General features: G+C 44.8%; 1 protein-coding gene across 1 annotated transcript; it reads left to right on the top strand.

The window, feature by feature from the left end:
• Nucleotides 1-39,158: 39,158 nt before the first annotated feature.
• On the top strand, nucleotides 39,159-112,224 carry DIRAS1 (DIRAS family GTPase 1). Its single transcript, XM_069740146.1, has 2 exons — nucleotides 39,159-39,508; nucleotides 109,138-112,224. Exon 2 carries the CDS (start codon nucleotides 109,157-109,159, stop codon nucleotides 109,751-109,753), a length of 597 nt encoding a protein of 198 aa, XP_069596247.1. The 5' UTR covers nucleotides 39,159-39,508; nucleotides 109,138-109,156; the 3' UTR covers nucleotides 109,754-112,224.
• The last annotated feature ends 30,679 nt before the right edge of the window (nucleotides 112,225-142,903 follow it).

The following is a 142,903-nucleotide window of genomic DNA, read 5'->3' as shown; positions in this document are numbered from 1 at the left end:
CACAGGCTGATTGCCTCCATGCCACGCCGCATTGAAGCAGTCATTTCTGCCAAAGGATTCCCGACCAAGTATTGAGTGCATAACTGAACATTATTATTTGATGGTTTTTTTGTTTGTTATTAAAAAACACTTTTATTTGATTGGATGGGTGAAATATGCTAATTTATTGAGACAGGTTTTTTGGGTTATCAGGAGTTGTATGCCAAAATCATCAGTATTAAAACAATAAAAGACCTGACAAATTTCAGTTAGTGGATAATGAATCTATAATATATGAAAGTTTAATTGTAATCATTACATTATGGTAAATAATGAAATTTAACACTATATGCTAATTTTTTGAGAAGGACCTGTATAAAACGAGTAACCGATACCCACGCTGAATGGGCCTGTAAATTACTGCGGTCACTGCTACAGTGGGTACAAGGGAGCCAAGCAACCACTAAGGAGGACATCCTCCAGCTCTTCTTGTTAGAACGATTCTTTAATGGACTAAACCCCGAGACACAGGAATGGCTTCGGGACAGGAGGCCAATGACTCTTGAGGAAGCTGCTCGTCTGGCCGATGAACATCATGACGCCAGGAGGCCTCAGTTGTCCGGATCAAAGATGGTCACTAGGGGTCCGCCCATGGACCTGGAGGACCCCAAACCACCGAAGATTGTAGGGGGACCAGCTAGAAACCCGGCCTACCACAGTTCCCCTGGGGCGCGATGCCACACCTGCCGTCAGCTGGGCCACCTGCAAAGACAATGTCCCAACCGGACTCAGCATACCCAGTGGCCAAAGGCGGGAACAGCTACCTTCTGCCGGGCCGCTGTACACTGCTACCAAGGCGAAGCTGACCCGGCATTGGGGGCTACAACTAACCAAGGGGTGGAAGACATGGAGGAAGTGCTGCATGAAGTAGACCCCGTGCAGGCAGCCCGGGCAGATAATCGACAACAGCATCGACAGGTCGTGTGGGTTAATGGGAAATGCATGCAGGGACTAAGAGATTCCGGAGCAACTTTGACCCTTGTGAAGCCTCATCTCGTCCGGGACCAAGAGAAGACGGACCGGACAGTGGCAGTCCGTGTAGCAGGGGGAGCCATACATAGACTGCCCACTGCCAGGATTCACCTGAACTGCGGAGTTGGGGATGGCCTTGTTGAGGTCGGCTTGATGGAGGATTTGCCTGCAGATGTTTTGCTGGGAAATGACTTGGGGCCCATGTTGTCTGCCTTCTCGGTTGCCCCTCTGGCTGAGACATATCCTGTGACCACCCGGAGACAAGCTCGAGCTGTGGAGGCGGAATCACACTCAGAGGAGGCCCGGGTAAGACATCCCAGCCCTGCACGTATTCCCATAGCCAGACACATTTCTTGGGCCACCCCAGATGAATTTAAGAGGGAGTTACTTGAGGATCCTTCATTGGAGGGATATCGTGGGAAGACACAGGAGGGGAGAGGGGTACTGGAAGGGGAACAGTTTATATGGAAACAGGGACTCCTCTACCGGATCAAAGAGCAGCACCACACAGCGACGAGCCCCGCTATAAAACGACAGCTGGTAGTTCCCAAGAAGTATAGGCAGGAGTTACTGCGAATCTCTCATGACATACCCTTGGCCGGGCACTTCGGCGTCAGTCGCACCAGGCATCGTCTGCCAGACCTGTGACAGTTGCCAGCGCATTGGCAAGAGGGGAGATCGATGCAAGGCCAAATTACGCCCCCTCCCCATTGTGGAGGAACCATTTAGCTGAGTAGCGGTCGATCTGATAGGGCCGTTAGCCAAAACCAGTCCGTCAGGGAAAAGGTATATATTGACAGTGGTAGATTATGCCACACGGTATCCAGAGGCGGTTGCGTTACCTAACATACTGGCAGAGACGGTGGCGGCTGCCTTGCTCCAGGTTTTCTCACGGGTTGGATTTCCAAGGGAGATTATCTCATACCAGGGTACCCAGTTTACAGCAGAGGTGACCAACCAACTGTGGAAGCTGTGCGGCGTAAAGTCCATTAGAAGCGCCCCGTACCACCCGCAAACCAATGGGTTGTGTGAGCACTTTAACGGGACGTTAAAACAACTCATTGGGACTTTTACCAGGACCTACAGGGACTGGGAGAAATTCTTGCCTCACCTCCTGTTTGCCTGTCGAGAGGTGCCCCAAGAATCCACGGGGTTCTCTCCATTTGAACTGGTATACGGGAGACGGGTAAGGGGACCCCTAGACTTAGTGCTAGAACACTGGGAAGGGGAGGGCACCATAGAAGGGGTACCTATTGTACCCTATGTACTGGAATTCCGGGACCGCCTACAGGAGCTGACCCAGGCTGTACGTGGGAACATGCAGGTGGCCCAGCGGCGCCAGCTCGTATGGTACGATCAGAGGGCCAGAGAGCGCACCTTGGAAATAGGGCAGAAGGTCCTGGTGTTAGAGCCCACTAGGCAGAACAAGTTCCAAGCTGCATGGCAGGGGCCCTACCAGGTAGTGGGGAAAATAGCCGACGCCACCTATAATGTCGCCGATTGTGACGACCCCAGGGTTATCCGCATGTTCCATGTGAATATGCTGAAGCCCTATCGGGAGCGCCCTGAAGAGGTAGTGGCCATCTGTGCACCTGAAGCAGAGGATTTAGCCAGACTTCCCTTGCCTGATGTCTTAGGGGAGAGGACTCAGTCTAAAACATGGGACCAGGTACACTGGGGTGAAGACTTAGGTCCCCGGGAGAGACAGCAGGCGGAGGAGTTGTTGAGGCAGCGACAGGATGTTTTCGGGTACACTCACCTGGCACAACACAAGGTTGAGACCCAGGATCAGACCCCCCTGCGACAACCCTCCTTCCGCGTCCCTGAGTCTGTACGAGAAGGGATGCAACAAAAGATACAAGAGATGTTGCGTTTAGGGGTCATTGAGGAGTCAGATAGTCCCTGGGCATCCCCCGCAGTGTTAGTGCCCAAGAAGGATGGGACTACACGGTTTTGTGTAGACTATCGTAAGCTCAATGAGAAAACAGTGATGGATGCGTATCCCATGCCGCGTGTGGATGACTTGTTAGACCGGCTGGCAGGGGCAAAGTATTTGACCACCATCGATCTATGCAAAGGCTACTGGCAGATTCCCCTTAATCCTGATGCTATTCCCAAGTCGGCATTTGTCACCCCGTTTGGCTTATTCCAGTTTCGAGTTATGCCATTCGGGATGAAGACTGCCCTGGCGACCTTCCAGAGGCTGGCTGACCGGCTTCTGGATGGTCTCCAGGACTATGCGTGTGCCTACCTGGATGACATCGCCATCTACAGCGCGACATGGGAAGAGCATCTAAATCACCTAGAGACAGTATTAGACAGGATCCACAAGGCCGGAATCACCCTGAACCCAAACAAGTGTCACGTGGGCAAAGCAGAGGTTCAGTATTTAGGGCATTGGGTGGGAAGTGGGAAACAGAGACCAGAACCAGCCAAGATTGAGGCCATAGCCAAATGGCCCACCCCACGCACTAAAACCCAGGTCATGGCGTTTCTAGGGACAGCGGGGTATTACAGGAAATTCGTTCCCAATCACAGCAGCGTAGCCAAGCCCCTCACTGATCTGACCCGTAAGAACCAACTCCGCCAGGTAACATGGACCCCAGAGTGTGAGGAAGCCTTCCGCCAGCTAAAGGACGCCCTCACCAATACCCCTGTATTGGGCGCACCCAATCCAACTAAACGTTTCCTTGTCCACACAGACGCTTCTATGTTTGGATTGGGGGCAGTACTGAGCCAAGTCGGGCTGGACGGCCAAGAACACCTGGTAGCTTACCTGAGTCGGAAACTACTGCCCCGTGAAGTGAGCTATGCGGCCATCGAGAAGGAGTGCCTGGCAATAGTATGGGCACTCAAAAAGTTACAACCATATTTGTATGGACGACAGTTTTCCCTTCTAACGGACCATAATCCCCTAGTCTGGCTTAATCGGGTCTCCGGAGACAACGCCAGATTACTGCAGTGGAGTTTAGCCCTACAACCTCTGGACTTCACCATCCACTACAGACCCGGCAAACAAAACGGTAACGCCGATGGACTAAGTCGACAAACGGAACTCGTACCAACCCCATAAACTTCGGTCATCCCCAAACCTATCCGTTAAGGATCAGACTGTGTATGCCGATCGCGTTGCTGAAAAGGGGAGCCGTGTTACAGAACCCCCCCAGCACCAAGAATGTTATGCAGTATACAGTGGGGCAAAAAAGTATTTAGTCAGTCAGCAATAGTGCAAGTTCCACCGCTTAAAAAGATGAGAGGCATCTGTAATTTACATCATAGGTAAACCTCAACTATGGGAGACAAACTGAGAAAAAAAAATCCAGAAAATCACATTGTCTGTTTTTTTATCATTTTTTTTTTGCATATTATGGTGGAAAATAAGTATTTGGTCAGAAACAAACAATCAAGATTTCTGGCTCTCACAGACCTGTAACTTCTTCTTTAAGAGTCTCCTCTTTCCTCCACTCATTACCTGTAGTAATGGCACCTGTTTAAACTTGTTATCAGTATAAAAAGACACCTGTGCACACCCTCAAACAGTCTGACTCCAAACTCCACTATGGTGAAGACCAAAGAGCTGTCAAAGGACACCAGAAACAAAATTGTAGCCCTGCACCAGGCTGGGAAGACTGAATCTGCAATAGCCAACCAGCTTGGAGTGAAGAAATCAACAGTGGGAGCAATAATTAGAAAATGGAAGACATACAAGACCACTGATAATCTCCCTCGATCTGGGGCTCCACGCAAAATCCCACCCCGTGGGGTCAGAATGATCACAAGAACGGTGAGCAAAAATCCCAGAACCACTAGGGGGGACCTAGTGAATGAACTGCAGAGAGCTGGGACCAATGTAACAAGGCCTACCATAAGTAACACACTACGCCACCATGGACTCAGATCCTGCAGTGCCAGACGTGTCCCACTGCTTAAGCCAGTACATGTCCGGGCCCGTCTGAAGTTTGCTAGAGAGCATTTGGATGATCCAGAGGAGTTTTGGGAGAATGTCCTATGGTCTGATGAAACCAAACTGGAACTGTTTGGTAGAAACACAACTTGTCGTGTTTGGAGGAAAAAGAATACTGAGTTGCATCCATCAAACACCATACCTACTGTAAAGCATGGTGGTGGAAACATCATGCTTTGGGGCTGTTTCTCTGCAAAGGGGCCAGGACGACTGATCTGGGTACATGAAAGAATGAATGGGGCCATGTATCGTGAGATTTTGAGTGCAAACCTCCTTCCATCAGCAAGGGCATTGAAGATGAAACGTGGCTGGGTCTTTCAACATGACAATGATCCAAAGCACACCGCCAGGGCAACGAAGGAGTGGCTTCGTAAGAAGCATTTCAAGGTCCTGGAGTGGCCTAGCCAGTCTCCAGATCTCAACCCTATAGAAAACCTTTGGAGGGAGTTGAAAGTCCGTGTTGCCAAGCGAAAAGCCAAAAACATCACTGCTCTAGAGGAGATCTGCATGGAGGAATGGGCCAACATACCAACAACAGTGTGTGGCAACCTTGTGAAGACTTACAGAAAACGTTTGACCTCTGTCATTGCCAACAAAGGATATATTACAAAGTATTGAGATGAAATTTTGTTTCTGACCAAATACTTATTTTCCACCATAATATGCAAATAAAATGTTAAAAAAACAGACAATGTGATTTTCTGGATTTTTTTTTCTCAGTTTGTCTCCCATAGTTGAGGTTTACCTATGATGTAAATTACAGACGCCTCTCATCTTTTTAAGTGGTGGAACTTGCACTATTGCTGACTGACTAAATACTTTTTTGCCCCACTGTATGTATGTATAATAGTTTCCATGTGAAATGCATCAGTCCACAGGCTGTGCCCCTGGACAAGATACTCTCTTTCTGACCTCCCCCCACCTTTGTAATTCCCACAGTAAATAGCGGCAGGCTCCGGCCCCCTGCGTCTATTGTAATGTATGTCTGGCCAGCTGTTTTCCTATTATAACACCATAAATGAGGTGCTCACTGTAACCGAAGGTGCTAGGAGAAAACTGATATATATAATGAAAAAACTCCGGCACACTATAAAGTCCACATGAGATTATGGTTTATTTTCCGGCAATTTTCAGCAATGCATGACACAACATAGGATTTCCAAAAAAGAAGACGTTCTGTACACTTTATTTGGACATACACAATTTCTTTCTCAACGTTTTTCTATTGGCCTGCCCTGTGTATCTGTGTGTTTTATATTCTGTGTGCTGTAAATAAAGGGTGTTCTTAGACTGGAAATACGTGGAGAAGCATGGATCTTTTATATGCTCTCATGTAATCAAGAAATTCCTGCCAGCGTCCTTCATTCAGAATCTAGCAAAAGCAGATTGGACCTCCTGAAACACGGGGTGGTACTGAAAGAGGTACCCCAGATTGGTAGACCCCCAGGGCCGTATTTAGAGTTTCTGCTGCCCTAGGCACTTTTAGTGCTGCCTCCCACTTTGGTGAGTAAGACACTATCGGCAGTCGCCTTTTGCATCAGATCGGCAGTTTTTCTGCATCTGCCGCGTACCGGATCACTTACGGCAACACTGCGTTCAACCTCATTCATTCCCTATAGGATTTGCGGCACTTGCCATGATCTGGCAAATGCGGTACCATACCTCCCAACTTTTGAAAAAGGGGAGGAGCTATGAAGTTTGCGGCGCACTCAGTGCGCCGCGGCAAATTTTAGGCCACACCTCTGACCACACCCATTTCACAACTAGTCACACCCATATCCACGTCCCAACCACAGCCATTTAGCACTGCTGATCACACTGTTTTATATACAATAATTATGAACAAAAAAAATATGGCCACACAGTGCTCCATACTGTATAATGGCCACACATGATGCTCAATCTATATATATAATTGCCTAAGGGTTTTTCCGTCTGTCTGTCTGTCTGTCTGTCCTGGAAATCCCGGCTCTCTGATTGGTCGAGGCCGCCAGGCCTCGACCAATCAGAGACCGGCACAGCATCGACGTAGAAATCCCGCGTCTCTGATTGGTCGAGGCCGCCAGGCCTCGACCAATCAGGAACGGGCACAGCGACGATGATGTCATAAAGGACGTAGATATCCCGCGTCTGATTGGTCGAGGCCGCCAGGCCTCGACCAATCAGCAACGGGCACAGCGACGATGATGTCATAATGGTTGCCATGGCGACGATGTCATAAAGGTTGCCTCGACCAATCAGCGACGGGCACAGTCTGCCCCGAATTCTGGAATCATCATTGTCCATAGACTACGGGGACATGCATATTCTAGAATACCCGATGCGTTAGAATCGGGCCACAATCTAGTACTGTATAATGGCCATTGGCCACACATGATGCTCCATCCTGTATAATGGCCACACAATGCTCCATACTGTATAACGGCCGCACGTGATGCTCCATACTGTATAATGACCACACATGATGCTCAATACTGTATAATGACCGCACATGATGCTCCATACTGTATATTGGCAGCACATGATGCTCCATACTGTATAACGGCCACACATGATGCTCCATACTGTGTAATGGCCACACAAGATGCTCCATACTCTATAATGGCCACACAATGCTCCATACTGTATAACGGCCACACATGATGCTCCATCCTGTATAATGGCCACACATGATGCTCCATACTGTATAATGGCCACACATGATGCTCCATACTGTATAATGGTCACACATGCTCCATACTGTATAATGACCACATGATGCTCCATACTGTATAACGGCCACACATGATGCTCCATACTGTATAATGGCCACACATGATGCTCCATCCTGTATAATGGCCACACATGATGCTCCATCCTGTATAATGGCCACACACTGCTCCATACTGTATAATGGCCACACATGATGCTCCATACTGTATATTGGCAGCACATGATGCTCCATACTGTATAATGGCCACACATGATGCTCCATCCTGTATAATGGCCACACATGATGCTCCATCCTGTATAATGGCCACACAATGCTCCATACTGTATAATGGCTCCACATGATGCTCAATACTGTATAATGGCCACACAATGCTCCATACTGTATAATTGCCACACATGATGCTCCATACTGTATAATGGCCACACATGATGCTCCATCCTGTATAACGGCCACATGATGCTCCATACTGTATAATGGCCACACATGATGCTCAATACTGTATTATGGCCACACACAGTTCTCCATACTGTATAATGACCCCCCTCTTGTATGCATGGCTCATATTCCCCACCCCCTGTATGCATGGCTCATATTACCCACCCCCCTGAATGAATGGCTCATATTCCACCCCCCCTGTATGCATGGCTCATATTCCACCCCCCCCCCTGTATGCATGGCTCATATTCCACCACCCCCCCTGTATGCATGGCTCATATTCCACTCCCCCCGTATGCATGGCTCACATTCCACCCCCCCCTGTATGCATGGCTCACATTCCACCCCTCACCCCCTGTATGCATGGCTCATATTCCTCCGCCCCCCCCCCCCGTGTGCATGGCTCATATTCCTCCACCCCCCACACCTGTATGCATAGCTCATATTCCTCCACCCCCCATCTTGAATGGCGCGGCTTACCGTCCTCCTTCTTCCCCCCTCCCCTGTCCCCCCATCCCTCATACTCACCTGCTCCTCACCGCGCGGCCGCGACGTCCCTCTGGCTGTCCCGACTCCCGGCGCGCTGCACCTTCTTCCTGCGTGAGTGGTCAGGTGATACCGCTCTGCTCATTAAGGTCATGAATATGCGCATATTCATGACCTTAATTAGCGGTACCACGTGACCGCTCATTAAGGACGAGCTCCAGACGCCGAGACCAGGCATCGCTGGAGCAGCAGGGTGAGTATTGTCTTCAAGGAGGGCGGGTGGGTGGGAGGCGGGCGGGAGGGATGGTGGTTGGCCAGTTGGGGCGGGGGGGCGGGGTCGTTCGGGAGGTGACCCAGCTTTAAAAAAAAAAAAAAACCTTGCTCAGGTGCCGCCCCCTGCATTGTCCCCGCCCTAGGCACGTGCCCTCACGTGCCTAGTGGCAAATACGGCCCTGTAGACCCCGTTACATAGTCCATGACTCAAATCCTTCTTTACCGCTTAACATGGGAAGTCGACATTTGTTCAGTAAAGCTACGTTCACATTTGCGTTGTTGGGCGCAGCGTCGGCGACGGATACCGATGCATGCATCATGCGCCCCTATCTTTAACATGGGGGGCGCATGGACATGCGCCGGTATGCGTTATCATGCGTTGTATGACGCATGTGTTTTTTTTCGGCGCACCAGACAGGGAACGGACGACGCTACAGGTTGCAGTTTTGATGCATCACATTTCCGAAGAAAAACGCATGCAACGCACCTGCGTCGTAAATGCGCCAAAAAAACACAGTGTCTATGAAAAACGCATAGGGCGCAGGTTCCTGCGTTGAGCCGCGTTTTTTGACACATGCACCTTTTGACTTAATGTGTTTTTTGGGGGCGTTTTTGATCTTCAATTGTATAGGACAACGCATGCGTCAAAAAACGCTGCGTTGTGTATGCGTTTGACATGCGTTGTGCGTTGCGTCGACGACGCTGCGCCCAACAACGCAAATGTGAACATAGCCTTAGCTGTACTTTCAACCTGAGATGTTGGATTCTCCTCTAGCCCCATATAAGAATGATTCGCCTTTAAAACTGCCTTCACACATTTATTCAGATGTTTGGTTTTCCAAGTGCATGAAGTTGGAAGCGAATAACAGGAATGGCACATCAGAGTTCTAAAAGAATAAACATCAGGACAATCACTAGAATATTTTGCTACTTCTCTATTGGTTTATTCTGTGGATGGTTGGAAAACTATAGGAATTGATAGCCAATGGTGTTTTTGAAAGTGCAAGCTAGCGTTTTCGTCTCTTTGTAAAAGATCCAGTGCCAGGGACTGTCATATTCTTGTACACTGGAAGCAAAAAATCTACTCCCCTCCATTAATATGCCAGGTTTATATCAAGGAAAAAATCATACCTAGAAGAATAATTTCAAAACTTTTTCCACGTTTGTTACCCATAGTCTGTACAAATCAGAAACCAACTGAAATCTTTTTGGTTGAAAAAATAAAATAATATGGTTGCACAAAAATGCACACCCTTAGGCCATGTTCAGTATTTGATGAGTATTTTACCTCTGTATTTGTAAGCCAAAAATCAGGAAAGGAACAAACAGAAGAAAGTATAATAGAAACACGTATCCACTTCTGTATTTATCACCCACTACTGGGTTTGACTTGCAAATACTGAAGTAAAAAACCTCCAAATACTCAACGCATGCACTTGCCTTAAACTAATACTTTGTTGAAGTACCGTTTGGAATTTATGACAGCAGTCAGTCTTTTTGGGTAGGACTCTCAGCATGGGCACATCTAAAGTTGGCATTCTTTCCCACTCCTTGCAGTAGCACTTATAATCTGTCAGATTGTGAAGGCATCTACTGTGTACAGCCCTCTTCTGGTCAGCCTATAGATTTTTAATTGGATTCATGCCTTGGTTATTCAAAAACTTTGATCTTCTGATAAAACCATTATTTTGTTGATTTGGAGTTGTACTTAGGGTTGCCATGCTCAAAGGTGAAATTCCTTTTCAGCAGATTTCTTAAAGGGAATCTGTCACCTAATTTTGGCCTAAGCTTCGGCCACTGCCATCAGGGGCTTATCTACAGCATTCTGTAATGCTGTAGATAAGCCCCCGCTGTAACCTGAAAAATAAGAAAAACAAGTTAGACTATACTCACCTGGGTAAAACTTATCTTAATAAGAGACAGCGTGGGAATGGTGCCCGTCCGCATGTGCCAAGGGAATCATGGCGGATATTGATTCCCTCGGCACATGCGGACGGGCACCATTCCCACGCTGCCTCTTAAGATAAGTTTTACCCGCTTTTTATGGGATTATATACCAGTATTTTATCCTGAGGAACTCACCAATTGGGGAAACGCGTCAAGAAATGTACATGCTGGCTATTTCTTGATTAATTGACTATGGGATAAAAGATCTCCTATGATTCAATAAGGAGTATTGACCCAGAACTGACTGTATGATTGCATGAATTGAGTAACAACCTCTTTGTTCATCTTTGCTTATTATTAACTGGATATATACCTGGAGTTCTTAAGCCCAATTCTTTATGGGATTGATCTTGTAACATATAGCCCGTGTCTTTTGGAGCAATATGTATGTGATTATTGAATATCGCACAGAGGGCAATATGTGAAATATTTATTATAATACTATTTGAAATTGAGTATGATTTGCCCCATTTTTTAATATTGTTTTTGGGGATATGCGCAATATTTATCTGCCTATGTGAAACTTTGTATATATGATATTGGGGTCTGAGCTATCTTATTTCATATGGTACAATAGTGTGCTTTTCACTCTGTCTTATTTAAGGGTTATTTAGGGAAAGGAGGGAGAGCCGTCGATGAGCGGGGGCGCCATTGCGCAGGTGAGGGTGCCAACCTCCGCTGTTAGGAAGGGAATCCATAGTGAATTGATAGGGAGAATTTTTTCCCCTTTCCTTAACACTATTTGAACAGACTCATGTCGTATGGGGTAATGGGAATTTATATATAAAAAATGTCATTTTTAATATTATTACATTAAAACTTTAATTTAGGCAACCATCCTGAATGACCATCAGGAATATCAACAGCGAGATAATGCCTACTAGAGTACCCAAGCATCCACTGATAATGTATTAATAATAAATACTAAAATTTCAGTTGGCTCAGGTAATAACTCTCAACGATCAAGCTAAACATAACTGGCATGCTAAATACCGTAGATGTAATATTTCCTGCATTACATTATTCTCTCATGATCACAGCACAGCCCAGTGCCTTAGTATAAGTGTCATGATTCATATTGCAGTAAACAAGGATGCTGAATAAACCATAGTAGGTCACTTTTCTGGATAACATAGAATCATTTGTCCCAATGTCCTGGAGAGGAGCTAGACCATTCAGATAGATCGTGTTCCGTGTGCATGGTGTTGGGCTTGGGTAGCTGACAAGGCACTATAGGGTCAGGAGGGACAGCCGACACAGAGAGGGGGCGCCATATCGACTTTAGGGTGCCAACCTCCACTGCCATAAAGGTTCAGTTTTTCTAGGAGCCTATTAGGGTTTTGTTAGGAATGTGGTACCCTCATTAGAGGTTCCTGGCATATTTGGATCCTTACCTATCAGCCTTATCACCTAGCTCGTTTTTTGGTGTTGGTAATTGGTATTATTAAAAATTAATTTTAATTGAGACTTTAATAAAGATATTTTTATAGGGTTTTTCGCTTTGTGGTAATCATTAATATACCCTTCAAAAATTTTATTTTGGTTTTGTATACCTCAGACTAGCACATGGAGGGCTGTGCGGCTCTCCAAAGAAAGGCCTCCCCACACCATTCCTGACTCACTGCCAAACCAGTCACGCTGGAGGATGTTGCAGGCAGCAGAACGCTCTCCACGGCATCTTCAGACTCTGTCATGTCTGTCACGTGTGCTCAGTGTGAACCTCCTCCCGTCTGTGAAGACCACAGGGCGCCAGTGTCGAATCTGCCAATCTTGGTGTTCTCTGGCAAATGGCAATCGCCCTGCATGGTGTTCGGCTGTAAGCACAACGCCCAGTTGTAGACGTCAGGCCCTCATAACACCCTGATGGAGTCTGTTTCTGACAGTTTTAGCAGACACATGGGTGTTAGTGGCCTGCCGGAGGTCATTTTGCAGGGCTCTGGCACTGCTCCTCCTGTTCTTCCTTGCACAAAGGAGGAGGTAGCAGTTCTGCTGCTGGGTTGTTGTCCTCCTACGCCCCTCTTCATGTCTCCAGGTGTACTGGCCTATATCCTGGTATCTGCTCCATGCTATGAACACTGTGGTGATACACAGTTACCCTTCTGGCCACAGCTTACATTGATGTGCCATCCTGGATGAGCTGCACTACCTGAGCAACTTCTGTGGGTTGAATCACAGTGAACAGCAAGCGCTAGTAAAAAGGTGGAAAAAAAAGGGTATTTGGTTAAGTTTTTTGCAAAAAATGTATATTAAGCCGCTCTACCAAACGTCAAGGTATACCCGTATCAGAGCAGTCCTAACTAATGTATGTAATCCCTATCTGATGTATTTAAAACCTGGTCATATGTACAATACCTGTATGAGCAGGATTCAGAAAAGGAATGTCCATGTGGACACTTCTGTGGATTGTAGACAACGCCTCATGTTACTGTACAGGACCTCTAGGGGTGAGGGCAATGACAAAATGCAAAAGTGACAAAAACAGCCAAAAAAGGATCAGAACAGCGAAATGGTCTGTGGTCACCCCCTGTAAAGCCACTCCTTTATAGGCGTTGTCTTGTTAATTACCTATCATTTCTAACTGTTGTCTGTTACACTTGCACAACAGCAGGGGAAATTGATTCACAGTCAGTGTTGCTTCATAATTCGATGGGTTGACTTCATGGAAGTATGATTGACTTGTAGTTACAATGTGATGTTTAAGTGTTCCCTTTATTTTTTTGAGCAGTGTATTTTCACAAGGGTAACAGGAAGAAATGGACCACCCCCCCCCCCCCCAAAAAAAAATAAAAACTGTTTGCAGGGCTTGGAAGGGAAGGAGCGCCATTTGACTTTTTCAATGCAAAATTTACTAGAATAATTAGCGGACTCTATGTTGCATTTGGAGAATCCCTGATGTGCCCAAACAGTGGACCCTCCCCCCCCCCCACAAGTGACACCATTTTGGAAACTAGACCCCTTTGGGACCTTATCTAGATGTGTAGTGAGCATCTTGAACCCCCAGGTGCTTAACAGAAGTTTATAACTTAGAGCTGTGAAAATAAGAAAATCTAATTTTTCCCACAAAAAATGTTATTTTAGTCCCAAATTTTTTATTTTCTCAAAAGTAACAGGAGAAGATGAAACCCCAAATTTGTTGTGCAATTTCACCTGAGTATGCACATACCCCATACGTGGAAGTAAATTACTGTTTGGGCACATGACAGGGCTCAGAAAAGGAGTGATGGTTTGGAACGCAGACTTTGATGGACTGGTCTGCAGGTGTCATGTCACGTTTGGAAAGCCCCTGATGTGCATAAACAGTGGAACCCCCACACAAGTGACCCCATTTTGGAATACTAGATCCCTTAAGGAATTTATGTAGATGTGTAGTGAGCACCTTGAACCAACAGATGCTTGCTTCACAGAATTTTACAATGTTGATCTGTGGAAATGAAAAAAAAAATATTATTCACCCAAAAATGCTGTTTTAGCCCTGAATGTTTTTCATTTTCACAAGGACAGCAGTAGAAAATGGAACCGAAAATTTGTTGTGCATTTTCTCCTGGGTAAAACGATTCCCCATATGGGGTCAAAAACTACTTTTGAGACACAGTAGCAGTTAGTGATCGCTGTTGGCACAGAGCTGTCACTGTGTGTTTTCACTAAACAAATAAGGCTACGTTCCCACAGTGAGGTTTTAGTGAGTTTTTTATGCTGCTTATGTTAGAAAAAAAATTAACATATTTTACTTAATGGGTGCAGAAATTGTGCAGAAAATCTGAAAAAAATCTAAAACTCACCAGAAGTTCATTGTGGGAACGTAGCCTAATAGGTCAAACATTAATACAGACTTTATTTGTCAAGTCAGCAGTCTTCCCCATGATTGTGGAGCCTACTGAAATGGTCTAATGGTCCTTTATAAAAGCTTTGGAAGCCTTTGCAGGTGTTTTTGTTAATTATTGTAATTTACGGAGTAAGCCATAATCATCAACATTAACAGAAATAAACACTTGAAATACAAGTGCTTCTCCCAAAATTAGAACAAAATCAAAAAGTTAATTTATTTCAGTTCATCAATACAAAAAAAATGAAACTCATATATTATATAGAGTCATTAAAAACAGTGATCTATTTCAAGTGTTTATTTCTGTTAGTGTTGATGATTATGGCTTACAGCCAAGGACAACCCAAAAGTCATTTTCTCAGTAAATTAGAATACTTTATAACAGCAGCTTGAAAAATGATTTTAAAATCTGAAATGCACTCACTTGATCGGGGCTCCGTTTGCATCAATTACTGCATCAATGTGGTGTGGCATGGAGGTGATCAGACTGTGGCACTGCTAATGTGTTATGGAAGCCCAGGTTGCTTTGATAGCAGTCTTCAGCTCATCTGCATCATTGTTGGGTCTGGTGTCTCTCATCTTCCTCTTGACAATACCCCATAGATTTTCTATGGGGTTAAGGTCAGGTGAGTTTGCTGGCCACTCAAGCACAGTGATACTGTTGTTTTTAAACCCGGTATTAGTACTTTTGGCAGTGTGGACAGGTGCCAAGTCCTGCTGGAGAATTAAATTTCCATCTCCAAAAAGCTTGTTGGCAGAGGGAAGCATGAAATGCTCTAAATTTTCCTGGTAGATGGCTGCACTGACTTTGGTCTTAACACAGCAGACCTACACCAGCAGATGACATGGCTCCCCAAACCATCACTGGCTCTTGAAGCAATTACTCTAGTAGCAGTCCACTCCTTGTGAATCTCCCCCCAAATTTTAGAATAATCATTTCTTAACAATACTTTCAAGACCGTGGTTATCCCAGTTGCTTGTGCACCTTTTTCTACCACACTTTTTCCATCCACTCAACCTTCCATTAATATGCTTGGATACAGCACTCTGTGGACAGCCAGTTTCTTTAGCAATGACCTTTTGTGGCTTACACTCCTTGTGGAGTGTGTCAATGACTGCCTTCTAAACATCTATCAAGTCAGCAGACTTCCCCATGATTGTGGACCCTACTGAGACTTAAGGTACCGTCACACTAGACGATATCGCTAGCGATCCGTGACGCTGCAGCGTCCTGGCTAGCGATATCGTCCAGTGTGACAGGCAGCAGCGATCAGGCCCCTGCTGTGCTGTCGCTGGTCGGGGAAGAAAGTCCAGAACTTTCTTTCGTCGCTGGACTCCCCGCAGACATAGCTGAATCGGTGTGTGTGACACCGATTCAGCGATGTCTTCGCTGGTAACCAGGGTAAACATCGGGTTACTAAGCGCAGGGCCGCGCTTAGTAACCCGATGTTTACCCTGGTTACCATCGTTAAAGTAAAAAAAACAAACGCTACATACTTACCTACCGCTGTCTGTCCCCGGCGCTGTGCTTCTCTGCTCTGGCTGTGAGCACAGCGGCCGGAAAGCAGAGCGGTGACGTCACCACTCTGCTTTCCGGCTGCCCGGCGCTCACAGCCAGAGCAGAGAAGCACAGCGCCGGGGACAGACAGCGGTAGGTAAGTATGTAGCGTTTGTTTTTTTTACTTTAACGATGGTAACCAGGGTAAACATCGGGTTACTAAGCGCGGCCCTGCACTTAGTTACCCGATGTTTACCCTGGTTACCGGCATCGTTGGTCGCTGGAGAGCGGTCTGTGTGACAGCTCTCCAGCGACCAAACAGCGACGCTGCAGCGATCCGGATCGTTGTCGGTATCGCTGCAGCGTCGCTTAGTGTGACGGTACCTTAAGGGACCTTTTTACACACTTAGGAAACCTTTGCAGGTGTTTTTTGTTAAGTATTCTAATGTACTGAGATAATGACTTTTATGTTTTCATTGGCTGTAAGCCATAATCCTCAACATTAACAGAAATAAACACTTGGAATAGATCAATCTGTTTGTAATGACTCTATATAATATATGAGTTTAACTTTTTGAATTGAAGAACTGAAATAAATTAACTTTTTTATGATATTCTAATTTTGTGAGACGCACATGTATAAACCTGCCTGTATGTCTGCTTACATATACAAGCCTGCCTGTATGCCTGCGTACTGTAAGGTGGCAGCCGGACAGGTCGTGGATAGGAGGTATGTGTCCCCGAGGTGCCAAACCTCAGTGACGTAGGACCCAGAGAAGCAGGCTCCAGCATATATAGTGCTGACATGTGTTTTTATAAGCACGGATTATGGGTGAAGGTTTTACAAGCAGCTGAAAGAGCTGGGGGGATTGGCAGCTCACTTACCTCCAGTCCAGGTCTTGGATTGTGTGATTTAAGCTAGCTGAGGGTCTCTTTCTTGGTCTGTGTTTTGCAAGGTGCGGAGGACTTGTATGTGTTGCTCAGCCCCTGCTGGAGTCTGAGAGTTAAAGACTAGTGATGAACGAATATACTCAGTACTCGAGAATTCCCGAGCATGCTAGGGTGTCCTCCGAGTATTTGTAAGTACTCGGAAATTTAGTTTTCAGCGCCGTAGCTGAATGATTTTCATCTGTTAGCCAGCATAAGTACTTGTGGGGATTCCGTAGCAATCAGGCAATCAGCAATCAGGCAACCCCCACACTTACTTATGCTGGCTAACAGATGTAAATCATTCAGCTGCGGTGCTGAAAACGAAATCTCCGAGTACTTACAAATACTCCGAGGACACCCGAGCATGCTCGGGAAATATCGAGTATATTCGCTCATCACTATTAAAGACTCACATTTAAACGCCTGAGCCCGTGTGTTATATGGACTGGTTATTTTCTACTTTGCTCTGTTACACCTTTGTTTACCTTAATCAAAGACACTTCAGGAAAGAAAAACGCAATAGGGTCTTATCCGATTGAGATTTCAAGATATAAATGAGATTGCACTCAACTTATGTTTCCAATAAATATAGCACGAAAAAAACTCCTCAGAATTTACCAGCTGCCGCAGATCCACTGGTCAAACTAGTGACCTATTCAGGATATTAAATTTAGGTTTTTGTGGATATCATCCATGCTGCTGTAGAAATGAATGTCCAGGCATATTGGAGAAAAAGATTATGGTTTACACTTAACGCGTTTCAAAGTCACTATGTCTTCTTCCTCAGGAGATGCTACAAACCAGCATGAATGGTTCCATTCGGGTTGTCGGTGGCTCCGAGGGTCTTCATCAAGATAATTGCCAAAATGATGGTCTTTCTTCGCATCCAGAACACAGTTGTAGTCCCTTACCTAGTACCTCATAGTAAGGAGATCAGAAGACCACTGTGAAAGACGTGAGAGTCGTCTTAGCATCTAGGCTGGATGGGCGAATACTCACAAATCAAGACTAAAACCACTAAGAGTACAGACTTTTCTTGGCCTTGTTCTAAATTCCGAGCTTCAAGCTCGTCTCTTACCCAACGACAAAGTGAACAAGATAGTAAATCTTGACACAGCCGTAATAGATCTTCCAAAAATGACCTTAAGGTAGCCAATGTCTCTGTTAGGAACCCTGAAAACTTGCATCCCAAAGGTCAGATGGGCCCAGTTCCACACGAGGCAACTTGAGTGGGAAATTCTGTCTGCACAAAGATTGCTTAAAGGCCATTTAGAAGGGAAGGTGAATTTTGTTTGGAAGTCAGAAACCCCCTCTCGTTAGCAGACAGGGCAAGCCTAACATCAGGGGTCTAATGGGTGAGGTTGGTGAACGACATACAACCGATGCATGCAACTTAGGTTGGGGGCGCAGCTGAAGGATCATACAATTCAGGGGTCTTGGTCAAACCTGAAAGAACTGTGGTCTGTAGGAAGAGCTCTAAAGGGCTTCCTCCTCTTCCTCCTTGGTTGCCATGTCCGAATCACATTGGACAACCTGGCTATGGTGGTGTACATCAACCACAAGATCCCACTCCCTAATGGAAGCAGCAAACAGACTCTTCCAGCTGGCAGAGCAACATCTTTTGTCCTTAACAGCGCTGCACATAAAGGGGGTAGAAAACACTAAGGCAGAATTACTAAGCCGCAACAAGCTGAAACAAGGGTAATGGACCCTAAACTCACAGGTGTTTCAGCAAATGGTTCACTCATGGGGATGGCCAGAACAGAGAAGTAAATAAGTTATTTTCCCAAAACTCAATGGAAAACCTTGGGTGTGCTCTTCAGGTCCCCTGGGACTTCAGGATTGCTTATGCCTTCCATCCAACCGATTATTCCAGCAGTCCCGAGAAAGATCAGGGAGGATCAGGCAAGAGTGATTCTAATTGCCGCTTTCTGGCTGAAAAGACCATGGCTCACAATGTCAGTGGAAAAAAATGGGCTGAAAATCTCGGCTTATACTCGAGTATATACGGTATTTGAATTAACATACACATTGTAAATCAATTTTAGTGAAGACCTTATTTAATGTGAATTTTTTTCCTCCAAACTTTTTCTGTGTATTTTGCTCTATTTATTCTAAAAACATTATAGAACACTATAGAAATACTTCTGATATTTAATTCAGCACTTGTGATTTCAGGGTGTTGAGTTTATATATCCAGAAAAACTCCTTTATGTTGAGACATTGGATTCTATTGGAGCTCTCAGGTGGAATATGTTCAATGGGTGAGATTTTTACACACCCAAAATCTTGTTTATGGTGCATGCAAATATGACGTGTCAAACCATGTTTTAGAAACCCAGTGACCGCATTGTGTCTATGGGAGTTCAGTCTCCTGTGGAGCGCTTGGGTAGTTCTACCCACATATTGTTTGGGACAGGAGCGCTCTATAACATATATGACATATTCAGTGTCACAAGACATTGGAGTGGTTATCTTGAGTTTTTCATCTGTAACCACAGAGCTGAAGTTATCGGCAGTGTGTGTAATAGATTTACAGCACAAACAACCCCTTTTACCACATTTGGTAATATGATTTTAGGGTTGCTCATGAGGCTGCCCCCGGATTTATCAGGGTCTCGTAATCTGCTGGGTTCTAGTATGTTCTTTAGTGATGGGGCTTTTCAAAATACAAGAGAAGGGTATTTCGGTAAAGCTTTTTTTAGTATAAGGTCATTTATCAAAATATGACAGTCTTTTCTTAATATCTCAAGAATTTCTTTGTGTTGGTTAAAAGTGGTAATAAAATTGAGACTATGTTCAAGGGTATTGTCACTGCCTTTCTTGTTGGAACTAGATAAGAGAGAAATCTGGTAATTGTTCTCTTTTACTTTTTTAAAGGAATTATGGACCAGATTTTTGTGTATGTTATTTTTTATTTTATGAAATACTAGCTGAAGAGCCCGGCGTTGCCTGGGCATAGTAAATATCTGTGGTTAGTTATAGCACCTCACTTCTCTTATTTTCCCATCACGCCTCTCATTTTCCCCCTCACATCTCTCATTTTCTCCCTTACACCTCTCATTTTCCCCCTCACTCCTCTCATTTTCCCCATCACTCCTCTCATTCCCCCCTAACACTTGTCATTTCGACCTCACATCTGTCATTTTCCGATCACTCCACTATTTTCCCTCACTCCTATCATTTTGCACTCACACCTTTTCATTTTCACCTCACACCCCTCATTTTCACCTCACACCCCTCATTTTCACCTCACACCTCTCATTTTCCCCTCAGTGTATACATGTTTGTAAATCCAATGAAGAAAAAGAAAGGCAGCACTCACCGATCCTTCCAAGACAGCTATCTTTATTTATTCATAGTAAAAATCTTCACGGCCGGGGGTACAGATGTAAAGAGTGCGGCAAGCCTGACAACGGCCGTTTCGCGCCCTCCTGGCCCTTCTACGGGTCAGTGAGTGAGCGCTCGCCATGCCGGGTGAAGTAGGCGTCCAGAGACAAAACACCTCCCCTCGCCGTTTCCTCCCACCACACCGACACGCCCCCCTCACGAACAAAACACATAAAATACAAAGTTAAAAAGCAACTATGCATACAAATCGCTAAAACGAACGATGTTCTTAAACTTAGTGAATCGGCCTACATGAATGGTAATTATGATAATAACCTGATCATAGTTTATTATTATATAGACAGACGTTCCACCTCCTTGACTAATGGTTATATTAAAAAAACCTCTCGTATTTTAGGTCCACCTGGGGTGGAAACTGGCTCAACACATCATCTGGCATCCTCCCCTCTTTTTTTTAATTTCGCCTAATGATTTTACCAATAGCGACAATTAAACAAAACAGATTTAGGATTATAACGCATCATGTCCTTCCGCATCACAATATGCCTCGCCTCTCATAAAAAGATGGACATATCAACTTGGTCATTTAAACCCAAGGGACACATGGCTCTTGCCTCCATAATCCATCTGGCTTCTTTTTTCAATAGCATATTATGCAGGTCGCCTCCCCTAGGTGGCAAAATCACTCTCTCTACCCCTGCAAACCTCATGACATTCGGTTCCCCTCCATAAGTGTCGTGGATATGGGTGATCAATCTGGGTACCCCCTTACCTGAGGCTATTGATTTGAAATGTTCTCGAAACCGCATGTAGAGGCAACGTATGGTTTTGCCTATATAAAACCGCCCACATGGACAGTACACTACGTAAACTACGTAATTGGTCTTACAGGATATAAACTCATTAACTGTATGTTTAATAGGGCCTATATTGAGAACTTGTCCTGTGATGTCATATTTACAGTATGCGCAATGTCCGCACCTATGATTACCTTTCGGGGCACTTTGTTCTAACCAATTGTTTTTGTCTGTAGATATCCGATTGCGAACCAATATGTCCCTCAACCTTGTACCACGTCTGTTCGATATTAGTGGACCTTTATCGACTATTTATGCTAAATCTCTGTCTGTCTCCAAAAGATGCCAGTTTTTCCTAATAGCTGCTCGTATGTGATGGTCCATAGGACTATATTGGAAGCAAAACGTAAATCTTTTACCTGTGGAGTTTCTAGCTTCCCGTCCTACAATACTCATGCAAGTTCTTTTTTTGGCTTCCTGTAGTACTATTTGTGGGTAACCTCTTCTTTTTAATCTCTGGCATAATTCCACTGACTGAGCTTCGGCCCCCTCTTGTATACTATTAGCCCTACGTACTCTAAGGAGTTGGCTGTATGGCAATGACTGTTTCGTATGGGGTGGGTGGTAACTGTTGTAATGTAGCATTGAGTTAGATGCTATTGGTTTATGGTATAGGGTGGTGCACAATACTTCCTCCTTCGCCTCTACAGTCATGTCTAGAAAGTTAAGTCGCGAACCCCCAAACTCGGATGTGAATGCCATGTTCAATGTGTTGTCGTTAAGGTATGTGACGAACTTGATAAAGCTGTCCTCCGGTCCGTCCCACACAAAGAACATGTCATCCACATAACGACAGTATAATTTAATATGTTTCAAAAACACATTGTTGGTAGCATATACATATTTTTCTTCGAACAGGCCTAAAAATAAATTGGCAAATGTACATGCTGCCGGAGTCCCCATAGCAGTCCCAGTTGTCTGAATATACCACTGGTCCATAAACGTAAACGCATTGTGCGTCGAAATGAATTTCAGTCCATCACAGACAAAATCGACGAAGATCTTACTGCGATTGGTGGTATTTAATATGTATCTAATTGCCTCTACTCCAGCCTCTTGTGGTATACGCGTGTACAGACTAGCTACGTCCACCGATGCTAGAGCAAACCCTGGTTGCCACTGAAATTGTTTGATATGTTTCAAAAATGCATCGGTATCCTTTATGTATGATGGGATACTTGTTAACATCGGACGTAGTAGCCAATCGATATATCGTGACAGAGGTTCCGTCACTGATCCAACCCCGGACACAATTGGTCGTCCGGGTGGATATGTTATAGACTTTTGTATCTTTGCGACATGATACCAGTGTGGTTTAATAGGGAACTCCGGCAGCAATTTTGTGGCCTTGTTCTGGGTGATGACATTAACCTCTACTGATTGTTTTAGAAAGGACCGTAACTCTCCCTTAAACTTTTTTCGTGGGATCTTTTGATAACCTCTTGTACGTGTCTGTGTCTGACAATTGCCTGATGGCTTCTCTAACGTACATAGTTCTAGGAATCAAAACCATCTTACCTGCTTTATCAGCCTGTCTGACTATTGTATCTGACCAATGAGATATTTCAATAAGTGCCTTCCTTTCTGACACTGATAGATTTGGTGGAGCCTTTCGATAAACTAGTGCCTCCACATCTTTAATTACTTGTAACTCAAAAAGGTCAATGACATTCCCTGGTGACACTGGGGGCATGTATCTAGAAGGTATTCCTCCCATAAAGGGTCCTGCCGATTCTATGGGATCTTCACTCCAGCTTGAACTCTCATCCACTACACTCAATAACAACTTAGCATCATCCCTGTAATCGGCCAATGCTTGTACCCCCGCTCCCGCCAGAAACCCAAGTGGGCCTATAGTTACTGGTGTCTCCCCCTCCTTTACTACTGGTACGTTTTGGTTAGATGCAAAGGCTTTATGCAAATGCATTTTTCTAACCGCTTTAAAGAGGTTAATTTTAAAATCTGTTAGGTTGAACTCGTCTGGAATGCAATAAGAAGGTCCTTTATTCAACAAAGAAAGATGTCCTGGGCCCAGCTGGTGGTCAGTCAAATTCAGTACATGTTGGTCCACTACTGTTTCTATCGTCTCTGCCTCCAAGACACACTCTTTCTCTTGTGACGTTGGACATAACCACTTCCTCCTTCCTCCTCGTCGCGTTCTCCTCCTAAAGGGAACCCCGATTCTGTATTATCTGAGGTGTACCTTCCAGTGAACCCGCTGATGCAGCAGCAGCCCCCTCACTTAGACTCGAATCCGACTCTGTTGTTAGGTAATCTTTTATGTGGTACTGTTTGCGTTTTCTATTTCTATTATTTGTCCGTGACAGTCTCTCAGTCCCTCTATTTTCACCTCTCTGAGGCTTGTTCCATGTAAATATCCATCCTGTTTCAAAATCACTTTTATCGTGGATGAATTTGTCCCGCTTGCGTTGTTTTATCTCTGCCTGAATTGGGATCATTCTTGTGTCTAATTTTTTATTTAGCTGTGTCCACTGATTTTCTGTCAGCCTACTTTTTAGTTCATCCTGCGTTTTCCGCATCTCAATATTTACTTGTTCATAACTCTGCATGTTGGATTTCAGTACTAGCTGTAACAGATCTTGTGAACATTTAAGCATTATCTTTTCCCATTCAACTTTAAGGCCATGTGCACACATTCAGTATTTTTCGCGTTTTTTCGCTATAAAAACGCGAAAAAAACGCTTACATATGCCTCCTATTATTTAAAGTGTATTCCGCATTTCTTGTGCAAATGTTGCTTTTTTTTCCGCAAAAAAAAAAGCAACATGTTAATTAAATTTGCGGAATTGCGGGGATTCCGCACACCTAGGAATGCATTAATCTGCTTACTTTCCGCATGGGGCTGTGCACACCATGCGGGAAGTAAGCAGATTATGTGCGGTTGGTACCCAGGGTGGAGGAGAGGAGACTCTCCTCCACGGACTGGGCACCATATAATTGGTAAAAAAAAAAAAAGAATTAAAATAAAAAATAGTGATATACTCACCCTCTGATGGCCCTGGAGTCTTCCCGCCTCTCATCGGTGCATGCTGCCGCTTCCATTCCTATAGATGCTCTGTGTGAAGGACCTGCGATGACATCGCCGTCTTGTGATTGGTCGCGTGACCGCTCACATGAACGCGACGTCATCGAAGGTCCTGCACACACACACCATCTATAGGAACGGACGCCGCTGAGGAGATCGGCTGTCTGCAGGTAAGTATAACCATTTTTTTTATTTTTTTTTATTATTTTTAAACATTCTATCTTTTACTATTGATGCTGCATAGGCAGCATCTATAGTAAAAAGTTGGTCACACTTGTCAAACACTATGTTTGACAAGTGTGACCAACCTGTCAGTCAGTTTTCCAAGCGATGCTACAGATCGCTTGGAAAACTTTAGCATTCTGCAAGCTAATTTCGCTTGCAAAATGCTAAAAAAAACGCGAAAAAAAACGGGGAAAAAAAATGCGGATTTCTTGCAGAAAATTTCCGGTTTTCTTCAGGAAATTTCTGCAAGAAATCCTGACGTGTGCACATACCCTTAAAGTGGGATCGTCAGTGAAGTGTGCAACTTCTTTCCAGACCCTTAAGCCCCGAGGGACTCTGTCAGTGTCAACATATGATCTAAGGGAGTTGTTGGTCCAAAACAGTCTTATCTCCCTCTCAGTTAAGGTACCGTCACACTAGACGATATCACTAGCGATCCGTGACGTTGCAGCGTCCTGGCTAGCGATATCGTCCGGTGTGACAGGCAGCAGCGATCAGGCCCCTGCTGTGATATCGCTGGTCGGGGAAGAAAGTCCAGAACTTTGTTTCGTCGCTGGATCTCCCGCTGACATCGCTGAATCGGCGTGTGTGACGCCGATTCAGTGATGTCTTCGCTGGTAACCAGGGTAAACATCGGGTTACTAAGCGCAGGGCCGCACTTAGTAACCCGATGTTTACCCTGGTTACCATTGTTAAAGTAAAAAAAACAACCACTACATACTTACCTACCGCTGTCTGTCCCCGGCGCTCAGCTTCTCTGCACTCCTCCTGCACTGACTGTGAGCACAGCGGCCGGAAAGCACAGCGGTGACGTCACCGCTCTGCTTTCCGGCTGCCCGGCGCTCACAGCCAGAGCAGAGAAGCACAGCGCCGGGGACAGACAGCGGTAGGTAAGTATGTAGTGGTTGTTTTTTTTTACTTTAACGATGGTAACCAGGGTAAACATCGGGTTACTAAGCGCGGCCCTGCGCTTAGTAACCCGATGTTTACCCTGGTTACCGGCATCGTTGGTCGCTCGAGAGCTGTCTGTGTGACAGCTCTCCAGCGACCAAACAGCGACGCTGCAGCGGTCCGGATCGTTGTCGGTATCGCTGCAGCGTCGCTTAGTGTGACGGTACCTTTAGACTCATCTAGAGTAAAGGTACCTTCACACTGAGCAACTTTAGAACGATAACGATAGCGATCCGTGATGTTGCAGCGTCCTGGATAGCGATATCGTTGTGTTTGACACACAGCAGAGATCCGGATCCTGCTGTGACATCGCTGGTCGGAGCTAGAAGGCCAGAACGTTATTTCGTCGCTGGATCACCCGCTGACATCGCTGAATCGGCGTGTGTGACGCCGATCCAGCTATGTCTTCACTTGTAACCAGGGTAAACATCGGACTACTAAGCGCAGGGCCGCGCTTAGTAACCCGATATTTACCCTGGTTACCATTGTAAATGTAAAAAAAAACACTACATACTTACATTCCAGTGTCTGTCGCGTCCCCGGCGTCAGCTTCCCTGCATTATGTCAGCGCCGGCCGGCCGTAAAGCAGAGCACAGCAGTGACGTCACCGCTCTGCTTTACGGCCGGCGCTTACACAGTGCAGGGAAGCTGACGCCGGGGGACACGACAGACACCGGAATGTAAGTATGTAGTGTTTGTTTTTTTTACATTTACAATGGTAACCAGGGTAAACATCGGGTTACTAAGCACGGCCCTGCGCTTAGTAACCCGATGTTTACCCTGGTTACCCGGGGACTACGGCATCGTTGGTCGCTGGAGACCTGTCTGTGTGACGGCTCTCCAGCGACCACACAACGACGAAACAGCGACGCTGCAGCGATCTGCATCGTTGTCTATATCGCTGCAGCGTGGCTTAATGTGACTGTACCTTTAGAGAAGCCATCAGGCAATTGTCAGACACAGACAGTTACAAGAGGTTATCGAAAGATCCCACGCAAATGTTTAAGGGAGAGTTACGGTCCTTTCTAAAACAATCAGTAGAGGTTAATGTCATCACCCAGAACAAGGCCACAAAATTGCTGCCGGAGTTCCCCATTAACCCACACTGGTATCATGTCCCAAAGATACAAAAGTCTATAACAGATCCACAGGCGTGTACTACGGAGGACATAGAATGAACTTCAATCCAATATTGCGGCCAGCATGCAGCCAGCGGATAAGGAAAGGGTGAATCAAACACCCGAAAACTCCGCCCATATGACTGAAAACCGGTCCCGCCGAATTCAGGTGACAGGTTCCCTTTAAGGCAGACAATGTGGAGGCCATATATCATAGGAGGATTGTTTAGAGCATAGTATGGACAAATATTTTTATGTAGAAGGCATTTTAATAACACTCATTTTTAAGGGTACCATGTCAGAGAAGATGGAAGTCTGTAGAGACTAACTGTGGTTGTGAAAAGTTATCATGGCATCTAGACAAGATGGAGACGAAGGAAAGAGACGATTCCTATCAAAGAAGTTGTCACCTATAAGGTACCTGGAAGTAAATATTTATTTGTGATACTGACTACGTCTCATCAGTCCTGTAGTTCCTGAATAGAGATGGGCGGACCCCTGGATGTTCGGATCCAGCGGGTTCAGCCGAACAGTTACAAAACGTATGGGTTCACATACCAGAACAGTAGCCGGACCCAAACCCCATTCACCGCTAAGCACATTGAGAAAGTCTCACAGTGCAGCGCTGAGCTCAAAGAGTTCACCGCAGTTCACCGTGAGAAATTGAACTCTGAGCTCAGTGCTGCGCCGAGAGACAACCTCCAGCAATATAGAGGTAATGACTGTCCTTGGTTTTACATTTAAAATATAGGATGTCAGGGATGAATATAATTATTTATCCCCTGTACTGTGTAAGTGGTCCCCAAACAATAAATATATTCTATATCTAACAGTGAAATTCAACTCCCTGTTGCTGATATTTTGGGGTGAGAAGATAACAATTCTAGTGGACGTGGTTGTCAGAGCTTGTTACCTGATCTATTGGAGGGTTGTGTTAGAGCTCCTGTTACCTTAGTCTCTGATCTATTCCTTTGCTTGAGGGGTGCTGGTTTGCAAGGCACCAGCAGCTTCATCTCTCTAGGTCACCAAAATACCTTGCCCCAACCCTGGCTGAATGACACACGCACACCCATTCTACCTGGTTCAGTGATATCACAAGTCCCAGACAGGAGAAGGGCTTGTTCTATAGATTACTTTGACATAATGTGTTTTTCATCTCTCTCTGTGGATTTTTATTATTGCTAAAAATGCTTTTTCTGCTTTTTTCTTTTGGCAATTCCCTGCATTGATTTTTTTGAAGAAATAAACAGTACAGGCCTAATTCCTTCATTGTGTGCCCGCTCTAGCAACAAGCAGCTAGGTAATTGCAGTTCTGAAAGGATGTGTAACCATCTGGGAATAGAGGAATCATCAGACAGCTTTGATGGGTTCAATACAAGCAAATAAGCTCCCTACACAAGAGTGAGAGGAGGCTTGCAAGCCCTTATAGCTCAGTGCACATCAGTTCTGGTAACGGTCAATACCACAACTAGCCCAGAATGGAGCCAATGTCTATTGAGTGACCATTGCCTCAAATAGAAAATAGCTCCAGTTCACGATTATAGCCCCTTATTACACATAGAAGCTGCTTCACCAGGGATATTCCAGCAGACTGAAACCAGACCCAAAAATGAAAAAGGACCCATTGCAACACATTGTCTTCATCAGATGTAATTTTGTCATTCATGCCTTGCATGCAGGGCCGGTTTTAGACAAAGTAGGGCCCTGGACAAAAGTTTAAAGTGGGGCCCCAAATGCTAACATATCGCACCATCGCACAGAAACATTTATGTTGTTTTTACAAGCGCTACGTTCAGGCCCCTAAACTAGCGTGATCGACAATATTGAAGTCGTTCGACGCTTGCTTCCCGTGCTCTTTAGGGTAGGTGCACATGTTCAGTAATTGGCAGCACTTTGGGCCCAGCACATGTCCGCTGTGTCCAAACCGCTGCCAGCTATTGAACGCAGGTGATTCCGCATGTGTTCATTGAACCATGCGGATTCACTGCGTCCAATACATTGTACGGGTAAAATTTATCTTGCGGAGACAAATAAAGATAAAGTGACATGCTGCGGTCTGGAAAGATGTGCCGCATATCCGTCTTCGCAAGTGAGCTGCGAGCATCTTTGCACACTTAGTAGGCATGGGATTTCTTGAAATCCCATCCACTATGCTGTAACATCGGGCCGCTGCACAAGTACGCAACGTCCAACCTGCATTGTTTACTGACCGTGTGCACCTACTCTTACTCCGGCTGAGGAAGAATGTATAATGCAGGTCCCATATGGTAAAATGCACTCCCCATGGTCCTTGGTAGAGTATACTGCAGCCCCCCGCATGCAGTATAATGCAGCCCCTCAGAGTATAATGCAGGTCCCACCCCCACAAACACACATAGTATAATGCAACGCCCTCAGAGTATACTGAAGCCCCCTCAGAGTATAAGGCAGCCCCACACACACAGTATAATTCACCCCCCCAAACACACAGTATACTGCAGCCCCCACACATAGTATAATACAGCTCCCCCACACACAGTATAATGCAGCCCCTCAGAGTATAAAGCAACCCTCTCAGAGTATAATGCAGCCCTACACACAATATAATGCAGCCTCCCCACAAACACACAGTATAGTGCAGCACCCGCACACAGTATAACGCAGCTCCCTAAGAGTATAATGCAGCCACACACACAGCATAATGCAGCCCCCCAGAGTATAAAGCAGCCCCCTCAGAGTATAATGCTGCCCCCAGAGTATAAAGCAGCCCCCTCGGAGTATAATGCAGCCCCCCCACAAACACACAGTATAGTGCAGCCCCCCCACACACACACAGTATACACACAATACTTACCTCTCCCCCTCGATCCCCAGCTGCTCTGACTTCTGCAGAGCGTTTCAGCGTCTCATCAGCTCCACTGCTGATATACCCTGACTCAGAGGCAGAGGGTGAGTGATGGGAGAGGGAGTGTCACAAGACGCTTTCTCCTCCATCACTGCTTCAACTTTATCGGCATCATAGATGCCATTGAATGCGCGATGCGGGGAGGGGGCAACGCCAGCCCCTCTTAATTAGAGGCCCCAAAGCGGCCACTGGATGGGGGCCCCTGAAGCAGTGGAGGCCGTAGGCGGCTGCCTGGTATGCCTGCCCCTAGCGGCGCCGGCCCTGCTTGCATGTGTTTGTTAAGTAAGAGCACAACTTTCTGGAATATATATATTTGTATAGGTGTATGTGAAGCAAAAGTTGAACTGGGAAGTTGACCGGTGTAACCCTTGACTCTGATCTCTCCTTCAAACCACACATCCAAGCCCTCTCCACTTCCTGCCGACTCCAACTCAAAAATATTTCCAGGATCCATCTGCTCACTCCTTAATCAAGAATCTGCAAAAACACTAGTGTATGGCCTAATCATCTGCCTTGACTACTGCAACCTCCTGCCCTGTGGCCTCCCCTCCAATCTGTCCTAAACTCTGCTTCCAGACTAATCCACCTGTCCCCCCCCCCCGCTATTCCTCTCCCCTCTATCAATCCCTTCACTGGCTCCCCATTACCCAGAGACTCCAGTTCAAAACCCTAACCATGACATACAAAGCCATCCAAAACCTGTCTCCTCCATACATCTGTGACCTAGTCTCCCGGTACTTACCTGCACGCAACCTCCAATTCTCACAAGATCTCTTTCTCTACTCCCCTCTTATCTCCTCTTCCCACAATCGCATACTAGATTTCTCCTGTGCATCCCCCTACTCTGGAATGCTCTATCACAACATATCAAACTCTCGCCTACCGTGGAAACCTTCAAAAAGAAACTGAAGACCTACCTTTTCCGACAAGCCTACAACCTGCAGTAACCCTCGTTACACCATGCCGCTGCACGACCACCTCTATCCACACCTATTGTATCCTCACCCGTCCCTTGTAGACTGTGAGCCCTCGTGGGCAGGGTTCTCTCTCCTCCTGTACCAGTCAGTGACTTTTGTTCAAGATTACTGTGCTTGTTTTTTATTATGTACTAGATGGAGGCCCGATGCTATCACATCGGGAGGGCGGTAATGTCACGATGGGGGCAGGCTTTGCAGCGTTGAGAATCTTTCCCCCCCATGTGCTCACCCACCTATCCACGCTCTTTTTCCCCATGTGCTGACTTCTCTCGTCTGTGCTCTCTTCTTTGACCTGTCTACCCCATGTGGTATCCCCCTTGTCTGCTGTCTCTCTCCTTCCTGTGCTGTGTTCTCCCCTCATGTGCTGTCCTGTTTGAGCTGTCTCCCCCTGTGCTCTGTTTGTCTCACCCTTGTGCGCTTTCTCTCTGCCCCATCTGCTTTGTTGTCTTCGACGCTGTGCCTTTTCTGCTTTCCTTTCATTGTCATCGGTGTACTTTTTATGAGGAGCCATGTTGGCGTTGATATTTGGTTTTTAAAGGGGTTTTCCCACAAATGAAAGTTCATTTTAAAAATTGTCTCTGACCGTGTACAGAACATACCACAGCTCCTGGGCAGGGGAGGAAGCAAAAGACAATACTGACATTACAGCAGGAGATCACAGAGGATACATTTTGTGAGGTAAAATATTGTTTAAAAACAGTCAGTAAAATATTTTACCTGACAAAAGAAATCCTCTGTGATCCCCTTTGTAATGTCAGTATTGTCTTTTGCATCCTCCCCTGCCCAGGAGATGTGATATGCTCTGAACACGGTCAGACACAGATTTTTAAAATGAACTTTCGTTCGTGGGAAAACCACTTTAATGTGACCGGCTTCCTCTGCCTGTAAACACGTTGCGCATCTGCCGCCGGGATCAGAAGAACGATTCACTGCGCGGTATTCACACAGGCGCAGTAAATCAGACCGTCACCATCTTTATGCAGACAGATAGTGGCGGATACATTAAAACTGTGAATGCGCTCCTCCTGTACAAAGATGGCGGCGGTCAGTGAATCATTCGGCTGATCCCGGCGGCGGCGTGTTCGTGATGGTGTTCCGCTGGTGGTACTGTGCAAGAGGCTGCGTACGGCGTATACAGTGTGTGTGTGAGAGTGTGTGGTGCGTACGGCGTATACAGTGTGTGTGTTTGTGGTGCATACGGCATATACAGTGTGCGCGTGTGGGGTGCATACTGCGTATACAATATGTGTGTGTGTATGTGTGGTGCGATGGTGTTGCACTGGTGGTACCGCGCAAGAGGCTGTGTACGCGTATACAGTTGTGTGTGTGTGGTGCGATGGTGTTCCGCTGGTGGTACCGTGCAATAGGCTGGTACCACCAGCAGTTTCCATATTGAGACATCCATCACTTCGGTGTCCCAATATAGAGGTTGGTGAACTTCCGCCGCTTGGAATTCTGGGATCCAGCACATTCATATGTAGAACCTCAGTATAAAATTCCTTTTTATTATTAAAAACAAGGCAACAACCCCACCTACAATAACTGACAAGAAAAAAACCAACAAAAAGAAAACAAAAAATGTGCTCATACCGAATAAAAAGCAACTGATGGGGAAACCTATAGCACCCTATTAAAGGCACCTATACTGTCCCTGCCTGGCTGCGGAGGTAGATGCCCTAGGGGGAGCGTTATGGCGCCCCCGCTCAACGATGACTCTCCCTAAGGGCCCTAATAAACCCTACAGCCACTAGTGTAAGCCACTACCCAGACATTAAGGGGTCCTCTAGCACTATACAGATGACTACTATGCTAGGGATTACCTAGTTCCCCAACAGAAACAAGCTATATACAAACACATATGGCGATAGATATATATCAACTAGATAATAATTAATTCACAGCGGCCCGGAGATCATTAGCACATTGTGAATATGCATCAACCGGATCAACCATTTGCATGGGCTATTGCTCAGAACAGTGTGGGTAAAAATCAAAATAGATACAGCCGGATGTTTTACGTGTCAGTCCATGCATGGAAATGAGTAGATCCGGCTGTATCTATTTTGATTAGCAATAGCAAGGTGGCATTAACCCTTCATTACCCCATATCCCACCGCTACACGGGAATGGGAAGAGAGTGGCCAAGTGCCAGAATAGGCGCATCTACCAGATGTGCCTTTTCTGGGGTGGCTGGGGGCAGATGTTTTTAGCCGGGGGGGGCAATAACCATGGACCCTCTCCAGGCTATTAATATCTGCCCTCAGTCACTGGCTTTACTACTCTGGCGGAGAATATTGCGCGGGAGCCCACGCCAATTTTTTCCGCCATTTAACCCTTTAATTTAATAGCTAGAACAGCCAAATTTTGCATATACACACTACTAACAGTAGTGTGGAATATGAAAAAAAAATGGGGATATGAGATGCTTTACTGTATGTAAACCATGTCTCATATCATGTCGGGTTTAGGAAGGAGAAAGCAAAAGCCGGTAATTGAATTCAATTACCGGCTTTAAAGCTATCTAGCGCTGTATGAAGTTATAATATATATACATATATGTGTCTACTGACAATATATATATATATATATATAGACAGTATATATGTTTGTTTGTTTTTTTTGACACATGGATCCCTTGTATAGCCGTATGTCGGTTTTGCAAGCCTGCGAGGAAAACACGCAGTACGGATGACATACGGATTACATACGGAGGATGCCATGCGCAAAAAACGCTGATACACCCTGCCTACGGAGGAGCTACGGACCACTATTTTGGGGACTTTTCAGCGTATTACGGCCGTAATATACGGACCGTATTGTCTTACGCTGAGTGTGACTCCAGCCTGATGGTTTGCAGAAACACCTATATCCATAATTCATAGAGTGTAACTTAAATGCATCTAAATATATTAAACACCAATATAAGATGCAATGCCAGCCAATACAACAAATATATACGGTACTTTATTGATAAAAAGTAAAACCACATACAGGTGCTTAGAATATCATCAAAAACTTAATTTACAGTTAGGGCCAGAAATATTTGGACAGTGACACAATTTTCGCGAGTTGGGCTCTGCATGCCACCACATTGGATTTGAAATGAAACCTCTACAACAGAATTCAAGTGCAGATTGTAACGTTTAATTTGAAGGGTTGAACAAAAATATCTGATAGAAAATGTAGGAATTGTACACATTTCTTTACAAACACTCCACATTTTAGGAGGTCAAAAGTAATTGGACAAATAAACATAACCCAAACAAAATATTTTTATTTTCAATATTTTGTTGCAAATCCTTTGGAGGCAATCACTGCCTTAAGTCTGGAACCCATGGACATCACCAAACGCTGGGTTTCCTCCTTCTTAATGCTTTGCCAGGCCTTTACAGCCGCAGCCTTCAGGTCTTGCTTGTTTGTGGGTCTTTCCGTCTTAAGTCTGGATTTGAGCAAGTGAAATGCATGCTCAATTGGGTTTAGATCTGGAGATTGACTTGGCCAATGCAGAATGTTCCACTTTTTGGCACTCATGAACTCCTGGGTAGCTTTGGCTGTATGCTTGGGGTCATTGTCCATCTGTACTATGAAGCGCCGTCCAATCAACTTTGCAGCATTTGGCTGAATCTGGGCTGAAAGTATATCCCGGTACACTTCAGAATTCATCCGGCTACTCTTGTCTGCTCTTATGTCATCAATAAACACAAGTGACCCAGTGCCATTGAAAGCCATGCATGCCCATGCCATCACGTTGCCTCCACCATGTTTTACAGAGGATGTGGTGTGCCTTGGATCATGTGCCGTTCCCTTTCTTCTCCAAACTTTTTTCTTCCCATCATTCTGGTACAGGTTGATCTTTGTCTCATCTGTCCATTGAATACTTTTCCAGAACTGAGCTTGCTTCTTGAGGTGTTTTTCTGCAAATTTAACTCTGGCCTGTCTATTTTTGGTATTGATGAATGGTTTGCATCTAGATGTGAACCCTTTGTATTTACTGTCATGGAGTCTTCTCTTTACTGTTGACTTAGAGACAGATACACCTACTTCACTGAGAGTGTTCTGGACTTCAGTTGATGTTGTGAACGGGTTCTTCTTCACCAAATTAAGTATGCGGCGATCATCCACCACTGTTGTCATCCGTGGACGCCCAGGCCTTTTTGAGTTCCCAAGCTCACCAGTCAATTCCTTTTTTCTCAGAATGTACCCAACTGTTGATTTTGCTACTCCAAGCATGTCTGCTATCTCTCTGATGGATTTTTTCTTTTTTTTCAGCCTCAGGATGTTCTGCTTCACCTCAATTGAGAGTTCCTTTGACCGCATGTTGTCTGCTCACAGCAACAGCTTCCAAATGCAAAACCACACACCTGGAATCCACCCCTGACCTTTTAACTACTTCATTGATTACAGGTTAACGAGGGAGACGCCTTCAGAGTTAATTGCAGCCCTTAGAGTCCATTGTCCAATTACTTTTGGTCCCATGAAAAAGAGGATGCTATGCATTACAGAGCTATGATTCCTAAACCCTTTCTCCGATTTGGATGTGGAAACTATCATATTGCAGCTGGGAGTGTGCACTTTCAGCCCATATTATATATATAATTGTATTTCTGAACATGTTTATGTAAACAGCTAAAATAACAAAACTTGTGTCACTGTCCAAATATTTCTGGCCCTAACTGTATTTCATTTCTTCAATACAAAAAGTGAAACTCATATTATATAGAGTCATTACAAACAGAGTGATCTATTTCAAGTGTTTATTTCTTTTAATGTTGATGATTATGGCATACAGCAAATGAAAACCCAAAGATCATTATCTCAGTAAATTAGAATAATTAACAAAAAAACACCTGCAAAGGCTTCCTAACTGTTTAAAAAGCTCCCTTAAGCTTTAGTCACACTAAATGACTTACCAACGATCACGACCAGCGATATGACCTGGCCGTGATTGTTGGTAAGTCGTTGTGTGGTCCCTGGGGAGCTGTCACACAGACAGCTCTCTCCAGCGACCAAGGATCAGGGGAAAGACTTCAGCATCGTTGAAACTGTCTTCAACTATGCCGAAGTCCCCCTGCAGCACCCGGGTAACCAGGGTAAACATCGGGTTACTAAGTGCAGGGCCGCGCTTAGTAACCCGATATTTACCCTGGTTACCATTGTAAAAGTTTAAAAAAAACAAACACTACATACTCACATTCTGATGTCTGTCACGTCCCCCGCCGGCGTCCACAGGGTTAAAACTGCTTTCGGCAAGAGCGCTGCTAATGCACGTGCTGCTGCCGAGAGCTTCCCTGCACTGACTGTGTCAGCGCCGGCAGTAACAGCGGTCGGCCGGCGCTGGCACATTAGCAGCGCTCCTGACGAAAGCAGTTTTAACCCTGTGGACGCCGGGGGACGTGACAGACATCAGAATGTGAGTATGTACTGTTTTGTTTTTTTTTATCTTTTACAATGGTAACCAGGGTAAATATTGGGTTACTAAGTGCAGCCCTGCGTTTAGTAACCCGATATTTACCCTGGTTACAAGTGAACACATCGCTGGATCGGCGTCACACACGCCGATCCAGCGATGACAGCGGGTGATCAGCGACCAAAAAATGGTCCTGATCATTCCCCAACGACCAACGATCTCCCAGCAGGGGCCTGATCGTTGGTCGCTGTTACACATAACGAGATCGTTAGCGGGATCGTTGCTACGTCACCAAAAGCGTGACGTTGCAACGATATCGTTAACGATATCGTTATGTGTGACTCCAGCTTTAGTCTGTTTCATTAGGCTCCACAATCATGGGGAAGACTGCTTACTTGACAGATGTCCATATTGCCCATGTTCCTATATAGATGATGGTTCTGTTGCCATATTCCTATATAGATAGTGGTTCTGTTGATGTATTCATTTACTCATGGTGCCTCTGGTCTTGTATTCCTGTAGTGATAGTGGTTATGGTCAGGGCCGCCATCAGGGCATTACTGCCCTGACTGGCATATGGGGCCCGATCAGCAGAGCAAGCATGCATAGGGCCCCATCTCATCTGCTCCGGGCCTCAGTGGCAGGATTCTGTCGGTGCAGTAGATTCTGCCAGAGCACCACACACACACACACACGGCAATAGAGTAAATGAACCTGCGTCCGAGACGCAGGTTCAGTTACTCTATTGCTGGGTGGGCCCGCACAGCAATAGTTAAAGCCGCCAACCAATCGGAGGGCGGCAGTGACGTCGGTGCGCACGTCACCAGCGTATGACGTCATTGTCTTTCGCGGGCAAGTGCGTGCTTGAAACGCCTGCAGAGATCATCGCCGCAGGAGCTCGGCCAGGTAAGAGGAAAGGGTTTTTTAAAATTTTTATTGAAAGCAGCAAGCCGCACTATGTTTCACCGGCATGATGGAGACACATAAACCATGTGTGGCAGGATTGGAGACACGGGGGCAGGATGGAGACATGGTGCAGGGTGGAGGCAGGATGGAGACAGATGGTGCAGGATGGAGACAGATTGGGCAGGATCATGGGGCAGGATGGAGACACATGGTGCAGGATCATGGGGCAGGATGGATATGATGGAGACAGATGGGGCAGCATCATGGGACAGATGGGGCAGGATCATGGGACAGATGGGGCAGGATCATGGAGCAGATGGGGCAGGATCATGGGACAGATGGGGCAAGATGGGACCTCACATGGGGGCAGGATAGGAGAACATATGGCTGGAGCCAGGAATGAGACACACGGGGGCCAAGATGGGGGATATTATTACCATAGGGGCTAATTAAAGGGAACCTGTCACCCCCAAAATCGAAGGTGAGCTAAGCCCACCGGCATCAGGGGCTTATCTTCAGCATTCTGGAAAGATAAGAAAAGGAGGTTATATTATACTCAACTGGGCGGGCGGGCGGTCCGATGGTCGTCGAGGTCCGGGACCTCCCATCTTCTTACGATGACGTCCTCTTCTTGTCTTCACGCTGCGGCCACGGCGCAGGCGTACTTTGTCTGCCCTGTTAAGGGCAGAGCAAAGTACTGCAGTGCGCAGGCGCTGGGCCTCTGCGACCTTTCCCGGCGCCTGCGCACTGCAGTGCTTTGCCCTCAACAGAGCAGACAAAGTACGCCTGCGCCGGAGCTGCAGCGTGAAGACAAGAAGAGGACGTCATCGTAAGAAGATGGAAGGTGCTCGACCGGACCACGACACCCATTGTACCAGACCGCAGCGGGAATGCCCTTGGGTGAGTATAATCTAACCTCTTTTTCTCATCTTTCAGGATACATGGGGGGCTTATCTACAGCATTCCAGAATGCTGTAGGTAAGCCCCTGATGCCAGTGGGCTTAGCTCACCTTCGATTTTGGGGGTGACAGGTTCCCTTTAAGGGATATTATTACTGCAGTGATGTATCTTATTTTTTGAGGATACTGTTTTAAATGAGGGGTGTGGCGTTCCTGTTACTGTGCAGAGCAACACTGTCGCCTTTTTTTCTTCATCTGGTGTAGTTTAGAATTTGGGAAAAAAAATAAGTAATGTGTTCTGCAAACAGTGCTGTAGATACTGTAACTGTGTTATTTCCTGCAGAGACGAGCCCTAGCTGGAAGAAGTGACATCACTGGTGAGTCAGTGTGTTACCTGTACACTGACACTATACACTGTATACTATATACAGCGGTCCTGTGTACTATGTCACCATTGATCACTGTATTAACTTTACATTATACAGTATATACAGAGCTCCTGTGTATAATGTCACCAGTGATCACTGTATTACCTGTACACAGACACTGCATACTAAGTACAGATCTCCTGTGTATAATGGCACTTATGGTGATATTAGTATTGTGTTTTTCTATTACTGATCACTATTGTAGTATACAGTCACTATGTGGTGGTAATATGTTGTCTGGCCATGGTGTGGTGGTATTTGTTCCTTGTATGTGCTATTATTTGGTCACTATGAGGTGGTAATATGTGGTCTGGTCATGGTGTTGTGGTATTATTGGTCATCATATGATGGTAATAAGTGGTCTGGACGTGGTGTGATGGTATTTGTTCCTTCTTTGTGCTATTATTTGGTCACTATGTGGTGGTAATATGGTATCTGGACATGGAGCAGTGGTATTTGTCCCCTGAATGTGATATTATTGGTCATTTTAAAAATTGAAAAATAAATAAAAATATAGCTAAACTGTAGTAGATATTTTAACAAATGTTTAATAGGTTAGAGTAAGGCCCAACATTGTCAAAATCTTTTGACTGTGGACAGTTCGAGGGGTGGAGGCAGGGCTAGGGTGGAACCTGGGCGGAGGCTCAAGGAGGCCCTGAAAATTTTGCCAGTATGGGGCCCCGAAATTCCTAGTGGCAGCCCTGGTTATGGTGACATCTTTGTGTAGTGATAGAGGTACAGATGTCAATACAATTGAGTGTGGGGGGCACAGGCAGCGAAAGGGGTGAGTGGTGTCAGTGACTGACACTGCTGCCGTTTGTACCTGTACCCAGGCTATCAGGTTGCTGAACGCCTGCGGCCAAAGGAAGGTATGTGGCCGCAGGCATTCAGCAATGTCGTTTTTTTTTTTTTTTAAATGCGGAGGTAGCGCCCAAAGCAGGTGCCTAACCTGCCTACCCCTCATCCCTGCCTTGACCCAGAGTGCTGCTCATGAGTGACAAACTACACCATGTCCCTGAATGATTCATCACAGACTAGGAATGAGGGAGAGCAGGAAACTGCTGCGTGCGGCTCTTTACCAGAGAGACTGGAGGAGGTGAGCATCCTGACCAGAAAGCACAAGCCCCTAGACAGCTGCAGCACGGAGGAGAGCGAGCACAAGCCCACCGAGCTATAGAGGAGACGCAGCAGGCACAAACCCATGGACTGAAGGGGGGTGCATGTATGTGGGGAGCTGGGCACACGCAGGGGCACACTGAGCTGCACGTACTGGACCAGGAGGAGAAGCTGGCAGCAGCCTGCCCAGAACACTGCAGAGGAGCCGCGGGCTGCAGAGCAATGCTGTGAAGAGGCAGCGGCGGCAGGACACGACGGACGAGGTGAGAGGCTGCACCGCCGCTTCCATGCGCACTGCTCATTAGCAATGTGCCATTACAGCAGCAGTGATGGCATCTGAGGGAAAATCCTGCAGCAGGAGAGTCAGCATTAATGAGGGCGCAGGAGGCTGGCGTCTTCCTGCCACAAGCTCATGTATTGTACCAGAGCCATTACCACTGCTGCAGCTGGGAGTCAGCTAGACCTGCCACCAATCATATACGTGTGTAACAAATGATCACAATATTCATATCTATCACATACTATTGATGTCTAAATATCTATGTATCTATGATAATATTTATATCTCTATCATATATTATATTTCTAACTAATGTCATAAATTACTGTGCACAGATATATATATCTATCTATCTAGATAGATAGATAGATATATATATATCTATATAGATATATATATATATATATATATATATAATTTGTACCTTACGCTAATTGCGGGGTCACAGAGCTCTCTGGCTTCCTCTCGCCCTGTGTCTGCTCCCCTATAACCTATGTACATGTCTTTGTGCCCCCATGCCCTATACAGTGGCCTGGCACCACTTTGTCATGACCACGGCAGCGTTAACCTTGAACTAGTAGAAGTTCAGTTGTTGGACCCTCCAGAGCAGGACCCCCCACTCACACTGTGGCGGGATGACATTGGACCAAACCCCCCATGCAGTCTGCAATGCAACGTGAGGCCATGAGCACATGCAGAATCCCACCATGAGCCTTTGCTTGGTGTATAGGGTAGGTCAGGTTGTCTGATTCAGCACATCCCTCCGCATCCCTATTAACCATAGACCGCTGCCTCTGCTTTTTCTTTTTACAATGAATTATTGCAGTGAAAGCTAAGCGATCACAATCCAAGTCTGCACATTGATATAGATCATGGCTTTACCAGCAAGCTATCATTCCAGAGGCTTTTGCAGTTCTCTCATTTCTTGGTTGTTGTGTGGGAAGGGGCTCAGCTTCTTGTCATCTGGCTCTAGATTGCGGGATCAGTCGTGACTTTACTCCTACAGGTCAGGAGAATGTGAATTGTGCTGCAATGCATGTCTCATTATTGAGGTATCCCCCACATAACAGGAGTGCGTCACATACGAGACCTGAATGACTCACACGACAAATGTATCACCAATTACGTTCTGCGATTTTCCCTCATGGTTCCCTCTGCTACATCAGTACAGTCACTGCTAGAATGGCCATAATTATTTAAATACTCAACAGTAAAATGCAGAGAAAATCAATTGATAATGTTTTGAAGATAATTTCCAAATTGTATCATTAGAGGACACATTTTTTAATATTATTTTTATCATTTTTGGTGTTTTAAAAGATAAGATTAAAACAGAGCAAATTCTTTTCATTTATTCAGCTAGTTTTCAATGGATAAATATGGTAGTTCAGTGGTTAGCACTGCAGCTTTGGGGCCCTGGGCTCAAATCCCACCAAAAACAACATCTGCAAGGAGTTTGTATGTTCTCCCCGTGTTTGCGTGGGTTTCCTCCAGGTACTCCGATTTCCTCTTACACTCCAAAGACCAAGACATACTGATAGGGAATAAAATTGTGAGCCCCAATAGGGACAGTGATGATAATGTCTGTAAAGCGCTGTGGAATTAATGTCGCTATATAAGTGAGGCAAATAAATAATGTTATTGAAGTCATATAGTTATATGAAAGGTTCAGTTTTCAGTGATAGAAGTTGCACACTAATTCTGTGTCGCCTTTATGTCCTTATGACAACACTCCTCATCTGTGCAATAATGTTCTCATTCTAACTTTCTTAACAGGGTCAGAACATAATTAGAATGTGAAAAGAACTAGAAGTGTTTCTAGCTTGGAGCACTGATAAAATATATGATGTCAGGGAGTACAGTTAGCATATGGTACATACACCTCCAATTCAAACTCATGGAATATATACTGTATATATACCCACTATTATCTCTGCCAACTCCACAATAATCAAAAGAACTAATCACAGCCACCACCATTCGTTTATACAGCTTGACTGGACATCAGTTACAGGTAGTGTATAGCTTCAGGGGTGCGGTTTACAGAACAAGAGGAACAGAGCTATTACATTTTATATATTTCATCCAAAAAGGTATACAGTGTTTATACAAAATATACAAAGATGATACAAAATGGGAAGAAAACTTTACGGTATGTACAATAACATAAAATAAAAAGGAATAACGAAAAATAATTACTAAACCTGATGTTGCAGGAATAGCTCTTTGTTGATGGAAGCACTCCGATTAGGAAAATTGAACACTCTCACAGCGAACTATTTCTTCCAGAATGAACAATGACAGAAACCCAACCTCTCATTTTTTATTAGATCAAGGTTACGCCCACATACCTCCCCATGGTGAGCTCATATGGGGGCTGGTTGTGTGACAGTTTAATTTTGTGAGAAGCACCTGTAGCATATCATCTAAAAGTTAATTTCTTTCAGTTCTTCAATACAAAAAGTGAAACTCTTATATTATATAGAGTAATTACAAACAAAGTGATCTATTTCAAGTGTTTATTTCAAGGAAAACCCAAAAGTCTTGTGGACCTATCATAATGTGCATAGAGGAGATGTGAACCCATCACACTGTATAGGGAAGATGTGGATTCATCATACTGTATATACGGAAGCTTGATAAGGATTTTGTACAAGTCAGGAATAGATGGGGACAGTGCTGGGAATGTGAGAAGTCATATGTGTCTTTGTTATAAACTCTGCAGACGATTCATGAGTGGAGAAGTCGTCATGGTGGTCTGGGCAAGATGGAAAAAAATGGGAAAAATGAACGACTCCATCAGAAAGAACATCTGTACTGGTATCTACCGCTATATGGGCACCATGTGGCGGTAATATCAGTGTTGGTCTTTGCACAGAAATTTTTTGTAATACCATTGTCATCTGCTGAGGTTCCCCAATGCCCACAATTAGGGTGCACATCCATAGTTGTAATCAAGGTTATATCGTTAGGGGCCCATTCAGATGTTTCGCCCCCTCCGAGCTAAACACCTAGCTACACCTTTGATCCCAGGTATAAATAAACACAGAGTCCGATCCTCAAAACTCTGCACAGAATTCTTGCAGGCACCGTGCAAGTTTTTAGTGAGAGGGATGATTATTCACCAAAGATCACGAACACTCTGTGATATTCCACCGCTGCCAAAAGACACTGGAGAGGTCCCACGCATCCCACCACTGGCATCATTTTGTGAAAAATAACAGCCAGGATCTCTATTTTTTTATACTACAGTTCTCCTTCCGTCTTTTTTTTTCTAGGAACCAAGTAATATGTGATATACCTATTACTGATTCTATTATCTGTACTGACTGTATGACTTGTATCGGTTTAAAACTTAACAAAAATTTATTGGTTAAAAAAATAATAATATAGCCGGGGAGGTTGCGCAGATCCCACCGTTGCCATCAGTTTGTCAAGGAAAACAGCAGGGGGAGTCTCGCAGATCCCACTGCTGTCACCAGTTTGTCATGGAGGACACCGTGAAGGTCCCACAGATCCCATAGATGTCAGTTTGTCAGGGAATACAAATCCGATGCTGTCACGATATGGTATGAAATATCATAAGTAGTTCTCTTGCTAGCCTGCGTGGGCTAAGCCCCCCTTCTTGGAGTGATACTGCAAATTCCTGGCTTTCCTTCTCAGAGAGTGTGGGGGTTAGGAGAGCCAAAGTTATTTACGACCGGCATTTCCTGTGTAAGCTCTTGTTCAGCTATAAGTGAAGTAGAACCTTCGAGGATCCATGAAAGATTCTTTGTTTAGTTTTTGTTAGATATTAGGCAAGCGATTTAAGCTAGATATACGAAAATATATATTCTTATTCTCACTCGGTGTACCTACCCATTCCCCGAAACACGGGCTTCTAACTCCGTCTGGTAAAGAAGTAGGGTTTTCTCTGTAAATATGTATCCCAGATAGGACATATTTGATCTCATTAGAATGATCACGTTAATCCGAGATGAATGATGGGTTGGTTAGGACTATGAGATGTTTTGTAGCAGAATTATAGAAATTAGATATAGGTTAGGGTAAAATCAGTAAACTGAAGAGGTAGGAGGGACGAGGTGATCCAACCCCTTTCTGGGATGTTACAGGCTTAAGCTATAACTGTCTGCACACATCCCCAGCTCCTTCTTGCCCTATTTTCCTGGAAGAGCTGAGTACATCCCATGAGTTGGGACGTATGGAAAACTGCCCTAGCCTGGTTGCCTGTCATGCTTTGAACATGTGAGTGTTGTTTTTTCTCATTTATTCCCTTTATGTTATAATTACCCTTGTACATATTTGCAATTGTCTCATTTATAACATCTTTATAAAATATTTTTGATAAAGCACTGCCTAATTTTTTATGGGATATAATATTATATGTAAGTTCATTCTCCATGCTCTAAACGCACCCTGTCTCTGGAAGAGAATTACGCTACTGTGTTGGGTTAGCTTCGGACCCGCGAATGCGGTAGCGACTGCGGCGTTGATAATTATTGTTCCTGCCTGAGTGGGAGTAGTTATCGCGTCGCTGCAGCGTGCCCAATAGCCAGTACATAGCAGGCAGCCTTTCTGGCGACTAATTACCCAGGGTGCAGTACCTAATCTGACCTGAGAGTAAGGGGGCACCAGAGAGCTGCAAGTATTAAGTGGAACTGTAAGCGGGACATACATAAATCCCTGCAGTTTGTGGTATATTGAAAGCAGTGGGATACCTAGAATAAGCCCCTGCTGTAAACTTAGAGGTCAATAGCCTTGTGTGTGTTTTCTCATCACATCGTGGAGTGGAGGGATAACTAAGATAAGCCCCCCTGCACATGTGATAGCCGTCTGTTGGCCCAAAGCCACCCCGACCCGTGACGTAGGGGTGACGGTCACGGTGTGAATTGTGACAAATTGGTGGCAGCGGTCAGGGGAATCCTGACAATTGGTGGCAAGGCCGTGGGATATCTTAGAGCATTAGTGATTTGGTTTGAGTAATCATTCCTCTCACTAAAAACTTGCAGAAAGTTCTTGCGAGGACTCTGCACAAATAAGTTTGGAGAACGAACTCAGTGTTTTATTAGTCTTGAGACAATTGTGTACTGGTAATTATCCCCTCCCTTTCTCTTCGTTTTTCTATCCTATCTTTTATTTGGCAACCATGGCTGCGAAAGGAGAAGCCTGGTACGCACAGCAGAAGAGGGACACTCTGGCTGGGATATGCACGTACCATGGCCTGAACTCCCAGGGCAAGACCAAGACTCAAATGGTCGCTGAACTGGTGCAATGGGAAGCCGCTCTAGACCACTCCCAGAGGCCGCAGAGGCCAGCACCAGCGAACATGGTGCTGCAGCAGAGGTCCAACCACTGAATGCTGGCCCTATTAGCAATCAGGGCGAAGTGGACGCCCACCTGCTGGCGGCCTTGGAAGAACTCCCCACTGATGACCATGAGGGACGCCTACGGCTGATTCAGCAGTATCGGCAGGAGGCCCGAGACGAACGAGAGGCCCAGCGAGAGGCTGAGAGAGCCGAGCGAGAGGCCCAGCGAGCTGAGCGAGAGGCCCAAGCGGAGCGGGAGTACCAGCTGCAGATGGCCCGACTGCAAATGCAGGGGTCGTCCCAGTCCAGACGTGAGCCCAGCAGCGCTCAGATACCTAAGCCCCGGCCCGATCACTTCCCTGTTATGGAGAAGGACGGAGACTTGGACACTTTTCTGCGGGCCTTTGAGAAAGCCTGCAGACAGTACCGGCTGCCTACAGATGAATGGGCACAATACCTGACACCAGGGCTGAGAGGCAAAGCTCTGGAGGCATTTGCTGCCCTCCCTCAAGAACAAGATGGTGACTATGAGGCCATCAAGCAGGCTCTGATAGCCAAGTACCAGCTTACACCCGAGGTGTACCGTAGAAAGTTCCGGACCCTCCAACGTGGCCCACACGACAGTTACAGTGATGTGGTGCATGGACTGGGGACCCACTTTGACCAGTGGACCCAAGGACTGTCCGTGACCACCTTTGCACAGCTGCGAGACCTGATGATCAAAGACCAGTTCTTTCATCTTTGCCCAGCTGAGGTGCGACAGTTCGTGATGGACAGAGAACCCAAAGACGTGACGAAAGCAGCACAGATTGCCGATGCCTATGAGGCCAACCGTAGATCGGAAGTGCGGAAGCCAGTCACCACCAGCTGGAGAGGGGGTAAGCCTGCAACCAACGCCAGTATCCCTGCCAGCCAGCACTCCAGAGGTCCTGTCCCCGTAGCCAACAGCACCAGACCTACCACCGAACCTCGCAAGTGTTACCACTGCCATCAGACTGGTCATATTGGTCCCTCCTGCCCAACCAAGCAGAAGAACACCCCAGCCAAGGCCCCAGGGCCTAATGCAGCAGTTCTTTTGGTGGGTGGTGTGGTTGGGAGGGTGTGTGACAACGTACAGCCCGTCACTGTGGGAGGTCATGTTGCTACAGGCCTCAAGGACACCGGGGCTGAACGAACCCTCATCCGACCCAAACTGGCGGCCCCTGAAGAAATCATTCCGGGGAAAACCCTAACTGTCACTGGGATTGGGGGCATCAGCTGTCCCTTACCGATGGCCCGGGTTTTTATTGATTGGGGTGCCGGGAGCGGGGTGAAGGAAGTGGGGCTGTCTGATAATTTGCCCACTGATGTTTTGTTGGGGACTGATTTGGGGAGGATGGTTGCATACTACGTCCCTGACACCCCTCCCCAATCTACTAATGAGGGTAAAGTTAACCCTGATGATGATGATGATGGGAAATCGCATGTGTTACCTGACCATGCTTTATCTTGTAATGATGCATCTAATAACCATTCTTTCCCTAGGATTGATGGTGAAAATGTTGTACCTGTGCCAGCTGAACCTGATAATGATTTTTCTGTGAAGGTTAATGTGTCCATAGGTACAGGCGTGCCCAGCCACGTCGCTCTGCGGAGTGAGACGGCTGAGGAACCCCTAACAGGGGCAAGTGTCGGTGCTACAGGAAATGGGGAGATGCATGGGAACCGTGAGGAAGGTGACGCCATGAAAGTGACCAGTGCCACCGAGGAAGGTAACTGGCCCATAAGTAGCACTGCCCCTGGAGTGTTGGGGATGGATGGGGAGGTAGAGCCCATAGTAGCATCGGCTGATGGGCCTGTAGAAACCCCCGGGGAGACAGCCTACGTAGCTGCTGTCACCCGCAGTCAGAGTGCCCGGAACGCAGATAACTGTCTGCCTTCCGGACCCTCCTCAGTCATTACTGTGACTGAACCAGAGGTGGACCCAGAGCAGGTCCAAGAGGGTTCCCGTGGGGAAGGGGCCCTGACGTCGCTTTTGGCTTCCCCTAGCCAGGAGTTTCAGGCCGCTCTGCACACAGATGCGAGCCTAGAGAGTTTGAGACAACTTGCCGGGACGCACTTCTCCGAGGCTGATAAGGAGAAGGTGTTCTGGGAACGAGGAAGGTTATACCGGGAGACCGTACCCGGAGAATCACAAAAGGAGTGGTTGAGGGAAAGACAGCTGGTCATCCCGCAGCAATTCCGGGGTGAGTTGTTGCGGATTGCCCATGAGATCCCGCTAGCTGGACACTTGGGGATCAGCAAAACTAAGGCCCGGCTGTCTCAACACTTCTATTGGCTTAAGATGGGGACAGATGTGTCAAACTACTGCCGCTCCTGTATCACTTGTCAAAGAGTGGGGAAGGCGGGGCCTGCTCTTAAGGCTCCCCTGATCCCTTTGCCAGTGATAGAGGAGCCTTTCCAGAGGATCGCGGTGGACATTGTGGGCCTGCTGGCCGTCCCCAGCAGCTCTGGAAAGCAATACATCCTTACTGTGGTAGACTATGCTACCCGGTACCCAGAGGCAGTAGCTCTGTCGTCAACTAGGGCAGATAAGGTGGCGGATGCCCTGTTGGCCATCTTTTCACGTGTAGGGTTTCCCAGGGAAATGCTTACTGATCAAGGGACCCAATTTATGTCTCGCCTAATGGAGGCTCTCTGTAAGAGAATGCAGGTGAAGCACCTGGTATCGAGTGCGTATCACCCACAGACCAATGGCTTGTGTGAACCCTTCAATGGTACCCTCAAACAGATGCTACGCATGCTGGTTGAGACTCAAGGCCGCGACTGGGACCGGTACCTTCCACACCTGCTGTTCGCTTACCGAGAGGTTCCGCAGGCCTCGACGGGGTTCTCCCCCGTCGAGCTCCTGTACGGCAGGCGAGTCCGGGGACCCCTGGGGTTGGTAAGAGAATCCTGGGAAGAGGAGCCGAACCCTTCTGAAGTGTCCATAGTGGAGTATGTCATGCGCTTCCGTGACAAGATGCAGACCTTGACGCAGTTGGTGCATGACAACATGACGCAGGCTCAGGCTGATCAGAAGCACTGGTACGACCAGAACACCCGGGAGCGGACCTACCACGTGTGTCAAAAGGTGTGGGTGCTGGTCCACGTACCAACGGATAAGCTTCAGGCAGCCTGGGAGGGCCCGTACGTCGTCCACCAACAGCTCAACCCGGTCACGTACGTGGTCACGCTTGACCATGCTCGGGGTAGGCGAAAGGTCTTTCACGTCAACATGATGAAGGCTTGCACGAAGACGGTGAGGAAGACACCCTCCTGGACATGCTGGCCCAAGCCAAAGCCAATGGGTCCATCGAGGACGTGGAGGTAAGTGCCTCGTTAACTGAATCCCAGCGGTTGCAGTTGCAAACCATACTGGAACCCTTCCGGGTCGTGTTCTCCAACCGACCTGGGAGGACTCAGTTAGCAGTCCACGAGGTGGACACCGGGAATCACGCCCCACTACGGCGAACACCCTATCGAATCTCTGACCAGGTGCAGCAGACTATGCGCCAAGAGATCGATGAGATGTTACAGCTGGGGGTGATTCGACGGTCAAAGAGCGCGTGGGCATCACCTGTAGTTCTCGTGCCAAAGAAGGACCAGACCACCCGGTTCTGCGTGGACTACAGGGGGCTCAACGCCATCACAGCCTCGGATGCGCACCCAATGCCGCGCATCGAGGAGCTGCTTGAGAAGTTAGCTGGCGCAGATTACCTAACAATAATGGATCTGAGTCGAGGATACTGGCAGATTCCCCTGAGCCCCGAGGCGCAGGAAAAGTCCGCCTTTATCACACCCTTTGGACTGTACGAGTCCACGGTCATGCCCTTCAGCATGAAGAATGCCCCTGCCACTTTCCAGCGGATGGTCAACCTCCTGCTTCAGGGACTGGAGACGTACGCCGTGGCGTACTTGGATGACATTGCCATCTTCAGTCCCTCCTGGAAGGAACACCTGCAGCATCTCGAGGAGGTGCTCAGGCGAATTCACCAAGCAGGACTGACTATCAAGCTGGGAAAGTGTCAGATGGGCATGAGGGAGGTTCACTACCTGGGGCACTGGGTAGGCGGGAACAGCCTGAAGCCAGAGCCTGACAAAGTGGGAGTGATCGTGAACTGGCCCACTCCCGTGACCAAGAAACAGGTGATGTCCTTCTTGGGCACTGCAGGGTACTATAGGCGCTTCGTACAGCACTATAGTAGCCTGGCAAAACCTTTGACGGACCTCACCAGGAAGAAGCTACCCCACATCGTCAACTGGAGAGATGGCTGTGAGGGGGCCTTCAAGGCGTTGAAAACCGCACTGTGCAACGCCCCTGTGTTGAAAGCAGTCGACAGCAGTCGACCGTACTTGGTGCAGACCGACGCCAGCGAGTTTGGCCTTGGTGCTGTGCTCAGCCAGGTTGACTCGGAGGACCAAGAGCACCCCGTGTTATACCTGAGCCGGAAGCTTTTGCCGAGGGAAGTGGCCTACTCCACCATCGAGAAGGAGTGCCTGGCCATAGTCTGGGCCCTGCAGCGCTTGCAGCCCTACTTGTACGGTCGCACCTTCACTGTGGTGACCGACCACGACCCTCTGCGCTGGCTAAACACCATGTGTGGAACCAACGGCAGGTTGCTACGCTGGAGCCTTGCCCTTCAGCAGTTTGACTTCACCATTGAACACAAAACGGGCAAAGAGCATGGGAATGCAGATGGACTCTCCCGCCAGGGTGAACCTACTGAGGTGCCCATGGAGGCATACCGTGGGGTACTGCCTCCCTAGCGCACACCAAAAGGGGGAGGTGTCACGATATGGTATGAAATATCATAAGTAGTTCTCTTGCTAGCCTGCGTGGGCTAAGCCCCCCTTCTTGGAGTGATACTGCAAATTCCTGGCTTTCCTTCTCAGAGAGTGTGGGGGTTAGGAGAGCCAAAGTTATTTACGACCGGCATTTCCTGTGTAAGCTCTTGTTCAGCTATAAGTGAAGTAGAACCTTCGAGGATCCATGAAAGATTCTTTGTTTAGTTTTTGTTAGATATTAGGCAAGCGATTTAAGCTAGATATACGAAAATATATATTCTTATTCTCACTCGGTGTACCTACCCATTCCCCGAAACACGGGCTTCTAACTCCGTCTGGTAAAGAAGTATGGTTTTCTCTGTAAATATGTATCCCAGATAGGACATATTTGATCTCATTAGAATGCTCACGTTAATCCGAGATGAATGATGGGTTGGTTAGGACTATGAGATGTTTTGTAGCAGAATTATAGAAATTAGATATAGGTTAGGGTAAAATCAGTAAACTGAAGAGGTAGGAGGGACGAGGTGATCCAACCCCTTTCTGGGATGTTACAGGCTTAAGCTATAACTGTCTGCACACATCCCCAGCTCCTTCTTGTCCTATTTTCCTGGAAGAGCTGAGTACATCCCATGAGTTGGGACGTATGGAAAACTGCCCTAGCCTGGTTGCCTGTCATGCTTTGAACATGTGAGTGTTGTTTTTTCTCATTTATTCCCTTTATGTTATAATTACCCTTGTACATATTTGCAATTGTCTCATTTATAACATCTTTATAAAATATTTTTGATAAAGCACTGCCTAATTTTTTATGGGATATAATATTATATGTTAGTTCATTCTCCATGCTCTAAACGCACCCTGTCTCTGGAAGAGAATTACGCTACTGTGTTGGGTTAGCTTCGGACCCGTTTAATCGAAGCTGGTGTCAGCGATAGTGATAGTTGAGTGATGCGGTAGCGACTGCGGCGTTGATAATTATTGTTCCTGCCTGAGTGGGAGTAGTTATCGCGTCGCTGCAGCGTGCCCAATAGCCAGTACATAGCAGGCAGCCTTTCTGGCGACTAATTACCCAGGGTGCAGTACCTAATCTGACCTGAGAGTAAGGGGGCGCCAGAGAGCTGCAAGTGTTAAGTGGAACTGTAAGCGGGATATACATAAATCCCTGCAGTTTGTGGTATATTGAAAACAGTGGGATACCTAGAATGAGCCCCTGCTGTAAACTAAGAGGTCAATAGCCTTGTGTGTGTTTTCTCATCACATCGTGGAGTGGAGGGATAACTAAGATAAGCCCCCCTGCACATGTGATAGCCGTCTGTTGGCCTAAAGTCACCTCAATCCGTGACGTAGGGGTGACGGTCACGGTGTGAATCCTGACCCATTGGTGACAGCGGTCAGGGCAATCGTGACAGATGCCTCCAATCATCAGGACAATTATGCAATTGACTGATGGACGAGGCCGCGGCTGCTTCCACTACTAGGCTGGTTATGGGGGAACTCACAGTGAGCATATGGTATATACAGCTCTGATTCCAATGCCTGGATACTGTATTTTTCGGATTATAAGACGCACCCCAAATTTTGAGGAGAAAAATAAGAAAAAAATATTTTTTAATAAATTGGTGGTTCTTCTTTTAATCCTTGCATCTTATTGCTTACAGGGGGTGGTGGCTGCAGTGAAGCGGGGTCCCAGGGTCGCTGCTGGAGGAGGCAGGAGTGGGGAGATGCTCCAGGCCACAGGCAGGGATGAGTGGAGCTCCGATGTGTGCTGCTGCGGGGATCTTGTGCTGCTGCCGCGTGTCTCCGGGTGCCCGGCGGTTGCAGGCTGTTGCTGCGGGTGTCTCCGGTGCCCAGCGGTGCTGCGTGGGTGTCCGGTGCTGCCCGGGGCTCTGCCGACATTTTGCGACTGGCCAGAGCCCCGGCACTTCCAGGGTTCCACGTGCGCTGGTCTTCGGGAATATGGCCGCCACCGGGGGCGGTGCATGCTCTTATGGTGATCTCGGAATAGCAAACCATATATTACAGAATGAAAAATGACATACACTCAAACTCTCATTTTTATATGGGCAAGGTTATGCCCACATACCTTCCCTTAGTGAGCTCATATGGGGGCTGTGCTTTGAGGATATCTTTGCCCCTGGGGGTTCCACGCCATAGTCTGCGATTTTACATTTCTATAGCAATGAAACATGGCATGGATAGCATCATCCATCAAACCAGTGTAAAGTAGGACGGGTTAGAATGGCCTTACGATGATATGAGTGAATGTGTTATGTTCGTCCCTTTTTTACAACTCCCAAAATATATCTTCCATAAATATCGGATTGATGCAAAATTCGATGCAAACCCCAAATATTCATCACTGACCACTGTCTCCAAAAAGTCTCAAAACAGTGCTTTGATCAGAGGAAGCTCTTGCCTGGGAATTGTACTTCCCTGCCTCTGCGTAAACGAATCCCCGTCCTGGTGACTTTCCCAGAGCTGATCTTATATAGTAATTACCTTGTCACTCCAAGAGGTCCCTACTTGTATGAAATTTAATTTTCCTCTATGACATATGACTTGTTATATACTTCAAATGGGGGCTCCCATCAGGATAACTTCTGCCTATATGCCCTGCAATGACTGTTATGAGGGACATTTGTGAGCCCTTCCCTTGCTAAATTCAGCTGAACCTTTGACAGTGAACCAATCTTTGGTTGTGGCCTTACCAAAAGGAGTTCTACCCATTTGAATCTTTTTTGTTTAATTGTACTGTAGATGCACAAATGGAAGGGATGCATTGTCCAGCAATTGATTCCAAACAGTTTAAACTTTTATTTTTGCATGCATACCGTACATTAAAATACCATCCTGTCGCAAAAAACCTGTAGAGAAGAAAAGAAAAAGTAGACCTACTGTATGTGGTTTTGACAATGACTTTTCTAATGGTGTAAAGACAATAGCATTACAATCATTGTGTGTGCCATCTAAGGCCGGCGTCACAGTAGAGAGTTTTACGGACGTATGAGATGCGCAAAAACTACGTATTGCACACGGACCAATGATTCTCTATAGGGCAGCTTCTATCTGGCGTATATTACGCATCCGTATTTTACGGCCGTAGAAAATCGCAGCATGCTGCGTTTGTCAGCGTATTGCGCAAAAAATACGCCAATGAAAGTCAATGGGAGAGAGAAAAATACGGATTACACACGGACCAACAGTGTGACTTGCGAGAAATACGCAGCGGTGTTCTATAGAAAAGCCGGCAATTCAGTGCGGTGTACAGTAAAATCACACTGACAGGTTTTATTAGAATAGGTAAAATAAATGTCTACACATAGAATAGGTATATATATATATATATATATATATATATATATATATATATATATGTCAGTGAGACACATATATATATGTATATATTTATATTTCATACAGTGCTAGATAGCAGAAAAGCCGATAATTCAATTGCCGGCTTTTGCTATCTCCTTCCCAAACCCGACAGGATATGAGACATGGTTTACATACAGTAAACCATTTCATATCCCATATTTTTTTTACATATTCCTCACTAATAATGTTCCAAGTGTCTGTGTGCAAAATTTGGGGGCTCTAGCTGTTAAAATAATGGGTTAAATCACGGAAAAAATTGGCTCCCGCGCAATTTTCTCCGCCAGAGTGGGAAAGCCAGTGACTGAGGGCAGATATTAATAGCCTAGTGAAGAACTTTGTTTATCCCCCCCCCCCCCGGCTAAAAACATCTGCCCCCAGCCACCCCAGAAAAGGCACATCTGTAAGATGCGCCTATTCTGGCACTTAGCCTCTCTCTTCCCACTCCAGAGTAGCAGTGGGATATGGGGTAATGAAGGGTTAATGTCACCTTGCTATTGTAATGTGACATTAAGCTTGGTTAATAATGGAGAGAGTCAATAAGGCACCTCTCCATTATTAATCCAATAGTAGTAAATGGTTAGTAAAACACACACACATTAGGAAAAAAGTATTTTATTGAAATAAAGACACAGGGTGATGTAATAGTTTATTATACTCTCAATCCAAATGACGACCCTCGTTCTGTAAAAAAGGAAAAATAAAAAAACAACAATATCCCATACCTGTCCGCTGTACAGTAATGTCCCACGCTGTAAATCCATCTGAAGGGGTTAAATAATTTTACAAGCAGGAGCCTGCTAATGCAGCCACCCCTGCCTGTAAAAACTGGGGAATGAATTGAAAGCAGGGGAACGTAGCTACCTAGACTTGTGGTGCTGCACCCCGTGCTGGTATGAACTTTAGCGTGGGAATTTTTCTGAATATTTTCTCACGCTCGAGTTCATCTGAGGTTATGCCATCAGGGGGCGCGGCACCGCAAGTCTAGGTAGCTACGTTCCCCTTCTTCCCATTCTTTCCCCAGTTTTTACAGGCAGGGGCGGCTGCATTAGCAGGCTCCTGCTTGTAAAATTATCATGTTTCAAACATAAAGATACCAAATGTAAATTTTTGGTGAAGGATCAACAACAAGTGGAACACAATTGTGAAGTTGAACGAAATTTATTGGTTATTTTTAATTTTTGTGGAAATTCAAAAACTGAAAAGTGGGGCTGCAATATTATTCAGCCCTTCAGTGCAGGAAACTCACTCCAGAAGTTCATTGTGGATCTCTGAATGATCCAATGTTGTCCTATATGCCTAATGATGATAAATATAATCCACCTGTGTGTAATCAAGTCTACGTATAAATGCACCTGCTCTGTGATAGTCTCAAAGTTCTGTTTGAAGCACAGAGAGCATCATGAAGACCAAGGAACACAACAGGCAGGTCCATGATACTGCTATGGAGAAGTTTAAAGCTGGATTTGGATGCAAATTGATTTCTAAAACTTTAAAACATCCCAAGGAGCACTGTGCAAGCGATCATATTGAAATGGAAGGAGTATCATACCACTGCAAATCTACCAAGACCCGGCCTGTTGTGAATTCTGTTGTCAAGCTCCCTCCTGTGGTCATGAATGGTACTTTGGCTGGTTCTGTCCATGGGCTTCCTCTGGTGGTTGTGAGTGGAGCTGCTGCTTCTGAGTTTCCTTCCACAGGTGACGAGGTTAATTCGTTAGCTGGCTGCTCTATTTAACTCCACTTAGATCATTGCTCCATGCCACCTGTCAATGTTCCAGTATTGGTCTTGTTCTCTCCTGGATCGTTCTTGTGACCTGTCTTCCCAGCAGAAGCTAAGTTCCTGCTTGCTTTTCTCTGGTTTGCTATTTTTCTGTCCAGCTTGCTATTTTGATTTTGTCTTGCTTGCTGGTAGCTCTGGGACGCAGAGGGAGCGCCTCCGCACCGTGAGTCGGTGCGGAGGGTCTTTTTGCGCCCTCTGCGTGGTCTTTTTGTAGTTTTTTGTGCTGACCGCAAAGTTACCTTTCCTATCCTCTGTCTGTTAAGTAAGTCGGGCCTCACTTTGCTAAATCTATTTCATCTCTGTGTTTGTAATTTTCATCTTTACTCACAGTCATTATATGTGGGGGGCTGCCTTTTCCTTTGGGGAATTTCTCTGAGGCAAGGTAGGCTTTATTTTTCTATCTCTAGGGCTAGCTAGTTTCTTAGGCTGTGTCGAGTTGCATAGGGAGCGTTAGGAGCAATCCACGGCTATTTCTAGTGTGTGTGATAGGATTAGGGATTGCGGTCAGCAGAGTTCCCACGTCTCAGAGCTCGTCCTATATTATTGTAACTATCAGGTCTTTCCGTGTGCTCTTAACCACCAGGTCCATAATTGTCCTAACCACCAGGTCATAACAGTACAGGTGGCCCAAAGTACTAATGCATCTCAATAGAAGGATAAGAGAAGTGCTGAGACCATTTTTTTTTCTTTTCAGTGTGTTTTGTCTCTCTTTTCCCCTTTACCTCTGGGTGGTTCAGGATACAGGTGTAGATATGGACATTCAAGGTCTGTCCTCTTGTATGAATAATCTCACTGCAAGGGTACAAAACATTCAAGATTTTGTGGTTCAGAATCCTATGTTAGAGCCTAGGATTCCTATTCCTGATTTGTTTTTTGGAGATAGATCTAAGTTTCTGAATTTCAAAAATAATTGTAAATTGTTTCTTGCTTTGAAACCTCGCTCCTCAGGTGACCCTGTTCAACAAGTGAAAATCATTATTTCTTTGTTACGTGGCGATCCTCAAGACTGGGCATTTTCCCTTGCGCCAGGAGATCCGGCATTGCGTGATGTTGATGCGTTTTTTCTGGCGCTCGGATTGCTTTATGATGAACCTAATTCAGTGGATCAGGCAGAGAAAATCCTGCTGGCTCTGTGTCAGGGTCAGGATGAAGCGGAGGTGTGTTGTCAGAAGTTTAGGAAGTGGTCTGTACTCACTCAGTGGAATGAATGTGCCCTGGCAGCAATTTTCAGAAAGGGTCTCTCTGAAGCCCTTAAGGATGTCATGGTGGGATTTCCCATGCCTGCTGGTCTGAATGAGTCTATGTCTTTGACCATTCAGATCGATCGACGCTTGCGTGAGCGTAAAGCTGTGCACCATTTGGCGGTATTATCTGAGCATAGACCTGAGCCTATGCAATGTGATAGGACTTTGACCAGAGCTGAACGGCAAGAACACAGACGTCGGAATGGGCTGTGTTTTTACTGTGGTGATTCCACTCATGCTATCTCCGATTGTCCTAAGCACACTAAGCAGTTCGCTAGGTCTGCCACCATTGGTACGGTACAGTCGAAATTTCTTTTGTCCGTTACTCTGATTTGCTCTCTGTCGTCCTATTCTGTTATGGCATTTGTGGATTCAGGCGCTGCCCTGAATTTGATGGACTTGGAGTTTGCCAGGCGTTGTGGTTTTTTCTTGGAGCCCTTGCAGCATCTTATTCCATTGAGAGGAATTGATGCTACGCCTTTGGCCAAGAATAAGCCTCAGTACTGAACCCAACTGACCATGTGTATGGCTCCTGCACATCAGGAGGATATTCGCTTTTTGGTGTTGCATAATCTGCATGATGTGGTCGTTTTGGGGTTGCCATGGCTACAGGTCCATAATCCAGTATTGGATTGGAAATCTATGTCTGTGTCCAGCTGGGGTTGTCAGGGGGTACATGGTGATGTTCCATTTTTGTCTATTTCGTCATCCACCCCTTCTGAAGTCCCGGAGTTTTTTTCGGATTACCGGGATGTATTTGATGAGCCCAAATCCAGTGCCCTACCTCCTCATAGGGATTACGATTGTGCTATCAATTTGATTCCTGGTAGTAAGTTTCCTAAGGGCCGACTGTTCAATTTATCTGTGCCAGAGCACGCCGCTATGCGGAGTTATGTAAAGGAATCCTTGGAGAAGGGTCATATTCGCCCGTCGTCGTCACCATTGGGAGCAGGGTTCTTTTTTGTGGCCAAGAAGGATGGTTCTTTGAGACCTTGTATTGATTACCGCCTTCTTAATAAGATCACAGTCAAATTTCAGTACCCTTTGCCGCTGCTGTCGGATTTATTTGCTCGGATTAAGGGGGCTAGTTGGTTCACCAAGATAGATCTTCGTGGTGCGTATAATCTTGTGCGTATTAAACAGGGTGATGAATGGAAAACAGCATTTAATACGCCCGAGGGCCATTTTGAGTACCTGGTTATGCCATTCGGGCTTTCCAATGCTCCATCAGTATTTGTCCTTTATGCATGACATCTTCCGAGAGTACCTGGATAAATTCCTGATTGTATATTTGGATGATATTTTGGTCTTCTCGGATGATTGGGAGTCTCACGTGAAGCAGGTCAGAATGGTGTTCCAGGTCCTTCGTGCGAATTCTTTGTTTGTGAAGGGGTCAAAGTGTCTCTGTGGAGTTCAGAAGGTTTCATTTTTGGGTTTCATTTTTTCCCCTTCTACTATCGAGATGGACCCTGTTAAAGTCCAGGCCATTTATGATTGGACTCAGCCGACATCTGTGAAGAGTCTGCAAAAGTTCCTGGGCTTTGCTAATTTTTATCGTCGCTTCATCAGTAATTTTTCTAGTGTTGCTAAGCCATTGACTGATTTGACCAAGAAGGGTGCTGATGTGGTCAATTGGTCTTCTGCGGCTGTGGAGGCTTTTCAGGAGTTGAATCGTCGTTTTTCTTCTGCCCCTGTGTTGTGCCAGCCAGATGTTTCGCTTCCGTTTCAGGTCGAGGTTGATGCTTCTGAGATTGGAGCAGGGGCTGTTTTGTCGCAAAGAAGTTCTGATGGCTCGGTGATGAAACCATGTGCCTTCTTTTCTAGAAAGTTTTCGCCTGCTGAGCGTAATTATGATGTTGGCAATCGAGAGTTGTTGGCCATGAAGTGGGCATTCGAGGAGTGGCGTCATTGGCTTGAAGGAGCCAAGCATCGCGTGGTGGTCTTGACGGATCACAAGAATTTGACTTATCTCGAGTCTGCCAAACGGTTGAATCCTAGACAGGCTAGTTAGTCTCTATTTTTCTCCCGTTTTGATTTTGTGGTTTCGTACCTTCCAGGCTCTAAGAATGTGAAGGCTGATGCCCTGTCAAGGAGTTTTGTGCCCGACTCTCCGGGTGTTCCTGAGCCGGCGGGTATTCTCAAAGAGGGGGTAATTTTGTCTGCCATCTCCCCTGATTTGCGGCGGGTGCTGCAAAAATTTCAGGCTGATAGACCTGACCGTTGTCCAGCGGAGAAACTGTTTGTCCCTGATAAATGGACTAGTAGAGTTATCTCTGAGGTTCATTGTTCGGTGTTGGCTGGTCATCCTGGAATTTTTGGTACCAGAGATTTGGTGGCTAGATCCTTTTGGTGGCCGTCTTTGTCGCGGGATGTGCGTTCTTTTGTGCAGTCCTGTGGGACTTGTGCTCGGGCTAAGCCCTGCTGTTCTTGTGCCAGTGGGTTGCTTTTGCCCTTGCCGGTCCTGAAGAGGCCCTGGACGCATATCTCTATGGATTTTATTTCGGATCTCCCTGTCTCTCAAAAGATGTCGGTCATTTGGGTGGTTTGTGATCGCTTCTCTAAGATGGTCCATTTGGTACCCTTGTCTAAATTGCCTTCCTCCTCTGATTTGGTGCCATTGTTTTTCCAGCATGTGGTTCGTTTACATGGCATTCTGGAGAACATCGTTTCGGACAGAGGTTCCCAGTTTGTTTCGAGGTTTCGGCGAGCCTTTTGTGCTAGGATGGGCATTGATTTGTCTTTTTCCTCGGCTTTCCATCCTCAGACAAATGGCCAAACCGAACGAACTAATCAGACTTTGGAAACATATCTGAGATGCTTTGTTTCTGCTGATCAGGATGATTGGGTGTCCTTTTTGCCTTTGGCTGAGTTCGCCCTTAATAATCGGGCCAGCTCGGCTACTTTGGTTTAGCCGTTTTTCTGCAATTCTGGTTTCCATCCTCGTTTCTCTTCAGGGCAGGTTGAGTCTTCAGACTGTCCTGGTGTAGATACTGTGGTGGATAGGTTGGAGCAGATTTGGACTCATGTGGTGGACAATTTGACATTGTCCCAGGAGAAGGCTCAATGTTTCGCTAACCGCCGGCGCTGTGTGGGTCCCCGACTTCGTGTTGGGGATTTGGTTTGGTTGTCGTCTCGTTATGTTCCTATGAAGGTTTCCTCTCCTAAGTTTAAGCCTCGTTTCATTGGTCCGTATAAGATTTCTGAGGTTCTCAATCCTGTGTCGTTTCGTTTGACCCTTCCAGCTTCTTTTGCCATCCATAATGTGTTCCATAGGTCATTGTTGCGGAGATACGTGGCGCCTGTGGTTCCATCCGTTGATCCTCCTGCCCCTGTGTTGGTTGAGGGGGAGTTGGAGTATGTGGTGGAGAAGATTTTGTATTCTCGTATTTCGAGACAGAAACTCCAGTACCTGGTCAAGTGGAAGGGTTATGGTCAGGAAGATAATTCCTGGGTCTTTGCCTCCGATGTTCATGCTGCCGATCTGGTTCGTGCCTTTCATTTGGCTCGTCCTGGTCGGCCTGGGGGCTCTGGTGAGGGTTCAGTGACCCCTCCTCAAGGGGGGTACTGTTGTGAATTCTGTTGTCAAGCTCCCTCCTGTGGTCATGAATGGTACTTTGGCTGGTTCTGTCCATGGGCTTCCTCTGGTGGTTGTGAGTGGAGCTGCTGCTTCTGAGTTTCCTTCCACAGGTGACGAGGTTAATTCGTTAGCTGGCTGCTCTATTTAACTCCACTTAGATCATTGCTCCATGCCACCTGTCAATGTTCCAGTATTGGTCTTGTTCTCTCCTGGATCGTTCTTGTGACCTGTCTTCCCAGCAGAAGCTAAGTTCCTGCTTGCTTTTCTCTGGTTTGCTATTTTTCTGTCCAGCTTGCTATTTTGATTTTGTCTTGCTTGCTGGAAGCTCTGGGACGCAGAGGGAGCGCCTCCGCACCGTGAGTCGGTGCGGAGGGTCTTTTTGCGCCCTCTGCGTGGTCTTTTTGTAGTTTTTTGTGCTGACCGCAAAGTTACCTTTCCTATCCTCTGTCTGTTCAGTAAGTCGGGCCTCACTTTGCTAAATCTATTTCATCTCTGTGTTTGTAATTTTCATCTTTACTCACAGTCATTATATGTGGGGGGCTGCCTTTTCCTTTGGGGAATTTCTCTGAGGCAAGGTAGGCTTTATTTTTCTATCTCTAGGGCTAGCTAGTTTCTTAGGCTGTGTCGAGTTGCATAGGGAGCGTTAGGAGCAATCCACGGCTATTTCTAGTGTGTGTGATAGGATTAGGGATTGCGGTCAGCAGAGTTCCCACGTCTCAGAGCTCGTCCTATATTATTGTAACTATCAGGTCTTTCCGTGTGCTCTTAACCACCAGGTCCATAATTGTCCTAACCACCAGGTCATAACACCGGCCGTCCCTCTAAACTTTCATCTCAAACAAGGAGAAGACAGGTCACAGATACAGCCAAGAGGCCAATAATCACTTTGGAAGAACTGAGATCTACAGCTGAGGTGGGACAGTCTGTCCATAGACAACAATCAGTCGTACACTGCACAAATCTGGCCTTTATGGAAGAGTGGCAAGAAGAAAACCATTTCTCAAAGATATCCATAAAAAGTGTCCTTTAAAGTTTGCAACAAGCCACCTGGGAGACACACCAAACATGTGTAAGATGGTGCTCTGGTCAGATGAAACCAAAATCGAACTTTTTGGCAACAATGCCAAACAATATGTTTGGCATAAAGGCAACACCGCTCATCACCATGAACACACCATTCCCACTGTCAAACATGGTGGTGGAAGCATCATGGTTTGGGCCTGCTTTTCTTCAGCAGGGACAGGGAAGATGGTTAAAATTGATGGGAAGATGGATGGAGCCAAATACAGGACCATTCTTGAAGAAAACAAGACAATGATCCCAAACATAAAGCAAAATCTACATTGGAATGGTTCACAAATAAACATACAGTGGGGCAAAAAAGTATTTAGTCAGTCAGCAATAGTGCAAGTTCCACCACTTAAAAAGATGAGAGGCGTCTGTAATTTACATCATAGGTAGACCTCAACTATGGGAGACAAACTGAGAAAAAAAAATCCAGAAAATCACATTGTCTGTTTTTTTAACATTTTTTTTGCATTTTATGGTGGAAAATAAGTATTTGGTCAGAAACAAACAATCAAGATTTCTGGCTCTCACAGACCTGTAACTTCTTCTTTAAGAGTCTCCTCTTTCCTCCACTCATTACCTGTAGTAATGGCACCTGTTTAAACTTGTTATCAGTATAAAAAGACACCTGTGCACACCCTCAAACAGTCTGACTCCAAACTCCACTTTGGTGAAGACCAAAGAGCTGTCAAAGGACACCAGAAAGAAAATTGTAGCCCTGCACCAGGCTGGGAAGACTGAATCTGCAATAGCCAACCAGCTTGGAGTGAAGAAATCAACAGTGGGAGCAATAATTAGAAAATGGAAGACATACAAGACCACTGATAATCTCCCTCGATCTGGGGCTCCACGCAGAATCCCACCCCGTGGGGTCAGAATGATCACAAGAACGGTGAGCAAAAATCCCAGAACCACGCGGGGGGACCTAGTGAATGAACTGCAGAGAGCTGGGACCAATGTAACAAGGCCTACCATAAGTAACACACTACGCCACCATGGACTCAGATCCTGCAGTGCCAGACGTGTCCCACTGCTTAAGCCAGTACATGTCCGGGCCCGTCTGAAGTTTGCTAGAGAGCATTTGGATGATCCAGAGGAGTTTTGGGAGAATGTCCTATGGTCTGATGAAACCAAACTGGAACTGTTTGGTAGAAACACAACTTGTCGTGTTTGGAGGAAAAAGAATACTGAGTTGCATCCATCAAACACCATACCTACTGTAAAGCATGGTGGTGGAAACATCATGCTTTGGGGCTGTTTCTCTGCAAAGGGGCCAGGACGACTGATCCGGGTACATGAAAGAATGAATGGGGCCATGTATCGTGAGATTTTGAGTGCAAACCTCCTTCCATCAGCAAGGGCATTGAAGATGAAACGTGGCTGGGTCTTTCAACATGACAATGATCCAAAGCACACCGCCAGGGCAACGAAGGAGTGGCTTCGTAAGAAGCATTTCAAGGTCCTGGAGTGGCCTAGCCAGTCTCCAGATCTCAACCCTATAGAAAACCTTTGGAGGGAGTTGAAAGTCCGTGTTGCCAAGCGAAAAGCCAAAAACATCACTGCTCTAGAGGAGACCTGCATGGAGGAATGGGCCAACATACCAACAACAGTGTGTGGCAACCTTGTGAAGACTTACAGAAAACGTTTGACCTCTGTCATTGCCAACAAAGGATATATTACAAAGTATTGAGATGAAATTTTGTTTCTGACCAAATACTTATTTTCCACCATAATATGCAAATAAAATGTTAAAAAAACAGACAATGTGATTTTGTGGATTTTTTTTTCTCAGTTTGTCTCCCATAGTTGAGGTCTACCTATGATGTAAATTACAGACGCCTCTCATCTTTTTAAGTGGTGGAACTTGCACTATTGCTGACTGACTAAATACTTTTTTGCCCCACTGTATCTGGGTGTTAGAATGGCCAAGTCAAAGTCCAGACCTCAATCCAATTGAGAATCTGTGGAAAGAGCTGAAAACTGCTGTTCACAAACAGGGCAAGAATTTCAGTCTCTCGATGTAAAAATGTAAAATAACCAATAAATTTCGTTCAACTTTACAATTGTGTTCCACTTGTTGTTGATTCTTCACCAGAAATTTACATTTGGTATCTTTATATTTGAAGCATGATGTCACGGATCCCCACCGTGCTGCTATCAGTTTGTCACGTACCCGCTTTCAGCACGTGACTTGGGGTTGCGCCTGCAAGGGTTAGGGTATGTGCACACGTCAGGATTTCTTGCAGAAATTTCCTGAAGAAAACCGGAAATTTTCTGCAAGAAATCCGCATTTTTTTTTTTTTGCGTTTTTTTTTGCGTTTTTTTAGCATTTTGCAAGCGTAATTAGCTTGCAGAATGCTAAAGTTTTCGAAGCGATCTATAGCATCGCTTGGAAAACTGACTGACAGGTTGGTCACACTTGTCAAACATAGTGTTTGACAAGTGTGACCAACTTTTTACTATAGTCAAACATAGTGTTTGACAAGTGTGACCAACTTTTTACTATAGATGCAGCCTATGCCGCATCTATAGTAAAAGATAGAATGTTTAAAAATAATTAAAAAAAATGGTTATACTTACCCTGCAGACAGCCGATCTCCTCAGCGGCGTCCATTCCTATAGATGGTGTGTGTAGGACCTTCGATGACGTCGCGGTCACGTGAGCGGTCGCGTGACCAATCACAGGACCGCGACGTCATCGCAGGTCCTTCACACAGACCATCTATAGGAACAAAAGCGGCAGCATGCACCGCTGAGAGGCGGGAAGACAGCGGGGCCATCAGAGGGTAAGTATATGACTATTTTTTATTTTAATTTATTTTAATTCTTTTTTTTTTTACTAATTATATGGTGCCCAGTCCGTGGAGGAGAATCTCCTCTCCTTCACCCTGGGTACCAAGCGCACATAATCTGCTTACTTCCCGCATGGTGTGCACAGCCCCATGCGGAAAGTAAGTAGATCAATGCACTCCTAGGTGTGCGGAATCCCCGCAATTCCGCATTTTTAATGAACATGTTGCTTTTTTTCCGCAATGCGATTTTTTCGCGGAAAAAAAAGCAACATTTGCACTAGAAATGCGGAATACATTGTAATTAATAGGAGGCATATGTAAGCGTTTTTTTCGCGTTTTTATCACGTTTTTATAGCGAAACAACGCAAAAAAAACGCAAAAAATACTGAACGTGTGCACATGGCCTAAATCTATCTCCCCTCTCTCAGTCCAGCGTTCAATCTCTGTCCTATGCTGTAATGGGAGCATAAATCACACACTGACCCAGGCCACACACCCGCTCATACACACTGCCACCAAACACACGGGCTATGAGTCCTGGAAATATTACTAATACTGTCTACCACTCATAAGGGTGGGTCAAACACTTTAAGGCTATGGATTCTTTTGAACATACAAGGTTCAACTGTTAAAGTTTTATGCTTTAATACAAAAAGTGCAGCGCTTACAATAAAAAAGAATATAAAAATATGGTAATAAAAAGACATACAGGTATGCAAAACAGTATAAAATAAACAGGAGAAAACTTACAGAAATAGCTAACTTGTAGTCTGCTACTGCTCCCTGAAGGGGGGTGAATATGGGCTGGATCACATCAGCTAGGCTGACCCTCATTCTGTGAACAATTTTGAATGTATACAAGCCAAATTTATAGAGTCACCCTGGAGGTCCTATTTATAGACCAGCTCATCAAGTTGATATTCTAATTGCTTGTTTTTGATTGGACCATGGCCGCGCCCCCAATGAATATATTATATTCTCTGAAATTCTTAGTGTAAAGTTCCCACAGATAGTGTCAGGCTGTAACTGACATCTCTCTTCCAAAGAGTCGAAGGTGTGAAGCGCTTCCTCTCCTTCCTGGTCCTAGCTAGGCCCCCTGGCGAGATTGGAGACAGAAGTCTGTTGTCTCAGGATAATACATATTAACACCTGGGTGAGACCTGCAGCCTTCAGGACAGATGTTAAATTATTACTAGTCACGCAATAAACCTATGCATAGTTCACTGCACACAAATATATTTCGCTACACATGATATGTGGGAAAAGGTTGAAAAGTTCCAGGGGACCGAATACTTTCACAAGGCACTGTATATATTAGATTATTTATTATTATTATTATTATTATTATTATAGCGCCATTTGTTCCATGGCACTTTACATGCGAGAAGATGCTGTTAAATGAATGTCAAGGTAATAAGAAAACAAAGAAATTGAACTACGCACCACAATAATGGGATATTTACATTTTTTATATGATCTTGTCACTTTTTCATTAGTGTAGTTTACCAGTGAGTAGAAGGGTATGAGTAAGGAAGAAATCAGGAGATAAAGAGTTAAATCATGACATTTTTTATAGTGTGTTTAAAGAATATTTGGAGAACCTTGGTATTATTGGTGGATGTCCAACTCCGGCACATCCCATGGTTTGCTGAATAGAGGGAGTGCAGCTCCATGATGAGTGCTCTGTCGTCTACATTGTTTATCATGCAGATACAGTTTTTGAGTATTGCCTGTGTGTATCAAAGCCATGGAAATCAAATCTAACTCTATCAAAACTGTTATCAAGGCCATAGAAGAAAACTTTACCATCTTTTTACTTTCTTTTTAAAATTTCTTTAAAACGTTTTAAGTTTTCTTCAGGTTCATTATCAGTGCCGAGGTTGCTTTTCCACTGTTTTCTGAAATTGTACATGGTTGTTGCAGTTGAAGACTTTGCCGTGGTCATTACTGTCTTTCTTGCAATGATTGCCATGTTCATATATGAAGCCCACATCAGCATCATTCTTAAATCTAGGCCCTAAATGAAGCCAGCTTGTTTGTGTGGCAATTCTCTTTCAGTGTGGTCTGTGTTAAACGAAGAGTGCTACCCCCAAAATGCATTTTAGATGTACTATATGGTGATATAGGGGGCGTCATACTAGCACTGTCCCTATTACTGGTACAGTGCTTGTGAAAATAAGTTTTCCTTCATATGCAAATGATGGAGCTTTGTGCACCCATACCTATGATGTGGCTGTGAGCTAGGTGCACTGTTACACCCAGTCAATTTGTGTCTTTTGCACAGCCTAGCTTGTGATGGACAGCGCTCTTTCATGCTTGTGTTCATGTGCATTGCTTCTGGCCATACTGTTTGTGGATACACATAGTGGCTGGCAGGGCCGGACTGGCCATCTGGCAATTCTGGCAAATGCCCGAAGGGCCTGTCTGGCCATGGGCTGCCTTGCCTGCTACGTTGCTAACAGAATCGGTGTTCTCAAGACACCCATACTGTTAACAGTTGTGATGGAGCACAAAGCCGGTCACTCCGTCACTTACCCCAGCAGGCCACAGGTATCATTAGAAATATTGGTCTTGTAGAAAATCTTGCTTTCCTCCATCCAGCTTAATATTAGTCATAGATCCCATCTGGTTCATGGGGACAACATGGGCCTGTGTGATTTCAAATGCCAGGGCTGAATTTCATCCCCAGTCCGTACCTGGTGGCTGGACATGTTCTCCTCCCTGGTTCTTCTCTACTGCTGCTGAGAAGTGTAAGAGAGAGTTCACGCAGCCATTGTGTGGTAATGGAAGCCCTCCCCTTGAGAGAATACAAGGGGGTCTCATCACAATACAGACCCCATAACAGAAAGGTTTGTTTATTATGTTTTTTTTCTGTTCTTAACAGTTATGTTGAAAGGGTTAACAAATTTTGAGTAAGCTATGCCACTGCATGAGCAGGTTCATATATCAGCTGTTTCTAATGGTCAGGATCATCTGTTGATAAGAAGAAAGAAGATCCCTCCCACCCTCCCTCCCTATTTACTGATGTTACTTTTTCCATCGTGTTGTTTATTTTCAGGAAAAATCACCCGGTTCTGCCGGGTGGATTGGATATATTGGTTCTGATGAATTTTAATTTATGGACTTTATATTATTTATGAGTGAATAAAAGTATTTTCAAGGTAACCCACGGCCATTTTATTCCGTGAAATTTAGGGTTGTGTATTTATTTAGTATAAGTGGGTCTTGTGTTACCATGTAGCTCATGGCAACACCATAATGTGCTGAAGCCACTATGTTTGTATATTAATTAATAGATATTTTCACAAGCATTATACCAGTACCAGGTACAGTGCAAATATAATTATTTTTAGCGGCGAAGTCCGTTATATCACAGTATGGTTAGTCTAAAAAGTAATTTGGGGACTCTCTTTAAAATTACCCTTTTATTCGATGTGTAATGAAATACATTTGGTGTGTGATTTGAGGAAAGTATTAATTTAGGCCTCCTTCATTGTGTACTGAACAAAAACTATAACATTTGACAATCCATCAGTCAATGAAGGACATCTATATGTTCAGTACACAACTGTCAAGCATCCCCATAGACAAATGAGAAGTGGTCTCACTACTCTAACAGGGCAATGCAACCCCCTATTTTAGGGATCAGTGTGGGTCAGACCAGTGGTCAAATCCTCTACTGTCACTAGCTTTAAACTTAATCTGTGGATAGTTGATGATTTGGGACAACCCTTTTAACATTGGTACCAGTGTCCTCACAATATGCAATATGATGGCACTATATAACCATAGAATAATAATCATAGTAAGTCAACTCTTCCTGTTGCTATTTTTCAGTTTGTGACAAGAGAAGGGTATTGACTCACTTTGTCATCAAAAGGTAGGATTAAGATGAAAGGTTAACACCTCTGTTATAAAGTTGGATGGTGACAATAGAAGTTCAAACATTTGACAAAAAGTTATTGGGATGGGGTCACCATCTGCTCCTTCCCTGCACAGTGACCTCTGCATAAGTCAATGAGCATGATCACAAAACTCTCGTAAAAGCCATTTTCTGACCAGTGTATTGAGTCCAGGCAAAATAAAATCCTACAAATTCCAGACCGTTAGGCACTAATTATAGTTTCATTTTATATTTACAGTACTTTTACTGTGAGCTTGGAGGAAGCTGCCATAATGCTATCTGTATCCTTCCAGTATTCCTTTATATGGCGATGACACGGTTTCTCGTCATAAATCACTATTGCTAGAGTACGCATAAAGCAGAATCCTGGAAGGATCTCTGATTATCTCTTCCCATCATCCTGCTGTTTAAAGGGGTGTTTCTATGAAAATAGACAATGTTTTCTTTCTGCCTTTGAGGGCTAATGTCTGTGTTTACCACTTTTGCAATATAAAGCTAAGAATTTAATTTCAGTTTGATAAAAGTGACATTGCATCAATTTTGTCTCTTTAACCCCTTCATGACCAGGGGATTTTTTGTTTTTCCGTGTTCGTTTTTCGCTCCCCTCCTTCCCAGAGCCATAACTTTTTTATTTTTCCGTCAATTTGGCCATGTGAGGGCTTATTTTTTGCGGGACGAGTTGTACTTTTGAACGACATCATTGGTTTTAGCATGTCGTTTACTAGAAAACGGGAAAAAAATTCCAAGTGCGGTGAAATTGCAAAAAAAGTGCAATCCCACATTGGTTTTTTGTTTGGCTTTTTTGCTAGGTTCACTAAATGCTAAAAATGACCTGCCATTATGATTCTCCAGGTCAGTACGAGTTCATAGACACCTAACATGAGTAGGTTATTTTTTATCTAAGTGGTGAAAAAAAATTCCAAACTTTGCTAAAAAAAAAAAAAAAAAAAAATTGTGCCATTTTCCGATACTCGTAGCGTCTCCATTTTTCATGATCTGGGGTCGGTTGAGGGCTTATTTTTTGCGTGCCGAGATGATGTTTTTAATGATAGCATTTCGGTGCAGATACGTTCTTTTGATCGCCCGTTATTGCATTTTAATGCAATGTCGCGGCGACCAAAAAAACGTAATTCTGGCGTTTCAAATTTTTTTCCCGCTACGCTGTTTAGCGATCAGGTTAATACTTTTTTTTAATTGATAGATCGGGCAATTCTGAGCGCGGCGATACCAAATATGCGTAGATTTGATTTTTTTTTATTGATTTATTTTGATTGGGGCGAAAGGGGGGTGAGTAAAACTTTTATGTTTTTTTTATTTTTTTCACATTTTTTTTTACTTTTTTTTTTTAACTTTTGCCATGCTTCAATAGCCTCCATGGGAGGCTAGAAGCAGGCACAACGCGATCGGCTCTGCTACATAGCAGCGATCTGCTGATCGCTGCTATGTAGCAGAAATGGAGGTGTGCTGTGAGCGCCGACCATAGGGTGGCGCTCACAGCCACCGGTCATCAGTAACCATAGAGGTCTCTGGGACCTCTATGGTTACAATATACAAGCATCGCCGACCCCCGATCATGTGACGGGGGTCGGCGATGACGTCATTTCCGGCCGCCCGTCCGGAAGCGGTAGTTAAATGCCGCTGTCTGCGTTTGACAGCGGCATTTAAGTAGTTAATAGGTGCGGGCAGATCGCGATTCTGCCCGTGCCTATTATGGGCACATGTCAGCTGTTCAAAACAGCTGACATGTCCCGGCTTTGATGCGGGCTCACCGCGGAGCCCTGCATCAAAGCAGGGGAGCCGGCATCGGACGGTATAGTACGTCCGATGCCGGTAAGGGGTTAATGTTAGCATGAGATACTGTAATAAGTCTGATCTGAAGGTAGCATTGAGTTGAACATTGAGGTTTCAACACCAAGAAGGAAAAGTTGTGGAATTATGGAAATCACAGGGTTGATAGACTTGTTAATGTTATGCAAATTATGAAAAATTTAAAAATGTTTTCACATATCTTGAATATGAGCATCATGCACATAAATACTCGTGCTTACACACCGCTTGTCACGCTCCACCAAGGAGCCAGACGGCGCACGGCCGAGACGGATGGAAAAGAAGCACTGCAACTAGGGAAATATTAGAGGGACACCCTTGAACATTGACCTGCTCAACCCTGAGCTCAAGAACACCTCCTAGACGGGTTATTTCACCCCGTTCGGCAATCATGTTTCTATCCCTGTCTTGCCCTAACAACACCCCTGGCTAGTGTGTGGGTAGCAGGAATGCTAGTCTTGCTCTATAATAGAAACAAACACAGAGGGAAACAGACAAGGGTAAAAGAAAACAGCAATCACTCCCAATGCACCCAGACTAATGGTACCGTCACATTAAGCGACGCTGCAGCGATCTAGACAACGATGCCGATCGCTGCAGCGTCGCTGTTTGGTCGCTGGAGAGATGTCACACAGACAGCTCTCCAGCGACCAACGATCCCGAAGGCCCCGGGGAACCAGGGTAAACATCGGGTTAATAAGCGCAGGGCCGCGCTTAGTAACCCGATGTTTACCCTGGTTACCATTGTAAAAGTAAAAAAAAAAACACTACATACTTACCTTCCTGTTGCGTCCCCCAGCGTCAGCTTCCCTGCACTGTGTAAGCGCCCTGGCCGTAAAGCAGAGCAGTAATGTCACCGCTGTGCTTTGCTTTACGGCTGGCCGGCGCTGACACTGGGGGACGCAGGGAAGCGGACGCTGAGGAACGTGACAGGAATGTAAGTATGTAGTGGTTTTTTTTTTACTTTTACAATGGTAACCAGGGTAAACATCGGGTTACTAAGCGTGGCCCTGCGCTTAGTAACCCGATGTTTACCCTGGTTACCAGTGAAGACATCTCTGAATCGGCGTCACACACGCCGATTCAGCGATGACAGCGGGTGACACAGCGATGAAATAAAGTCCTGGACTTTCCCCAGCGACCAACGATCTCCCAGCAGGGGCCTGATCGTTGGTCGCTGTCACGCATAACGATTTCGTTAACGATATCGTTGCTATGTCACAAAAAGCAACGATATTGTTTACGATATCGTTATGTGTGACGGTACCTTAAGAAAAGGTACATAAAGGGAGAGGCAAACCAAAAAGAGATAAGGAAAAGGAAGACCACCTTCCAACTTCCAAACAGAAATCTTTGGAGATGACTTATAAATGTCTTCTCATTCCACGGCTCTCAGCTTCAAACTAATTGGAGAAAATCAGAACAGCTGAGATAATTCTGGACTGAAGGAAACAAGCAGGAGAGTTTACAACCAAGGGAACAAGGGAAATCTGCATAGCTAACTGGAGAGCAAAGCAGATCAAACCAGTGCAAACATGCGTGTAGCCAAACTCTGTGATCCTCTGATCGCTGAAATAGAGGAAACCACTCTCTATCGTGGTATCTCCGTGATACCCGTGCCATATTATCAATGATGTTATTATTGAAATGTTCTGCCACTCCGATTACACTTGGGCACGCAAATCTTCATGGTCCGCTGCTGGCAGCTTTCCTTTGCGGTTGCCAGCCAATGACGTCCCAGATTTGCTTGATGGGAGACAGGTCCAGAGACACTGCATGGCATGTTAGCATGTTTAGGCCATGTAGGTTGCTCAAAGTGGCAAGAACAACATGCAGTCTGGTATTATGTTGAAAAACCATTCCTGGGGTACATTAGAGAAATGGCCTTACCACTGGCTCTATAAACAAATCAATCTAACAGCGAGCTGTTAGTGTACATGGAGTAAAGACTAGAGAGTTCCACTTGTCATACATTATGCCAGCTCACATTATGCCACCCTTGTAGAGATGAGTTTTCAGGTCAAATTTAGAAGACAATCAGAATTGTTGATGCATGGATTGGGTGAGGTACATACAAGAGTAGACGAGAGAAGGAGGTCTTTTAAGGACTGGAGATTATGCATGGGGGAGTATCGGAAGATTAGTTTGGAGATGTGTGCAGAAGCTAGATTATGGACAGGTTTGTAAATAATTGTTAGTTTAAACTTGATTCATTAAGGAATTAGGAGCCAGTGAAGGGATTTACAGAGGTGGAGGAGCAGCGAAGGTAGATTAATCTGGCAGAAGAGTTAATGACGGACTGGAGTGGTGTGGTAGAGTTAGCTGGGAAGCCGCAGAAGAAGATATTATGGTAGTCGAGGCTGGAGATGTTGAGAGCATGCACTATCATTTTAGTAGATTCACGGTTGAGGAAGGGAAGATTCTGGAAACCTTATTGAGTTGGAGGCAGCACAAGGTGTTAAGGTCTTGGATGTATGGGTTGAAGGACAAGACAGGGTCAATGGTCACTCCAAGGGAGTGGACTTGTGATACAGTAGAAGACGTGCTGTAATTTATCGCGATAGATCTGGTAGGGGGTTGAGTAAGATGGAATAAAGATTATGAGTTTGATTTTGCCCACATTGAGTTTTAGAAAGCGTGGTGAGATTAAGGATAATATGGCTGATAGACACTGGGACTCTGGACAGCCGAGAGGTGACAGCTGGGCCAGAAAGTTAGTACTGCGTGTTGTCAGCATATAAGTGGTACTGAAAGCAAAGAGACTTTAAGCTATCCAAAGCCAAGGTATAGATGAAGAAGAGTAGGAGTCCCAGGACAGTGACTTGAGGGACACCAACAGAGAAAGGGCCGGATGGTGAGGAAGCATGGGAATAGGAGACCCTAAATGTGATGTTAGTGTAGTGTGAGGAGATCCAGAAAAAGGGCCAGAACTGTGATGCCAAGGGAAGAAAGGTTTTGTATTAGTAGGGAGTGATTAACTGTGTCAAAGGCAGAGGACAGATCTAGGAGGAGGATTGTAGAATATTGTCTGTTAATTTTGATGGTTAATAAGTCGTTAGTATTTTTGGATAGGGCAGTTTCAGAGGATTGGAGGGGATGAAATCCAGATTGTAAATTGTCGAATACTGAGTTGGATGAGAAGTAGGAGGAAAGTTCAATGTCAGCGTGTTATTCAAAGAGTTTGAAAGCGAACAGGAGTAGCAATATGAGGAGATAGCTAGATGTGGAGGTTGGGTCAAGAGATGGCTTCAGATTCAGAATACGATTGATTGTTGCATTTTTCAAAGTAGAATGGAAGACACCAAAGGTTAATGATAGGTTAATGAGATGGCTTAAGGTATCGTCACACTAAGCGACGCTGCAGCGATACTGACAACGATGTCGATCGCTGCAGCGTCGCTGTTTGGTTGCTGGAGAGCTGTCACACAGACAGCTCTCCAGCGACCAACGATCCCGAAGTCCCCGAGTAACCAGGGTAAACATCGGGTTACTAAGCGCAGGGCCGCGCTTAGTAACCCGATGTTTACCCTGGTTACCGTTGTAAATGTAAAAAAATAAACACTACATACTTACATTCCCGGTGTCTGGTCATGTCCCTCGCCTTCAGCTTCCAGCACTGACTGAGCGCCGGCCGTAAAGTACAGCGGTGACGTCACCGCTGTGCTGTGCTTTACGGCTGGCCGGCGCTCACCAGTCAGTGCGGGAAGCTGACGGCGGGGACATGACCAGACACCGGGAATGTAAGTATGTAGTGTTTTTTTTTTTACATTTACAACGGTAACCAGGGTAAACATCGGGTTACTAAGCGCGGCCCTGCGCTTAGTAACCCGATATTTACCCTGGTTACCAATGAAGACATCGCTGGATCGGCGTCACACACGCCGATCCAGCGATGTCAGCGGGAGATCCAGCGACAAAATAAAGTGCTGGACTTTCCCCAGCAGGGGCCTGATCGTTGGTCGCTGTCACACACAACGATTTCGTTAACGATATCGTTGCTACGTCACAAAAAGCAATGATATCGTTAACGATATCGTTATGTGTGACGGTACCTTTAGGGTAGGGTGGTAAGAAAGAGTATGGGATAGGGTCAAGCTCACAATAGGTGAGATGTGATTAGGAGAGTACATGAGTAAGCTTTTATTTAGTGATAGTAGGTGGGAGATTATGGAGGAGGTGCAATGCTCTGTTAAATGGAGAGATTTGAGTAGTTGAACAGTAAAGATTTGTCTGATTAGGTCGATCTTATTTTTGAAATATGCCGCAAAGTCCTCTGCAGAAATGAGAGCTGTCTGAGGATGTAATATTGGACAGAGGAAGGAGGTAAATGTGTTGAAAAACTTTGAGGTTCTGAGATAGAGAAGATGAGAGTTGCAAAATATTCCTGTTTAAGAAAAGGGAGGGCTGACATGAATGTGAAAATTGCTTGTTAGCGTGGTAAAATCTACATGTGAGTGCGTTTTCTTCCAGTGCCACTCTGCAACCCCGGATGGTTGGCACAGCTTTTTTGTGAGGTTGGTGTCTATTGATTTGTCATCTTCTGGTATGCATGATAGGGGCAACCAAATCAATAACTGATGCAAGTGTAACATTGAAAAAAAAAAGTGTCTGTTCTCTGTTGTAGAGTGAAGATATAGTGAACAGTGGTAGGGCTGGCCTTAGCCTGAATAGGTAAAATATCAATAGGGTGGGGGCACTAAGAGCAGTTTTGCATCAGTTACCCAGGACGCAAGCAAGGGCAAGAGGCCATTTAAAAAAATATATACCTAAGAACATTGATTTAGGGTTTCTACCCAAAGTTTTTTTTCCTGACCTAATATGACTCCACTCATATATATTGTTATATAAATTCCTCTGAATATGCAGTGTGTAATCTGCATATCAAATGTACATTAATTCCACTATGTCTGAACTCATGCTTATGCCGGAGTCACACTAGCGTATATTACGGACGAGTGCTATGCGAGAAAACATTGTATATTATGGACGAGTGCTATGCGAGAAAACATCGCATAGCACTCGGACCATTGTTAATCTATGGGGCAGTTCCCATCACCGTTTTTTTTCTCGCCAATGCAAGTCTACGGGTGCGAGAAAAAATCAGACACCACACGGACCATCCATGTGACTTGCAAGAAATGCGCACACTTTTTCCTCATTTCAGCCCATTGAGTCATTAAATTCAATGAGGAAAAGCAGAGAGAAATATAAAGCCATTTTCATGTCATACGGATGCCATACAGATACATAGATGCGAGGAAATCGCATCATCGCATTGCAAACGGATTACACACGGATCACCATACGGAGAACACTGCTGCGATTCTCGGACGAGAGAATCGGACCGATTTTTCATACGTTAAGTGTGACGCCGGCCTTAAAGGGGTATTCTGATATACACTTGTGCTGTATCCATAGATATTACATAAAGGAATAGTATATGCAAATCTCACCAATGGGACCCACATCTATCTCAAGAATGAGGTACTGCTGCTTTTCATGGAGAGGTGGTCAAAATTCCTATACACATGAAAGCTAATTCTGCCATCTCTTGGCAGCGTGTATCATGGCTCAATTGGTGAGATTATTATTATTATACTTATTTATAGCGCCATTTATTCCATGGCGCTTTACATGTGAATACGGGGCAAATATAGACAAATACATTAAACATGAGCAAATAAGGCACACGGGTACATAAGGAGGGAGGACCCTGCCCGCGAGGGCTCACAGTCTGCAGGGGATGGGTGATGAAACACTAGGAGAGGGTAGGGCAGGTTGTGCGGCGGTTCAATAACTTCAGGATCACTCAGGCTGTAGGCTTGTCGGAAGAGGTGAGTCTTCAGGTTCTTTTTGAAGGTTTCTATGGTAGGCGAGAGTCTGATGTGTTGGGGTAAAGAGTTCCAGAGTATGGGGGAAGCACGGGAGAAGTCTTGGATGCGGTTGTGGAAAGAAGAGATGAGAGGGGAGTAGAGAAGGAGGTCTTGAGAGGATCGGAGGTTGCGTGTAGGTAGGTACCGGGAGACCATGTCACAGATGTATGGAGGAGACAGGTTGTGGATGGCTTTGTATGTCATTGTGAGGGTTTTGAACTGGAGTCTCTGGGCGATGGGAAGCCATTGAAGGGCTTGACATAGGGGAGAGGCTGGGGAATAGTGGGAAGACAGGTAGATTAGTCGGGCAGCAGAGTGTAGGATGGATTGGAGTGGTGCCAGAGTGCTAGAGGGGAGTCCAGAGAGTAGGAGGTTGCAGTAGTCGAGGCGGGAGATGATAAGGGCATGCACTAGCGTTTTAGCGGTGTCGCGGTCAAGGAAAGCATGGATCCGGGAAATATTTTTGAGTTTGAGTCAGCAGGAGGAGGCAAGGGCTTGGATATGTGGCTTGAAAGAGAGGGCAGAGTTGAGGATCACCCCGAGGCATCGGGCGTGTGGGACTGGGGAAAGTGAGCAGCCATTGACATTGATGGATAGGTTTGGTGGAGGGGTAGAGTGAGATGGGGGAAAGATGATGAATTCTGTTTTGTCCATGTTCAGTTGTAGAAAGCGAGCAGAAAAGAAGGCTGAAATAGCAGACAGACAGTGCGGGATTTTGGTAAGTAAGGAGGTGAGGTCAGGTCCGGATAGGTAAATCTGTGGGTCGTCAGCGTAGAGATGGTACTGCATACCATGGGATTCTATGAGCTGTCCCAGGCCGAAAGTGTAGATGGAGAAGAGTAGGGGTCCTAGAACAGAGCCTTGAGGAACACCGACGGACAAGGGGCGGAGTGAGGAGGTGGTGTGTGGGAGGGAGACACTGAATGTTCGGTCTGTCAGATATGATGAGATCCAGGAAAGGGCCAAGTCTGTGATGCCAAGAGATGAGAGGATTTGTAGCAGAAGGAAGTGGTCCACAGTGTCAAAGGCAGAAGACAGGTCCAGGAGAAGGAGGACAGAGTAGTGTCGCTTGCTCCTGGCAGTTAGTAGGTCATTGGTGACTTTAGTTAGGGCAGTTTCAGTTGAGTGATGGGAACGGAAGCCTGATTGTAACCGATCAAAGAGGGGGCAGGAGGAGAGGTGGGAGGACAGTTCAAGATGGACGTGTTGCTCCAGCAGTTTGGAGGCATAAGGGAGAAGAGATATCGGGCGATAGCTAGACACAGGATGGGTCGAGGGAGGGCTTTTTGAGGATGGGTGTGATCTTGGCATGCTTGAAGGATGAGGGGAAGACACCTGTTGTGAGTGAGAGGAGTGGGTCAAGCGTGCAGGTGGTGAGGTGTGATCTTGACAGGAGGGTGGAGAGCTGATCTTCTGTCATGGTGGAGAAGCTGGTTTTGGAGGAGCAGGGTTGAGTGGCTAAGAGGGGCATTGGGCGCTGTGGGCCAAAACTTTCTCTGATCGTATTGATCTTCTGTTTAAAGAAAGAGGCGAAGTCTTCAGCAGAAATGAGGGGGGAGGTGCTGGGGAACGGAGTAGAGAATTGAAAGTGTTGAAAAGCTGTTTAGGGTTGTGAGACAGGGAGGATATGAGAGATGAGAAGTAAGTTTGTTTTGCGGCAGTGAGCGCAGACTTGAAGCTGGCGAGGGACTGCTTGTATGCAGTGAAGTGGTCAGCAGAGCGGGATTGCTTCCATCTCCGCTCGGCAATCCTGGAAGCCGGTCTCAATTCTTTGGTCAGGCTGGTCGGCCAGGGCTGCCTGTTGATTGTACGAGTTTTACTACGCATGAGCGGGGCAGCTGAATTGAGTGTTGCTGTTATTGTGGTGTTATAAAAAGTGGCAGCAGCATCTGTGTCATGAAGGGAAGCTATGTCTGTGAGAGGGAGAAGGGACTCTGAGAGTGATTGTAAGTTGAGATGTTTGAGATTTCTGCGAGGGAGTTTGTGGAGTGGGGGTTGCACATTAGGAGAGGAGAGGGAAGAGAATGTCAGTAGGTTGTGGTCAGACAGGGGGAGGGGTGTGTTAGTGAGATTAGTAAGTGAGCAGAGGCGGGTGAAGATGAGGTCCAGCGTGTGGCCATCTTTGTGAGTGGCCTCAGAGGACCATTGAGTGAGGCCAAAGGAGGCAGTCAGTGATAGAAGTTTAGAGGCAGCTGAGGTGGAAGTGTCAATGGGATCCGTATCTAGTATATATTTCTGGCAAATTTTGTGGATAAGCTGTAAATGTACGAGATGAGAATACCAGATGATGTACAATGTAGCTGGGGATTGTACAAAATAAGAAAACAAATATTTGCTTTCCTTCATAATTTGCAAAATAAAGTGCCCATGGGTTATACCGGACATTGCCTCTCCAGTGACCTGAACATGAAGGTGCAGCACTACATACACAACATGGAAGAATTCCAAAATATTAATCCTAAATAACCGCTTTAATAAGTGTGGGCTCACTCCATTTGGTAATTCTGCAAATTCTTTTTTCGGGAAATCTATAAACCCACGCCGTGGAGATTGGTGCAAATTTGCCTGTGATTTTATTGTCTGTTAAAAAAAAAAAAAAAGTCTATGAATTTCACAGAAAAATATACAATACATTGTACATAACACACCAGCAGAACCTTATAATACACACCTCAGCCACTGCAGAACCTTAAAATACACACCTCAGCCGCTGCAGAACCTCATAATACACACCTCAGCTGCTGCAGAACCTCACAATACACACCTCAGCTCCTGCAAAATTGCATAGCACACACCTTAGCCACTGCAGAACTTTGTAATGCACATGTCAGCTGCTGCAGAACCTCATAATACCTACCTCAACTGCTTCAGAGCTGTATTAGGCTACGTTCACATTGGCGTTCCGCCAATGTGCGTCGCTGTTGCGCCGGCGACGCAGCGGCGACGCGCCCCTATGTTTAACATAGGGGACGCGTTCGTTTTTAAAGTGGCGTTTTTCGACACTTGCGTCGTTTCCGACGCTAGCATCGGACGCAAGAAAATGCAACAAGTTGCATTTTCTGTGCGTCCGATTTTGGTCAAAAAACGACGCACGCGTTTTTTCGTGCGTCGCGCGTTGCGTCGCCGACGCAGGGCGGCGCAACGCTAGTGTGAACGTAGCCTTATACACTCATCAGCTGCTTCAGAATCTCATAATCACTTTAGCTATTGAGGGACTTCATAATATCAAAATTAACTGCAGAAGAACCTCATAATACACACCACAGCTGCTGAAAAACCTCATAATATACTCCCAATAAACACCTAACCTGCAGAACCTCATAATACTCAGCTCAGCTGCTGCAGAACCTCATAATACACACCTCAGCTGCTGAACAGCCTCATAAAGTATACCTCTGTCACAGCAGAACATTATAATACACACTACAGCTGCTGCAGAACCTCATAATTCACATCTCAGCTGCTGAAAACATCAGAATACACAGCCCAACTGCTACAGAGCCTCAAAATATCTAATCTGTTGCTGAAACTCATAATACTCTCCTCAGCTGCTGCAGAACATCATAATACACATCATAGATGAGGCAGAACCTCACAATACACACCTTAACTGCTAATATTGCATTAAATTGATAGAATTGCTTTTATCTCCACATGAAAACATTTCTGCTGTGTTTCTTGCTCCCGGCAACAATAGGAGATTTTTCCTATTATTATTATAATACATTTTTATAGCCCCATTTATTCCATGGCGCTTTACATGTGAACGGGGCAAATATAGACAAGTACAATAAACATGAGTAAAACAAGGCACACACAAGTACAGGAGGAGAGAGGACCCTGCCCGCGAGGGCTCAGTCTACAGGGTATGGGTGAGGATACACTAGGAGAGGGTAGAGCTGGTCATGCGGCAGTTCAGTAGACTGGGGATCACTGCAGATTGTAGGCTTGTCGGAAGAGGTGGGTCTTCCTTTTGAAGGTTTCTGTGGTAGGCGAGAGCCTGATGTGTTGGGTAGAGAGTTCCAGAGTATAGGGGAAGCACGGGAGAAGTCTTGGATGAGGTTGTGGGAGGAAGAGATGAGAGTGGAGTAGAGAAGGAGATCATGTGACGATCGAAGGGTGCGTGTAGGTAGGTACCAGGAGACCATGTCACAGATGTATGGAGGAGTCAGGTTGTGAATGGCTTTGTATGTAATTGTTAGTGTTTTGAACTGTAGCCTCTGGGCAATAGGAAGCCATTGAAGGGCTTGGCATAGGGGAGAGGCTGGGGAGTAACGGGGAGACAGGTGGATTAGTCAGGCAGCAGAGTTTAGGATGGATCGGAGTGGTGCCAGAGTGCCTATTGGTTTATTTTGATCACTATGATAGACCTTATCAAAGTGTTCAAAATAAAAAAAAGTAGTAAATCAAACCCCCTTTATCACCGCCCTAAGTTAGGTAAAAATAAAATAAAAAAAATGTCCATTTTTCCATTTGAGTTGGGGCTAGGGTTAGTGTTGGGGTTAGAGCTAGGGTTAGGGTTGGCACTAGGGTTAGGGTTGGGACTTGTGTTGTGTTGGGGTTATGGCTGTGTTAGGGTTGGAGTTAGAATTGGGGGGTTTCCACTGTTTAGGTACATCAGGGGGTCTCCAAATGCGACATAGCGCCTGCATGGATTCCAGACAATTTTACATTCAAAAAGTCAAACGGTGCTCACTCCCTTCTGAGCCCTGCCATGCGCCCAAACAGTTGCTTTCCCCCACATACGGGGTATCGGCGTACTCCGGAGAAATTGCCCAACAAATTATATGGTCTATTTTCTCTTGATATCCTTGTGAAAATAAAAAAGTTTGGTTCCAAAGTAAATTTTGAGGTGGTCCCTAAAAAAATGGTTTTGTAAATTTTGTTGTAAAATGAGAAATCGCTGGTCAACTTTTAACCCTTATAACGTCCTAACAAAAAAAGATTTTCTAAGATTGTGCTGATGTAAATTAGACGTGTGGGAAATGTTATTTTGTGCGATATGACTCTCTGATTTAACCCCTTTACCCCTAAGGGTGCTTTGCACGTTATGGACCGGGCCAATTTTTACAATTCTGACCACTGTCCCTTTATGAGGTTATAACTCTGGAACGCTTCAACGGATCACGGTGATTCTCACATTGTTTTCTCGTGACATAATGTACTTCATGATAGTGGTAAAATTTCTTTGATATTACCTGCGTTTATTTGTGAAAAAAACAGAAATTTGGTGAAAATTTTGAAAATTTTGCAATTTTCCAATTTTGAATTTTTATGCAATTAAATCACAGAGATATGTCACACAAAATACTTAATAAGTAACATTTCCCACATGTTTACTTTACATCAGCACAATTTTGGAACCAAATTTTTTTTGTTAGGGAGTTATAAGGGTTAAAAGTTGACCAGCAATTTCTCATTTTTCCAACACCATTTTATTTTAGGGACCACATCTCATTTGAAGTCATTTTGAGGGGTCTATATGATAGAAAATACCCAAGTGTGACACCATTCTAAAAACTGCACCCCTCAAGGTGCTCAAAACCACATTCAAGAAGTTTATTAACCCTTCAGGTGTTTCACAGGAATTTTTGGAATGTTTAAATAAAAATTAACATTTAATTTTTTTTCACAAAAAATTTACTTCAGCTCCAATTTGTTTTATTTTGCCAAGGGTAACAGGAGAAAATGGACCCCAAGCGTTGTTGTACAATTTGTCCTGAGAACACCGATACCCCATATGTGGGGGTAAACCACTGTTTGGGCGCATGGGAGAGCTCAGAAGGGAAGGAGCGCCGTTTGACTTTTCAATGCAAAATTGACAGGAATTGAGATGGGACGCCATGTTGCGTTTGGAGAGCCACTGATGTGCCTAAACATTGAAACCCCCCACAAGTGACACCATTTTGGAAAGTAGACCCCCTAAGGAACTTATCTAGACGTGTGGTGAGCACTTTGACCCACCAAGTGCTTCACAGAAGTTTATAATGCAGAACCGTAAAAATAAAAAATCATTTTTTTTCACAAAAATTATCTTTTCGCTCCCAATTTTTTATTTTCCCCATGGTAAGAGAAGAAATTGGACCACAAAAGTTGTTGTACAATTTGTCCTGAGTACGTTGATACCCCATATGTGGGAGTAAACCACTGTTTGGGCGCATGGGAGAGCTCGGAAGGGAAGGAGCGCCGTTAGACTTTTCAATGCAAAATTGACAGGAATTGAGATGGGACGCCATGTTGCGTTTGGAGAGCCACTGATGTGCCATTGAAACCCCCCACAAGTTACACCATTTTGGAAAGTAGACCCCCTAAGGAACTTATCTACATGTGTGGTAAGCATTTTGACCCACCAAGGGCTTCACAGAAGTTTATAATGCAGAGCCATAAAAATAAAACAAAAATTTTTTCCCACAAAAATTATTTTTTAGCCCCCAGTTTTGTATTTTTCTGAGGGTAACAGGAGAAATTGGACCCCAAAAGTTGTTGTCCAATTTGTCCTGAGTGCGCTGATACCCCATATGTGGGGGGGAACCACCGTTTGGGCGCATGGTAGGGCTCGGAAGGGAAGGAGCGCTGTTATGATCTGGTGGTTTAGGAACAACATGAGACAAGCTCTGAAGGAGGTGGTATCTGTACTGACTGCTAACCCTGAACCTAGCAGCGCAACTAAAAATAGCCGTTGGGGGTACCTGACGCTCCCTAGACCTATCGGCACAGCCTAAGATCTAACTTCCCCTAAAGATGGAAACAGGAAACCTATCTTGCCTCAGAGAAAATCCCCAAAGGAAAGATAGCCCCTCACAAATATTGACGGTGAGAGGAGGGGAAAATAACATACGCAGAAATGAAATCAGATTTTAGCATAGGAGGCCAGTCTAGCTTGATAGATAGGACAGGAAAGGATACTGTGCGGTCAGTATAAAAACTACAAAACATTCCACACAGAGTTTACAAAATCTCCACACCTGACTAAAGGTGTGGAGGGTAAATCTGCTTCCCAGAGCTTCCAGCTAACAGAAAAAATCCATACTGACAAGCTGGACAAATATAGAATGCACAGAACAATAAGTCCACAACATGTGGACTGAGATGAGCAAAGCCAGAACTTATCTTTGCAGAACTGGTCAGGAAACCAAGAGAATCCAAGCAGAGATGAATCCAGCCAGGAAACATTGACAAGTGGCACAGGCTGAAGAAAGAGCCAGACTTAAATAGCGGACGATAAGTGGAGGCAGCTGATGACCGCTAACTCCAAGGAGCAGCCATACCACTAGAAACCACAAGAGGGAGCCCAAGAGCAGAACTCACAAAAGTGCCACTTACAACCACCGGAGGGAGCCCAAGAGCGGAATTCACAACAGTACCCCCCCCTTGAGGAGGGGTCACCGAACCCTCACCAGAGCCCCCAGGCCGATCAGGACGAGCCAAGTCAAAAGCACGAACCAAATCGGTAGCATGGACATCGGAGGCAACAACCCAAGAATTATCCTCCTGGCCATAACCCTTCCACTTGACAAGATACTGAAGCCTCCGCCTCGAAAAACGAGAATCCAAAATCTTCTCAACCTCATATTCCAACTCTCCCTCAACCAACACCGGGGCAGGAGGGTCAACCGAGGGAACAACGGGCACCACATATCTCCGCAACAAAGATCTATGGAAAACATCATGAATGGCAAAAGAGGCAGGAAGAGCCAAACGAAAAGACACCGGATTAATAATTTCAGAAATTTTATAAGGACCAATAAACCGAGGCTTAAACTTAGGAGAAGAAACCTTCATAGGAACATGACGAGAAGACAACCAAACCAAATCCCCCAACACGCCGACGGCGGTTAGCAAAACGTTGAGCCCTTTCCTGAGACAACGTCAAATTGTCCACCACATGAGTCCAAATCTGCTGCAGCCTGTCCACCACAGAATTAACACCAGGACAATCAGAAGGCTCAACCTGCCCAGAAGAAAAACGAGGATGAAAACCAAAATTACAAAAGAAAGGTGAAACCAAAGTAGCCGAACTAGCCCGATTATTAAGGGCAAACTCGGCCAACGGCAAGAAAGACACCCAATCATCCTGATCAGCAGACACAAAGCATCTCAAATAGGTCTCCAAGGTCTGATTAGTTCGATCAGTTTGGCCATTAGTCTGAGGATGAAACGCCGAAGAAAAAGATAAATCAATGCCCATCCTAGCACAAAAGGCCCGCCAAAATCTAGAGACAAACTGAGAACCTCTGTCAGACACAATATTCTCCAGAATGCCATGCAAACGAACCACATGCTGAAAAAACAATGGAACCAGATCTGAGGAGGAAGGCAACTTAGGCAAAGGTACCAGATGGACCATTTTAGAGAACCGGTCACAAACAACCCAGATAACAGACATCTTCTGGAAAACAGGAAGATCCAAAATAAAATCCATGGAAATATGCGTCCAGGGCCTCTCAGGGACCGGCAAAGGCAAAAGCAACCCACTAGCGCGGGAACAGCAAGGCTTGGCCCCGGCGCAAGTCCCACAGGACTGCACAAAAGCACGCACATCGCGAGACAAGGAAGGCCACCAAAAGGACCTAGCAACCAAATCTCGTACCAAAAATCCCAGGATGACCAGCCAACACTGAACAATGAACCTCAGAAATTACCTTACTTGTCCATCTATCAGGAACAAACAGCTTCCCCACTGGACAGCGGTCAGGCCTATCAGCCTGAAATTCCTGAAGCACCCGCTGCAAATCAGGGGAGATAGCAGAAAGAATCACCCCCTCCTTAAGAATGCCAACCGACTCCAGGAGAATCAGGCGAAAAACTCCTAGACAGGGCATCAGCCTTAACATTCTTAGATCCCGGAAGATACGAGACCACAAAATCAAAACGGGAGAAAAACAGAGACCATCGAGCCTGTCTAGGATTCAGCCGCTTGGCCGACTCAAGGTAAATCAGATTCTTATGATCGGTCAGGACCACAACACGGTGTTTAGCTCCCTCAAGCCAATGTCGCCACTCCTCAAATGCCCACTTCATAGCCAACAACTCCCGATTGCCGACATCATAATTGCGTTCCGCAGGCGAAAACTTTCTGGAAAAAAAAGCACACGGTTTCATCAAAGAACCATCAGACTCCCTCTGAGACAAAACGGCCCCTGCCCCAATCTCAGAAGCGTCGACCTCAACCTGAAAAGGAAGAGAAACATCCGGTTGACGCAACACAGGAGCAGAAGTAAATCGGCGTTTAAGCTCCTGAAAGGCCTCAACAGCCTCATAGGACCAATTCGTCACATCAGCGCCTTTCTTCGTCAAATCAGTAAGGGGCTTAACCACACTGGAAAAGTTGGCAATGAAACGGCGATAGAAATTAGCAAAGCCCAAAAATTTTTGAAGTCCCTTCACAGATGTGGGTTGGATCCAGTCATGAATAGCTTGGACCTTAACAGGATCCATTTCTATAGACGAGGGAGAAAAAATAAAACCCAAAAAAGAGACCTTCTGAACTCCGAATAGGCACTTAGACCCCTTCACAAATAAAGCATTATCACGAAGGATCTGGAACACCATCCTGACCTGCTTCACAAGAGACTCCCAATCATTGGAAAAAATCAAAATATCATCCAAATATACGACCATGAATTTATCAAGATAATTGCGGAAAATATCATGCATGAAAGACTGGAACACAGATGGAGCATTAGAGAGCCCAAATGGCATCACAAGGTATTCAAAATGGCCTTCGGGCGTATTAAATGCAGTTTTCCATTCGTCACCCTGTTTAATACGAACAAGATTATATGCCCATCGGAGGTCAATCTTAGTAAACCAACTAGCCCCCTTAATCTGAGCAAACAAATCAGTAAGCAAAGGCAAGGGGTATTGGAATTTGACCGTGATCTTATTAAGAAGACGATAATCAATACAGGGTCTTAAGGAGCCATCCTTCTTAGCAATAAAAAAGAAACCCGCTCCCAATGGTGACGAAGAGGGCCGAATATGACCTTTCTCCAAAGATTCCTTAACATAGCTCCGCATGGCGGCATGCTCTGGCACAGACAGATTGAAAAGTCGGCCCTTAGGGAACTTACAACCAGGAATCAAGTTAATAGCACAATCACAGTCCCTATGTGGAGGAAGGGTCCTGGACTTGGGCTCATCAAATACATCCTGGAAATCCGACAAAAACTCAGGGGCCTCAGAAGAGGGGGAAGAGGAAATTGACATCAAAGGAATGTCACTATGTAGTCCTCGACAACCCCAACTAGTCACCGACATAGTTTTCCAATCCAGCACCGGATTATGTTCCTGTAACCATGGAAATCCCAGAACAACAACATCATGCAGGTTATGCAACACCAGAAAACGGCAATCTTCCTGATGTGCAGGAGCCATGTACATAGTCATCTGTGTCCAGTACTGAGGTTTATCCTTGGCCAAGGGTGTAGCATCAATGCCGCTCAAAGGAATAGGGCTCTGCAAAGGCTGCAAGGAAAAACCACAGCGCCTGGCGAATTCTAAGTCCATTAAGTTCAGGGCAGCGCCTGAATCCACAAATGCCATGACAGAAAAGGACGACAATGAGCAAATCAGGGTCACAGATAAGAGAAATTTAGGCTGTATAGTACTAATGGTAACAGACCTAGCGACTCTCTTAGTACGCTTAGGGCAATCAGAGATAACATGAGCCGAATCACCACAGTAAAAACACAGCCTATTCTGACGTCTGAATTCCTGCCGTTCTATTCTAGTCAAAATCCTATCACATTGCATAGGTTCAGGACTATGCTCAGAGGATACTGCCATATGGTGCACAGCTTTGTGCTCGCGCAGACGCCGATCAATCTGAATGGCTAGAGACATAGATTCGCTCAAACCAGTAGGCGTAGGAAAGCCCACCATAACATCTTTAAGGGCTTCAGAAAGACCTTTTCTGAAGATAGCAGCCAGAGCCTCTTCATTCCATTTAGTGAGCACAGACCATTTTCTAAATTTCTGGCAGTATAACTCTGCCGCTTCCTGACCTTGACACAAGGCCAACAGGGTTTTTTCTGCATGATCCACAGAATTAGGTTCGTCATACAATAATCCGAGCGCTTGAAAAAATGCCTCTACATTCAATAATGCCGGATCCCCTGTTTCAAGAGAAAAAGCCCAGTCTTGAGGGTCACCACGCAGCAAGGATATGATGATTTTCACCTGCTGAATAGGATCACCAGAAGAACGAGGTTTCAAAGCAAAAAACAATTTGCAGTTATTTTTAAAGTTCAAAAACTTGGATCTGTCCCCAAAAAACAAATCAGGAGTAGGAATTCTGGGCTCTAAAGCCGGAGTCTGGACAACATAGTCCTGGATACTCTGTACTCTTGCAGCAAGTTGATCCACACGAGAAAACAAACCCTGAACATCCATGCCAAAACATATATCCTGAACCTCCCAGATATCAAGAGGAAAAAAAAAGACAAACCAAAGCACAGAAAAAAAAATGGTTCAGAACTTTCTTTTCCTTCTTTTGAGATACATTTAATTCATTTTTGGGCCACTTGTACCAAAAGTTGTTGTCCAATTTGTCCTGAGTGCGCTGATACCCCATATGTGGGGGGGAACCACCGTTTGGGCGCATGGTAGGGCTCGGAAGGGAAGGAGCGCTGTTATGATCTGGTGGTTTAGGAACAACATGAGACAAGCTCTGAAGGAGGTGGTATCTGTATTGACCGCAAACCCTGAACCTAGCAGTGCAACTAAAAATATGTTGTGAATTCTGTTGTCGAACTCTCTCCTGTGGTCGTGAATGGTACTTCGGCGAGTTCTGTCTATGGGCTCCCTCTGGTGGCTATGAGTGAAGCTGCTGCTTCTGAGGTTCCTTACACAGGTGACGTGGTTTATCCTTTGGTTGGATTCTCTATTTAACTCCTCTCAGATCGTTACTCCATGCCAGCTGTCACTGTTTTTGCATTCGTTCAGTTCGCTCCTGGATCTCTCTGGTGACCTGCCTTCTCCTGCAGAAGCGAAGTTCCTTATAGTCTTATTTTGTTCTCTGTTTTCTTGTCCAGCTGGTTTTCATGATTTTGTCTTGCTAGCTGGAAGCTCTGGGATGTAGAGTGGTCCCTCCGCACCGTGAGTCGGTGCGGAGGTCTTTTTTGCACACTCTGCGTGGTCTTTTGTAGGTTTTTGTGCTGATCGCAAAGTTACCTTTCCTATCCTCTGTCTATTTAGTAAGTCTGGCCTCCCTTTGCTGAACCTGTTTCATTTCTGCGTTTGTGACTTTCTTCTTTACTCACAGTCAATATATGTGGGGGGCTTCCTTTGCCTTTGGGGAATTTCTCTGAGGCAAGGTAGGCTTTATTTTCTATCTCTAGGGCTAGATAGTTCTTAGGCTGTGACGAGGCGCCTAGGTCTGGTCAGGAGCGCTCCACTGCTATTTTTAGTGTGTGTGATAGGATTAGGGCTTGCAGTCAGCAGAGCTCCCACATCCCAGAGCTCGTCCTGTATGATGTTTAATTATCAGGTCATTCTGGGTGCTCCTAACCACCAGGTCATAACAAAATAGCCGTGGGGGGTACCTGACGCTCCCTAGACCCCTCGGCACAGCCTAAGATCTAACTTCCCCTAAAGATGGAAACAGGAAACCTATCTTGCCTCAGAGAAAATCCCCAAAGGAAAGATAGCCCCCCACAAATATTGACGGTGAGAGGAGGGGAAAATAACATACGCAGAAATGAAATCAGATTTTAGCATAGGAGGCCAGTCTAGCTTGATAGATAGGACAGGAAAGGATACTGTGCGGTCAGTATAAAAACTACAAAACAATCCACACAGAGTTTGCAAAATCTCCACACCTGACTAAAGGTGTGGAGGGTAAATCTGCTTCCCAGAGCTTCCAGCTAACAGAAAAAATCCATAGTGACAAGCTGGACAAATATAGAATGCACAGAACAATAAGTCCACAACATGTGGACTGAAATGAGCAAAGCCAGAACTTATCTTTGCAGAACTGGTCAGGAAACCAGGAGAATCCAAGCAGAGATGAATCCAGCCAGGAAACATTGACAAGTGGCACAGGCTGAAGAAAGAGCCAGACTTAAATAGCGGACGATAAGTGGAGGCAGCTGATGACAGCTAACTCCAAGGAGCAGCCATACCACTAGAAACCACAAGAGGGAGCCCAAGAGCAGAACTCACAAAAGTGCCACTTACAACCACCGGAGGGAGCCCAAGAGCGGAATTCACAACAGAGCGCCATTTGGAATGCAGACTTAGATGGAATGGTCTGCAGGCGTCACATTGCGTTTGCAGAGCCCCTATTGTACCTAAACAGTATAAACCCCCCACAAGTGACTCCATATTGGAAACTAGACCCCCCAAGGAACTTATCTAGATATGTTGTGAGAACTTTGAGCCCCCAAGTGTTTCACTACAGTTTATAACGCAGAGCCGTGAAAATAAAAAATCTTTTTATTCCCCACAAAAATTATTTTTTAGCCCCCAGTTTTGTATTTTCCCAAGGGTAACAGGAGAAATTGGACCCCAAAAGTTGTTGTCCAATTTGTCCTGAGTATGCTGAAACCCCATATGTTGGGGTAAACTCCTGTTTGGGCACGCGGGAGAGCTCGGAAGGGAAGAAGCACTGTTTTACTTTTTCAACGCAGAATTGGCTGGAATTGAGATCGGACGCCATGTCGCGTTTGGAGAGCCCCTGATGTGCCTAAACAGTGGAAACCCCCCAATTATAACTGAAACCCTAATCCAAACACACCCCTAACCCTAATCCCAACGGCAACCCTAACCACACCTCTAACCCAGACACACCCCTAACCCTAATCCCAACCCTATTCCCAACCGTAAATGTAATCCAAACCCTAACCCTAACTTTAGCCCCAACCCTAACTGTAGCCTTAACTCTAGCCCAAACCCTAACCCTAGCCCTAACCCTAAACCTAACCCTAATGGGAAAATGGAAATAAATACATTTTTTAACTTTTTAATTTCTCCCTAACTAAGGGGGTGATGAAGGGGGGTTTGATTTACTTTTATAGCGGGTTTTTTAGCGGATTTTTATGATTGGCACACTGATAGACGCTTTTTATTGCCAATAATATTTTTTGCGTTACCACATTTTGAGAGCTAAAATTTTTCCATATTTGAGTCCACATAGTCATGTGAGGTCTTGTTTTTTGTGGGACGAGTTGCCGTATTTATTGGTAACATTTTCGCGCACGTGACATTTTTTGATCGCTTTTTATTCCGATTTTTGTGCGGCAGAATGACCAAAAACCAGCTATTCAAGAATTTCTTTTTGGGAGAGGCGTTTATACCGTTCCGCGTTTGGTAAAATTGATAAAGCAGGTTTATTCTTCGGGTCAGTATGATTACAGCGATACCGCATTTATATAATTTTTTTATGTTTTGGCGCTTTTATACGATAAAAGCTATTTTATAGAAAAAATAATTATTGTTGCATCTCTTTATTCTGAGGACTATAACTTTTTTATTTTTTTGCTGATGATGCTGTATTGCGGCTCGTTTTTTGCGGGATAAGATGACGCTTTCAGCGGTACCATGGTTATTTATATCTGTCTTTTTGATCGTGATTGTTATTCCACTTTTTGTTCGGCGGTATGATAATAAAGCGTTGTTTTTTGCCTCATTTTTTTTTTTTTACCTTACAGTGTTTACTGAAGAGGTTAACTAGTGGGACAGTTTTATAGGTTGGGTCGTTACGGATGCAGCGATACTAAATATGTGTACTTTTATTGTTTGTTTTTTTATTTAGATAAAGAAATGTATTTATGGGAATAATATATTTTTTTTCTTTTTTGAGGAAGTTTTTTTTTTTTTTTTTTTTACACATGTGGAATTTTTTTTATTTACTTTGTCCCAGGGGGGGGGACATCACAGATTGCTGATCTGACAGTTTACACAGCACTCTGTCAGATCAGCAATCTGTCTGAGAGCACTGCAGGCTCACCAAGCTCCTGCTCTGAGCAGGCACTTGGTAAGCCACCTCCCTCCCTGCAGGACCCGGATGCCGTGGCCATCTTGGATCCGGGCCTGCTACAGGGAGGGAGGTAAGGAGACCCTCGCAGCAACACGATCAAATCGCGTTGCTGCGGGGGTCTCAGGGAAGCCCGCAGGGAGCCCCCTCCCTGCGCCATGCTTCCCCTTACCGCCGGCACACCGCGATCATGTTTGATCGCGGTGTGCCGGGGGTTAATGTGCTGGGGGCGGTCCGTGACCGCTCCTGGCACATAGCGCCGGATGTCAGCTGCGATAGGCAGCTGGCGTTCGGCCGCGCTCACGCGCTTTTTTAGAAAGAAATGGTAACTGGCCTTGGCTCAGAATGTTGCTTTGTGCGTGATCAAAATTTGCCACTGGGCACTAAGCATCATAGATTTGTCTCGCTTTCTCTTCTGCAAAAGTTGCGAGTTTTGGCATGCACATTACATATTACAGGCCATGGAGTTTGAGTGCATTAGTTATTGTTTTCTTTGAAAAAATTGTACCTGCTGATTCTAGGGCTTTCTGTAGCTCTTCACAGGTGGTCATTGGCTCTTGGACAATTCTTCTCATAACTCTTTTCACTTCTCTGAATAAAATCTTGCGGGGAGCACCTGATCGTGGCCGGTTTATGGTGAAATGATGTTCTTTCCACTTCCAGATTATGGTTCCAACAGGGCTCACTGGAACCTTCAGTAGTTTAGACATTTTTCTGTAACCAATGCCATCAGTATGTTTTGCAACAATAAGGTTGCAAAGGTCTTGAGACAGCTCACTGGTTTCACCCATCATTAGATGTTTCTTGTGTGTCACCTTGGTACTGAGACACCTTTTTATAGACCATCAGTTGAACCAGCTAAGTTTTCACTAAGTGGCAGGATTGCTTTCTAATTACTGAGAGATTTCAGCTAAAGTCATTACTTTCCATGTTTTTTTCACCACTTTTTCTTTGTGTTCAATGCTTTTTACTTGTATTTCCCATTATTACACATAACTTAATTTATGGACATCTATGGTTTGATTTTTTTGCCTGTGTGGATTGGATGGGTTGTTACCAACATCTCATGCCAATTTCATATGTCTTATATTCTAGGTTCTTCAAAGTAGCCACCTTTTGCTTTGATGGCTGCTTTGCACACTCCTGGCATTCTCTTGATGAGCTTCAAGAGGTAGTCACCGGGAATGATCTTCCAACAATCTTGAAGGAGTTCCCAAAGATGCTTAGCACTTGTTGGCCTTTTTGCCTTCAATCTGCGGTCCAGCTGCCCTTAAACCATCTCGATTGGGTTCAGGTCTGGTGACTGTGGAGGCCAGGTCATCTGGCGTAGCACCCCATCACTCTCCTTCTTGATCAAATAGCCCTTACACAGCCTGGAGGTGTGTTTGGGGTCATTGTCCTGTTGAAAAATAAATGATGGTCCAACTAAACGCAAACCGGATGGAATAGCATGCCGCTGCAAGATGCTGTGGTAGCCATGCTGGTTCAGTATGCCTTCAGTTTTGAATAAATCCCCAACAGTGTCACCAGCAAAGCACCCCCACACCATCACACCTCCTCCTCCATGCTTCACGGTGGGAACCAGGCATGTAGAGTCCATCCGTTCACCTTTTCTGTGTCGCACAAAGACACTGTGGTTGGAACCAAAGATCTCAAATTTGGACTCATCAGACCAAAGCACAGATTTCCACTGGTCTAATGTCCATTCCTTGTGTTCTTTAGCCCAAACAAGTCTCTTCTGCTTGTTGCCTGTCCTTAGCAGTGGTTTCCTAGCAGCTATTTTACCATGAAGGCCTGCTGCACAAAGTCTCCTCTTAACAATTGTTGTAGAGATGTGTCTGCCACTAGAACTCTGTGTGGCATTGACCTGGTCTCTAATCTGAGCTGCTGTTAACCTGTGATTTCTGAGGCTGGTGACTTAGATAAACTTATCCTCAGAAGCAGAGGTGACTCTTGGTCTTCCTTTCCTGGGGCGGTCCTCATGTGAGCCAGTTTCTTTGTAGCGCTTGATGGTTTGTGCCACTGCACATGGGGACACTTTCAAAGTTTGCCCAATTTTTCGGACTGACTGACCTTCAATTCTTAAAGTAATGATGGCCACTCGTTTTTCTTTACTTAGATGCTTTTTTCTTGCCATAATACAAATTCTAACAGTCTATTCAGTAGGACTATCAGCTGTGTATCCACCAGACTTCTGCACAACACAACTAATGGTCCAAACCCCATTTATAAGGCAAGGAATCCCACTTATTAAACCTGACAGGGCACACCTGTGAAGTGAAAACCATTCCTGGTGACTACCTCTTGAAGCTCATCAAGAGAATGCCAAGAGTGTGCAAAGCAGTCATCAAAGCAAAATGTGGCTACTTTGAAGAACCTAGAATATAAGACATAATTTCAGTTGTTTCACACTTTTTTGTTAAGTGTATAATTCCACATGTGTTAATTCATAGTTTTGATGCCTTCAGAGTGAATGTACAATTTTCATAGTCATGAAAATACAGAAAAATCTTTAAATGAGAAAGTGTGTCCAAACTTTTGGTCTGTACTGTATATTTACTTAGATAGTTATAATAATAACTAGATGGTGGCCCGATTCTAACGCATCGGGTATTCTAGAATATGTATATATATAGCAGCCACATACTATATAGCACAGGCCACGTAGTATACAGGAGCCATGTAGTATATAGCATACAAATAGTACGTGGCCTGTGCTATATAGTATGTGGCTGCTATAAACATACATACATATTGTAGAATACCCGATGCGTTGTATATAACGCAGCCCACGCAGTATCTAACACAGGCCACGTAGTATACAGCAGCCATGTAGTATATAACACTGCCCACGTAGTATATAGCAGCCATGTAGTATATAGTACTGCCCACGTAGTATATAGCAGCCATGTAGTATATAGTACTGTTCACGTAGTATATAGCAGCCATGAAGTATATAGTACTGCCCACGTAGTATACAGTACTGTCCACGTAGTATATAGCAGCCATGTAGTATATAGTACTGCCCACGTATATAGCAGCCATGTAGTATATAGTACTGCCCACGTAGTATATAGCAGCCATGTAGTATATAGTACTACCCACGTAGTATATAGCAGCCATGTAGTATATAGTACTGCCCACATAGTACAGTATATTGCAACCATGTAGTATATAGCACTGCCCACATAGTATATAGCAGCCATGTAGTATATAGTACTGTCCACGTTGTATATAGCAGCCATGTAGTATATAGTACTGCTCACGTAGTATATAGCAGCCATGTAGTATATAGTACTGCCCACGAAGTATATAGCAGTCATGTAACCCACACAGTATTTAGCAGTGTGGGCACATATCCCTGTTTAAAAGATTTAAAAGAAAGAATTAAAATAAAAAAATAGTTACATACTCACCCCCTGGGATCCAACGGTGCTGTGGCGATGGGCGCGCAGCTGCCGCCATCTTCCGTTCCCAGGATGCATTGCGAAATTACCCAGAAGACTTAGCGGTCTCGCGAGACCGCTAAGTTTTCTGGGTAATTTCGCAATGCATCGCTGGGAACAGAAGATGGCGGCAGGCGCGAGAGGCTCGGTGGACTACGGAGGGTGAGTATAGCAGGTTTTTTTTTTTTTTTATTATTTTTAACATTACATTTTTTTACTATTGATGCCGCATAGGCAGCATTAATAGTAAAAAGTTGGTGACACACAGGGTTAATAGCGGCGGTAACGGAGTGCGTTACCCGCGGCATAACGCGGTTCGTTACCGCCGGCATTAACCCTGTGTGAGCGGTGCCCGGAGGGGAGTATGCGGGCGCCGGGCACTGACTTCGGGGAGTAAGGAGCGGCCATTTTCTACCGGACTGTGCCTGTCGCTGATTGGTCGTGGCTGCTTTGCCGCGACCAATCAGCGACTTGGATTCCATGACAGACAGAGGCCGCGACCAATGAATATCTGTGACAGACAGAAAGACAGACAGAAGGACAGAAAGATGGAAGTGACCCTTTAGGTACCGTCACATTTAGCGACGCTGCAGCGATATAGACAACTATGCCGATCGCTGCAGCGTCGCTGTTTAGGTCGTCGTGTGGTTGCTGGAGAGCTGACACACAGACAGCTCTCCAGCGACCAACGATGCCGAAGTCCCCGGGTAACCAGGGTAAACATCGGGTTACTAAGCGCAGGGCCGGCGCTGACACAGTGCAGGGAAGCTGACGCCGCGGGACAGACACCGGAATGTAAGTATGTACTGTTTGTTTTTTTTTACTTTTACAATGGTAACCAGGGTAAACATCGGGTTACTAAGCGCGGCCCTGCGCTTAGTAACCCGATGTTTACCCTGGTTACCAGTGAAGACATCGCTGGATCGGCGTCACACACGCCGATTCAGCGATGTCAGCGGGTGATCAGCGACCAAAAAAAAAAGGTCCTGATCATTCTCATCGACCAACGATCTCCCAGCAGGGGCCTGATCGTTGGTCGTTGTCACGCATAACGATTTCGTTAACCATATCGTTGCTACGTCACAAAAAGCAACGATACCATTAACAAAATCGTTGTGTGAAGGTACCTTTAGTCAATTATATAGTAGATAATTTTTTATTTATATAGCGCCAACATATTCCGCAGCACTTTACAATTAAGCGGTGACATGTACAGACAATAAATTCAGTACAAGTTAAACCAATTTAAACAGTGACATTAGGGGTGAGGTCCCTGCTCGGAAGCTTACAATCTTCAAGGAAATGGGGGGACACAATAGGTGAAAAGTGCTTGTTGTTTCAGGTCTGGCAATTATAATAAATAGGGATTTTCATATAAAGCTGCATGATCCGGGCATCAGCCCGTGTGTTTAAGTGCAATAGTCAAGTATCAGGTGCAGTTGTCATGTGCACGGAGGGTGTGGTGACAGATGAATAGTAGGGTGCAGATTCAGAATAATATTTGGAAGGCGGGAACAGGGCAAAGTTAGTTTACTGAGTAGTTGATGTGGTAGGCTTGTTTGAAGAGATGGGTTTTCAAAGCGTGCTTGAATAGGTCGGGGCTAGGTATCAGTCTGATCGTCTGGGGAAGTGCATTCCAGAGAGCTGGCGCAGCACCAGAGAAGTCTTGGAGACGGAGGTGCGAGGTTCGGATTACGGGGGATGTTAAGGTACCTTCACACTCAGCGACGCTGCAGCGATACCGACAACGATGTCGATCGCTGCAGCGTCGCTGTTTGGTCGCTGGAGAGCTGTCACACAGACAGCTCTCCAGCGACCAACGATCCCGAGGTCCCCGGGTAACCAGGGTAAACATCGGGTTAGTAACCCGATGTTTACCCTGGTTACCAGCGTAAACGTTAAAAAAACAAACACTACATACTTACCTTCAGCTGTCTGTCCCCGGCGCTCTGCTTCTCTGCACTCCTCCTGCACTGGCTGTGAGCACAGCGGCCGGAAAGCAGAGCGGTGACGTCACCGCTCTGCTTTCCGGCTGACCGACGCTCACAGCCAGTACAGGAGGAGTGCAGAGAAGCAGAGCGCCGGGGACAGACAGCGGTAGTTATGTATGTAGTGTTTGTTTTTTTTACTTTTACGCTGGTAACCAGGGTAAACATCGGGTTACTAAGCGCGGCCCTGCGCTTAGTAACCCGATGTTTACCCTGGTTACCAGTGAAGACATCGCTGGATCAGTGTCACACACGCCGATCCAGCGATGTCTGCAGGGAGTCCAGCGACGAAATAAAGTTCTGGACTTTCCTCAGCGACCAACGATCTCCCAGCAGGGGCCTTATCGTTGGTCGCTGTCACACAGAACGATTTCCTTAACGATATCGTTGCTACGTCACAAAAAGCAACGATATCGTTAACGATATCGTTATGTGTGAAGGTACCTTTAGTCTTAGGTCATTTGTAGAACGGAGGGCACGTGTAGGGCGATAGACAGAGATGAGAGAGGAGATATAAGGCGGTGCAGTACAGTGGAGAGCTTTGTGGGTGTGAGAGATGAGTTTATACTGGACCCTGTAGCGAATGGGTAGCCAGTGTAATGACTGACACAAGATGGAGGCATCGGTGAAGCAGCTGGACAGAAATATGACTCTGGCTGCTGCATTCAAGATGGATTGGAGAGGGGAAAGTTTGGTAAGAGGGAGTCCAATCAGAAGGGAGTTGCAGTAGTCTAGACGAGAATGAATAAGAGCGACAGTAAGAGTCTTAGCAGTTTCAAAGGTGAGAAAAGGTCAGATTCTGGAGATGTTTTTAAGATGCAGGTGACAAGAGCGAGTGAGCGATCGCATATAGGATGTAAAGGAAAGTTCGGTGTCGAATATGACCCCAAGACAGTGGGCATGCTGCTTGGGAGTTATGGTTGGACCCTCCAGGGTAATTTTCATGTTGGGTAGAGTGAGGTTAGTAAAAGGGAGAAACACAAGAAGTTCCCTTTTGGAGAGATTTAGTTTCAGATAGAGGGAGGACATGATGTGAGAGACAGCAGACAGACAATCCTTGGTATTTTGAATTAGGGTAGGGGTGATGTCAGGAGAAGACGTGTATGATTGGGTGTGATCAGCATAGAGATGATACTGGAACCCAAATCTGTTGATTGTTTGTCCAATAGGGGCCGTGTATAGAGAGAAACGGAGGGGGCCTAGGACTGAGCCCTGCGGAACCCCGATAGTAAGGGGACGAGGAGAGGAAGAGGAGCCGGCAAAAGATACAGTGAAGGAACGGTCAGAGTGGTAGGAGGAGAACCAAGAGAGGGCTGTGTCCTTGAGGCCTATGGAGCGGAGCATAGTGACAAGGAGCAATGACCTTTGGATTTAGCTGTTATTAGATCATTAGAGACTTTAGTGAGCAGTTTCAGTGGAGTGTAAAGAGCGGAAACCAGATTGTAAGGTGTCGAGAAGAGAGTTATCCGAGAGATAGCGGATTAGACGGGAGTGGACCAAGCGTTCCAGGAGTTTACAGATGAAGGAAAGGTTAAAGACAGGTCTGTAGTTAGCAGTGCAGTTCTGGGCCAGGGATGGCTTTTTAAATAAAGGGGTTATGATGACATGTTTAAATGAGGAGGGAAAGATACCTGAAGAAAGAGAGAGGTTAAATATTTTAGTCAGGTGAGTGGTGACCACTTGTGAGAGAGACTGCAGGAGATGTGAAGGAATTGGGTCACTGTTGCAGGTTGTAGGCTGAGCAGAAGTGAGGAGCTTGGAAACTCCTTCTGAAACAGGCTCAAAAATGTCTAGTGAGCTTGAGGTGCGGCAGGGAAGGGGATCCAGGCACTAAGGAGATTGAGCTGAGATATCCTGATGGATGTGGTTGATTTTTTTTCATGACTTATTTCACCTGATGTGCATACAAATCACATGGCTTCATAGCAAATGTTCTAATTGTGCCCCCTTCAAAAAAAAAAAAAAGAAGAAAAGATATACATAGATCCTTATTGAAGCCCCTTAATATTCTCACCAGCAATACCCCTTTTATGGCCATTTTAGAGTGTGATGAACATACATGCCCCCAGCCACACTGAGTATGGTATCCTTACAGTGAATCACAACATAAGTTTTACCCCGCACATACAGTGTAGTTAGTACTTGTCAGTATGATGTCTCCACTCAGTATGAGAGCCCCCATAGCCCCCTACTCTTTATAAGTGCCCCCACACAGAATGTGGGCTCCCACAGCCTCCCCCCACATAATTTGAGATCCTACCCTAGAACCAGAACTCAATATGGGAGCCCCCACAGCCCTCTATGAAGTATGATAACCCACACAGTTCCTCTACTTAGTATAATTCCCCTTATAGCCCGGCACGCAATATAATGGCCCCCAACAACTCCTTACTCAGTATGATTGACCCCACAGCCCTTCACACAGTATTGGGGCCACCACCGCACCCAGCATAGAATGAGGAGCGCCACACAGAATGACGAACCCCAGAACACATCATTCAGTATAAAAGCCCCACTCAGTATAATGACCCCCACAGTTTGCACCTTAACTTTGGGGCCAACATAGTTACTTATAGCCCCTAAAACGGTATTATAGCCCCCCACAGACCCCACACTCAGTTTAATGGCACCCACAAGCCCCCATACATTATTATGGCAGCCACGTCCCCGCCACTCAAAATTATGACCCCCACCAACCCTCCACTCAGTATTATGGACCCACCAATTAGTTTGGCCCCAAAAGCCCCCATTCAGTTAAATTGGCCCCCAACAGACCCCAGTATGATGGCCCCCACAATTACTGACATTTAAAAAAAACAAAACAATACTCACGTTGCCCTGTTTCCTCAGGTCTGAGCTGTGTGAGTACTGAGGCTCCACACTACAGCTGCGATGTAGTGACATCATCTCGCCTGCAGTCTCAGACTCATAGACACAGGCTGAATGGTGGATCACGGAGCCTTGGGCTGCGTGATATACAATTATATTCAAGAGTATCCACGTCTCGAGAATGCAGATACTGCTGAAATTGTGATGACAGGGGGCTTGATACAAATGGACGGTACACCGCTACGGATGGTACACCATACAATATACATATATTCCTCCCTGTACATGACCGAAATATATACATACTACACATCATACATGACACACGTATAAAAATAAATTATGCACAATATATACACATGATCCTACTGAGAGATTCCCTTTGATAGCACCATTGTAAGCATGCCAAGTCTTGTAGGTGCATGTATTTCTGCCCTTTCCTCAGTTCAAAATGTTATTAACAATGGCAGGTAACAGGAACAGTGGAGGTCAAGATAAGGTCTGGAAGACCAAGCAAAATTTCAGTGAAAGCTGCTCCTGGGATTGCTTGAGAGGCAAATCATAATCTCCGCTTGACTGCAAAAGACCTTCAGAAAGATTTAGCAGACTGTGGAGTTGTGGTACATTATTCTACTGTTCAGGGACCCCTGCACAAATATGGCTTTCAAGGAAGAGTCATCAGAGGTAAACATCTTCAGCATCTAAACCATAAAATTCAATGTCAAAAGTATGCAAAACAACATCTAAACAGGCCTGATGCATTTTGCAAGTCCTGTAGACCGATTAGGTTGAAATAGAACTCTTTGGCCACAAGGATCAAAGGTATGTGTGGAGAAAAAAAGGGCACAGAATTTCAGGAAAAGAACATCTTGCCAACCATAAAGCATGGAGGTGCATCAATCATGCTTTGGGGCTGTGTTTCAGCCAATGGCAGGGGGAATATTTCATAAGTAGAGGGAAGAATGGATTCAATGTAATTTCAACAAATTCTTGATGCAAGCATAACACAATCTGTAAAAAAAAGCTGAAGTTGAAAAGAGGATGGCTTCTACAAATCTACTATATAATTGTCTAAGGGGTACTTCTGTCTTTCTGTCTGTCCTTCTGCCTGTCTGCAACTTCTGTCACGGAAATCCCGCGTCGCTGATTGGTCTCGCCAGCTGCCTGTCCTGGCTGCCGCGACCAATCAGCGACAGGCACAGTCCGGCTTAGAATTAGTCCCTCCCTACTCCCGTCCAGTCAGTTCCCAGCGCCAGCTCCATACTCCCCTCCACTCAGCGCTTACACAGGGTTAATGGCAGCATTAACGGACCGCGTTATACCGCGGGTAACGCACTCCGTTAACGCTGCTATTAACCCTGTGTGACCAACTTTTTACTATTGATGCTGCCTATGCAGCATCAATAGTAAAAAGATCTAATGTTAAAAATAATAAAAAAAACAAAAAACCTGCTATTCTCACCTTCCGTCGTCCACCGAGGCGCGCGCGGCTGCCGCCAGCTTCCGTTCCCAGAGATTATTTTTTTTAACAGGGATATGGTGCCCACACTGCTAAATACTATGTGGGTTGAGTTATATACTGCGTGGGCTGCGTTATATACTACATGGCTGCTATATACTATGTGGGCAGTGTTATATACTGCGTGGGCTGTGCTATATACTACATGGCTGCTATATACTACGTGGGCAGTGTTATATACTACAGTACGTGGGCTGCATTATATACTACATGGCTGCTATATACTACGTGGCCAGTGTTATATACTGCTAGATGGTGGCCCGATTCTAACGTATCGGGTATTCTAGAATATGTAGGTAGTATATAGCACAGGCTACGTATTACATTGCACAGTGACGTAGTATATAACACAACCGACGTAGTATATAACATAGCTACGTAGTATATAACAGAGCTACGTAGTATGTAACACAGCGTACATAGTAACATAGCCAAGTAGTGTATTGGTCAGCCACGTAGTATATTGGTCAGCCACGTAGTATATAGCAGAGCCACGTAGTATATAACATAGCCACGTAGTATATTGTAGAGCCACGTAGTATATTGCACAGGCACGTAGTATATTGCACAAGCACGTAGTATATTGCACAGCCATGTAGTATATAACACAGTCACGTAGTATATTGCACAGCCACGTAGTATATAACAGTCACGTAGTGTATTGCTCAGCTATGTAGTATATTGGTCAGCGACGTAGTATATAGCAGATCCACGTAGTATATAACATAGCCACGTATATTGTAGAGGCACGTAGTATATTGCATAGCTACGTAGTATATTGCACAGCTACGTAGTATATTGGACAGTCATGTTGTATATTGCACAGTCACGTTGTATATTGCTACATAGTATATAGCACAGAGATGTAGTATATAACAGAGCCCACGCAGTATGTAACATAGCCCACGTAGTATATAGCAATGTGGGCACTATATGCGTGGTTAAAAAAGACTTAAAATAAAAAATAAACATATTGAAGTCCTGGCGCCTGTGTGCGGTGCATGCGGCAGCTTCTGGTACCAGGGTTGGTATGAGCGCAGGACCTGTGATGACGTCACGGTCACATGACCGTGATGTCACGGCAGGTCCTTCTCGCATAGCATCCTTGGCACCAGAACCTGCCGCTTGTACTGCCGAGGACAGCGCGACCTAGGAGGGTGAGAATAATTTTTTTATTATTATTATTATTATTATTTGTAACATAATAGCATAGGCAGCATTAATAGTAAAAAGTTGGGGACACACAGGGTTAATAGCAGCGGTAATGGAGTGCGTTACCCGTGGCATAACGCGGTCCGATACCGCTGGCATTAACCCTGTGTGAACGGTGACTGGAGGGGAGTATGGAGCGGGCACCGGGCACTGACTGCATGGGAGTAGGGAGGGACTAATCAGACTGTGCCCATCACTGATTGGTCGCGTCAGCCATGACAGGCAGCTGGCGAGACCAATCAGCGACGCGGGATTTCCGTTACAGAAGTTGCAGACAGAAAGACAGACAGACGAAAGTACCCCTTAGACAATTATATATATATAGATGTGGGCTGGATATATACTACGTGGGCTGCGTTATATACTACATGGCTGCTATATACTACGTGGGCAGTGTTATATACTACGTGGGCTGCGTTATATACTACATGGCTGCTATATACTACGTGGGCAGTGTTATACTATGTGGGCATTGTAATACTGCGTGGGCTGTGTTATATACTGTTTGGGCTGTGTTATATACTACATGGGCTGTGTTATATACTGCGTGGCTGCTATATACTACATGGGCAGTGTTATATACTACGTGGGCAATGTTATATACTGTTTGGGCTGTGTTATATACTGCATGGCCTGTATTAACGCATCGGGTATTCTACTATATGTCGTGGCCTGTGCTATATACTATGTAGCTGCTATATACATACATACATTCATATTCTAGAATACCCGATGCGTTAGAATCGGGCCACCAGCTAGTGGATAATAATCCTAAACACACATCAAAATCCACAATAGACTACCTCAAAAGGCACAAGTTGAAGGTTTTACCATGGCCCTCTCAGTCCAATGATCAGAACATCATTAATATTTGTGGCTAAACGTCAAAATAACATTCCATGCATGATGACCTGGGAATGTCACAGAACTGAAAGAATTATCCAAGGAAGAACGGATGAAAATCCCTCTCAATCCTATCAGACGCCCCCCCCCCCCACCCCCCAAGCATAGCCCTCCATCGGACACCACTGAGAGCATAAACCCTTATCGGACGTCCAACTCCCCCCAGCATAAACCCCCATGGAACATCCAGTCCACCACCCTACCCGTTCCCTCCATTATGATAATGACCTAACACTAACATCCTGTATAATCTGAGCCTCCCACTTCCATCTTCAAGACTTCACGCTTACTGCGCCAATTCATTGGAATTCACTACCTAGGACAATTTGATTAATCCCCATTATCCACAGTGTTAAGCGTGCCCTAAAAAACGTTTTTCTTTCGATTGGCCTATCGCCTCACCATACTTATCTAACTATCCCTGTTTTGCCCATACAAAACTTTCTTTTAAATTAGGACCTTCGTAGCATCTGTTCACACACCCTCTATCACTAGGTTCAGATTGCGTTAATGGGACCGCGCTAACGAACAGCATTGCACGCCGAAATTAACGCCGTGCAACGCGTCCGTTAGCGAGCCCATTGGCAGCAATGGGAACGCGCATCGCTAGCGCGTGCCATTTTCGGCACGCGCTAGCGATGTGCCGGTGTTTTGTGATGCGCCTCAGATGCTACTTGCAGCGTCCGCGGCGCACCCGAGGTCCGTTCCCCGCTCTCGCAGATCGGGGATCTGCGAGAGCGGGGACATTAAATGCGACCCCGAAAAAGACATTGCGTTAGCGCAATCCGCTAGCGCTTAGCGCTAAAGGGATTGTCCTAACGCAATCTGAACCTAGCCTTAGTCCTCTCTGTCTATCAAAGATAGGAGAAATCCAGCTCAACAAACTTGTAAACAAACTTCTTTCTTTCTTCACCTAAACTGCTCAGCAGAATGTAAAACAACATCAGTGTTGACAGTAACATGAGATGCAACATCGATGCATTTCAGGTGACTATGATTGATTAAGGGTGTGTAGTCACCTGAAACGTGTTGATGTCGCATATCATGTAACTATCAACGCTGATGATGTTTTACCCTCTGCTGAGCACTTTTGGTGGATAAAGAAAGAAGTTTGTTCACAAGTTCGTTGAGCTGGATTTCTCCTGTGTGATTGCTCCGCGCCCTGACACATCATTTCCTGTGCTCCGATCACCTAAGGATGTCCATTACGGTGAGCTGGATTTTTTTCTTATTTCCTCTGTGTCTATACTTATACTGATACTGGTTGGTGACTGGTTCAAGCAGCATTATGTGAATCCCTCTATGTATGTTATTGATGGCCGGACTGTACAAAACAAGCATTTTGTTTTACCATTCAGCTTTTGTATCTCCCCTATTTCCTCATAGATTGTAAGCTTGCGTGCAGGGCCCTCACTCCTCTCGGTATATGTTGATTTATGCGTTATTACATGTTCCCTCTAAAATGTACAGTTCTGCGGAATATATTGGCGCTATAGAAATATAAATTATTATTATAGGGGGCCACACTGTATATAAAGGTCTATGTGGGGTCTCATACTGTATATAGGGGGCTATGTGAAGGCTCATACTGTATAAAGAGAGGGTATATGAGGCTCATACTGTATAAAGAGAGGATATATGGGGCTCATGCTTTTTATAGGGGGACATGTGGGAGGAGCTCACATTATGTATGGGGCTATGTCAAGGGCTCATGCTGTATATAGGGAGGCTATGTGAAAGTTCACACTGCATATAGGGGGCTATGTGGGGTCTGATACTGTATATAGGGAGCTACAGTTGTGCTCAAAAGTTTACATACCATTGCAGAATTGTTGCTTTTCTAAGAGCTCTTGGGCTGCAAAGGGCCCATATATTCTTGCACAGGGGCCTTTTCTATTACCCCTAACCAGCTAACCATGATTGTAACTACCGTGGTATAGGGGACCCTCAGGCGATGACCGCACTGTTATTGAAAATAAATCTCCATACAAGGACAACACTAATATTACCGCCATATGGTGCGAGCATTGCTGCTCATTATTCATGAGGTCTACGGAAAGTGCTATTTGAGCTATCAATTCAAAAATACAGATTCCCACAATGGGTGAGTGCGGTGGAAATAATAATCCATATCAAGTAGTCACTATGGCTTAAGAGCAAACAAAATTACAGGTGGTTATTAAGCCCAACGCTTTTCATTATTTCTCATTACTGCTTAAATCATCAGGGGCTAGCAGTCATAGATAAAGTTAAAAAATTATAGAATATCGGCATGGTTGCAAGCAGCATGGAGCAGCTAAACTGGTGCGTATTCAAGACAAATGTAGTCCCACCCTCCAAAGTCAGTGTTCCCTATTTAACCAATCATGGCGGTACCATCCAGGAACGATAACCCGTCAGAAGCGTGGAATCAAACAGAGGTAAGAGTGCATCAGCCTGTCAGACACCATATGACAAGCCGACCGGCACTCCCACGAAATTCAGTAACCAACCTTGCGTGTGAATTACATTTCTTAAGCTCAAAGCCCACATCCAATCATTACACTGGAATTCCTGAGGGCTTGGTAGGTGGAAGTCATTTGCTCTGCCACTCGGTCCAATCATCGCATGGGGATTCCTGGAGGCTCATATGCGGTCAGCCAATCAACATGGAAACAACTGTATCCCGTGCCGCGGATACTGAGGTGAATAAATACATACACCACTTGCTTCACAAGATACTTTTATATCACTTATCCCGACGGAACGAATGTCCTGTTTATCTTATGAAGATGCACTGTTTGTAAAACAAAGGATTATAAATATTACTTCTTTCTGTTTTCAATATAAGATCAAATACAGCAAAGTACATGTTCTGTATGTGCCTTTCTTTCAATTAAGCATCCTTAAATATTTCATTTTCAATCTCCACTAAACAGGCATAATTTTGGTGTAATGTTGCATATGCATAACAGTTCAATACCAAGGGCAAAATTGCCAGTATGTAGGGTTTGGGGCAGAATTCTACTCTGTAATGTGGAGCCACAGTATACAGGAGCAATGTTCAAATACAAATAAGATATATATTTATTAATCTCTTCAGAACAAAACATTTGTGGTTTATAAATCCAGCCATTCCTCTTCAATAGGAACAACTGATCCCAGTTAATCTTTTAATAGAGGAAATCTTTAAGGACGTACAAAAAATGCAAATGATATAGATTCATTAATCCCCTCGGGACAAACAGTTCACAATTTAGGGATCCATCTACTCTCCTGTAGGATTAACTGACCCAGTTACCTCCCCTGAAATTGGATGGCTAGAGGAGCATCAGGGTGGATCTCTAACATATGACTGGCAAGCGAAGTATCCTCTTTTCTTTTAATGTAGCCAATATGGTCCAAGATTCTCCTCCTTAGCTCTCTTTTGTTTTTTTGCACATAATTGAGTGGGCATGGACAAGTTGCCAGTAGACAACACCTTTAGTCTTACAAATAGCCAGTTCTTGATTTTGATATATCTTTTTGTTGTTGCACTTAAAAAGGTTTTACTTTTGAGTACGTAATTGCAGGCATCTATAAGTGCCAGAGGTAATCCTATTTATCTTGTCCAACCACGTCACTTCTCTATTTTCCTCGACAAAGTGGCTATGAACTAGGTGATCTCGAAGGTTCCTGCCCCATCTGTATGTGATCATAGGTTTATCTGGCAGGACATCTGTGAGATCACCATCTGCTTTCAAGATAGGCCACAAACCTTGTATGATACTCCTAACTTCATAACTCTGCTTAACAAAAGTGCCAAACAAATGGATGTTATCATTTGGCTTTATTGTTTCCCAAAGAGACAATAAAGATTCTCGACTCTGTGTTAACGCGTACCTATATGCTTCATTGAGTACTTTTATAGGGTAACCTTTATCTAGAAAATGAAGTCTTTTGACTTATTTATGTATTCACCTATGCAGGAACAGTTACGTCTCAGTCTGATGTATTGGCTTTTTGGTATACCTCTACATAATGGGGCAGGATGATAGTTGTTACAGGACAGAAAGCCATTTGTGGAAGTGAGTTTTCGGTATAGGGTTGTCTCCAGTTGTTCATAATACGTATTGACAATTGTGATGTCAAAAAAATTGAGACGTTCTCTCTGGATCTCACTGGTGAAGAACAGCCCTATCTCATTCTGATTGAGATGGTTGAAAAACTCCTTGAATCTAATTTCAATATCTGTCTGCAGAATAAAATATCATCAATATACTTTGCCCAAAATACGATGAATGAGGTATATTGCTCCATGCTATCCGAAAAAAACATTCTGTCATCCAACCATCCCAAGTAGAGGTTTGCGAAACTGCATGCACACAGGCCGCCCATGGCAGTCCTGAGTTGCTGGTGGTAAAACTGACCTCCAAATGTGAACACATTCTTGGTCAAAATGAATTCAAGCGGGTTGATAAACTGGTTATGCTCTTTATATTGGATACCTCTCATATTTAGGTAAAACTTCACTGCTTCACATCCTAGATTGTGTTTGATGGAGCTGTAAAGAGCTTCTACAGTGGATATGGAAAGTATTCAGACCCCCTTAAATTTTTCACTCTTTGTTTTATTGCAGCCATTTGGTAAATTCAAAAAAGTTCATTTTTTTTCTCATTAATGTACACTCTGCACCCCATCTTGACTGAAAAAAAACAGAAATGAAGACATTTTAGCAAATGTATTAAAAAAGAAAAACTGAAATATCACATGGTCATAAGTATTCAGGCCCTTTGCTCAGACACTCATATTTAAAACCCTGCTGTGGAACCATGAAAAAAATCACTGCTTTGGTACCATGGGGCCTATATGACCCCAGGCTCAAAATCATCATATTTCATTAAAATGAACAGGCTGTTCAGAATAATCAAGTTTTATTCTGTCATCATTTCAGAACACAGTTATGAAATCAAACGTAACTTTGAAGTGATTTATTTTGTCATCAAACACAAAATTAAATTTATACCAAAATGCTTTACTAATAACTAAAAGTATTCAAATTAAATTAAAAAAAAAGCACAATAACTGCAACTGTGTGGATTTTAGTAAAAACATAATGACAGCGAATGATCTGGCAATAAATTTAGCCCTTACATTCACTGGACGTCATAGTGCCTTGTTCTTCACAAATGAACTTCTTGTAGTCATTGCAAACAAATCATGTCTTTTTGTCCTTCGATCGAGGACAAACATAGCACCATTTACGCTGTCCTGTAACACTGCTGGTGTCACTTGAAAGTGACTAGCCATTGTTTATTTACGATTATATTACAAAACCTGTTAATAAACAGAAAATATATTTTTTTTTTTAAAGTCAGACAATAAAGGTACTATGTGGTCAGGATAGTCCCAAACACAGAAAATTGAAAATAACTTAGAAACAAAATTGAAAAACAAATTAAAAATATCATCAACATAAGCAGAAATATGTTACTTGAAAATACATAGAAGGTCTATGTGTGAGATTGACCAGTTTTAGAAATATTTCAATTTATTCAGCGCTGGGGTCTATATGACCCCATGGTTCCACAGCAGGGTTGTCACATGCTGTCCATTTCCTTGTGATCCTCCTTGAGATCGTTCTACTTCTTCGTTGGAGTCCAGCTGTGTTTAATTAAACTGATAGGACTTTATTTAGAAAAGCACACACCTGTCTATATAAGACCTCACAGCTCACAGTGCATGTCAGACCAAATGAGAATCCTGAGGTCAAAGGAACTGGCCAAGGAGCTCAGAGACAGAATTGTGGCAAGGCACAGATCTGGCCATGGTTACAAAAGAATTTCTGCAGTACTCAAGGTTCCTAAGAGCACAGTGGCCTCCATAATCCTTAAATGGAAGAAGTTTGGGACCACCAGAAGTCTTCCTAGACCTGGCCGTCCAGCCAAACTGAGCAATCGTAGGAGATGAGCCTTGGTGAGAGAGATAAAGAAGAACCCTAAGATCATTGTGGCTGAGCTCCAGAGATGCAGTAGGGAGATGGGAGAAAGTTCCACGAAGTCAACTATCACTGCAGCCCTCCAACAGTCGGGCCTTTATGGCAGAGTGACAGAAGCCTCTCCTCAGTGCAAGACATAAGAAAGCCCACATAGAGTTTGCTAAAAACACATGAAGGACTCAAAGAAATAAGATTGTCTTGTCTGATGAGATAAAGATAGACCTCTTTGGTGATAATTCTAAGCGGTATGTGAGGAGAAAACCAGGCACTGCTCATCACCTGCCCAATACAATCCCAACAGTGAAACATGGTGGTGGAAGCATCATGCTATGGGGGTGTTTTTCAGCTGCATGGACAGGACGACTGGTGTCATTGAAGGAAACATGAATGCAGCCAAGTACAGAGATATCCTCAATGAAAACATCTTCCAGAGTGCTTTGGAACCTAGACTTGGCCAAAGGTTCACCTTCCAACAAGACAATGACCCTAAGCATACAGCTAAAATAACAAAGGAGTGGCTTCAGAACAACTCTGTGACCATTCTTGACTGGCCCAGGCAGAGCCCTGACCTAAACCCAATTGAGCATCTCTGGAGAGACCTGAAAATGGCTGTCCACCAACGTTCACCATCCAACCTGACGGAAATGGAGAGGATCTGCAAGGAAGAATGGCAGAGGATCCCCAAATCCAGGTGTGAAAAACTTGTTTCATCATTTCCAAGAAGACTCATGGCTGTACTAGCTCAAAAGGGTGCTTCAATATTCAATACCGAGCAAATGGTGTGAATACTTATGACCATGTGATATTTCAGTTTTTCTTTTTTAATAATTTTGCAAAAATTTCTACATTTCTTTTTTTTCAGTCAAGAAGGGGTGCAGTGTACAATAATGTGAAAAGAATGAACTTTTTTTAATTTACCAAATGTCTGCAATTAAACAAAGAGTGAAAAATTTAAAGGGGTCTGAATATTTTCTGCACCCACTGTACATCCAAACTCGCAAGGAGGGTGTTAGGTGGTACTTCAACCCCTCAAGTTTTTTTCTGAAAGTCCTTCAGATAAAACACTTTTGTTTCATTTTTGTTTCATATAAGACTGTGACAATCTTAGCTAATAGTAGTTTGTAAAAGCTATCTGAATTTATTATGTGATTGTTTCTGTATTCTTTCAAGTCTAAAACACATTCTTTTTCAATAAATATGATTGTGTTTTATTGCCTTTTATTTTAGGACTCAAAAAGCCGTAAAGATGCCAGAACAAAGTAATGATTATCGAGTAGTTGTCTTTGGAGCAGGAGGTGTTGGGAAGAGCTCATTGGTTCTACGTTTTGTAAAAGGAACATTTCGAGACACTTATATCCCCACCATCGAGGACACGTATAGACAGGTCATCAGCTGTGACAAAAGTGTTTGCACCCTGCAAATCACAGATACAACTGGAAGTCACCAGTTTCCAGCCATGCAGCGACTCTCTATTTCTAAGGGTCATGCCTTCATTCTTGTCTTTTCAGTGACCAGCAAACAGTCTATTGAGGAGCTGAAACCTATCTATCAACAGATCCTGCAGATTAAAGGAAGTATAGAGAGTATTCCAGTCATGCTGGTGGGAAACAAGTGTGATGAGACGCAACGTGAAGTGGATACAAAAGAAGTGGAAGCTTTGGCAAAAGAGTGGAAATGTGCCTTCATGGAGACCTCAGCCAAGATGAATTACAATGTGAAAGAACTTTTCCAAGAGCTTCTGAACTTGGAGAAAAGGAGAAACATGAGTCTAAATATTGATGGCAAAAGGTCCAGCAAGCAGAAGAGGGCAGAAAAAATTAAGGGGAAGTGCAGTCTGATGTAAGCAATGGAAATGCTGTTGCATCTGTTTCATTCATGTATATACACAGTCATACCAGTTTTCAATTCTGTTGCTTGGAAGAGAGGAATATCCCTTGCTGCATTTTAACACTGTGACTGCTCAGGCATGCAGAAATTGCCTTGCACATTCATTTTGCAGCAATGACAAGTTTTGCTTCACTATCAAATGTCATTAGTTTTATTTTTGAAAAATGTAAAATCTGACAGAACAATACCCCTTTTCTATTATATTTTTTTTTAAAGAAAGAACACTGGAGCTATGAAATGTCTGCTCTGCTTCAACATGCATATACAACACAAAACTACACAAGTTCACGGCTGTTAGCCTTATGATTACAGATTAACTTAATTCTAAAAGGGTGGTGCTTAAATAAAGTATCAGGAATGTGTCCTGGTCCATAAAGAACATTAGAATGCGATGTATTGAGAAGCACAAACAGAGGCATCAGAGAATACAAAGTTACCTTTGACCTTACAAATGTAGTACTGAGATAACAGAGGAGGCCTAAACACAAGAAAAATCCAACTTAAGAGACTTGGCATAGAAAAGCAATCTGCATGCTTCTATTGATTGTCCATTTAGAAGATTATACAGTTCATTTGAAAATAAAGAACAGAAACCATGGCTTTACAGAATAAGAAATTATATATTTGTGGGTTAAGTTGCTTATTGGTATTCATACAATTTTGGAATTATGGACAGGACCACAAATTGAATCACACACCTCTGCACATGCATATGTACGAATGTTGGAAAATACTTATCTAGAAAGAAAAATGGACGAGATGACAATTTGGCACTTTTTACTGGTTCTTAATAAAGCAACTCATTCCAAAAGAAAAAAAAAAGATATAACATTTGGCTTACTATTGTCTGTAAGAAAGGAAAATGCCATTGAGACACTACTGTTATGTATTTTGTGTGCAACTTCATTGTAAAGTATTTTTTTATACATAATATTATTTTGCATCTTGTTGACTGTATGCACAGTAAGAGGAAAAGAAATAGTCAAAATGAGTTGGTTACCTCTCTATTGTCAGACCAGCCATCTATTATATGTGTGGCATTAACCTCAAATATGGGACAGTAGCATAGAATACTCGGTACTTCATACTCAGTATTGCAAGATATTGTGATTACTTTATTAGAGAAAATGGTCCGTATTATTGGTAAACCATGTATAAACCATATCCCTTAATATATACTAAACATATCAAAATATTTAAAAATTAACACGAGATATTCCTAGATAAAGTTATTATTCTGAAGGAATGTATGCAATGGAAAGGGGTCGTCAAGTAGTATGTTAGCAATCATCATACGTATATATACTACACATCCCTTGTAACCTTTCCATAATGTAGAAGTATAGCAATGTATGTATAATGTTCATAGTCTGTGTGTAATATTAGCCTAGTACAGAGCAAAGTGTTAAAGGCACAAGAGGTAGGTGAATCCTATAGGATTTGCCCCACAAACATACATTTTGAGCCCACATAGATGTGTTATCAAGCACAATGTACAGTGATTATCCAATAAACAGAAGAGCACAGAAACTAAAATAAAAAGGAAAGTCCAGCAATGCAAGAAAAAATATTTAAAATAACATATTTTAGATCTTTAAAAATTATGAAAGAATTAAAATTCATATTAGCGCGAATGTCAACACGTTTTCAGCTGTACAAGCTCTTAATAAAGATTAAGAGCTTGTAGAGCTTGAAACATATTGATGGTAGTGCTAATATGTACTTTTAATTCTTTCATTTTTTTTAATTATCCAAAATTTGATGTTTTAAATATTTTTTTGTTGGGGGTTGCGGGATTCTCCTTTTTCCTCCGTCATGGCTTCATTGCTCAGGAAACCAACCTGAGGTCTCCGCGCACCGAGCCCTCCTTCCAGGCATTTCTCAATCCAGTGAGCTGATGGTACTTTCGTCTTTTTCACAGAACCTAGTATGCCAAGAGGGAACTTTGGAGGCTAAGGTTACATGATTAGAAAATAATCAGTGCCCCATATTACACAATCATGTGTGACTGTAACCTAAAGAAGGTGTTTAGAACTGTTAGGAGAAACACTGTGAAGCCAGTAATGAGTCCGTTAGTAAAAGTCAACTGCACTGATCATTTGCCAGTATTAGAATTGAAGTATCAAAATACTAAAAGAGCACAAATCTAATTTTAAAAGCACAAGGAATGAAGTAGGTTAAACCTTTTCTACAGATCTGTTTGTGTTTCAAATGGATCGATCATTACAGAAGGGTACAGGGCCATTTAACTCTGCAAGTAAGAAAACAGCAAGTTTATTCCTCAATATTAGCCTACAAAAGCATAAAGAGGCTACTAAACATTAATATTCCAAAAATATATTCTGTTCTATACCAGGGACTGGTTATACATATTTATAGAGGAAAAATTCCTAGAATTATACAGCTATAAAAACAGAATATAAACTCAAAAAAAGAACTAAATAAATGTATAAGCAGCTAGAAATATGTACAACATCGTATCTGTACACATGGAAACCCAAACCTACAGATGTACGTCTATTGAGACTGGAAACGGATGTCTACTGAGATATCTACCAAGCATCTTGTTGAGATTGGGAACACTTGAGCATAGTGATGGAAATTAAGGAGACGCATGTACATAAAGAAGGGACCAATGACATGTATCCTTAGGGGCAACTTGTTCACTAATAATGTGAGTAGATATTTTTACATATAGCAATTATCTGTTTCTCCCATCAGACACCAGAATCAGGGGTAAGTGTTACAGGGAGGAGAGTCAAGAGCACATATCTAAGGAGATGGAACTGCAGACAAAGGACACAAGTCAGCATGGTCTGTAAGATCAAGTACCCATAGTTATAGGCACAGAGATGAAAGACCTCAGGCAGAGAGACCATTAACCTTGAATACATCGACTGAAACTAATGATGGGTTTCTACATGGAAGCAAAATGAGCATGTAGGATTCATAAAAGAAATAAAACAGAAAAATATTATGTTTCAAAGGAGCTTGTGTGAGATTATTATTAGAATGTACCCAACTGCCTTTATGGGAATCACGAATACTGAGTAATACATCATTTTAGATGAATAAACCTATAGTAATTAGTAATGACCAATAATTGTAAATTTTACATGTAAAATTTATGTAGTATCTTGAATCCAAACGTGCACCCAAGATCAACTAAAAAAAGGAACGTGCTAATGGCTTCAGACATTCAAATTTAAAGAGAACCTGTGAGCACAGTAAATGCTTAGCTGTAATAGCACTGTAATACTGATTACATTGATAACTTTGGCGAAGAAATCCGCTTTTTGTTTCTTTAATCACCACTAGAAGTTTTCTGCTAATTGACATTCAGTGCATCGGGGCTGGACTTTGCACTGGATCTTCTCCAAGCCTCCCCCGCCTGCCCCCGGCCTGTGATTCCCAGCCCCCCTGCTAGCCTCCGGTCTGTGATTCCCAGCCCCCCTGCTAGCCTCCGGTCTGTGATTCCCAGCCCCCCTGCCTGCCTCCAGTCTTTGATTCCCAGCCATCCCACCTGTCTCTGGTCTGTGATTCCCAACCCCCCTTGTCTGCTCCGGTCTGTGATTCCCAGCTATCCCACCTGCCTCCGGTCTGTGATTCCCAGCCCCCCTGCCTGCCTCCAGTCTGTGATTCCCAGCCATCCCACCTGCCTCTGATCTGTGATTCCCAGCCCCCTCTTGTCTGCTCCGGTCTGTGATTCCCAGCCATCCCACCTGCCTCCAGTCTGTGATTCCCAGCCATCCCACCTGCCTCCGGTCTGTGATTCCCAGCCCCCCTTGTCTGCTCCGGTCTGTGATTCCAACACTCCCCGCCTGCCTCCAGTGTGTGATTCCAGCACTCCCCGCCTGCCTCCGGTCTGTGATTCCAGCACTCCTCCCCGCCTGCCTCCAGTCTGTGATTCCAGCACTCCTCCCCGCCTGCCTCCGGTCTGTGATTCCAGCACTCCTCCCCGCCTGCCTCCGGTCTGTGATTCCAGCACTCCCCGCCTGCCTCCAGTCTGTGATTCCAGCACTCCTCCCCACCTGCCTCCAGTCTGTGATTCCAGCACTCCTCCCCACCTGCCTCCAGTCTGTGATTCCAGCACTCCTCCCCGCCTGCCTCCAGTCTGTGATTCCAGCACTCCTCCCCGCCTGCCTCCGGTCTGTGATTCCAGCACTCCTCCCCGCCTGCCTCCGGTCTGTGATTCCAGCACTCCCCGCCTGCCTCCAGTCTGTGATTCCAGCACTCCTCCCCACCTGCCTCCAGTCTGTGATTCCAGCACTCCTCCCCACCTGCCTCCAGTCTGTGATTCCAGCACTCTTCCCCACCTGCCTCCAGTCTGTGATTCCAGCACTCCTCCCCGCCTGCCTCCGGTCTGTGATTCCAGCACTCCTCCCCGCCTGCCTCCGGTCTGTGATTCCAGCACTCCCCGCCTGCCTCCAGTCTGTGATTCCAGCACTCCTCCCCACCTGCCTCCAGTCTGTGATTCCAGCACTCCTCCCCACCTGCCTCCAGTCTGTGATTCCAGCACTCTTCCCCACCTGCCTCCAGTCTGTGATTCCAGCACTCCTCCCCGCCTGCCTCCGGTCTGTGATTCCAGCACTCCCCGCCTGCCTCCAGTCTGTGATTCCAGCACTCCCCACCTGCCTCCAGTCTGTGATTCCAGCACTCCCCACCTGCCTCCGGTCTGTGATTCCAGCACTCCCCACCTGCCTCCGGTCTGTGATTCCAGCACTCCCCACCTGCCTCCGGTCTGTGGGTTCAGGGAATCACAGACAGGGAGGAGAAGTCCTAATTAGAAGAAAACTTTAACCACTGATTACAGAAGGAGATCAAAGCGGAATTCTTCATCAAAGGTATCAATGTAATCAGTATTAGAGCGCCGTTACCGCTATGCCTTTACATTACATCCTAAAATACTGCCGACCGGTTCTCTTTAGGTGCTGTATTGTGATATGTTTAGTGAATAACATAGAGCAACCTCCAGAGCAGCAGGGCACTGTAAGGAAACCCATTATACGTAGGATGACGTAGACAGTCATTGATTACAATGGACCCTTTGCAGAGCTTGATTGCCCATTGTAATGGTTTTATATAGACATCAGCCATAAAATACTGCAGTTCCCTAGCATAACTAATGGATGACGTGTACCTTGCAGAAAGATCCTGCGAAACAGCATCATTTTTAAGCAGTTCTGCACAGTATAAAATTATATAAATGAAAAAGTATAATACTAAAACACAAGCTTAAAATTTAAGCAAAACAACCGAACATACTAATGCTATTTTATACAAATATTTGTCTGGTTTAGGTTGTTTTCTGTTTCATTTTGTGCCAAATTAAAGTTATTTAACACTGAAAAATGCCATTAATTAAATGTATATCTCAAATTATTTTTCAATTTGTGTTTTCAGTTAATCTATCTTAGACTATTATTTTATCCAATTGTTTTATTGCTAACATATATTATAATTTATATAGATGGTCAATCATATACTTTGTCTTGTCTGCTGAAGTCCACGATTCTAATAAAGTGCAATATTTTGAGAAATTACAATATATTTAGGAAAATGTATTAACAAAAATGGTACTTATCGTTTTAATGGAAACTCTATGGCTAAATTCATATGAGCATGTCTATATATATAATTGTCTAAGGGTTTTTCCGTCTGTCTGTCTGTCTGTCTGTCTGTCCTGGAAATCCCGGCTCTCTGATTGGTCGAGGCCGCCAGGGCTCGACCAATCAGAGACCGGCACAGCATCGACGTAGAAATCCCGCGTCTCTGATCAATCAGCATCGGGCACAGCGACGATGATGTCATAGAGGTTGCCATGGCGACGAAGATGTAATAAAGGTTGCCTCGACCAATCAGCGACGGGCACAGTCTGCCGCGAATTCTGGAATCATCATTGTCCATATACTACGGGGACATGCATATTCTAGAATACCCGATGCGTTAGGCCCGGCGGCCTCGACCAATCAGAGACGGGCACAGCGACGATGATGTCATAAAGGACGTAGAAATCCCACGTTTCTGATTCAGCGACGGGCACAATATCGACGTAGATGTCATAATGGTTGCCATGGTGACGACGATGTCATAAAGGTTGTCTCGACCAATCAGCGACGGGCACAATCTGCCGCGAATTCTGGAATCATCATTGTCCATATACTACGGGGACATGCATATTCTAGAATACCCGATGCGTTAGAATCGGGCCACAATCTAGTAAAATATAATTACATTTTCATGCAGAAAAAAATGGACGATTTTAAATCTGAATTGGCCCATATGCCATCTGAAGGCAATCTGTATTCCTTCTGGGTTTTTTTTTTTTAATACATCAGCCATTATTAAAATTTACAAGACCAAATTCAGTTTCCTTTGTTAATAATTGCAAATTATATGCAAACAGTGTCTAATCCTCTACTAGCCACGTTATTCTGGTTTTGGACATTTCACTTGCAGTTCTATAATAAGGCAGAACCCTTCTTTCATTGTGGTGATGTTGAATCATAGAAGGGGGCTGGCTTAGCTACTGATCAGAAGTGAAGTGGTGGGACCTGGGATGTAGCTGTTACTAGAGGATCAGAGAACAGACCTAAATGAACCACATTACTAATTTAAGTTAGTAATTGGAGTTTAGTTATCGCTTTCTTTTTGGCGGGTAGTGAAGGGGGTAGGAAAACCTTTGTTAAGCACCCCATTTTTAATCAGGTCGAAACCAGTTTGCCATCTTTATTGTCTCAGATCTTACATCTGATGTGTTCTGGGCAACCCCTGACCAAGTTCTGTGTCTCCCTGTTTAAATCCACATCCGTTCTCTTGACTCCTATAGGTGAAAAAAAACATTTGCGCACTGACTGTTTTAAAAGAGCAGATTTTATCCTTTATAGCTTTATTGACCATATTCTCTGTCCCTGAATCGTCAAAGCAAATCAGCTGAGATGGTGACCACAAAATACACAAAGTAGATTTATATCATAGCATCAATATTTGGGGTTAAAATTGCACAGTTTTAGCCATGGCACAAATGGAGCATACTAAATCTGCTGCTACCTCATGGCTGCCATGCATATTAGTCAGTATTTTATATGAAAGGGGTTGTCCAGCCTTAAGCTGCATGTCTAAAGTCGCTTTATGTGACTGCAGACTTGTGAATCCTCACATTGAGCACCTTGCACACTGTGAGAATTGTCATGTGTCGGCACTAGGAGTCGGTAGTCGTGTCTGCAAGTATATGATTTACATATTTCCTGCCACATTCCAACTAGACTGTGTCTGGCCTTGCGCAGTAGACTAGCATTGAGTGAGGTGGCACTCATCTAGTCAGCACCTGACTACATGGAAGCAGCTTGGCTTAATTGGAATCACTAACAATGGCGGCACTCAGTTCCATTAAACCTCCACTCAACATGTCTGTTTTTGATTTATTTAGTGTCACCTGTTTTTTCTTTAAGTCTGCTACGAACCATAGTTATATATCAATCTAAAAAGCTTTGTAAATGCAGAGATCAGCTAATGATCCCTAGTAAGTGTTTTCCATGCATTTGCCAACTGGAAATGTGCTATAAGTGATCTCAAATGGAAAGGTTTTCTTATATTATGCACATTAGAAAAGGAATGGTGAGGAGTAAGTTTCGGTAGAAAAGCAATAACTGAGTTTATATGTGACTAACTCAGCTGTTTCCTTACCTCGCAGACTGACACGGAGAGAGCCACGGCCATCTCTCTGAGGTTACCTAACCATCGGGGCAACCTCTGCCATGTACACTGCCCATGGGACGGGGAAATGTGTAGAGGATGACCTTTTAGGAATACAGGGAGTCAGTAAAACAGTGTTTAATATCATTGTTTATTAAAGGCAGTCAAGGATTGTTAAAAATGTTCCTTTAGGTGAGAATTTTCAGATCCTGCACAATCATGTCTATACTTTAGCTAATAATTGATTATTAGCATGAATCAATTTACCTTAGTTATGTTTGCTTAAATTTATTTGAGCCTTACCAATAGCTGCTTCATGTAAACGCACTTTACATAATATAGAAGAACAAGTCAATATAACGACAAATCAGATCCATTTATTTTTATTTTCCAATGCATAATTCTTTATTATGGCTGTGTACGCACCTTTAGTTGAATAGAGCTGTAATAGGGTATCCATAGAGCCTTATTTCTATCCATATGCCTCAAGATTTCATATAGCATTAATTTTTCAGAAAAAGGACCTTTTCACTATTCCTCCTGAGGCACCTCATGAGCGCACATACAGTGCCTTGTGAAAGTATTCGGCTCCCTGGAACTTTTCAACCTTTTCCCACATATCATGCTTCAAACATAAATTTTTGGTGAAGAACCAACAACAAGTGGAACACAATTGTGAAGTTGAATGAAATTTATTGGTTATTTTAAATTTTGTGGAAATTCAAAAACTGAAAAGTGGGGCGTGCAATATTATTCGGCCCCTTTAACTTAATACTTTGTTGCACTCCGTTTTGCTGCGATTACGACTGCAAGTCACTTGGGTTATGTCTCTATCAGTTTTGTACATCGAGAGACTGAAATTCTTGCCCATTCTTCCTTGGCAAACAGCTCGAGCTCAGTGAGGTTTGATGGAGATTGTTTGTTAACAGCAGTTTTCAGCTCTTTCCACAGATTCTCGATTGGATTGAGGTCTGGACTTTAACTTGGCCATTCTAACACCTGGATACGTTTATTTGTGAACCATTCCATTGTAGATTTTGCTTTATGTTTGGGATCATTGTCTTGTTGGAAGACAAATCTCCGTCCCAGTCTCAGGTCTTTTGCAGACTCCAACAGGTTTTCTTCAAGAATGGTCCTGTATTTGGCTCCATCCATCTTCCCTTCAATTTTAACCATCTTTCCTGTCCCTGCTGAAGAAAAGCAGGCCCAAACCATGATGCTGCCACCACCATGTTTGACAGTGGGGATGGTGTGTTCAGGTTGATGAGCTGTGTTGCCTTTACGCTAAACATATCGTTTGGCATTGTTGCCAAAAAGTTTAATTTTGGCTTCATCTGAAAAGAGCACCTTCTTCCACGTTTGATGTGTCTCCCAGGTGGTTTGTTGCAAACTTAATAAGACACTCTATGGATATCTTTGAGAAATGGCTTTCTTCTTGCCACTCTTCCATAAAGGCCAGATTTGTGCAGTGTACGACTGATTGTTGTCCTATGGATAGACTGTCCCACCTCAGCTGTAGATCTCTGCATTTCATCCAGAGTGATCATGGGCCTCTTGGCTGCATCTCTGATCAGTCTTCTCCTTGTTTGAGATGAAAGTTTAGAGGGATGGCCGTGTCTTGGTAGATTTGCAGTGGTATGATACTCCTTCCATTTCAATATGATCGCTTGCACAGTGCTCCTTCAGATGTTTAAAGTTTTGGAAATCATTTTGTATCCAAATCCAGCTTTAAACTTCTCCACAACAGTATCCCGGACCTGCCTGTTGTGTTCCTTGGTCTTCATGATGCTCTCTGTGCTTCAAACAGAACCCTGAGACTATCACAGAGCAGGTGCATTTATACGGAGCCCTGATTACACACAGGTGGATTGTATTTATCATCATTAGGCATTTAGGACAACATTGGATCATTCAGAGATCCACAATGAACTTCTGGAGTGAGTTTACTGCACTGAAAGTAAAGGGGCCGAATAAAATTGCACACCCCACTTTTCAGTTTTTCAATTTCCCAAAAAATGTAAAATAACCAATAAATTTTGTTCAACTTCACAATTGTGTTCCACTTGATGATTCTCCACAAAAAATTTACATTTGGTATCTTTATGTTTGAAGCATGATATGTGGGAAAAGGTTGAAAAGTTCAAGGGAGCCGAATACTTTCGCAAGGCACTGTAAGGCTATGTGCACATGTTGCAGATTAGGCTTAGGAATTTCTGGTGCGGATTCTGCCTCTCATGGCAGAAAACCCAACTGCGGATTTGGAGCGTTTTTTGTGCGGTTCTGCAGCGTTTTTTTGTGTGTTTTTGCTGCGGTTTTCTTGAGGATTTGCTGCGTTTTTTACCCCTGCGGTTTTCTATAATGGAATGGGTACAAAAACGCTGCAGATTCACAAAAAAAGAAGTGGCATGCTACTTCTTTTAAACTGCAGCGTTTACGCAGCTGATTTTCCGCAAAGTGTGCACAGCATTTTTTTTTCTCATTGATTTACATTGTACTGTAAATCAATTGCGGATATGCAGCGTTTCTGCATTGCAAAAAACGCTGCGGATCTGCAAAGAATCTGCAACGTGTGCACATACCCTAATAACTATATTACATAGCTGCAGTGACTCCGTACATACGCCCACATTACATGATCATACATTCCACCTCTCCGTAGTACAGAATTTTTCACCTCCCTGTAGTTATACCTTAAAAGGGAGAGGCAAAATAGGCAGCTTATCTTTTGTAAAAGAAAATAAAGGATTGGGCGTGTTGGAAGTCCTACATGCCCAATCCTTTTCCCATTTGCTGTCAGGGGATTTGAAAAACACCATTCAGATTAAGTGGGTATTTATTCTGGAGCAACATAGCAGATGCACAGATGCATGTGTACAATATGGCTAAAGATCATTTTTGCCATGTCCCTGGGATATACACATAACAGTATCGGAATGTGGCCTTTTAATTTTTTGCTGGATTGGCTGTGACGTACTCTTTTTCAGGAAATTGTCTACATTAGCTTCCTATACTAAAGCATTCATGTGCAAATATTGAAACTGCTAATGTTCTTCCACTCAATTGTTTATGTAATGTTCTTAGTTAAAAGTATAGTTCTACAAAAAAAATCGGGGTGTTTAAGCGTAATTCGGAAGCGAATGAACACCTTCATCGGAAATATTTTTCTATTACCTTTCTACTTCTTGAAGAACACAAGGTGCAAAGTTAGGTTTTTCCTTGCTACGTCGTTAGGCTTTGGAGTCAATGGACGGCATGACGGCTGGTGCACAATTCCGAAACGCACTCATTGGTTCCATATTGCCTGTGCTGATTATGATTCACTTGTACTTGTATTAACTTGTCACAATGCTAAAACATTTGATGTAGCTTTAAGAATAAAGATCTTGCTGTACCCATTTTATAATGTTATCGTCTGTCAACAACACCCTTGCTAAGGATCTATCCATCTGTTGGTGATCAGTTTACTTATTCAGACCAGAATTGATATTTATCCGCTTCCTAGTGAGGAAGGATATGACAAGCGACGAGCTAAGATTCCATGCTATCCAAATACATTTATGAAAATCCTAATAAAACATTTTTTCCTAATATTATATGTGATATCAGTTGTCATTGTATTAGGCACTATACGTCATTTTCAGTTGTATGTTTATAATGTGTATACTAAAACCAGCATGCTCAAAGCACCAGGAGTGTTACAATAAGCACTTTGATAACGAGCAAAGCAAGTTCTAGGCATAGTCTTCCTCAAATGTCCTAATCCTGCATCCCAAAAGAACTGCGTGTAATCAATCTCGTAATTAAATAAATCTAATGAGAAAAACAGATGCTTAGCAAAATTATTTTTTACTTCCTAATCACATATGCCAACCACTGCTTTCTATTCTATTTCACATCCAGTGCACCTGGATATAAGCTGTCTGTCAGGACGATATGGCTGTATGGGTTCAACACTACGTTAAAAATGTTCCTTTCTTTGTTGTAAGCTTATGTGCTAGTGCTGAGCCACAAGCAAGTTACACTAGAGTGTAATACGGACGAGTGCTACGCAATACAAAATCGCATAGCACTCGGACCAATGTTAATCTATAGGGCAGCTCCTATCATCCATTGTTTTCTCGACCGTATTATACGTGCGAGAGAAATCGCAGCATGCTGCGATTTGCACCATATATTGGCCGAGAATCGCCAATGAAAGTCTATGGGTGCGAGAAAAACTTGTACACCAACACGGACCATCAGTGTGACTTGCGAGAAATACTGTAGAAAAGCCGGCAATCCAGAGCGGTGTGCAGTAAAATCACACTGACAGGTTAGAATAGAATAGATAAAATAAATGTCTACACATAGTATATGCAAATTGTCTCTTCAGAGAGGAAGAGGACTAGAACTCTAGTGCCACCTATTGGAAGTAGCAATCCTAACAGTCAATGTCGACCCTTTAACGAGCCTTGTCACATGACTTGGGTTAAAAGCCAAACCAGATCTCCGCTTTGCACTGATGAGGGGAAGTACCCCGAAACACAGAGTCTGCAAATTGAGATTCTGGTTTAGCTTTTATCCTAAGCTAGGCTCGTTAAAGGGTCGACATTGACTGTCATGATTGCTACTTCCAATAGGTGGCACTAGAGTTCTAGTCCTCTTCCTCTCTGAAGAGGCAATTTGCATATTTCCAAGAGGAGCGTTGCGGCTTTAAGCCTCCTCACCCCGACATGCTTAACATGTCACTCTCCGCAAGGAAATCCTACACATGGTATAGGTGTATATATACACACACACACATATATATATATATATATATATATATATATATATATATATATATATATACACTGCTCAAAAAAATAACGGGAACACTTAAACAACAGAATATAGCGCCATATAAATCAAACTTCTGTGAAATCAAACTGTCCACTTTGGAAGCAACACTGTTTGACAATCAATTTCACATGCTGTTGCACAAATGGAATAGACAACAGATGGAAATTATTGGCAATTATCAAGTCACACTCAATAACGGAGTGGTTCTGCAGGTGGGGACCACAGACCACATCTCAGTACCAATGCTTTCTGGCTGATGTTTTGGTCACTTTTGAATGTTGGTTGTGCTTTCACACTCATGGTAGTATGAGATGGACTCTACAACCCACACAGTGGCTCAGGCAGTGCAGCTCATCCAGGATGGCACATTATTGCGAGTTGTGGCAAGAAGGTTTGCTGTGTCTGTCAGCGTAGTGTCCAGAGGCTGGAGGAGCTACCAGGAGACAGCCCAGTACACCAGGAATCGTGAAGGGGGCCGTAGGAGGGCCACAACCCAGCAGCAGGACCGCTACCTCAGCCTTTGTGCAAGGAGGAACAGGAGGAGCACTGCCAGAGCCCTGCAAAATGACCTCCAGTAGGCCACAAATGTGCATGTGTCTGCACAAACGGTTAGAAGCTGACTCCATGAGGATGGCCTGAGTGCCCGACGTCCACATATGGGAGTTGTGCTCACAGCCCAGCACCGTGCAGGACTATTGGCATTTGCCACAGAACACCAGGATTGGCAAATTTACCACTGGCACCCTGTGCTCTTCACAAATGAAAGCAGGTTCACACTGAGCACATGTGATAGACGTGACAGAGTCTGGAGACGCCATGGAGGGCTATCTGCTGCCTGCAACATCCTTCAGCATGACCGGTTTGGCAGTGGATCAGTAATGGTGTGGGGTGGCATTTCTTTGGAGGGCCGCACAGCCCTCCATGTGCTCGTCAAAGGTAGCCTGACTACCATTAAGTACCGAGATGAGATCCTCTGACCCCTTGTGAGACCATATTCTGGTGCGGTTGGCCCTGGGTTCCTCCTAATGCAGGACAATGCAAGACCTCATGTGGCTGGAGTGTGTCAGCAGTTCCTGCAAGATGAAGGCATTGAAGCTATGGACTGGCCCGCCCGTTCGCCAGACCTGAATCTGATTGAACACATCTGGGACATCATGTCTCGCACCATCCACTAACGTCACGTTGCATGACAGACTGTCCAGGAGTTGGCGGATGCTTTAGTCCAGGTTTGGGAGGAAATCCCTCAGGAGACCATCCGTCGCCTGATCAGCTGCATGCCCAGGCATTGTAGGGAGGTCATACAGGCACATGGTGGCAACACACACACAACTGAACATTATTTCCTTGACTTGAGGCATTTCCACTGAAGTTGGATCAGCCTGTAATTACATTTTCCACTTTGATTTTGAGTATCTTTCCAAATTCAGACCTCCATGGGATATTCATTTTGGGTTACATTGATCATTTTTATGTTTTATTGCTCTCAACACATTCCACTATGTAATGAATAAAGATTTGCAACTGAAATATTTCATTCAGTGATATCTATGATGTGGTATTTTAGTGTTCCCTTTATTTTTTTGATCAGTATATATATATATATATATATATATATATACTGTATGTCATTGGCACACATGTATCTATAATATAACGCTGGGAGCGTCACTCTGTCCCCTTTATAGACTGCGCAAGCGCAAACACCTGTGCAGTCTGGACCCTATAGAGTGACGCAGCCCAGGAGATCGCGGGATGCTTAAGCACCGAATGCATACCACGATCTCCGACGGAGAAGCAGGGATGTGCCAGGAGGGTGAGTATGCTATATTCACCTGTCCCCTTTCCACCACTGCGTGCCACTCTGTCTTCCACGCCCTCTGACCTGAATGTGGTTAGTGCGCACTCTCTGACTGAACAGTCACAGCCAGAGGATCCAAAAGACAGAGCGGCGCGCCGAAGTGGAACGGGGACAGGTGAATATAGCAAGTGCCGGGGGCCTGATCCAGCGGCAACACCGGCACCTGATCCCATAGCTCGTCGGTGTCCCCGTTTGCTCAGGACAACAGCACTTGGCACCCAGCGACAAGAGGTGAGTATGTCATTTATTTTTAATCGCAGCAGCATACGGGGCATATTATACTATGGAGCATCTTATGGGGGCCATCAACCTTTATGGAGCAGTGTACAGGGTATATGGATGGGAGCAGCACATTACAGAATGGGGAGGCAGGATGGGAGTAGCACATTACAGGATGGGGGCGCAGTATGGGAGCAGCACATGACAGGATGAGGGGGCAGGATGAGAGCAGTACATGACAAGATGGGGTGCAGGATGGGAGCAGCACATGACAGGATGGGGATGCAGGATGGGAGCACCACATGACAGGATGGGGGAGCAGCACATGACAGGATTGGAGTGCAGGATGGGAGCACATGACAGGATGAGGGCTCAGGAAGAGAATAGCACATGACAGCATGGGGGCGCAGGATGGAAGCAACACATACCAGAATGGGGGTGCAGGATGGGAGCAGAACATGGCAGGATGGGAGCACCACATTACAGGATGAGGACACAGGATGGGAGCACCATATGACAGGATTGGAGTGCAGGATGGGAGCACATGACAGGATGAGGGCTCAGGAAGAGAGTAGCACATGACAAGATGGAGGCCCACAAAACAGGACGAGGGCACAGGATGGGGGCTGCACATGACAGGATGGGGGCGCAAGATGGTAGCAGCACATGACAAGATTAGAGCGCAGGATGGAAGCAGCACATACCAGGATGGAGACCATATACCAATATAAATGCTCGCCACCCGGGTGTAGAACGGGTTCAATAGCTAGTATATATTTTTCTTTATATTTCATAGAGAGTTAGATAGCAGAATGGCTGATAATTCAATTGTCGGTTTCTGTTAAATCATTGCAGAACCCAACAGGATATGAGAAATGGTTTACATACAGTAAACCATTGCAGAACAGTTAGATTTTTATATGTTCCTCACTAATAATGTTAGTAGTGAGTGTGTGTAAAATTTGGGACCTGTAGGTGTTAAATTAAAGGATTAATTCATGGAAAAAACTGGCGTGGGCTCCAGCGCAATTTTCTCTGCCAGAGAGGGAAAGACAGTGACTGAGGGCAGATATTAATAGACTAGAGAGGGACCATGGTTATTGCCCCCCTTGGCTAAAAACATTTGCCCCCAGCCACCCCAGAAAAGGCGCATCTGTAAGAGGCTAACACTTAGCCTCTCTCTTCCCACTGCCCTGTAGCATTGGCATATGGGGTATTAAGGGGTTAATGTCACCTTGCTATTGTAAGGTGACATTAAGCATGGTTAATAATGGAGAGGTGTCAATAAGACACCTATCCATTATTAATCCAATAGTATGAAAGGGTTAAAAATACACACACACACATTAAGATTAAAGTATTTTAATGAAATAATTAAACACACAGGTTTAACATCCTTATTGCACTCTCAATCCAAGCAAAGCCCTCGTTCTCGTGTAAAAAATTCCAAAATAAAAAACCAACAATATCCCATACCTGTCCGCCCTACAGTCAAGTCCCACGCTGTAAATCCATCTCAAGGGGTTAAATAGTTTACAACCCAGAGCGGTGCTAATGCTACCAGCCAGGCTGTAAACCATGGAGGAATGAATGAAAAGCTGCCTGCCCAACCTCCCCGCCTGACCAGACATGAAGTCTGTAGCATGGGAAAGTTTCTGAAAATTTTCCCACGCTGTCAAGTTCAACTCAGGTCAGGCAGGGCCGACTACCGCTGACATCACTGAGCATGACCCACGGTGAACTGACAGCGTGGGAAAATATATATAAAAATATAGGGGATATGCAATTGCTTACTGTATGTAAACCATGTCTCATATCCTGTCGGGTTCGGTAATGTTTTAGCAAAAGCCAACAAATGAATTACCGGCTTTTCTGCTATCTAGCTCTGTATGAAATATAAATACATACATATATATATATATATATATATATATGTGTGTGTCTCACTGACATATATATATATACAGTGGGGCAAAAAAGTATTTAGTCAGTCAGCAATAGTGCAAGTTCCACCACTTAAAAAGATGAGAGGCGTCTGTAATTTACATCATAGGTAGACCTCAACTATGGGAGACAAACTGAGAAAAAAAATCCAGAAAATCACATTGTCTGTTTTTTTAACATTTTATTTGCATATTATGGTGTAAAATAAGTATTTGGCCAGAAACAAACAATCAAGATTTCTGGCTCTCACGGACCTGTAACTTCTTCTTTAAGAGTCTCCTCTTTCCTCCACTCATTACCTGTAGTAATGGCACCTGTTTAAACTTGTTATCAGTATAAAAAGACACCTGTGCACACCCTCAAACAAACTGACTCCAAACTCCACTATGGTGAAGACCAAAGAGCTGTCAAAGGACACCAGAAACAAAATTGTAGCCCTGCACCAGGCTGGGAAGACTGAATCTGCAATAGCCAACCAGCTTGGAGTGAAAAATCAACAGTGGGAGCAATAATTAGAAAATGGAAGACATACAAGACCACTGATAATCTCCCTCGATCTGGGGCTCCACGCAAAATCCCACCCCGTGGGGTCAGAATGATCACAAGAACGGTGAGCAAAAATCCCAGAACCACGCGGGGGGACCTAGTGAATGAACTGCAGAGAGCTGGGACCAATATAACAAGGCCTACCATAAGTAACACACTACGCCACCATGGACTCAGATCCTGCAGTGCCAGATGTGTCCCACTGCTTAAGCCAGTACATATCCGGGCCCGTCTGAAGTTTGCTAGAGAGCATTTGGATGATCCAGAGGAGTTTTGGGAGAATGTCCTATGGTCTGATGAAACCAAACTGGAACTGTTTGGTAGAAACACAACTTGTCGTGTTTGGAGGAAAAAAAATACTGTGTTGCATCCATCAAACACCATACCTACTGTAAAGCATGGTGGTGGAAACATCATGCTTTGGGGCTGTTCTCTGCAAAGGGGCCAGGACGACTGATCCGAGTACATGAAAGAATGAATGGGGCCATGTATCGTGAGATTTTGAGTGCAAACCTCCTTCCATCAGCATGGGCATTGAAGATGAAACGTGGCTGGGTCTTTCAACATGACAATGATCCAAAGCACACCGCCAGGGCAACGAAGGAGTGGCTTCGTAAGAAGCATTTCAAGGTCCTGGAGTGGCCTAGCCAGTCTCCAGATCTCAACCCTATAGAAATCCTTTGGAGGGAGTTGAAAGTCCGTGTTGCCAAGCGAAAAGCCAAAAACATCACTGCTCTAGAGGAGATCTGCATGGCGGAATGGGCCAACATACCAACAACAGTGTGTGGCAACCTTGTGAAGACTTACAGAAAACGTTTGACCTCTGTCATTGCCAACAAAGGATATATTACAAAGTATTGAGATGAAATTTTGTTTCTGACCAAATACTTATTTTCCACCATAATATGCAAATAAAATGTTAAAAAAACAGACAATGTGATATTCTGGATTTTTTTTTCTCAGTTTGTCTCCCATAGTTGAGGTCTACCTATGATGTAAATTACATACGCCTCTCATCTTTTTAAGTGGTGGAACTTGCACTATTGCTGACTGACTAAATACTTTTTTGCCCCACTGTATATATATATATATATTTAGACTATGTATATCTTTTCACGAATATTTGAGCCCATAAATCCATTATATGTCCATTATGCAAGCTGGCGAGAAAATCTCACCATACGGATGCCATACAGATGTCACACGGATGCTTAGATGCGAGAAAATCACATCCTCGCACTGCACACGGATAGCATACGGATCACTGTTCAGGGAACATTTCTGCGATTCTCATCTGTGTAAAACGGACCGATTTTTTTATACGTTGTGTGTGACGCCGGCCTTAGCCTGGTCGTGCAATGGGAGCGTGTTGACCAGGGCCAGATTTAAGAGGTGGGTGGCCCGGGGCCCATTTTGGAGGGAGGCCCATTTTTTAAGATGTTGCAATATGTAATGCAAAAACAGAAAATGAAACGAACCCAAGTTTATTTACAGAAATAATTTACGCAGAGTAATTTAGGTAAAATAATTCATTTTTTACAATCCGGGCACTTTCCTTGATTTGCTGCTGCAAAATCACTAATGATGTCACTAAAGTCCAATTCACGCAGTATATCTGACTCTATGCTCATGATAGCCAAATTTACAAGTTGTTCCTGCTTCATGGATGTCCTTAATCGGTTTTCAACTAATTTGAGTTTTGAGAAGGAACGCTCACCACTGCAGTTTGTTACCATCAAAATTAGATATATCCTTAGAGCTATCTCAATGTTTGTGAAAGTGTCCTGCACACCCATTTCCATGATAAGCTTGTACATGAAAGTTCAGTGCTGATATCTTTTGGCTCCTCGTCTGTGAATAAATTGGCAAATGTTACAAACTGACACAGTTCATCGATAAATGTAATGTCCAAGTCATCTGAATAAGACCTGACGAGTTGCTATACTGTGGCCTTAAGCTCGTCTAAAGACAGTTCTTTCAGATGGCTAAAAAACCTAAATTTGCTTGATATATCTTTATATGCTTGAAGACGTTGGTCAAGAGAAGCGATAAACTGATCAATGATAGGCAAGAAAGTTTCTGTTCTGTATTTTTGAGAAGGGCTGAATTGTATTTCTTCCGTATGGCCATAATCCAATGGATTGAGACACGTTTTGGCGCCTGTGTCGAGTTATCGTCTGAACATACTCAGATGAACCAGACAGCTCTTCGCCTTGCTTATCATAACTTTTGAAAGAGTCAAGCTTTGATGCGACATAGTTTTTTAAGCTGGTCAGTGACACCACAGCAGTGTTTAGATCGAGTATTGCGTGTTGTAGATTTTTACTAGTAGCATCTGTTCTTTGCAGGATATCATTCCAGAAGGTGGTGTTAATACCAGTTTCAAGCTGATTCATTTGTCTTAACAGTCCTGCTTCACATCGTACACAGCTTTTTTCTTCAAAGTCAACAGCAATCTGTTTAAGTACATCTTTAATCTGCTGATAGTCATGCTTAAGGGCCTTAGTAGCGTCAGCTCTACAGGACCAACGCGTTGTTGTGACATTTTTGAGAGTCAATGCTGTTGCTGAGTCAATATTTTTCAAAGCCTCGGTCAGGAGCTGATGCTGATGCGTTAACACTGAAGAAGAACAGCTTTTCGAAGAAGTAAAAAAAATGTACAGCACTCGAGCAGCTTTCTACAGCATTTTTAGCAACCAGATTTAAAGAGTGTGCCGTACAAGGGGTCCAGGATTCAATATTGTTGTTTTTCTCTCTCACTTTGGCTTGCAGGCCATTATATTTACCACTCATTACAGACATAACTTTGACCTCGGCAATTTCCCAGGTCTAGGTCATGCCTCCTCAAAAATTCCAACAAGGCATTGAACATGTCTTGAGCGCCATCGCCTTTGTTTGCCATGAATGTTACAAAGATGTGCATTTTACATGTTTTGGGATATTTATCCTTATATTGTTGGGAGGCCCCCCCCTAAATCCGGGCCTGCCCAGGGGTCAAGCCTGGGGCTTCAGGGGCTTTGTGATACAAGGAATGGAAGGCTGGATTCTTCTGTGTCGGAAACCAGGTAGGAATGGGCAACTACTGGCAACCTGACAGGTCTGTAATAGTGGTGCAACTCCATGGCTCTCTATCCTTTCACAAAGAGCTGCAGAACTTGTCCTGGATCATCACTGTCTCTCTCTAGCAATGGCCGACCACTTCCATGTTCTCCAATGGTTAGCTCCACCCTTCTTCCCCAGTCAATCCATCCTCTTCTCTGGTGCTGCTACTCCTCTACCAGATTCCAGAGAGGAGATGGGAATTCTTTGATTTGGAGTCCAAGGCAATGCAGCAAAAGAGGGATGCCTGTTACTGTGAAACACTATCTGCACCAGTCTCTGAACACCATACTCCCCGTACAGGTGTACACTTGTAGTAGTAGTGCTGCCTCTTCCATATACATACCACAGTTTTGGTAAATGATCATACAATGGTCTTGGGTGGAGGCATTTAGAGGTTTACTAGAGAGCAATGAAGTGAGCAGCGTCCAGCTTGTTTACTGTGCTAAGTGATGCATGAAGGACATAAGAATACCTATGACCAGCCACTGACAAAAGAAAGATGGCTGCCAACCTGTCTTAGGAGTCACGGAGGGATGGGGCCTAGAGCAATATGCCTATTAGTAGTGAGTTCACCACCAAATAATAGTGACAGTCACAGGGACTTTAACACTGCTGTGGCCAGATAACTACAGATAAGATGTGATATTTCTAATAACTAGTAATGCTGCCCATCAAGATGTAATTAAGGTTAATTAAGGTGGGAAGACATGGGTGCGTGTAGACGGGACATTTACTGATGGATAAAAGAAGGCATGCCGCACATCCTATGCTGTGTATTTGTGAATCGACTGCAATGTCCAAGAAATAGCTGACTCGTCACTAGGATAGAACCATTCAGGTATCCATGCTGGAGCTTGTCAACGTAACAGCAGCTTGACTGACAAACATTAGTTGTTTTTTGTGGGAATGCATTCTGACATATTGTGCAAAACCTTTAAAACTGTTATTGCCCATCTGCTTCCATAGATAGAATAAATATCTTGTGTGCTTCTCTGCCTGTTAATTTCCCATTCACAGATAAGAGGGAAGGTATCTTTGGAGGAGAGCTGAATGCGTCATATACTGGTTTCCATAGAAACCATTTCATCCCTTACAATAGTTGGAGCTCAATGATGCTCGGTATAAGCATTGCGTGTGACATCAGACTTCTGGGTCTGGTACATATTTATCACCATCAGTGTTCAAAGCAAATACCAATGTGTGCACATAATCAACATCTTTTTTTTTTTCTTGAGATTAATATTCTTCACCTTATTATCAGGTTTAAGTAGTGATGAGCGCCATTGCTCCTAATTTGAGTTTGCCTACGGTGCACAGGTATGCACAGAATTTCGCGGGTGCTCAAGTGACATGTTCAAGTCCCCATGGCCACTTGTTTCATGGCTGTTAACGAAACTCGAGTAACGAGCAATGGCGCTCATCACTAATGATAAGTAATAAGTGATAACATCTCTCATCACCATTTATTACATATGAATAGGTTATCTACTTTAAAAACTGCCCTAGAGCTGAAGGTTGAGTTGTTACAGATCCAGGGCCGCCATCAGGGCATTACAGCCGTGACTGGCGTATGGGGCCCGGTGAGCAGAGGGGGCCCGCATCGGGCCCCGTCTCATCTGCTCACCGGGCCCCCCCTGCAGGCGCTGCGGCACACTATTGACGTGCGGGCCCGCGCCCGCACGTCAATAGTTAACAGCCGCCAGCCAGTCTGAGGCTGGCGGCTGAATAGGGCCGCAGTGCGCACTTGCCGGCGTCGCCGGCGTCTGACGTCATTGCCAGCTGCCGGGCCCGGTGAGTGCGTCTGTGTGGAGCCTGGAGGGAGCTTCACCCGGCGCAGGAGCTTGGCCAGGTAAGGTTTTTTTTTTTCTTTGCGAGCTGCGATTCAGGGGGGCCCGGGGGGGAGGGGAAGGGGGGGTCAGAAATGCTGGACACAGTGGGGCAGAAATGCTGGACACAGTGGGGCAGAAATGCTGGACACAGTGGGGCAGAAATGCTGGACACAGTGGGGCAGAAATGCTGGACACAGTGGGGCAGAAATGCTGGACTCAGTGGGGCAGAAATCCTGGACACAGTGGGGCAGAAATGCTGGACACAGTGGGGCAGAAATGCTGGACACAGTGGGGCAGAAATGCTGGACACAGTGGGGCAGAAATGCTGGACTCAGTGGGGCAGAAATGCTGGACACAGTGGGGCAGAAATGCTGGACACAGTGGGGCAGAAATGCTGGACTCAGTGGGGCAGAAATGCTGGACACAGTGGGGCACAAATGCTGGACACAGTGGGGCAGAAATGCTGGACACAGTGGGGCAGAAATGCTGGACACAGTGGGGCAGAAATGCTGGACACAGTGGGGCAGAAATGCTGGACTCAGTGGGGCAGAAATGCTGGACACAGTGGAGCAGAAATGCTGGACTCAGTGGGGCAGAAATGCTGGACACAGTGGGGCAGAAATGCTGGACACAGTGGGGCAGAAATGCTGGACACAGTGGGGCAGAAATTCTGGACACAGTGGGGCAGAAATGCTGGACACAGTGGAGCAGAAATGCTGGACACAGTGGGGCAGAAATGCTGGACACAGTGGGGCAGAAATGCTGGACTCAGTGGGGCAGAAATGCTGGACACAGTGGAGCAGAAATGCTGGACACAGTGGGGCAGAAATGCTGGACACAGTGGGGCAGAAATGCTGGACTCAGTGGGGCAGAATGCTATGGACACAGTGGGGCAGAAATGCTGGACACAGTGGGGCAGAAATGCTGGACTCAGTGGGGCAGAATGCTATGAACACAGTGGGGCAGAAATGCTGGACACAGTGGGGCAGAAATGCTGGACAGTGGACACAGTGGGGCAGAAATGCTGGACTCTGGGGCAGAAATGCTGGACACAGTGGGGCAGAAATGCTGGACACAGTGGGGCAGAAATGCTGGACACAGTGGGGCAGAAATGCTGGACACAGTGGGGCAGAAATGCTGGACACAGTGGGGCAGAAATGCTGGACTCAGTGGGGCAGAAATCCTGGACACAGTGGAGCAGAAATGCTGGACACAGTGGGGCAGAAATGCTGGACACAGTGGGGCAGAAGTGCTGGACACAGTGGGGCAGAAATGCTGGACACAGTGGGGCAGAAATGCTGGACTCAGTGGGGCAGAAATGCTGGACACAGTGGAGCAGAAATGCTGGACACAGTGGGGCAGAAATGCTGGACACAGTGGGGCAGAAATGCTGGACTCAGTGGGGCAGAAATGCTGGACACAGTGGGGCACAAATGCTGGACACAGTGGGGCAGAAATGCTGGACTCAGTGGGGCAGAAATGCTGGACACAGTGGAGCAGAAATGCTGGACTCAGTGGGGCAGAAATGCTGGACTCAGTGGGGCAGAAATGCTGGACACAGTGGAGCAGAAATGCTGGACTCAGTGGGGCAGAAATGCTGGACACAGTGGGGCAGAAATGCTGGACACAGTGGGGCAGAAATGCTGGACACAGTGGGGCAGAAATGCTGGACACAGTGGGGCAGAAATGCTGGACACAGTGGAGCAGAAATGCTGGACACAGTGGGGCAGAAATGCTGGACACAGTGGGGCAGAAATGCTGGACTCAGTGGGGCAGAAATGCTGGACACAGTGGAGCAGAAATGCTGGACACAGTGGGGCAGAAATGCTGGACACAGTGGGGCAGAAATGCTGGACTCAGTGGGGCAGAATGCTATGGACACAGTGGGGCAGAAATGCTGGACACAGTGGGGCAGAAATGCTGGACTCAGTGGGGCAGAATGCTATGGACACAGTGGGGCAGAAATGCTGGACACAGTGGGGCAGAAATGCTGGACAGTGGACACAGTGGGGCAGAAATGCTGGACTCTGGGGCAGAAATGCTGGACACAGTGGGGCAGAAATGCTGGACACAGTGGGGCAGAAATGTCAGCAGAGAAGCAGAGCGCCGAGGACAGACAGCGGTAGGTAAGTATGTAGTGTTTGTTTTTTTTACTTTAACGATGGTAACCAGGGTAAACATCGGGTTACTAAGCACGGCCCTGCGCTTAGTAACCCGATGTTTACCCTGGTTACCAGCGAAGACATCGCTGAATCGGCGTCACACACGCCGATTCAGCGATGTCAGCGGGACCTCAACGATCAAAAAATGGCCCAGGCCATTCCGACACGACCAGTGATCTCACAGCAGGGGCCTGATCGCTGCTACGTGTCACACATAGCGAGATCGCTACTGAGATCGCTGTTGCGTCACAAAACTTGTGACTCAGCAGCGATCTCGCTAGCGATCTCGCTATGTGTGACGGGGCCTTAATAGTGGAAAATGTACTCCACAACTTGTGCAATTTCTACCACACACAGCAGTAGTCCATATGTGATTGTAAACTACCCTTTGAACACACGGCAGGTCTCAGAAGGGAGCTTCACTGACGCCTGCTGGCACTCATTATTATACAACTCTACAACCCTTCGACAAATTATTTACTGTTACTGCCTTATATTTGAAATTTCCACTCATCAGTACAAAGCCTCTGGTACCATTTTTCAGCACCCTTTTCCTATTTTTTCTGTGCACAGTTGAGTCACTTGGCCTTATTTCCATGTCGAATGAATGGTACTTTTACAAAAGAGCTTCAGCAACACATCTTGAAACCCCAGCTTGCCTTAAAATTTTTGCCTAGGAGAGACCTTGCTGATACAGTAAAACTACCCTGTGTCTTTTTACTATAATATTGCCATGGTGTATGACCTGAAACAGTCTTGGACAACCTCAAATATGAAACAGAGTTTGTCTATTCCTCACATAGTTCTAGGCCTCCTATACAGCTGCTTCTGTTTCAGTTAATTACTGTGTATCAGCCTACACATGAAAATGATAATTACTTGCCGGTAAATTGGATTTTCCAGACCCATGACAGCACCATGAAGGGAGAGGATCCACTTCCAAGTACAGGAAACGTACAGCTTTAAAAGGCGGAGCCTCTCTGTATACTTCAGTGGTTTACAGAGAATGTGAGGAACGCCGTTTGATTACCTTAGCATACATATACACTGTGTGCAGAATTATTAGGCAAGTTGTATTTTAGAGGATTATTTTTATTATTGATCAACAACTATGTTCTCAATCAACCCAAAAGACTCATAAATATCAAAGCTTAATATTTTTGGAAGTTGGGGTGTTTTTTTTTTTTAGATTTCGCTATCTTAGGAGGATATCTGTTTGTGCAGGTAGCTAATACTGTGCAGAATTATTAGGCAACTTAATAAAAACCAAATATATTCCCATCTCACTTGTTTATTTTCACCAGGTAAACCAATATAACTGCACAAAATTTAAAAAATAAACATTTCTGACATGCAAACCCCCCCCAAAAAAAATTAGTGATCAATATAGCCACCTTTCTTTATGATGACACTCGGCAGCTTCCATTCATAGATTGTCAGTTGCTTGATCTGTTTACGATCAACATTGCATGCAGCAGCCACCATAGCCTCACAGACACTGTTCCGAGAGGTGTACTGTTTTCCCTCCCTGTAGATCTCACATTTTATGAGGGACCACAGGTTCTCTATGGGATTCAGATCAGGTGAACAAGGGGGCCATGTCATTATTTTTTCTTCTTTGAGACCTTTACTGGCCAGCCACGCTGTGGAGTAGTTGGAGGCATGTGATGGAGCATTGTCCTGTATGAAATTCATGTTTTTCTTGAACGATACCGAATTCTTCCTGTACCACTGCTTGAAGACGTTGTCTTCCAGAAACTGGCAGTAGGTCTGGGAGTTGATCTTCACTCCATCCTCAACCCGAAAAGGTTCCATAAGTTCATCTTTGATTATACCAGCCCATACCAGTACCCCACCTCCACCTTGCTGGCATCTGAGTCGGAGTAGAGCTCTCTGCCCTTTACTGATCCAGCCTCTGGCCCATCAAGAGTCACTCTCATTTCATCAGTCCATAAAACCTTTGAAAAGTCAGTCTTAAGATATTTCTTGGCCCAGTCTTGACGTTTTATCTTATGTTTCTTGTTCAAAGGTGGTCGTTTCTCAAACTTCCTTACCTTGGCCATGTCCCTGAGTATCGCACACCTTGTGCTTTTTGTTACTCTGGTAATGTTGCAGCTCTGAAATATGGCAAAACTGGTGGCAAATGGCATCTTGGCAGCTTCACGCTTGATTTTCCTCAATTCATGGGCAGTTATTTTGCGCCTTTTTTGCCCAACACACTTCTTGCAACCCTGTTGGCTATTTGCCATGAAACGCTTGATTGTTCGGTGATCACGCTTCAAAAGTTTGGCAATTTCAAGACTGATGCATCCCTCTGCAAGACATCTCACAATTTTGGACTTTTCAGAGCCCGTCAAATCTCTCTTGTGACCCATTTTGTCAGAGGAAAGGAAGTTACCTAATAATTAACCCCTTAACGACTGCCAATACGCCTTTTAACGGCGACAGTTAAGGGTACTTAAACCACAGCGCCGTTAATTAACGTCGCTGTGGAAAAAGTGAATAGCGCCCCCCAGAGTCAATTTTCTCTGGGGTCTTGGTTGCCGGGGATAGCCGAGACCACATAGGGCATGATCGGGGTCGGTTTTTACCGACCCCTGTTTTGTGATCGCCGGTAATTAACGGTTTACCGGCGGCCGCAAAAAAAACAAAACAAAACGATGTATCATTCTCTGTCCTCTGATGTGATTGCACATCAGAGGACCGAGAAATAGGGGGATTCGGGGACCCTGTTATACTTACCGATGTCCCTGGGTCCTCCTGCGTCTCCTCCTGCCCGCCTGCTTCTTCATCCGGTAAGAAAATGGCGGGCGCATGCTTAGTGCGCCCACCATGATCTGCCAGCTCGCAGCTACAGGAGTTGGGGCTAAATTTAGGGTTAGGGTAAGGGTTGAGGATAAATTTAGGGTTAGGGCTAGGGTTAGTGCTAGGGTTAGGCTTCTTTCACACTTGCGTCGGTACGGGGCCGTTGCAATGCGTCGATCCGACGTACTGACGCACGTTGTGAAAACTGTGCACAACGTGGGCAGTGGATGCAGTTTTTCAACGCATCTGCTGCCCAGTCTATTTCCTGAGGAGAAGGGGCGGGTTATGGCCACGCATGCGCGGCCGGAAATGGCGGACGCGACATACAAAAAAAGTTACATTAAACTTTTTTTGTGACGACGGTCCGCCAAAACACAATGGATCCAGTGCACGATGGACGCGACGTGTGGCCATCCGTCGCGATCCGTCGGCAATACAAGTCTGAGGGCTAAAAACGCATCCTGCGGGCACATTTGCAGGATCCATTTTTTGTCCAAAACGAAGGATTGCGACGGATGCCACACGACGCAAGTGTGAAAGTAGCCTTAGGGTTAGGGCTAGGGTTAGGGTTGGGGATAAAGTTAGGGTTAGGGTTGGGCTAGGGTTAGGGCTAGGGTTAGGGTTGGGACTAAAGTTAGGGCTAGGGTCAGGGTTAGGGTTGGGGCTAAATTTAAGGTTAGGGTTAGGGTTGGGGCTAAAGTTAGGGTTAGGGCTAGGGTTAAGGTTGGGGCTAAAGTTAAGGCTAGGGTTGGGGCTAAAGTTAGGGTTAGAGTTGGGATTAGGGTTAGGGCTTGGATTAGGGATGGTATTAGGTTTAGGGTTGGCATTAGGGTTATGTTTGGGATTAGGGTTAGGTTTGGGATTAGAGTTAAGGTTAGGGTTGAGATTAGTGTTAGGGATGTATTGGGATTAGGGTTAGGTTTAAGGTTAGGGTTGAGATTAGGATTAGGGGTGTGTTGGATTTCGGGTTTTGATTAGGGTTATGGTTAGGGTTGAGATTAGGGTTGTTTTGGGGTTAGGGTTGTGATTATTGTTAGGGTGGTGATTAGGATTATGGATGGGGTTGGGATTAGAGGTGTGTCGGGGTTAGGGCTGGAGTTAGAATTGGGGGGTTTCCACTGTTTAGATACATCAGGGGGTCTCCAAACACGACAGTCTGCATTCCAAAACGGCGCTCCTTCCTTTCCGAGCTCTGCCGTGCGCCCAAACAGTGGTCCCCCCCACACATGGGGTACCAGCATACTCAGGACAAATTGGACATCAACTTTTGGGTTCCAATTTCTCTTGTTACCCTTGTGAAAATAAAAACTTGGGGGCTAAAAAATCTTTTTTGTGGAAATTTTTTTTATTTTTTTTATTTTCACGACTCTGCATTATAAACTTCTGTGAAGCACTTGGGCATTCAAAGTTCTCACCACACATCTAGATAAGTTCCTTGGGGGGTCTAGTTTCCAAAATGGGGTCACTCTTGGGGGGTTCCTACTGTTTAGATACATCAGGGGCTCTGCAAACGCAACATAACGCCCGCAGACCATTCTATCAAAGTCTGCATTCCAAAATGGCGCTCCTTCCCTTCCGAGCTCTGCTGTGCGCCCAAACAGTGGTCCCCCCATGCATGGGGTACCAGCATACTCAGGATAAATTGGACAACAACTTTTGGGGTCCAATTTCTCTTGTTACCCTTGTGAAAATAAAAACTTGGGGGCTAAAAAATCTTTTTTCTGGAAAAAAAAATATTTTTTATTTTCACGACTCTGCATTATAAACTTCTGTGAAGCACTTGGGCATTCAAAGTTCTCACCACACATCAAGATAAGTTCCATGGGGGGACTAGTTTCCAAAATGGGGTCACTTGTGGGTTTTTTCTTTACTGTTTAGGTACATCAGGGGCTCTGCAAATGCAACATAACGCCCGCAGACCATTCTATCAAAGTCTGCATTCCAAAACGACGCTCTTTCCCTTCCGAGCTCTGCCATGCGCCCAAACTGTGGTCCCCCCACATATGGGGTATCAGCCTACTCAGCATAAATTGCACAATAAATTTTGGGGTCCAATTTCTCCTGTTACCCTTGTGAAAGTAAACATTTTGGGGTGAAAAGATAAGTTTTGTGGAAAAAATATGATTTTTTCATTTTCATGGCTCTACATTATATACTTCTGTGAAGCAGTTGGGGGTTCATAGTGCTCACCACACATCTAGATAAGCTCTTTGGTGGGTCTAGTTTCCAAAATGGGGTCACTTGTGGGGGGTTTCTACTGTTTAGGTAGATCAGGACCTCTGCAAATGCCGCCCGCAGACCATCCCATCAAAGTCTACATTCCAAGCGGCGCTCCTTCCCTTCCGAGCCCCTCCACATATGGGGTATCAGCATACTCAGGAAAAACTGGTCAACACATTTTGGGTTCCAATGTCTCCTGTTACCCTTGAGAAAATAAAAAATTGCAGGCTAAAAAAATCATTTTTGAGGAAAAAAAAGGATTTTTTATTTTCACCGCTCTACTTTATAAATTTCTGTGAAGCACTTGGGGGTTTACCACACATCTAGATAAGTTCCTTAAGGGTCTAGTTTCCAAAATGGGGTCACTTGTGGGGGGTTTCTTCTGTTTAGGCACATCAGGGGCTCTCCAAACGCGACATGGCATCCGATCTCAATTCCAGTCAATTCTACATTGAAAAAGTAAAACGGCGCTCCTTCACTTCCAAGCCGCGGGATGACGAGTTTGCATCTCGGCTTCAGGAAAATGGCCGCCGCGATTTCCATCTGCGCAGGCCATTTTCCTGAAGCCCCGTGCAGCAGAGCACTCCATCTGCGCACAAGCGGCCCCAGGAAGATGGCCGCCCCCACAGATGACAGGGGTAATAGCGCAGATCGTGCGCTGTTTCTTCACGTGCGTGCAGTGAATTTGTCACTTGGACATGCGCACACCACTACGCCACCAACGGAAAGCTGGGGAAGAAAAGAGCGATGTCACCACGCCCACCTGACCTGACCAGCCTGATTGACAGGCGAAAACGGCGACTTTGGTAATGTATTTCGCAGCATAGGTGGGGAATCAGGGTACACTACATACACTATTGTAACGCACAGCGCAGGCCCTATTTAACAGTATTTTTATCTCAATCTGAAAAAACGGGGTGTCAGGCTCCCTTTAAGGGCATAAAAATATCAAGTTTGAAAATTGCAAAATTTTAAATTTTTTTGCTATATTTCTGTTTTTTTTCGTAAATAATCGCAAGTAATATCGAATAAATGTTACCACAAACATGAAGTACAATATGTCATGAAAAAACAATCTCAGAATCAGCGGGATCCGTTAAAGCGTTCCAGAGTTATAACCTCATAAAGTGACAGTGGTCAGAATTGGCTCGGTCATTAAATACCAAAATGGCTCTATCACTAAGGGGTTAAGCACACCTTATATAGGGTTTTGATGTCATCAGACAACACCCCTCCTCATTACAGAGATGCACATCACCTGATTTACTTAATTGGTAGTTGGCTCTCAAGCCTGAACAGCTTGGAGTAGGAAAACATGTATAAAAAGTATCATTATATACATGTTTTGGTATGTATACAGTTGAAACAAGAAGCTTACACACAATATATAAAAAGACACATATGCATGTTTTTCTCAATATCTGACATGAAATCAGAATAAGCCTTTCCTATTTTAGGTCAATTAGGATTACTATAATTATTATCATTTGCCAAATGTCAGAATAATGAGTGAGAGAGAATGTTTTAAGGCATGTTTATTACTTACTGCAAAGTCAAAAGTTTACATACACTAAGATTACTATGCCTTTAAACAATTCTGTACTGCCCATATGATGATGTCATGTGTTTGGAAGCTTCCGATAGGTCTTTTGATAACATATCAGTTAATTAGAGACACAACTATGGATGTATTTTAATGCACACCTGAAACACACTGCTTCTTTGTGCAGCATCATGGGAAATTCTAAATAAATCAGCCAAGATATCAGGAAGAGACTTGCGGACTTGCACAAGTTTGGCTCATCCTTGGGTACAATGTTAAGATAAATGAAGGTGCCTCATTCATCTGTTCAAACAATTATATGCAAGTACAAAAAAGATGGGAATGTCCTGCCATCCATCATACAACTCTGGAAGAAGACGGGTTCTGTGTCCCAGAGATGAGCGTGCTTTTGTCCGACTTGTCCATATTAACCTAAGGATATATATATAATTATAGTACCCCTTTTCTTCTCTTTTTTGCGCACCCTGTGAGTCAAACTTATAACACGCCACTACAGAAAAAAGGAAGAATATACAGGGAGGGAAAAATAAAGGGTGCTGTTATGGATCTGGAAACTCCAATTACTGGTAAGACAGCACCATGGAGAGATTACAGAGGAATCCCTTAGGAAGGCACCACTGCTTGCAGGACTTTCCTCTCAAAAGAAAGATTATTAGAACCCAAATCCAACCGAAAGTGTCTAAAAAAGGTGGAAATGAGAAAACCACATAGCTGTCCTGCAAATGTGCTCGAAAGAAACAAGTCTGTGTGCAAACAGTGCATTTTGTATGCGTTTTTGTGGCGTTTTTTCAACTCGGAAATTGGCCAAAAATGCTATGGAATCCTTATGCAAGCTAATTCAATAACAATCCTGAAGTGTTGTGCACATGATCAGTAATTTTCCTTGAGTATTTTTTTCTGCAGCATGTCCATTCTTTTTGCGTTTCTGCACCAATTGACTTTAACTGAGTCAGTCACATCCGCAGCAAAAACGCAGGTATAAAAATGTTTGCGGAATTGCTGCGGATTTGCTATGTTTTTGTTTGTGTTTTACCAGCTTCCTATGGTGTTTCTAGCGCAGTCATGTGTGTGACAGCGTGGGAAACACCAACGCGGTGGTTCTTATCAGCGGTAATGCTACCGCCGGTAAGACTGTCAGTCAGAGTGCCGTGGGATCATGCTGTCAGATGTCAGCGTGACCCCGAAGCTGTAACTGTGGCCCGTGGTAACACTACCGCCAGTAAGACCATTGGTCAGAGCGCTGCGGGGTCATGCTGCCAGAAGTTAGCGTGTGACTGTCACCCACGGTAACCTACTGCAGACTGTCAGTCAGAGCGCTGCGGGGTAACACTGTCAGATGTCAGCCTGACCCCACAGCTGTGACTGTCACTTGCAGCAGTGACTGCAGGTCAGCAGGCGTGGGCTGATGAGACTACTGCTCCCATCGGGCTATGTCTGCTGTCACTGATAACAGTGTTGTAGCTGTTTGCGTTCTGATCCAATGTCAGATATGCCAGATCACCAGTGAGGCCAAATCAGGAGGTTACGCCCTTCATTGACAAGCATGCTTGAAGAAAAAGGAATTTGCACAAGGATTGTGAGCAAGTCACTTTATCTGATATACTCAAACACAAGGCAATATTTTATATCATTTACAACAAATGTAACTCAATGTAACTCATGTAGCCCCCACCGTTACCCAGGGTCATGCTTTATTTCCCATGTACCCAGAACATGTTGTTGCTGACTATTGAAAACATACAGTATATGATAAGAAGTATAGTATCCTTGAGGAGGAGACTATCAGACTGCTTGCAGGACTAAACACATTCTAAACACATTCTAGCAATTAAAGGCAAAATGCAAATTAAAGGCAAAACATTAACCCTTCTATATCAATTTCCCCCTTGTGTAAATGGTATAATCTCTGCCACAGGGTCAGCTGATGTCCACACAGGAGCTACGGTCTCATGAGTCTAGTACCCATAATGGGGCTTTCTACCTGCTTCCGCCCATCCACCCTCACTGTGGACACTCACTTCCCTCATCAGCAGTGGCCATCCAGGGTCTATGATACACTACGGAAGGATCAGCCTTAGACTTTTTTTTCATTATACATACACTATTCAATAGCTATGTAATGCATATATTAGCGCTTTTACGGCTACATAAAGCAATAAACAAAACAATAAAATTTGCATGCAAGTCTGTAAAACACCAAAAAATCCATCTCGCTAGGCCACTAAACCAATTAGCTGGATTTAAAAAGAAGTCTCTGTATTGTAACAGTTATAATTAGCACACTCCAATAGATGTGATGCAAGAGGGGTGTTTAATGTACATACAGTAGTCACAAAGTAGA

Source organism: Ranitomeya imitator, chromosome 1, assembly GCF_032444005.1.
Source record: "Ranitomeya imitator isolate aRanImi1 chromosome 1, aRanImi1.pri, whole genome shotgun sequence".
Classification (NCBI taxonomy): domain Eukaryota; kingdom Metazoa; phylum Chordata; class Amphibia; order Anura; family Dendrobatidae; genus Ranitomeya; species Ranitomeya imitator.
Note: the sequence above shows the minus strand (reverse complement) of the source record. Positions and strands in the feature narration are given on the sequence as shown.

Coding starts and splice junctions, on each gene's coding strand:
- DIRAS1 (XM_069740146.1), top strand. CDS start 109,157: ATGCCAGAACAAAGTAATGATTATCGAGTAGTTGTCTTTGGAGCAGGA.